The following is a 144179-nucleotide window of genomic DNA, read 5'->3' on the forward strand; positions in this document are numbered from 1 at the left end:
AGTGGGGCCCGGGACCTCGGCACTGAAGTCCTCCTTTCATGGCACCAGCAGCACTTATCTGATTTTAATATACATGTGGCCCCGGGCCCAGACGGTGTACCAGCACCCCACTGGAATCTGCTATATGCCGGATCAGATGTCTTTGTCCATTTAGCCCAATGTTGCCTGCTGTGTCTGGCAGCAGCTCTCCGGGGTCACAGGGAGAGAGTGGGGAGGCAGGGAGAAGAGGGGCTCTTTCTCCGCATCTACTACCTAATCATCTTTTTTAACTGGAGATGCCCAGGGATGAATCTGGAACCTTCTGCATGCAAAGCGTGTGCTCAGCCACTTGCTCTTCATGATTGAAGGCCTGGCTTGGAACGCCAGTTGAATAAATTTGTTTCAGGAGGCCGGAGGGAGGGAGGCGAAAGGGGCTGCTTGAGTCAGCCGCCGCTACGGAGGAATTTTGGCCTGTTTCTTGCGATGTTTTAGAAATAAGCGGAAAGATTCTCCTCCCTCTTTCCCTCCCGCGGTTGAAAAGGAGAACATCTCGAAATGTGTCAGGAATAAAGAGCAATTGGTGCAGCTGTTTTCATTCTGTTCCCGAAAAGAACTCCCGGGGACAACTGGTCCTCTTCCCAGCAAGAACGTCTGGAAGGACGTGCCACGTGAATCGGGGTCCTCACGTTCAGATGCTCCACATGCTCCCGGTTGGCTTGCTGGAACGTGGAAGACTCACAATGGGATGGCCCCGATCCACATAGGTGAGGGGGGATGCATTACTGGGAGGCAGGGGTGTCGCTAGGCACTTAAGACGATTTCAGGACCAGGCTCCTGAGGATAGAAATCTGTGTCAAATCTTCTACCTTATATAAATATATGCAGATTTAGAAATAATTACTAGCATTTTATTTCAATTTTACAGACAAGCACGCCGGCCAGTTAATTTCTCATCCAGATCATCTCAAATAAAAACAAACTCTTCAATTAATCTGCACCCTGACAGAGGTGATCCCAAACCAATGGAGAAATTATGTTTTCTCTAAGCTTGATTGCCATAGAGGAAGACTTTTTTGGGGTGGGAGTGAGGGAGGTCATGGCAGGTGAGGGAAGGCTGGCTTAGGTGAAGCTATGTGGTACACAGACTGCCCTTTCCACTGACACCTTGACACGCTCCTCCCCTAGAATCTGCTGCCTGAGGCAGCTGACCCACTCTGCCTCATGGCAGGGCCAGTTCTCGGCTGCTGTGAATGACTTAGACACATCACCACCTGTCCACTTCAGTTTCTCAATTATAAAATGGGATGGTGACATATACCAATCTCACAGGACTGCTTTGAGGAGGATAAAAATCATGAGGAACATAAGACAAGCCCTGCTGGATGAGACTAAAGGCCTACCTAGTTCAGCATCCTATTTTTCGCAGTGGCCAACCAATTGCCTTTGAGGCCTCATCTACACCAAGCAGGATATTGCACTACGAAAGTGGGATGAAAGTGGTATATAAAAGGCAGGAGCCACACTACTGCTTTATAGTGGTATTGAAGTGCACTGACAACTGTTGGGGCCCATTGACATATACCATATACCACTTTCATACTGCTATATCCTGCTTGGTGTGGCTCCTGCCTTTTATATACCACTTTAAGAGTGCAGTATCCTGCATGGTGTAGATGAGGACTGAGAAACCCACAAGCAGGGCAAGAGCACCCCACCCTCTGCATGTGTTCCTCAGCAACTGGTATTCATTGGTATGGTTACCTTTGATCCTGGAGATATTAGCATTTAGCCATCATGACTAGTGGCTATGGAGAGCCTTATCTGCCATGGATTTGTCTTATTTCCCTTTGCTCTTGCGGCAAACAGTCCCTAACTTAACTATGTCCTTGGCAATGAGAAATGGCAGGAAATCAATATAATCATTTATTGAGGGAAAATGGAGACTTCCTTAATTTCAGAATCTAAAATGGGTGCAGAACGTCTTTCAGCCCAAGGTCCAAATTCCATTCCAGAGGTCTTGGGGGCCACATTCCAGTGGTGGGCGGGTCTTGAGGCAAAAGGGGCAAAATGCTGGTATTGACATTCAAAGCCCTAAATGGTTTGGGGCCAGGTTATTTGAAGGAACGCCTCCTCCCATATGTACCTGCCTTAAGATCATCTACAGGGGCCCTTCTCCGTGAGCCCCTGCCAAAGGAAGTGAGGCAGGTGGCTACTAGGAGGAGGGCCTTCTCCGCTGTGGACCCCGGTTGTGGAATGAGCTCCCCAGAGAGGTCCGCCTGGTGCCTACACTGTACTCTTTTTGTCGCCAGCTGAAGACCTTTTTATTCTCTCAGTATTTTAACACTTAATTTTAACTTAAATTTAAATTGTACTGTTCTAACTCTGTATTTTAATCTTATATCAATTTTGCTGTGTGGTTTTATCCTGGTTGTGCTTTTTATACTGTATTTTGTATTTGTGCTTTTAACCTGTTGGTTGTTTTATTACGGTTTTAATTTTTGTGAACCGCCCAGAGAGCTTCAGCTATTGGGCAGTATAAAAATGTAATAAATAAATAATAAAAAATAAATAAATAAGGGGCAGAGCCAAAATACTAAAATACCAGCATAGGTTTGGTTAAAGGTCTTACTGCCGGTAGAGATGTCGGAGAAATTGTCAACGGAATCAAGTGAGTTTGGATCTCTGTGAACCTGCTTCAGGGATTCCGCAATAGACTGACCTTTCCAGAGTCTCATGGGTCCCATGGATGTGTGTGCACTGTGGTGGGTTTTTTTTACACTTTCCAGAATTTTATGCAAATTTAATTATAGAAAAATATGTAAAATTATAAAAAACAACATCAGCTGGAAATATACATTCTCCCCCCCCCATAGGCTAAAGCATGGAACTGTGCATTTTTGGGGGGGCATTTGTGCATTTGGGGAGAGGATTTGTGCATTTTGGGAAGGGGGATATGCCCGATTTTGCAAGTGGAAATTTGCACAAATTCAGGCAAAAAATCCAATTCTGCCAATGAACAGATGACAGGACAAAAGGCACCTTGACAAACTGTGAAATGCAGAGGGAACGGATTTTACAAATTCCGTACTTCCTTAACTGCCAGTAACTGAGCCTTAGGAGGGGCCGTTTCAACCTTCTAGAATGGGTGACTTCCCACACAAAAGCTGGGAAGTCACCAAACGACCAGAAGTTGTGGGAAAGAAGGTGGAGCCAAGGGAAGGGGCTGGACTGGGACCCCAGGAAGACCTCATTTGGCCCATGAGCCTGAGGTTCAAGACCCCTGGTCCAAAAGGTGTGACAGATCTGTTATCTCCCCATTACAGGACGCATCAAAAGACTGGATTTTGGGGCAGGAGATCCATGCATCATTTTTCAGAAGTTGGGGGGACAGAGGAAAAACTTCAGATATTAACAAGGTTTTAACCAGGGCTCTTTTCCCTGCCCCAAAGATGCAGGACGATGAAAGTGAAGGAGCTAAATTGCGTTCGGCTTCCAGCAGCCAGTGGGAGCCAGGTAAGGACCAGGGAACACAACTCCCCTCTGTTTCCCCATCCCCATCCCCAGTTTCTTGGTTTCTGGATGGGGTGCTTCTTCTAGCTGTTTAGCCCCCTCCTCTCATTCCTCCCCATCTTTTTATCTGTTGTGTTTCTCAGAAAACTCCTGCTTTCAATGGGAGGCAAATGACAAGGCTTGCTAAGTAATCTACAAAGCTTTTATTATGCAACAAAGTCTCTTCTACCTGAAGAGAGTCTAACTTCTTGCAAACGTCCCCCTAGGCAAAACTATGCAAACTAAGCAAGACAGTTGTCCGCTCAAGAAGAATAGGAAGCCACTTCCCAAACGCCCCGTAACTTCAAAGAGCCTGGTGCGGAGGCAGGTTCTGGTACAATCAAACTGACTTTCTTATGCCTTCCTTCCTCCCCGTGAGTTTGAGCTTCTGGTGGACCCTAGCATCAGCTAGCTTGTTGGGACGCTCTCCTCCAGAAGAACCCTCACTTCCCACTGAGTGTGTAGGATCTGGCCTTGAAGAGATAAGCTCTGGAGAGGGCTGACTTCCAGCTGGGGAATTGCCCGTGAGAGCTTCCTCCCCCACTGGTACAGGCTGGCTGGTGTCTGGTGCTGCGTCTTCTAGTTCTGATTCTGATTCTAATTGATTACCTGAAACATCTTCTCCCAAAACAGGGACAGTAGGGTTTTGGGAGAAAATGATGCTGTTGGCTGCCAGAGCCAGCTTTTAAAGTAATTAAACACAGTTCAGATTTTGAACCCGCTCCAGGAAAAAGGCAATGATGAAAGCAGGAGGCGGGAAGCCAACGGTGGCTGTGGAGGTGGGAGAGTTGTAGCCTCACCGATGACGCAGGATGAGGCTCAGACGATGAGGCTCAGAGGGTGGAGCTTGGGAGCTCAGAGGCGGTGCTTATCAGAGCAGGGACAGAGCCTGGGGCACTTGGTGGAACTTTAAAAAAAAATAAATCTCAAGCTTTTCTCTTGAGCGTTTTCAATATCATTATTTACTATGTCTGTATTGCTGCTCTCCTCTCAGTTACTGCCTCCCCCGCAGAAAGAGAAAGCAAAATATCCCAAGACCAGAAGAACATGTGGAAAATGGGGGAATGCGGATGAAACCCTAGAAGGGGGAGATAAAGCAGAGAATCAGCCTTGTGAAAGATAGCTTAGACTCTTTGCTTCTGACATTTCTTTCTTTATTTTATTACTTTAGTAGCTGATATACCTAGCATTGCTCAAGCCCCCTAAGATATATGTCTGCAAGGTAGTCATCCTAAAGTAGTAGGCTGGTGCTAAGGCTGTGAGTTAACTTTTAAATTAATTAAATTCATTTCTTTTTCCCCTCTCTCACCCTCATAACAACCCTGCGAGGTAGGCTGGTGCTAGGCCTGTGAGGTAACTTTAAAATGAATTAAATTCATTTCTTTCTCTCTCTCTCTCTCTCTCTCTCTCTCACACACACACACCCCCCTGATGCAGGCCAGGGCCGCCTTGAAGCCGCAGTTCTCCATGGTTAGGGTGATCATAGGAAAAGGCGGACAGGGCTCCTGTATCTTTAACAGTTGTATTGAAAAGGGAATTTCAGCAGGTGCCATTTGTAGGCATGCTGCACCTGGTGAAATTCCCTCTTCATCACCACAGTTAAAGCTGCAGGAACCCTGCGCTCTTGACCAGATGCAAACATAAAACATACGACATAAAACATACAGCTGTGTTGTTGGGACTATTCAGTTTGTATTTCAATTTTATGTGTTTGTTAAAGTATAAAATATTTATAATTACCAAGTGTTTCTTAATACTGTTTATGGATTAGCTATTTTATTTTAGTACGTATAGCTCCAGTTAGTAGTATATCAGCCTAAGCAGATAAAAGGTGCTCTTCTGTACCACTGAGGCCACCTGTGCCTACAGTGATGAGGTTGGATCCAGGACCACCCTCAAATGACAAACCTGAAACATTCGGTTTAATCCCTTTCCCTGGAGGTCCCAAGAAAGAGGACTAACCTCAACATTTAACATCCCAATTATGGAACCAGGTGTACGCGTGTGCATGTTCCAGATGGATTATCCAGCAATAAAATGCTGTGTTCTTAGTAATAAAATGGTACAGTCAAGGCAGAAGAATGCATTGAAATCCCTTATGGGTGGGCCTCCCATAGGCATCTGGTCAGCCGCAGATGTTTAGTCTGAGGAGGGGGCCAGAGTAAGGTGCTTATGCTTATTGCAGACGTGGTTTGAAGTTTTGAGCACTAACAGTCCTCTTTGTCTTCAGCCTCACTGGTACCGGAAACCGACAGTGAAGGGGTAACCTCTTCTCTTTTCCTTGAACTGGAGCAGCCCTCCCCACCACCACCACGTAAAACCTCGTAAGTACTACATATAGCTGTGTTACTGATTTATACTGCCTTGCCTAGCTGCATTCTGGTGGTGGGCAGGGCCAACGGCAAAAGGCGGGGCCAAAAATACCAGCTTTGAGGCCCATAATTAAGCCATAGGAGAGACATTTCAACTCTTTTAAGTGTGTGTGGGGGGGTGCACAAAAGCTGGTAAACAACTAAACACTCAGTGGTTGAAGGGAAGGGGGCACAGCCAGGGGGAGGCAGCATGGTTATCTCGGGTGAATTTGGCTTTCACTCTCTTGTAGCATTTTTTGTTGTTGTTTATTCGTTCAGTCGTTTCCGACTCTTCGTGAATTCATGGACCAGCCCACACCAGAGCTTTCTGTCGGCTGTCGCCACCCCTAGCTCCCCCAAGGTCAAGTCTGTCACCTCCAGAATATCATCCATCCATCTTGCCCTTGGTCGGCCCCTCTTCCTTTTGCCTTCCACTTTCCCTAGCTTCAGCCTCTTCTCCAGGGTATCCTGTCTTCTCATTATGTGGCCAAAGTACTTCAGTTTTGCCTTTAATACCATTCCCTCAAGTGAGCAGTCTGCCTTTATTTCCTGGAGTATGGACTGGTTTGATCTTCTTGCAGTCCAAGGCACTCTCAGAATTTTCCTCCAACACCACAGTTCAAAAGCATCTGTCTTCCTTCGCTCAGCCTTCCTTATGGTCCAGCTCTCGCAGCCATAGGTTACTACGGGGAATACCATTGCTTTAACTATGCGGACCTTTGTTGTCAGTGTGGTGTCTCTGCTCTTAACTATTTTATCTAGATTTGTCATTGCTCTCCTCCCAAGAAGTAAACGTCTTCTGATTTCCTTTGCGCCCAGAAATACAAAGTCTGTCACTGCCTCCACGTTTTCTCCCTCTATTTGCCAGTTACCAATCAAGCTGGTTGCCATAATCTTGGTTTTTTTGAGGTTTAACTGCAACCCAGCTTTTGCACTTTCTTCTTTCACCTTTGTCATAAGGCTCCTCAGCTCCTCCTCGCTTTCAGCCATCAAAGTGGTGTCATCTGCATATCTGAGATTGTTAATGTTTCTTCCTGCGATTTTAACTCCAGCCTTGGATTTGTCAAGCCCAGCATGTCGCATGATGTGTTCTGCATACAAGTTGAATAAATAAGGTGAGAGTATACAACCCTGCCGTACTCCTTTCCCAATCTTAAACCAGTCCGTTGTTCCGTGGTCTGTTCTTATTGTTGCTACTTGTTCGTTATACAGATTCCTCAGGAGGCAGACAAGATGACTTGGTATCCCCATACCACCAAGAACTTGCCACAGTTTGTTATGATCCACACAGTCAAAGGCTTTAGAATAGTCAATAAAACAGAAATAGATGTTTTTCTGGAACTCCCTGGCTTTCTCCATTATCCAGCGGATATTGGCAATTTGGTCTCTAGTTCCTCTGCCTTTTCTAAACCCAGCTTGTACATCTGGCAATTCTTGCTCCATGAATTGCTGGAGTCTACCTTGCAGGATCTTGAGCATTACGTTGCTGGCATGTGAAATAAGTGCCACCGTCCGATAGTTTGAACATTCTTTAGTGTTTCCCTTTTTTGGTATGGGGATATAAGTTGATTTTTTCCAGTCTGATGGCCATTCTTATGTTTTCCAAATTTGCTGGCATATGGCATGCATCACCTTGACAGCATCATCTTGCAATATTTTAAACAGTTCAGCTGGGATACCGTCGTCTCCTGCTGCCTTGTTATTAGCAATGCTTCTTAAGGCCCATTCAACCTCACTCTTCAGGATGTCTGGCTCTAACTCACTGACCACACTGTCTGAGCTATCCCCGATATTATTATCCTTCCTAATAATAATAATTTCTATACTGCCCAATAGCCAAAGCTCTCTTCACAAATTTATGTGTAAAGCTCTTTACTTTGCATAATGGCCATCTTCTCCAAATTGTCCCTGACGAAGGAGCCTTGAGACCAATTGGGTTTAAATAAACAGGTTTCACTTTGGCACCCCTGGGAACTTTGGCACCCCTGGGAACTCTTTCTGCTTTCCGTTCTTCCTATGTTCAGCCATCAGCTGCCTCTGTCTCAAACTTAAAACCTGCTTTCCTTTCGGACAGGCGGAGGTCTCCCCTTGGCAGGAGGGGGTGGGTGTCCTTCCCCAAGCGCTGATGGCTCTTGGTTCGAACACACACACACACACTGCTCATGATCTCCCATACATTAAGTCCCTTTAAGGAAACAACAACCGACCATCCTTTGCTGTTAACAAGCCATCTGCCTAATAAAGGAAAAGCCAGGAACAGGATCTATGTCCCTAATTATTGTTTGGATACATAATTAAAAACAGGGCTGGCCCAAGAGATTTGGCTGCCTGTGGCAAAGAACAAGATGGCACCCACCTACCATTCCATAGCTGATTGGATTGGCAGATGAATCTGTCTTCAATACTGACGATGGGACAGCATCCTCCACTGCAGAGATGGATGAGAAGTAGCTCTCCGAGAGTTTTGCACTCTCAGCATTCCTGACCTTTGGCCATGCTGGCAGGGGCATGTAGGAGTTGAAGCCCAAAGTGTCAGGAGATTTACCTTCTTCTCACCTTTGCTCCACTGCACCCGAAGACAGCGACCTATCTTAGAGGGTGCAGAGAAGGCCACATGGGACACGGGTCTCTGCTTCAACACCTTGTTGCCGCCTCCCAGTATGTGCCGCTTGGGGCGACTGCTTCACTCTACCTAACAGTAGGGCCGGCCCTGGTTAAGAACATAAAAACGCAAGAAGAGCCCTGCTGGACCGGGCCAAAGGCCTATCAAGCACAACATCCTGTTTTCCACAGTGGCCAACCAGTCTTTTTTGCACCTTTTCTGGATCTATGATTTCCTTTTTGAGCTGCGACCACAACTGTACACAATATTCCGAGCGACGCTCACTGTGCGTTCTACTGATGGAGCTTCTTTTAAGTAATACCCAAAGCGGCTTTCAGAAATGACAAGCCTCTTGCCATAACACGTATCTCTTGGGCTTTTGCCACTGAAACGGTCGCTGCTTCTTCCAAAGAAACCCGGGTAGTGCAGTTTGCAGGGAATGTTCTGTTTGAGATCCCTCCCCTCTCGCAGAACTCAAGTTCCCAGCATCCCCCAGGGAAGAGGGAAGCCAGTCTTCCATAATACTAGAACCCAGTGGGGGTCAACCCATGAAGCTGGTTGGTGGGGGATTCAGGACAGATAAAAGGAAGGACTTCTTCACACAGTGCATAGTTAAATGATAGGCTTTGCTACCATTATTATTATTATTATTATTATTATTATTTATTTATTTATTTATTTATTTATATAGCACCATCAATGTACATGGTGCTGTACAGATAACAAGATGTAGTGATGGCCACCAATTTGGATGGCTTTAAAAGGGGGTTAAGATAAATTCCTGGAGGAGAAGGCTATCATTGGCTACTAACCGTGATGGCTAAGTGCTACTACCACTATCAAAGGCAGTAAGCCTATATACACCAGTGGCTGAGGAACATGGGTGGGAGGGTGCTGTTGCACCATGTCCTGCTTTGTTGGACTAAGTCAGCCTTCCTCAACCTGGGGCGCTCCAGATGTATTGGACTACATCTCCCAGAATGCCCCAGCCAGCTGGCTGGGGCATTCTGGGAGATGCAGTCCAACACATCTGGAGCGCCCCAGGTTGAGGAAGGCTGGACTATGTGGACCCTCAGTCTGATCCAGCAGGGCTCTTCCTATGTTCTTAGTATCCACCCTATGGTGTAGATTTAGCACTGGTTTTAGTGGGGCATTATGATCTCACCCTTCTTTCTCTCCCTAGGCGGCAATACCTGAAGCGTATCATTGCCGAGTATGAAGCCCTGGACATGGAGATGCCATGTATCCGCAAGTTCCTTAGGCCACCGGCTGCCCGGCCCCTTTGCCTCTGTCTCGAAAGCCCGGTGAGTGGTGATGGTGGGGTGGGGGGAAAAGCTCAGGGCTGGCTCTAGGTTTGAGGGGGGCCTTGGGCAAAATGTCTTCTGGTGGAACCCCCTTTCCCTTTTCTGTCCGTGGGCCAGTGAGCAGCAGCACTCCAAGTAGCACCAAGCATCTGGGTCCAAACAGGCCTTTTAAATTTCCCACAATGCCCTGGAGTAATGCTACATCAGGAGCATTGTGGGGAAATTAACCCCTGGAGCCCCAGGCCAGAAATCTTTTTCTTTCAAAGAGGGCCTCCAGCGCAGACATCAGTGGTGTGCCTGCTAGCTGCCTGAAAATGTCAAGAAATACTTTTGTAAGCCGCCGTGAGAGCCTTTTTTGGCTTAATGGCGACATAAAAATCCTTAAATAAATAAAAAATAAATAAAATGCCGTTTGCTGACACTGGTCCTATTACAATTTGAAAGCCAGGGCTCATCTACACCAAGCAGGATATTCCACTATGAAAGCGATATACAAAAGTCAGGAGCCACACTACTGCTTTATATAGCTGTATTGAAATGCACCGACAACTGTTGGGGCCCATTGGCATAGGGTGACCATATGAAAAGGAGGACAGGGCTCCTATACCTTTAACAGTTGCATAGAAAAGGGAATTTCAGCAGGTGTCATTTGTATATATGGGGAACCTGGTGAAATTCCCTCTTCATCACAACAGTTAAAGGTGCAGGAGATATACTAGAGTGACCAGATTTAAAAGAGGGCAGGGCACCTGCAGCTTTAACTGCTGTGATGAAGACGAAATTCCCCCTGATTCCCCATATATACAAATGACACCTGCTGAAATTCCCTTTTCAATACAACTGTTAAAGGTACAGGAGCCCTGTCCTCCTTTTCATATGGTCACCCTACATTGGCACATACCATAGACCACTTTCATACCACTTTCAGAGTGTTATATCCTGCTTGGTGTAGACGTGTCATGGGCCCCAACAGTTGTGAGTGCACTTCAGTGCTACTATAAAGCAGTAGTGTAAATCCTGCAGTGCACTTCAATACCTCTATAAAGCAGTAGTGTGGCTCCTGCCTTTTATATACCGCTTTCAAACTGCTTTCATAGTGGAATATCCTGCTTGGTGTAGACGAGCCCCCAGTCTCCTTTCCCCTCCGTTTCACTTGTATATTCAAACATACCTCCGCTCACTGTTGCTTTTACCAGGTGGGCTGTGGCTCAGTGTGGTAGAGCCTCTGCTTTGCATGCAGAAGGCCCCAGGTTCAATCCCCAGCATCCCCAGGTAGGGCAAGAAAACCTCCTGCCAGAAACCTCTTGGAGAGCTGCTGCCAGTCAGTGTCGAGAATACTGGGCCAGATGGACCAAGGGTCTGACTTAATTTAAGGCAGCTTCCTGTAGTCTTCCTCCTTCACAGACGCCGTTGGAGCCAACTGCCCTGTGAGGAAGAGCAGTAGGATGGTCTACTCTGGGGGGGGGTAGGTCTCATCTCGCTCCCCCCACCTGAGCCTTACCTGCAGTGACAGGAAATTGGGAGATTCCAATGAGCCCCCTCCCCCTGGAAAGACCCCAAATTCCTGTATTTACAGCTACGGCAGGCATGTATGAATCACCCCAAAAGAGGACACACATTTGCAGAACGTTTGCATATGCCAATTTATACGTATAGATGCAAATTTAGAAGTCATTGTTATCATTTAAAGAGAAATACATCACGGTACATCTTGCCATAGCATGGCAGACTGTGACCTGTGTGCCTGCCAGTCACAGTTCTTACGGCTCTTTATCTTTAAACTGGGCTTGGGACAAGATAGCCCTTCAAATAGAGGATGGCTTTAAACAGAGGACTGCCCTCTGTAAAAGAGGACACCTGATCACCCCGTGAAAAAGGGTGGGACACCAGGCTATTCCCTAGAGGCCCCTGGAAGGCAGTGTTTGCACTGTGAGCAGCCCATATCCCTTGCAGATGATCCTCATGAGAACCGTTTCATATTCAGAACTGGTGCCTGAGTTTTCTTGTTTTTCTTTTCCCTCCGTCCTTTTTTTCCTTTGGTATCATGTCCTTTTAGATTGTACAGCCTGAGGGAAGAGATGGTGTTATTTTTTATTTTATCCGTAAGTCACTCTGGGAGCCTTCACAGAGGAAGGGCAGGGGCATAAAGAACAGCCACTACCCCCTGTCTGCATGCCACTTTTTAAATTGTATTTTGTATTTGTGTTTTAAATTTGTTGATTGTTTTTATGCTCTTCATGGTTCTAATTTTTGTGAACTGCCCAGAGAGCTTCGGCTATTGGGCAGTATAAAAATGCAATAAATAAATAAATAAATAAATAAAAAATAGCGGTCAATTTGGAAGAGGCGCTCATCATGGCGAGTCCAAAAATGCAGGCAGTTGTGTCGATCCGTATCAGTAAACCCTTTCTAGCAGTTCACCATCTCCATCTTTCGTAAAGCTGATGGATCTTAATGGGCCATTCAAGACAAAACTACCCTAAAATGCTTGTTGCTAGGAAAATCCATTCCCTTCCTTGCAGCTACTGTGAGGATTACAGCTAAATTCAGAGGGAACAAGGGAGCCTGAAGTGTGTGTGTGTGTGTGTGTGTGTGTGTGTGTGTGTGTGTGTATGTGTGCATGGACTAAGTCATCATCCCAGAGTGCAGGACACGGAATAATGGGCTCAAGTTACAGGAAGCCAGATTCCGGCTGGACATCAGGAAAAACTTCCTGACTGTTAGAGCAGTAATACAATGGAACCAGTTACCTAGGGAGGTTGTGGGCTCTCCCACACTAGAGGCCTTCAAGAGGCAGCTGGACAACCATCTGTCAGGGATGCTTTAAGGTAGATTCCTGCATTGAGCAGGGCGTTGGACTCATGGCTTTAGAGGCCCCTTCCAACTCTACTATTCTATGATTCCATGATCCCTGCTAGTTAAAAAGTCCTGGGGCTTTGACCCCATGAGCTCTGCCTCCACTACACCACTGCCACTATGGGCTTTGAGAGAGCAGTCTGATACATTGTTTGCCGTGGCCCTGGCAAGTGTGGCATTTTAGTTCATAGTCCAGCTGCTCTCAAGCCTTGACTGAACCAATGAGTGGCGTTTAAAAGTTGCCACCCCCGTCATTCCCAGACAGCATGGGATTTGAAGGACCACACACCTGGAGGGCACCAGGTTGGGGGAAGGATGTATCAGGGGAGTGTTTAAGTGCTTTATAAGCCTTCTGTGGCTGTAATGTGAGTGGGTATGATGCAGCTATGCATGCAAAAGAGTGCAGAGTTCATGGTTTTTCAGTGCAACTGAGAGGCTACGGACGAAGGCTGCTTTAGACCCCCCCCCACACACATTCCAGGCTTCCTTTAGGAAGGAAACAGTAGTTCCTAGTGGATGGGTCTGAGGGGTGGGAGCAGGTGGGAACGGAATCGGGTAGCTGAACACCCCCTTTGCCTTTTAGCCTGAAAAAGAGATGAACCACGCGGAAGTCCTGGCCGCAGTGGAGGGGGCCATTCCCAACGCCTTTGAGACGGGCCTCCTACGCAACATCCAGTTTGAGAACATCAACGTGATCTGTGGGACTGCTGGACGGAAGAACAGGTCAGGGCTTCTGACCAGTCCTGCCCCCACTTCATCCGCCCACTAGGCCCCGTTGCCATCCCAAAGTCCAGCTTTCTGCCTTATCTTCCTTTTTTACTCATAGAAAACCCAGCCAGTTTTCCCCCTGTGTAATTATCGGGTGCTGAGGGTGGTTGGCAGACAGGGAGCTGGTTAGCTACTTGGCTGGCTACCCAGCTAGTTGGCTAGAAGCCAGAAGTCTAGTAGTGCAGAAGGAGGTCTAGGGTAGGGTGACCATATGAAAAGGAGGACAGGGCTCCTGTATCTTTAGCAGTTGCATTGAAAAGGGAATTTCTGCAGGTGTCCTTCGTATATATGGAGAACCTGGTGAAATTTCTTCTTCATCACGCCAGTTAAAGCTGCAGGTGCCCTGCCCTCTTTTAAATCTGGTCACTCTAGTATAGTTCCTACAGCTTTAACTGTTGTAATGAAGAGGGAATTTCACCAGGTTCTCCTTATATACAAATGATACCTGCTGAAATTCCCTTTTCTATGCAACTGTTAAAAATACAGGAGCCCTGTCCTCCTTTTCATATGGTCACCCTAGGTCTAGCTGCCCACACAGCCCAGTTGCCCCAGCTGAGGGCATTCTGCAAGTCCTGGTAACATCTGATTGGCTCATTAGCATCACATGGCTTACCAGGCCAAGAGGATGAAGGGCAAACTCTTGGCTGAAATGGCTGTAGCATTCTCCTCCTCCTCCAACCAGCTGCCTTGCTGGCACTGGGATCCACAGCCTGATCCACAGAGCACATGACCCCCATCCTGCTCTAGTTCTCCCGCCTGCAAGACATGTGGCTCATGAGTCTGTGGGTCTTTCTTCACACCACACAGAAGCAGGGCGGCCACTTATGAATCGCCAAACAAGAGGATGGCGATTTGCGTAAATGTGCTTGCGCTAATTCATATGTGTAGATGCAAATTTAGAAACCAAAATTGCAATTTAAATAGAAATACAGGACATCTCATCATTTGTGTGGAAGGCTGTGAACAGGTGACCCATATACCTTCCTGTTCAGTCTGCTGCTGAGGTGCTGCTGACTTGCATAGGATCATTTGTGGGGCGGGGCCAGAGGAAGGGGCGGGGCTGCTGGGGAACCCAGGAAGGTGGGATTTGGCCCCCAGGCCTGAGGTCTCCCACCCCTGTCCTAGCCCCCATGGAAAGTAGCAGTGGCGCTACATCCCTCCCCCCCCCCCCCGCTGCAGCCTGGTAGGGCCGGACTGGTCGTTGCCCTCCAACCTCTCCGTTCCCAATCTCTCTACGCAGGTGGCTGATCACCGTGTCGGATTTCCGGACCCGGAACCAGCTCTTGTGTTCAGGGTTGACCTTGGGCCAAACCCACTTTGTCTTGAAACGTTGGGATGACCTGGTGATGGAGGACTACCGCATGCACCTCCGGAGGGCGCTGGCCCGTCAGCGCCTGCTGGACACGTTCAGCGACTCCTGGGATGCCAGCCACTTGGACGGGATTTGAAGCCAAGCAAAGAGACGGATCCGCAGCAAAGAGAAACTTGCCTTTTGCCTGTTTGTGCGTCGTCTTCTTTTCCTTTACTTTAGAGACCTCCGGGGCTACTTTCTCCCCTCCAGCTTTTCTTTCAAGAATCGACATCCAGTCCGGTGGTACTCGTGGGTGCCTACTCCTGCTGATGGCAAATTTGGGAAGAGGGCGCCCCTTAGAGGCTGTTCCTAGTACTTCCCCTCTTAGGCTGAGTTTGCGCTGAGATGATTCAAGAGTGTTTTAATACCGTAGCCGGGTTCTGGAGCTGGATGCCGTTTCTCCTCCTTCTCAAGGAGGACAATCTGGCTGCAATTCTTCAAGGATTTGCAGAAATGCAGCAGTGCGCTTCTTCTTCTTGCTTCCTGTCTCCCAGAGCTCCACCTTGGCATCCCAAAGGCATTCTTAGGCTGAGCCTTGGGGTGCCCTCATTCATCGGTCTTGAAAAGGTGGCTTGGGACACACCGATGGGACGCATCCTGACCTAAAGCGGGTAGCACAGGAGTAGCACAAACTTTTTTGTTTTTTGATTTGTTGACAGTGCTTATTTTTAAGTGAAGGAGAAGAGAGAGAGTGTGGACTCATCTACACCAAGCAGGATATTCCACTATGAAAGCGGTACATAAATGGCAGGAGCCACAATAGTGCTTTCTAGAGGTATTGAAGTGCACTGCAGGATCTACACTACTGCTTTACAGGGGTACTGAAGTGCACTGACAACTGTGGGGGCCCATGACGCATCTACACCAAGCAGGATATAACACTATGAAAGTGGTATGAAAGCGGTCTATGGTATGTGTCAATGGGTCCCCACAGTTGTCAGTGCACTTCAATACCGCTATAAAGCCGTAGTATGGCTCCTGCCTTTTATATACCGCTTTCATAGTGGAATATCCTGCTTGGTGTAGATGAGTCCTGTGTAAAAAGGGGAGAGGGGTGAAAGAGGATGAGTAGCAAGGGAGAGAGAGTGGGGGGATTATGAAAAAGGGGGAAGAAAGAGGATGGAGAGAAGGAGAGATGAGAGAGTATGAAAGGATGAGGAACAAGAATGGCAAAGAGAAAAGGAGGATGGGAGAGGAAATAACACAGAAACACACACAAAAGAAATATGAAGAGAGCTGAAAGACAGGATGAGGAATAATGGAATGAGAAAGAGAAAATGCAATGTTAATTAATGGACACATGGTAAAAATAAGTAAATAAATAAAAGGGTTGGGGGGTATCGTTGCAGGTTTGGGGTTAAGGTGGATTCCGAGACTGGGAAGGTTGAAGACCGCTGCCCTAGTTCAAATGACGATGATTGTTGAATTCGGAGAGGGTTTTTTGGTTTGCCCTAGCAGGCTGATGGGAGGAGGGCTGGATGGAGTGGTGGAATGGGGGAGGAGAGGTGGGGGATCTCTCCTTCCTCTAGTCTGTTCGTTCTCTCTCTCTCTCTCTCTCTCTCTCTCTCTCTCTCTCACACACACACACACACACACACACACACACACACACACACACAGACACACGGCAGAAGGGACTCATTTCATTGGGTGCCTGAGCTTCCACTGTTGGCGGTGTGGCCTGGCCTTTCGTGGTGTGTTTTGCAGGAAATCAGGGAGAGGGTTAGATGGTTGCCTCTCAAGTTTGTCTTGCGCTCTTCATTCAGGGCCAGGACAGCCTCACTGACTCCATGAAAAGACGGGTGTGTGTATGTATATAGGTGTATTCACGCGTCCGCTTTTCCCCTCTTCTCGGGCCGCATGGAAGGACCTCCCAGGCATATTTTCTGGGCCTTTGATTCACCCTGCTTGCAGTACATTGTTCTCATGTACTGTGCTCATTTCTGTGCCAAACGCCCCCCCCCCCCCGCCCAATTTAGATTAGATACTGGCACACACGTCAGAGGGTGCAACCCCATCTGATTCAAAGACCCTTGGGATAAGAAACACATGGTAGGTAAGCAAATTCTCTGATCCCTTGGCGACCTTCCCATTGACTTGGAGTGAGGCTAAAAACGTACTAGCAAATATTCAACTAATGCATTTCTATAAATGAGTTCTCTCAGTGTGAGCAGCTCGAGTGTTGGGGTGGATGATGATGATGATACTTTTATTCTACTCTTCCTCCAAGGAGCTCACGGCATCCTTACTTCTCTCTGCACCCCCTCTTAACCTCACAAACAACTCTGTGTAGTAGATTACCCAGAGAGTTTCATGGCCGAGTAGAGATTTGAACCAGGGTCTCCCTAGTGTAAGGCCAACACACATAACCATGACATCATACTGGCGCATTCTAACACTGTGCAGAAGTGAGATAGCTTTTTTCGTCACTTCCCAGTCACCTTGAGGGTGGGGGAAGGGATTTGTTTCTCCACCACCTGAGCCTGCTTGCTTCCTGGCTCCATCCCTTCAAAGGGAAGCTTCGGGGCGTGCGCAGAGTTGCTGAATGACCTACAGCAGGTCCCAGGATCCACGTTCCACGCCTTTCGTTGTGCCTGCATTTCAAATGGGGTGTTGCTAGGCACTTAAAAGATCCTGGGTCCAGGCTCATAGGACGCGTCTGCATATGTTAATTTTTATATCTACATGTGCAGATTTAGAAACCATTACTAGGATTTATTTAAATTTCAATCATCTCAAATAAATGCTTCAGTGAAGTTGTACCCTGATCCAGATCATCCCAAACCACTGGAAAACATTCCCTCTACCCTCTCAGCTTAATTGCCAGGCAGGGGAAGATTTCTGGTGAGCATGTTTTGCAGCATGTAGGAAGGGGAGATCTAACTCTCCCCTCCCCAGCTGCACTCACCCTAAAACTGCCCTAACCATGGCATTAAGGTGAGAAAAATCACACACCTTCAACTGGCACCAATGGACGCTCTGGGGGATGGATTGTGGCCCCAGGAAATAGATTCAGGGCTGAGGCTGCATGGGCCTCCCCACACCCCCAAAGGGGACAGCTGCCTCAGTATGTTCTCATGGTTAGTAAAGATGACCCTCCAGTTGTAAAGTGAGTGTGTTTTCACAAGCGAAGGGAGAACGGTCCTTAAATGGGAGGCATCCAGGTGAGTCCCTTGTGTCGTGAAGAGGCCTCGAATGCGCCCTTTGTCCGTTTTGAAACTTGGAAGTCGTTGCTCCTCTGCTGTGCTTAGTTGGCCATCGATGGTCTGGAGTCTGCAAATGAACAGCCTTGCAACAATTGACTGTGGGCACAGGACTATGTCTGTGGCTTTGCCATGGATGAAAACTAGCCCACACGGCTCCTCCTCCAGAGAACCTAAGACAGGGTTGTTGAACCTCCAGCCCACAGGCCCAAACCGCCGTGCTTGGGGTCTGGATTTCCCCAGGTGGCTCTGCTCCCTTCCCTTGACCCCACAGTTACCCCAACCCAGATTTTTTTTGCTTGTGTTTCCCCTCCTGCAATTCTATACGGTTTAAATGTCTCCCCCAAGGCTTCGTTACTGCCACTGAGAGCTTTAAACTGAAATACGCTGGCCTGTTTTGTCGGCTCCATGCCTTTTGACATCAGCTTCGCCCATGCAGCTCCCGGGAGTGTCTTCAGAATTTAATCCAGTCCTCGGGCTGAAAGAAGTTCAACATCCCTAACCTAGGGTGCCACTGGCTGTGACAAAACTCGCAGAAGAATGAATTGGCAAAACTAAGGCAGACTCTCACCGGATGCCTCATTCACACCAATCCCTGCCCAGCATAACGCCATCCGGCTTGGCAATTATAGGGCACACAGCACACTTCAACCTCGTGCTTCCAAACGAAGGGCTCCTAACACTAACAGCCAGAAGGCATTATGCGCCTGTTCCGCCATTTCCCCCTTCACCAATTTTCTGCGGCAAGAAAAAAACATTCAGAAGCAGCAGCAGGAAAACATGGGAGGGTTACGAGGGAAAGATGATGATGCTTGGACCCTGTTCCCCTATAAAATCCCATGGATCAAGCACAATGGTGGTGGTGGGATAAAACCCTTGTCTGGAAGCACACCGGGGAACTACCATGAAAACATTGCACGCCTTGGTTCTTCCTCTTGTCTCTCCCATACACACCCTAGGGATGCAAACATACCAGGGGGAGCACCTCTGTATCCCATAGAGTTTATATTTGCAAATAAAACCAGTAAATTACATTAGTTGCTCTGCACAGGCATTGGAGGCAGAGATGGGGCGTCTGGCCCAGGACAAAGGGATCGGTAGAGGAAGGTAAATAGGGGAGTCTCTCTCTCTCTCTCTCTCTCTGTGTATGTGATTTAGGCAGACCTGCCTGAACACCATTGGATGGGCAGAGGCAGCACAGGAGTCATTACATTCATCTCAGAGTTTCTGCCTGTAGTATGAGGTTTCCTAGAGGTACTGTTTCTTTGCGGGTGGATTGGGGTGGGCGGGCTAGAGGAAGGAAGATTAAGATCCAGGATTCCTCAGTTCGGGAGTCACTTTGGGGAAGAGAGTGCAGGTGGCACAAAAAGAGCCTGTTTTCCAGCAAAGGGAGGAAAAGCAACCCACCGTCCCAGGCTGGGTTCTAGAACGGGTATCTAGAACCACTGTGTTCTAGATAGAGCGTGTTGGATGCTGCTGGAATGACAAGAGGCAATCTTCCCAGCATAAAGCAGAAACCAGTGCTGCAACCCAGAATAGGCTCCCCAATGAGGAGTCCGGGCATACCCAGTTGGGCTATATGGAATGATGTGGTCAATGAGGAGCTGTTTAGGCTTCCTGGGCCTTTTAGAGCAGGAGTCTCTGAGCCAGACTGCTGGGGTCTTGAGGACAAGGTGAGAGTTGGGAAGGAACCTGGGAGGGGGTAGTGGTGGTGGCATCTCTCGGCTCAGGAGTAAACCTGGGTTCCGGCAAAGGTGCACTTCTCAGATGGAGAGTGGCGTCTAAGAACTGGGATTCCTGGAACTCACTCCTAGACTACCCCCTCCCAAATAGGAGGGGTTGGTGTGTGTGTGGGGGTGAAGTTTATTATACACCACACCCGGGTGCTACAAGGCCAGGTGGTGGTGGGGCAACGATCATCTTGAAGACTCACATCGGAGGAGAGGATTAAATTGGGCGGAGGGGAATGTACCGACCCTTCTTCCCTGCCCGCACCCCCCCCCGTCCCCAGCAACCACAAAAATCAAACACAACCCTGTCAAATGCAGGCATGACCATCCCCCACCCCCACCCCCACATAATCATCCCAGGGAATAGATCCCTGAATCACAAAGTCAACATTACATACTTCATTTCGGTACATTAAGGCAAGAGGATTCAATGCTGCGGTTCTCAACCTTTCCAGGAACAGCCCATCCCTAGACAACCCAGTTTTGCGCTGGGCAATTTGTACTCTACTCAACCCAACAGACCCACCCTCATGCCTTCTCCAAGAACCCAGGAGTCCTGCCTCCCCTCCCCCCCCATCAACCCACTCAACCCCAAAGATTTTTTTTTTTTTGAGAACTGAGGATTTCCTGGGCGGCTCCTAAATCCCTTTTATCTGATGCATGAGATCCCACTTCCTGCCCAAAACTTGAGAACCAGATCTTAACTAGTAGCAACATCCCCTTCCCCCATTTTAAATTAATGAAATGTCCACCCTTTCTAGAAAGCTGAGAAACCCTGCCTTCTTCCATCTTCCACCCAGCCTTCAAGAGCTGCTCCCTAGATATAATCCTCTAAACTGTACCCCTCTCCTTAAGCAATGGGATAAGCCCACAAACATCCTCCCCATTCATCCAACACTCCCAATTTCCTGACAAGGAAAATCCGGAAACTACCCTAGTGTAACTCGGAGGTACATAGAGCGTGGACTCTTGCTGAAGTGCTACTATGTGGAGACCACAAGCCGGGCCTAATGCAATGCCTCCATGCCATCCAGAAAACCATTCCTTGGGTACCAAATTTGGGGTCTTCTCAGGGCACGAGGACTGCTACTTAATGGCTCTGAGAAATGAGAATCCATTTAACCATCCTCTTGGGAGAGGAGGGGGAGAGCAAATCAGGCCATGCACTCCCCACCCATACATTCTACAACTGCCCCCTTTCCAACTTCCCCCCCCCACATTCAGATTCCATGTATCCTATTGATTAGCCCGCCTGCTCCACCCCCTAGGCACAATTTCCCTATGAGGCCACCCATGCTGTATTCTAAAACCCTAGCTATCCTTTCAAGTATACCTCCCCCCTGCAAATGCACATCTGTGAGCCTCTATCCGCCCCGCTAGAGAACCGAAGAATCCTGGCTCCCAGATCCTCCTCCCCGTAACAACACCCCCCCCCCCCCCAAACAAGCTAACGATCTGAATTCTCTTCCTTTCCCAGGGCTGGAACTGAATCCATGGGGCCTGCCCAAGCGAGGAGCTGAGAACGGTAGCACAGACTCCACCCGCCTGCCTGTAATCGGAGGAGAGACCATATTTCCTGCCTCCCCACAACATCAACATTTTGGAAGACATTCTCAAGTTTGTTTGTTTCGTTTCGCTCCCTCGTTGGGGCCTATGGATGGGAGGGGCCGATGCGGCCAGTCCGACGAGACGAGACAAGAGCCCTTTTCTTGAAAAAGAAAGAAAACAAGATGGCCGCTCAACCAGCAGCGCACAGGTGTAGTGTCGGCAACACATGTCATTAGCCACACAGTGGGGGGGTGGGGGGAGAAGGTTTCTTTGCTGCCACGTGGCACTACAGTGTGGCATCGGTGGCTGCCGGGGTGCGGCGGGGCAGACGACAGCCACGTGTCTGGAGCTAGGGCAGAGCGAGGCCACGCGCTGGGGAGCTGTGGCTTGGAGGCACAGTGGGAAGAGCCACGTGGCACGTCAGGGCGTGGCAGCGACAGAGAAGGGGCGCCACGGGAGGTATGGGTGGGCAGGACGGTAGTGACGTCATGGCAAGAGGCATCCCCAAGCGGGAAGCCCACGAAGCCACGGGGGCACTGAGCCATGGCACTGGAAGGGTTAACCCAGCCATGCAAATTGGGCAAACATGCGCGACTCCGCTGGAAACATCCCGTGGCCCATTTGCCCGACATCACCTGGTACAGGTTGCTGCGCAAGTACAAAAAACCTTGCGCCTCACTTCTGTTTAGTCCTTCTGCTTTCATCCCGTGAGGAACCTCTCTCACATCAAAGTGGCTGCCAGCCCCTTCTACGGCCTAGGCGGCCCTACTGGCTGTCTCTGCGCCTTCCACCAATTTCTGTCCTCTCCCTAACGTACAAACTCTTGAGGCCTTCTGAATACAGACCCTACGCCCGCCTCTTCCTTAGGCTGCAGGAGCGATGTCCATCCCTCTCAAAACGTGGCCCATGTGGATTTCTCAGGCCTGCATTTCCACAAGCTGGCTGGGGACAAGAGAGCGCTTGCTGAGAACGTGGCTGTTATGACAGCAGGTCTGCCTAGCAGCCATGAGCTCCTGCCATCTTGACTGCCACTTTTGAGAGTCATCCTCGCCCTGCATTTCCAAACCATGAGTGCTAGAAATTCACCTTGTTTTTAAGAAAAGCAAAGCTGAAACTTTTTAAGGTTCTGTGAATTATCCTGGCTGCCCACATAAACATTTATTTGCTTGGGGCCTACCACCAGTTCGTTTTTCTTTTCAGGTTTTTTTTTTCTTTTTCTTCTTTTTTTTTTTTTTGCATGCCTGGGTTAATCTTGTGGTCATGAAGGGAAAGGGTACATTGCTGGCCTTGACAGGTGTCGGATGTGCAAGGTTACCCAACATCGTGGAGCATGGGCACATGGGTGATGGGAGCCACGTAATACAGAAACGTGGCGTGGCTCAGAAAAGCAGCGTGCTACGCCACATGGTTAATGGTCGTGGGAAGAAGGGGAGGATTTAGCTGTATGGCACAAAACTACGGCTTCGGAGGGGTGAGAGTTGGGGCCAGCCACATGGCACGGTCGTGGCGGTGGCTAGCTGTAGATCTAACAAGTCACAGCAATGAGTGAAGTGGTAAAATGGGGCCAGCCACGAGCCCGACAGTCACAATACGAGTCCCCGCACACTTCCCCACAGCTCGTAATCCCTGACGTGGAGATTGGGAGGGAAGGGGGGGTCAAGGGGTTCTCCCCCCCCCCTTTCCCCTTCCCCTTGGATGGAGCATCACACTGAGGATCCCAGCAATGAGCAGCGGCAAGAGCCCTAGCCTGTGTCCTGGGCGGGGGGGGGGGGGAGCAGTCCGTGCACTGGGTCCCGGCGTCCACATGGCTGCAACAGGGAGGACAAGTTATGGAGCACCCCCTTGGTACGCTGGGCTCTTTTTGTTTCTTTGGCAGCTGAGCATTGGGGGAAAATGGAGACGCTCCATCCACAGCACAGATATGGTCAGTATCCAAGACCCCTCTCCCCCGGGGTCACGGGTGGTAGGAGCATGTGAAGACGCTGAAAGGGGACAGCCGGAGAGACCCCAAAGTGGGAGCACTTATCCACATCCCAACTTACTGCCCCCTTCCTTCCCTGTTCCAGCCCCCCAGCGTCTGCGATCTATCTGGAGCTGGAGTGTCTGGCTGCCACAGATACCCCTCTGGCAGAAGAACATCGAGAGAGACAAACCGCCCCCCCCTCCCCCGGACTTCTCAGGGAGAAATGCTGACATGGAGATCAACCCATTCTGGAAGTTCAAAAATAAAAGACGGGAAACAATGGAGATGGTGCAGAATTAAGCGTCTTGAAATGAGAAACAAGATGAAGCTGGCGGCTGGAGCCGAGTGTGCATGGCGTGAGCAACAGCGCAACAGCAGGGAGGTGTCTGTGGATTAAATGGTAGCTTTTGTTTCGGAAGCAGCTGTGTTTGTGGATTCGTTACGTCTGGGGTTGTGAGTATTCTGCGGCAGAAATGGTTTGGGGGAAAAGACCTACTTGCTTTCACGCCACCAGTATGAATCCTTGCTTTCACAACACCAGTATGAATCCTGGGTGCGGTCTGAGCTCAGCCCTCTGGGGTGACCCACGAGATGCAGCTCCCCTCCAAAGCAAGCTGCATCAGGTTTTTTCATGGAGAGTGTATAAAAACAGGTTTGGAATTCGCTCTTCGCCTGGTTGCCTACGGAAACTAAGCATCACTTCCTGGAGATCCTACCACGAATGACTTAACTGGTGTAGGTGAGTTAATTCCTTTCCTGCAAGGCTACATGTAAGTGAGCCGAGATCAGAGGGCAGCTGAGCCCGCTTTTTCAGATCCTGGTTTTGCAAATGCAGAACACACTGTCATCTTTGGGGCCATGAGGTCACACTGAAGGCTGTGCCAGGTAGTGGTGGCCAATTCAAATGTAGAACCCCACATCTTTTCACTCGCCCTCCTCTGCCCAGAGGCAGGCTCAAGCCCCTCACCAGCACTAGATGGCTCCATCCACACAAGCCAGAGCACACAATGGCCTAGAACAGCCTTCCTCGACCTGGGGCGCTCCAGATGTGTTGGACTGCATCTCCCAGAATAGTCCAACACATCTGGAGCGCCCCAGGTTGAGGAAGGCTGGCCTAGAAGCAGAGAGCAGCCACACCACAGAATGGGGCCTGCAGAACAAAAGGTCAGATCCTGTTGATCTAGCGTAGATTCGCTGAAAGGGTTATTGAAACACAGCAAAACCAGGAATTCTATGGTTAACATCACCGTGCAATGAAGATTTTGACTGCATCTGCAAAAACTAAAACAAACCTACCCTTTTACACAGCTGATCTGCCAGACAGGGTGCTTCCACATAGGCTTTTATTGCCCAATCACTCTGCCCCATTCATGAATTTGTATGGGTGGTCCAGATGCTGCCATCTTTCATTAGTAACCCTCCCATGCTTTGCCACATCTGCCTTTAAAAAAAAAAATCCCTCCGTCCTATTAAAGCAGAACAGCTGCACAAGGCCCATTTGATTGGTAGTGTCAGAAGATGTCTGTCTGGAAGCACCTTCACCTCCATCTCGCCCAATTCTCTTTGGGGAGGGCTAAGGGGGCGTCAACCGTTCTGAATCTGTGGCAATGGCCACAGCTGCTCTCTTCCTGGTGAGCTCAGATCGCAAAGCATCCCACACTGTTGAGAGGTCTTGCAATTGGTTTACATGATATCAGCAGGCAGCGAATGCTTCCTCATGGAGGTACTCCCTGTACTGGTTCATCTCAGCCCTTCCCAATTCAGGTAGATGATGTTGGTGGAATACCCTGGTGATGCTGCTGGACTTTGAACATTCCAGGGCTGGTAAAGGATTTCCAGCCACTGGGAGCAGGTGCCACCACACTGCTCCAGGAACAAAATGGACTGTTCCACCAATAGCCTTAGTTTGGGAGCTGTGTGAGCCAACTAGACAGGGGTTTTGCTACCGTGCCAGAGCCCTTCACCAGCACAATAGGCTCCCTGTCTTACACAGCCATGGCGCTGAAGCGCTATCTGGCAGGCAGGGCAGTAATGCAAGCTAGTAACAAAGCCAGGATGAGTGTCAGGGCTGTGCCTTTGCATTGCACAAGTGTAAGATCAGCATCAAAGGCCCTAGTCTCTGGCCCACCAGCAATAGCCATTAGGCTGGTGGGAGACTGAAAGAACTGGGCATGTTTAGCCTTGAGAAGAGACGACTGAGGGGAGACATGAAAGCACTCTTCAAATACTTGAAAGGTTGTCACACAGAGGAGGGCCAGGATCTCTTCTCGATCATCCAGAGTGCAGGACACGGAATAATGGGCTCAAGTTCCAGGATGTGAGATTCCGGTTGAACATCAGGAACAGCTTCCTGATGGTTAGAGCAGTACGACAATGGAACCAATTCCCTAGAGAGGTGGTGGGCTCTCCCACACTAGAGGCCTTCAAGAGGCAGCTGGACAGCCATCTGTCAGGAATGCTTGGATCCTTGCATTGAGCAGGGGGTTGGACTCGATGGCCTTAGAGGCCCCTTCCAACTCTACTATTCTATGATTTCAATAGTAGGGATAGGGCTTTCTCAGTGGTGGCCCCACACCTTCAAAACTCCCTCCCCAGAGAGCGATGCACGGCCTCACTACCACCGTCTTCAAACAACAAACCTGAAGATACATTGATTCCAGTCTGCCTTTGGTACTTAAGAACAATGACCTGCCACACGTGTATGTTTTACTGATATTTGTATGATTCTGTAATGTGGTAAATCATCTTGTGAGGGCAGTATGCCCTGCAAGGTGAGTTAAAAATCTTTTAAATAAATACATAAACGATAGATACAATTCAGTATCCGGTGCAGAAGGGTCTGTATCCTGAGCATCTCAGCTTCCGTTTAAAAGAGAAGGCAAGTTTCTTACTCTTATGGATGTGAAGATAAGCTTGAATGGGTGTCAGCAGTATCTAATAAACACTCCTAACGACTGGGCGAAGCTGCTCAATGAGATTTCTAATGAACTGGGTGAGGGGGAGGGCAGCAAGATTGAGTCCCTCTGTCACGAATGAAAGCAGGATTCATTTTGCAAAGTAAGCAAATATATGCAAATTTGGCTTCCCTCGGAGCAAGTCTTTCCCCCACTTTTTTTTTTTTTTAAAAAAATCCAGAGCACTTAACAACCCTGGTAATTGTGAAGATGCACATGGCAAGCTGTTACGTGGTTCGATGAGATGATGTGCGAACCACAGCTGCAAAGTCAACGCAAGCAGTGCCATGGGGGTGGGGTGGGGGTGGCGTAGATGCGCAGGCGCGGGCAGCGCGGGTGCGGAAGCAAAAGCTGCGATGCCAATGGAGGATGAAGTGTGAGTGTACGTATATAGATACACACACACACACGGGGATAGATATATTGTGTTACACACATTCGATGTTCTCATACAGTAGTGGCCCCTGCCACTTGTTGGGATGAGCAAAAATGGGCAAACTGCTACATGGCAACGCAAAGGAGAAAAGTGCACACCCGTGAGGGTGCCCAGGCAGGCTTTGGTGAGCTTCTCAAAGTGTCTCTCTGCCAGGGGGGGGGGAATTCCCACCCTACCCTAACCCCACCCCACAGGGTCTCTCCTCGCAGCTTCCCCTGTGCCCGGCCCCGCAGCTGCAACCCCTCCGCCTCCACTGTTCTCCCCAGCGGCGGGGATCCATTGTACATTCAGGCGAGGGGCTCCCCGGGCGGGGCAGGGCGGTCCCCCCACATCACCTCTCCAGAAAGAACTTGAGGGCCCGGGCGATGTTCATGCGGTGCCCGACGCGTGTCACGCCCAGGTCAATGAAGTCTTCCTTGGTGAGGGAGGGCAGGTGGGAGCCATCGATTTCGTTGTCCAGGAACCGGTCGCGGTGCTCCCCCAGCTTCAGGTACTCCAACCAGTCGGCAACGTCGTATTTGGTCCAGAAAGGCAGCGGCTTGGAGCCGAACGCCTTGTCCGTCGCGGGCGGAAGGAAGTGGGTCGGAGACAAGGAGCGGCTGCCCGAGGGGAAGCCGGGGAAAGGGTGCTCAGCCCCCGAGGTGGGTGAGCCGCGGAGATCGAACACGCCGGTGTAGAGGGGCACGGAAGGCAGGATGGGGAGGGAGGAAGGCCGGGGGGCAGGGCTAATCTTGTGCTCACTGGGCAGGGCGGCCGGGCTAGGCGCACGCCGCAGGGCCGGGCGGATGTCAAACTCCACGCTTTTGGGGTGCTTGCTGCCCTGGGGGGACTTAGGCCAGTTGTGGAAAAGGCTGCTTACGGGCTTGGAAATCAGTGACGGGGAGGTCTCATCGGGGAGCCTGCAGGAAAGGAGACAAGAGGTGGTTAGCGTCTGCGGTGCTTCCTGCCGGAAGAGAGCTTGGCAAGAGATACTGGAACACAGAAGGGCTCCCTTACAGGCCTGAGCCAACTGCATATGGTGTCTCCTGGTGCTACCACTGAGAAGGCCTTGTGCAGCTCTCCGTCTTTTCTCCCTCAACGGATTTACTGTGGTAAGAGAAAAGATGGACGCGGCGGGGGGAATGAGGCTCACGTGGCACCCATGAGGCTCGCCTGGCGCCAACATTGGCATCTTTTCGGTGCCAGGTCAAGACCTTTCTCTCCTCCCAGGCATTTAACAGCATTTAACAACATATGCTAAGTTTGTTTTTTAATGGACCCCAGAACTGTTGTTGTTTAAAATGGATACTATTTTATACTGTTTTTATATTTTTTGGATGGTTTTAAATTTTGTATACTTTTTAAAGTCCACTGTTTTTTAACTTTTGTAAACCGCCCAGAGAGCTTCGGCTATGGGGCGGTATATAAATTTAATCGATCACGAGTGGAAGACGTCGTCTGGACCCACCCATAAAAAAAATTGTGAAGGGGGCAGGGTCTGGCACCACAGAAGCCTCGTCTGGAAGCACCCTAGGTGAAAACTACACACAACGTTCAGTTGCATGAATGTTCAGTCACGGAATTCTGATGCTCAGGTGTATGAGCAGGTATAAACCCAAAGCAGATATGGGAAGTTGCAATTTAGATTCAAAGTTGTTGGGGCATGTATTTGCCTGCTTTCTCTTGCCCTGCAGGTTGTTTTTATTATTAAAATCATCCGCCCTAATCACGTTTTTGCCGTCTGTGAAAAAAATCCCAGTGAGGTCAATTCTGACTTAAAAACAAAACCCCCAAACACTGAGAACCAATTGCATCTTCCCTCTGTTGCTTTGGATTAAGAAAGAACACACGCACAGAGTCAGCGACACAATAGCCTTGGGGGAAATATTCCTATGCCGTACCAGCATATGTAGTAGCTTGACCGTCGGAAGCCCACTCAACAAGGGCCAGAACACTTCTTCATAAGACATCAAACTCCCCACCGGAATGACACCCCTCAACCACCGTTGGAAGAACGGGGAACCCAACAGAAAGAGGTTGGCCTTCCCTGACCCAGTGCCCTCCAGATCTGAAACACACAGATCAATGGCCATTGCTGGTTGGGGATAATGGGGGTTGTCCTCTGACACATCTGGAGAGGCCTCTTCCCTGTGGTAACTCTCCACACCTTTATGGGTTCCAGGTAGGCTCCTCGTGCCGGTGCCACACGGTGCTGGCAGTATGTGTGGACAGCATGGGAATGGATCGTAGGATCAGGAGGATCCATGGGGCAAGCTGTGCTAGATATGGCAGCACAAACACTAGCCATTAGAACGTTTACTCCATGGTCCTTCATGAAGATGTGGGGCGGGATGCCTTTTCTATGGAATAGGAACATTGGGACCTAAGGCACATCCCTCTCCCTGCCCCCAAACAGTCACATGTTCCTTAGGAAGGAGAAGCTTGCTTGCAACGTTTGCCATTACCCACCCACCCCAATTCATTTGGTTGGGATCACAATGGCTTTCAACAGCCGCTAGCATTGCCTTCGCCCACATAGCTTCCTCCAGATGGACTTCAACTACCATCAGCCCCAGGTGGCATGGCCCATGGCCAGGAATTCCAGGAGTTGAAGCTCAAAAGATCTGGAGGGCACCAGCCTGGAGAAAACTGTGCTAGACATAGAGCTGTGCATAGCGGAAATCCACAGCCAAAGAGGAACACAGCCAAGAAGGAAAAAGGAGAAAATTAAGGCTTCAGCAAGTGTAATAATGGGGCAGCAGGTGGGGGAGCTGCTTCTTCTTCCAAAAAAAAGAAGAAGAAAGAAATCGATGTCAGGGATGCCTCGACAATTAGAGATCCATAAAAGTAGTCCTGGCTTAGAAATATGCCTGCTACAACTCCATTCCAGTCAAGAGACCTGGCTCGCTCCCACCATGCTGCCTTCCTTGAAGATTTGGATCTTTATCAAAACCTAGCCTTGATTGATCTGACCCTCATTAGGGGACAACTAAGGGCTCGGATTTTTTTTTTTTTTAAAAAGTCTCCTTGAATTTATTCAAAACAAAGAACCAAACAGGATTCTTGGAATGAACAGAAGTCTTTCCAAGTCCAGTTCGTTCCCCTATAAGGTTTGTAAAATGGCAGAGGCCTTTCCCTGCGTGCAATCAGGAAGTGAGCTTGGATGACACAGGAGCCCAATTCAAGGTGCTAGTTTTAAGCTATAAAGCCCTACATGGTTTGGGACCACAATACCTGACAAACACTGCACTCAACATCTAAGGTCCTCCTCCGAGTGCCTACTCCGAGGGAAGCTTGGAGGATGGCAACAAGGGAGAGGGCCTTTTTAGTGGTGGCCCCCCAACTGTGGAATGATCTCCCTGATGAGGCTCGCCTGGCACCAACACTGTTATCTTAAGATAACAGGAGGCCTTCTCCGTGAGTCCCTGCCAAAGGAAGTCAGGCAGGTGGCTACTAGGAGGAGGGCTTTCTCCTCTGTGGCACCCTGGTTGTGGAATGAGCTCCCCAGAGAGGTCCGCCTGGCGCCTACACTGTACTCCTTTCGTCGCCAGCTGAAGACCTTTTTATTCTCTCAGTATTTTAACACTTAATTTTAACTTAAATTTAAATTTTACTGTTTTAACTCTGTATTTTAATCTTATATCAGTTTTGCTGCGTGGTTTTTATCACTGTATTTTGTATTTGTGCTTTTAACCTGTTGGTTGTTTTATGATGGTTTTAATTTTTGTGAACCGCCCAGAGAGCTTCGGCTATTGGGCGGTATAAAAATGTAATAAATAAATAAATAAATAAAGAATCAATCTTTCAGGCACCAGGTCAAGACTTTTCTCTTCTCCCAGGCATTTAACAATACGAAGTTTGTTTTTTAACAGACCCTAGAACAATTGTTTTTAAATGGATACTGTTGTTTTTATACTGTTGTCTTTATGTTGTTGATGGTTTTAAATTTTGTATACTTTTTAAAAAAATGTTTACTGTTTTTAACTTTTGTAAACCACCCAGAGAGCTTTGGCTACGGGGCGGTATATAAATGTAATAAATAAATAAATAAATAAATGTGCTTCACAATCCTAAGAGTGGCCTTCCCCAAACTGGTACTGGACAGCTCCCATCACTACCAGCCAGTATGGCCATGGGGTGGGGTATAATGCACCAGGTTAGGGAAAGCTACTTAAAAGGGAGTTCACTTGAAGAAGGGGCTCGTTCCGAGACGCACAGCGCCAATGGAACCCAAGGGCTCCTTCTCTTTGAGGCACGCGGGCCCCAGGCGTAATCCCTTTCGCAACTCATCTTGGGTATCAGCAAGAGGTTCAAGTGCCCGGAGTCCTCGTGATAGGGGAGAGGACGGATCACATTGCTTGTGGGAAGACTTACTAGGTAGCCGCTGGGGGGAAAAAGAAAGCAACAGAGATATCAGGAAATCTCTCTGGTCTCCCCCTCCTTTCCCATGAAATTGTTTGCTTTCCTCCCCTCCCCCACCATTTCTCCAATCCAGAGCACGTGCGAACCGACCACGGCCCACTTCACCTTCTCAAAGAGGTCATAGGTCATGGCTCCTCTTGCTATATAGCCCACTCGACTATGGGCTCATCTGCACCAAACAGGATATTGCACTATGAAAGCGGTATATAAAAGGCAGGAGCCACACTACAAAGGAAGTGAGGCAGGTGGCTCCCGGGAGGAGGGCCTTCTCTGCTGTGGCACCCTGGCTGTGGAATGAGCTCCCTAAGGAGGTTCGTCTGGCAAACTGCACTATATTCTTTCAGATGCCAGCTGAAGACCTTTTTATTCTTTCAACATTTTAACAGTCTATAAATTCAGTTTTAACTTTGCTGTTTTAAATTTGTATTTCTGCACTGCTGCTGCTTTTATCCTGGTTGTGCTTTTATATTGTATTTTATATTATGTTTTTATACAGTTTGTACTTTGAATGGTTTTAATTTTTGCGAACTACCCAGGGAGCTTTGGCTATTGGGCGGTATAAAAATGCAATAAATAAATAAATTTATAGCGCTGCAGGAGCCACACTACTGCTTTAGTGGTACTGAAGTGCACTGACAACCGTTGGGGCCCATGACACATCTACACCAAGCAGGATATAACACTATGAAAGTGGTATGAAAGCGGTATGGGCCCCAAAAGTTGTCAGTGCACTTTAATCTCTCCCTATAAAGCGGGAAGTATGTGTGTGTCACATATGTCCCAAAATGTTTACCCACTTCCACATATGGTACTGCCTTAATGCTGTTCACCCAGACAGGTCTTTGTGTACGTGGATCAGGAAAAATCTAAAAACATGAATTTTGGGGTTTTAAATATTTTTAAAGAATTTAATAAAAACCTAGGTTTACACCTACAATTCCCAGCATGCCTTGGGCAGAACTCCCAGCACGCCTTGGGAGGGAGGCCAGACTTACTGGTCTTTGACTGCCATTGTGATTCTTAAAGTCAGTCAACCCTATTCCACATAATAGGTAACAACCCACATAAATGGGTTGCATCCATTTGCAGTGCCTCCTTCCACCTGCCATGTGTGATTTTAAAATCTTAACTCGATACAACAGCGTGTTTTTGAGAGGCCGAACTCTGGACATGCTGAAAGGCACCCCGTCCTGATATCGCTGTTTTCTCAGAAACTGAGGGAACTACATGCACAGCCTTCACTCTTAAGAGGGAGGGAGGAAGGGGAGGCACTCTGCACATGCCCAGCCCCGGCCCTTCAGTACAGGCTCCTGATGGAGCACTTGGTGCGTGAGAAGCGAAGGCCGAGGCAGCCTTGGCCAGAGCTGGGCACATCCATTGACAGCTGCTTACCTCAGCAGACTCAGGCTCCCAGCACAGAACCATCTCACCCCCAGCTGCAACATCTTTTTGGGACTGGGAGCTTAAGAGGCAGGCTTCTTTGGGGTCACCTCCGAAGGGGGCGACACCAAGGCGAGGGCCTGTCCCCTTGTTTGTTTGTTCCCCTACTGACTTATAATTTTGTTGTGAATTTTAAACTTTTTTTTTTTAACATTTCTTTTCCTATGTTTTAAAACGCATGTTTTAAACTTTGTAATACCGCCTTGAGGCCCATTATTGGGCAAAAGGCGGGATACAAATAAATATAATAATAAAATAATAATAATTACCTCCCCTCCTTGGCGACGCTACTCATTGACGCTCTATCAAGGAGTAGCATCGGCAACGAGAGGAGGAAAGCGCCTCTCAGAGGACATGGGCACCTGAGGGCTGCCAAAGGCATGCTGGGAGGTGTAGTACTGGCATCACCTCTCAGTCCTAACTCAGCCTCCACTTTCCTGACCTCTCGCTAACTATCTTTGTTCTCCTTTTTCCTGACTTTCCCCAACTGCCATTCACCCCGCCCACCATTTCATTCTAGCCCCAGCTGCCAGTCATTCCTCCATTCACTCTTCTGTTTCAATGGTATAGTCAGGCTTTTACCTAAAAATCATAAACTTTATTCAGTAATTCTTGCATCTGTCTTGGAATGTTGTGGCTTAGTTGTAACAGAAAAAAAAAACCCGTAGCATAAAAACCTCAAGTTAAAGGCCTTGGAAAATAAACTTTTTTTAAAAAATCACTTGGCACTTAAAAGCCATTAATGTAGTCACTAGGCAAGCCTGCCTGGGAAAAGTAAATCCACAAGCAGGGTACCACAACTAAGATGTCCTGCTCTCCAGCTGTCTTCCACACCTCAGCCAGTGTTCAAAGATTAAGGGACCTAGGCTTATGCCTACAACTCCCAGCATGACTTGGGTGGGAGGGAAGATTTATCAGGCTGTAGCAGCCATCATCTGGAAGTGGCTTGCCATCCTAGGCCTGAAGGGAGAGTGCCTGGAGAGAGAAAAGAAACTAATTTAATTTGTTTTAAAGTTACCTCACAGGCCTAGGGCCGGCCTACCTTGCAGGGTTGTCATGAGGGTAAGAGAGGAAAAAAAGAAATGAATTTAATTTGTTTAAAGAGCTTCGGCTATTGGGCAGTATAAAAATGTAATAAATAAATAAAAACAGGTTAACTCATAGTCCTAGCACTGGCCTGCTATTTTAAGATAGAAACTTGAAATTTGCACGCTGATAGGTCTAGCTGTACAATGTACCAGAAAAATCTAAAAACATGATTTTTAATATTTTATAAATATTTTAATTTTTTTAGAATATTTTTAATATTTTATATTTTTAAAGAATTTAATAAAAATCCGAGGCTTTTGCCTACATACCCCAGCATGCCTTTGGCAGAACAGCCCCCCTCCCACCCAGTCACAACAGGTTCCCTCAGAGTGCGAGAATGAACCAGAGCTGCACACGTCCCCCAACCTAAAGACGAATAAGTTGCAGAGAAATTTATTATTTATGAAATAAATTTTATAAACATGATTCACAGACCCGAGCAACACTGGGCATATCTGTTAGTACCGCTATAAAGCAGTAGTGTGCTTTCATAGTGGAATATCCTGCTTGGTGCGGATGAGCCCCAAGTCTCTTCTCTCTCTTGGCTCTTTCCCTCCCCACAAAACAAGACACCCCCCCAATAAGGAACCCCCCACCCTTCAAAACACAGGAGCCCTAACTCCTATCCGACCTCTCCTACCCACTCCAAAGATAAACCACACTGATGATGCGCGCTGGGCATATGACCCCGACCATCCTTTTGACCGAGCGCATGGCACCGGAGGAGCTGCGGACACGTGACGGCAGATGGATGACGGAATGGAGCAAATAAAACTTGGCGATGTGACTGTGCTGAATGGAGGGTGAGGGTGTGTGTGTGTGTGTGTGTGTGTGTGTGTGTGTTGGTTTTTTTTGCAGAACCACAGGGCTGAGGCCTCTCTGTGAGCGCCTGGATATTCCTAGGCATGCATACACTCGTAGCGCCCTGCAGCAGCAGAGGTGCCGACAGAAAAGCAGGTGGTCTACAGGTAAGCGACCTCCACAAGGCAGATGATGAGCCAGGCATGAAGGTTCCAGGACACAGAAGATGGAGAAGGGCTGTGTGGAGGCCCCCAGAAGAGCAGGTGATGGTAGGCAGGTAGGCACCCCTTAGATCCTCTCCGCAGCCTAAAACTCAGAGCTCCTCTGGGCTTGGACCCTCGGTTATCAGGATGTTTTCATGGCTGCCTTCCCCAATCTAGTGCCCTCCAGTTGTGTTGGGACTTCATATCCCATTATCCCCCTGCCAGGGGTTGATGGGAGTTGAATCTGCACGGTTACTGAAGACTGCCCTGGGGCTTCTCAGCAAGGATTCCTCAAGCACAGTTATCAACCAGGGTGAACAAGTTCTGCTTGTCCCTCATTACCAAGCTTCCTCTGTAACACACAGCTGCAGCTAAGTCCAAGATGTTTTAGAGCAGTGGTCTTCAACTGGTGGGTCGTGACCCAAAAGCGGGTGATGAGATCAGCCCAGATGGGTTGCGGCAAAGCTGCTGCCACCATGTCGGGCAATTGTGAAAGTGGGTCCCATGCTGCAGGTTGGGGGTTAAAAAGGTGGGTCTCGGGTCAGGACCAGTTGAAGGCCACCGTTTTAGAGGGCCACTGTTTAGAAGGCCACTGATATTTAAAAAAACAGGCCGAAAAAGTACTTAAAAGCAGATATGTGTCGGGAATTTTCATTGGGGTGGGGTGGGAATGAGATCTTCTCCTTCTGTGCCATTGCCCCAATACAACTCCCTTCCCCAGAAGTGCTTAGCCTTGCTGGGGGGCGGGGGGAAGGCAGCTTCAATACAGGCGTCTCTTCCCCCCACTGCAAGCAGAGCTCATACCGGCTTGGGGGAAAGAGAGGCATTTTGTTCAGGGAAAAATGGGGTGTGTGTGGGGAGGAAAGGTCCCCTCTCCCTCTCCACTGGTGTTCTTGCCCCACTGTAATTGCAGCTGCGAGGCAATGATAAAAAATGTCAGCGCCAGAGGTAGGCATTGTTGGGCACTAGCTGAGGCCCATATCCCTGCAGGGGGCCACTACCAGGGCCTCACACAGTGCATGGTTAAACTATGGAACTCACTACCACAGGATGTGGTGATGGCCACCAGTTTGGATGGCTTTAAAAGGGGGCTGGATAAATTCCTGGAGGAGAAGGCTATCAACAGCTTCTAGCCCTGATGGCTATGTTCTACCTCCAGTATCAGAGGCAGTAAGCCCATATGCCCCAATGGCTGGGGAACATGGGTGGGAGGGTGCTGTTGCACCATGTCCTGCTTTGTTCATCCCTGGTTGACGGCTGGTTGGCCACTGTGTGAACAGAGTGCTGGACTAGATGGGCCCTTGGTCTGATCCAGCAGGGCACTTCTGATGTTTCTGGCCTTCCTGCAGCTCCTCCTCACTGTCACTGCCTGCTCACCCTCTCCAAGCATGAAAAGCTAAGAACGAGGAGTTGGGGCCACATACTCCCCTCATGCTCTCCCACTGGGCATTTCCGTGTGGATTGGTGGTATCATTCTGGGCATGAGAGCACTCTTCAAATACTTAAAAGGTTGTCACACACAGGAGGGCCAGGATCTCTTCTCGATCCTCCCAGAGTGCAGGACACGGAATAACGGGCTCGAGTTAAAGGAAGCCAGATTCCAGCTGGACATCAGGAAAAACTTCCTGACTGTTAGAGCAGTGCGACAATGGAATCAGTTACCTAGGGAGGTGGTGGGCTCTCCCACACTAGAGGCCTTCAAGAGGCAGCTGGACAAGCATCTGTCGGGGATGCTTTAGGGTGGATTCCTGCATTGAGCAGGGGGTTGGACTCCATGGCCTTGTAGGCCCATTCCAACTCTGCTATTCTATGATTCTATGATTAGGCAGAGAGGGCAATGTGGGTGGGCAGTGATGCCTTAGAGAGGAGCCCCCAACTCAGGGCACCCTAAAACCTGGAGCTGGCACTTGATGGCAAGGCCCAAAGTTCCACAACCCCGAGGGAACTCTGCAAAGGAAGCGCTTCACACAGCACAGAGCCAGTGTGGTTAGGGTGCTGGGCTGGGGCTGGGGAGATCCGGGTTCTAGTCCCCACTCGGCCATAAAGCTCAAGGGGTGGTTTGGGGCGAGTCCCTGACTCTCAGCCTACTCTACCTCGCAGAGTTGTTGTAAGGATAAAATGGAGAGGAGCAGGACCTCCCTGCAAGGGGGAAAAAGGCTGGATATAAATGTAATAGTAATAAATGTAATAATAATAATAATAATAATAATAATAATAATAATAATAATAATAATAATGTGGAATTCGTTACCACAAGATGGGGTGCTGGCCAACAACTTGGGCAGTTTACTACAACTTTATTAGATTGTAAGCCTATGCGGCAGGGTCTTGCTATTTACTGTGTTATCTGTACAGCACCATGTACATTGATGGTGCTATATATATAAATAAATAAATAATAATAATAATAATAATAATAATAATAATAATAATAATAATGTGGAATTCGTTACCACAAGATGGGGTGCTGGCCAACAACTTGGGCAGGTTTCAAAGGGGATCAGACAAATCCATGGGGGATAAGGTTGTCCATGGTTACCAGTCATGATGGCTAAATATTACCCTCTGGTATCAGAGGCCTCTATGTACCAGATGCTTGGGAACATGAGTGGGAGGCTGTTGTTGTGTTCATGTCTGGCTTGTGGGCTTCCTATGGGCTTCTGGTTGGCCATTGTGGGAAGCGAATGTTGGACCAGATAGGTCCTTGGTTTGATCCAGTGTAGCTCTTGTTATGCTATGGTATTAATGGCTACCTGCAAAAGGAAATGTGAAAATCGCTGCACTGGAAAGAATCCCTTTGCCAGAGAAGGTCATCGCCAAGTGGAGAATGTCACCTTTACCCACATACCTCTAGCCCTCAGGCCCACAGAATGTGGGCTACCTTCAGCTCCCTGGGTTAAAATGCCATGCAGGCCTGCTCTAGCAAAAAAAAGGAAGTGGCCATTTTTAATCACCATCTTGATGAACATCAGGAATGAAACCTAATGGTTCCTGCAGTTAGATGGTAAAAGGTCAGGGATCTGAAAAGGGGGCCTCATAGGCACATCACAGGACCTTCTCTGGTATCATGAGAAATTGCCTTCAGAATGAGGAGCCAAAAAAGGAGTCCACCACAGAAATGTGTCCATCCTTGGTTCAGCACACAGTTCTTATATCAAACCTCCCGTAAGGATAGGCCTGGGTAGCTGGCTAGGAGGCGCCTCACTTCCTCAACCAGGTTTGTTGATTGGAGCACATGTTACAGGATTCAAATGCGTGTTTTTCAAAGTTGTACACGACTCTTTAAAGAGTTTTCCTACATAGGAAACTCTACAATTTCCCTACCTGTTATAAGAACATAAGAAGTGCCCTGCTGGATCAGACCAAGGGTCCATCTAGTCCGGCACTCTGTTCACACAGTGGCCAGCCAGCTGTCGGCCAGGGACCAACAAAGCAGGACATGGTGCAACAGCACCCTCCCGCCCATGTTCCCCAGCAACTGGTGCACACAGGCTTATTGCCTCGAATACAGGACATAGCACACAACCATCAGGGCTAGTAGCCATTGATAGCCTTTGTCTCCAGGAATTTATCCAACCCCCTTTTGAAGCCATCCAAACTGGTGGCCATCACTACATCTTGTGGTAGTGAGTTCCATAATTTAACTATGTGCTGTGTGAAGTACTTCCTTTCATTTGTCCTGCATCTCCCGCCAACCAGCTTCATGGGATGACCCCGGGTTCTAGTACTTTGAGAGAAGGAGAAAAATGTCTCTCTATCCACATTCTCCACACCATGCGTAATTTTGTACACCTCTATCATGTCTCCCCTTAGCCTCCTTTTTCCCAAGCTAAACAATCCCACTTGATGTAACCTTCCCTCGCAGGGGAGATGCTCCAGTCCATTAATCATTTTAGTTGCCCTTTTCTACAGTTTTTCGAGCTCTATAACATCCTTTTTTAGGTGTGACCAGAACTGTACACAGTATTCTAAGTGTGGTCGCACCACAGGTTTGTATAAAGGCAGTATGATACTAGCAGTTTTATTCTCAATTCCTTTTCTTATCAGGCCTAACATGGAGTTTGCCTTCTTTACAGTGGTGTGGACGTTTTCATCGAGCTGTCCACCACAATCCCAAGATCTCTTTCTTGTTCGGTCACCGCCAGCTCAGATCCCATTAGGATATACTTCGGGTTGCAGGTTTTTTTGCCCCAACGTGTATCACCTTACACTTATCGACCTAAAGGTATCTTTTCCGCAACATGTCTGAGCCTAGCAACTACACGAGACAAGGTATGTGTACCACGTGCGCGCAAGCTGCACACATGTGCACAAACAGAGGACCTATCTACACACACGTGCCTTTGTAGTCACGGTGCCATCGTGGGCTCTGCCACAAGAGGATCAACACTTGTGCTTGGAGGAGTCGACCTGTGTCCTGCTTGCACCCAAGAGCCCGATGGAATGGTTGGCGTGCGTACAGAGCCGTAAGCCGGAAGGTGTGGCAAGCGTGGCCGCGAGGAGGCGTGGTGCGTGCGTGCCCGCCCCTGTCCGAGCATGAAGCGTGAAGTGCCCTGCGCACGCCGCACCCTGGCTCTGTGCTTGCCGGCACACCAAACGATGTAATGGTGGTAAAAGCAAAACAAAACTGAAAATCATAAGAGAAAAGCAAGCATTGACGGGAGAATGAGAAAAGGAGACAAACCCAACGGAAACACGAGATGCTGCATGCACGGGGCTGGCCTCCTGCTTTCTGCTCCTCCTGCTCCTCCTCCAGTCGCCTAGTACCTTTGCCTCTGCAGGGAGCTGGGCCTCTCGGAACCGAAGGGGGCCACCGCATCGGGCGGCCGCGACCACGACACCCCGCCCATCTGCTGCAGCTTGGTGCTCAGCTCGCTGATAATGCTGGCCTTCATGGAGGACATGGGGGAGGCCTTAGATTCCTCCCAGGGCAGCGGAGATTTCTGCTGCAGCTCTTTGCCCGGCTCGGCGGCCGCGGGCTGCTGGTGGTAGGGCGGGGCGGGCGTGAGGGCAAACATGTTCTCAGTACATGCGGAGACTGAAATGGTGGAGCTGGTGGGGGTGGCTACCGGCAAGCGGCCGGGGAACGGGCGGGAGCGTAGCTTGGTCTGCAGCGGGCTTTTGTCCGTGCTGCTGCCCCCGCTGCCAACCCCTCCTGCTCCGCCGCTGCCCCCAAAGGCCTGCCCATCCAAATAGGTGATGTAGGTGTCCAGGAGCTCAGTGCCTTCTCCCGACATGCTGGACAGAGTGGAGACGCTGCTGATGGTCTCCAAGTGGTGGTCGCTGCTGCTCCGACTGTCCACCTCCTCGATCCCCGAATCGGTCACCGCTTCGGGGGCCTCTGCAGCAGGGATGGCGATGGATGAGACGACGGAAGAGAAGTTGACGTGGGGGGCCTCCTTGGCTTCGGACGCACCCGCTTGGGTCAGGGTGGCCACCTCGCTGTCGTAGGACGTCAAGCTGGAAGCGGTGGAGTCCAAGGCTGCAGGGGCAGCGGGAGCCGAGGCAGGGGCCATCGCTGGAGGCAGCTCATTAGCAGCTTTGCGGGGAGACTCGGGCTTATCGAAGCTGTTGGAGAACTCGAGGGGCGGCGGCAGCGGCTCTGTGAAGACGAATTCGTCATCGACGTCGATGGAAGGAGCGGGCGGGGGCAACACCAGCAGCGGCAGCCCGTTTTCTTCGGCCACGCGCTCCGTGGGTGCAGCAGCCCCCTCGGCCTTCCCACTCTCACGGCCCCCCTCCTCTTCCTCCGTCGGGCGGCAGTTCTCCATGAAACGCACGTGCAGCTCCATCTTCTCCCCTTCCTCGGGCCGTTTCTCCCACGGGGCGGCTTTGGCCAAGGTCGGAGGCTGCTGCTCGGAGGAGGGGTGACGGGGGCTCTCGGGCTCTTTCCGCGGCGACGCCGGCCGCTGCTGGTGGTGGTGGTGATGTTGCTGCTCCGACGTCCCCCAGAGGCGCAAGATGGAGCTGCCGGGAGATTCGGGTGTTTTCGGAGCCTCCCCAAACCGGGGCGAGGACGGGCGGGAGTGCCTGTCTTCCCGGCTCTCCTGCTGGGACTGGGACTCCTTTAAGGCCCGCTCACGAGCCACTAACGCCAGCCCCAAGGGGGACCCGGGATCTAAAATCTTGCCCGTCAGCGGGTGAATGAGAGGTGTCGAATGGGACTGGAGCTGCGGCAGGAAGCTGGAGCACACGGAGGTGAAGGCGCTGGTAGTGCTGGCTCCGTACGTTTTGGCGGCACGGGACGGGAGGTAACCGGAGCTGCTGCCGCAGCCACCAAAGCCAGGAGTCATGTTCAGCTGGATGTACGGCTCGCTGGAGAACATGCCTTCGTCAATGGATTTGGAGTGGCGGAGACGGGGCACAGGCACCTGCTGGGACTCGTCATCCGGCTGCTCGGTGGAGAGGAAGAGGGCGGACTTGCGGCGGGCCTCACTGTACCACTCGCGGTCTCGCCGGGCCGCTCCGACCAAGGCGGCCCCAAACTGACTGGTGAAATCCATGCTGTTGTGGAGCTGGAGGGACGGCACGGGCACCACCGGCTCCGGCTGGCTCTCCGCCTCCATGCTGCTGCCTTGGCTGCTGCGGCCGCTGCTGCTGGTCGAGGGCGCTTTGATGATGATAGTGGGGATCGGGATCGAGCTCTTCTCCGGCGGCGCGGGCGGCGCGGGCTGCGAGGAGGGCGCGGGCTGCATCTGGGAAGGGGTGGCGCCCTGCTGCTGCCGCTGCTCATCCTCCACTTTGGTCTGCTTGACCAGTGGGCCCTTCCGGCGCATGTGCTTGGTGGGAACGTACATGGCGGTGTTGGTAGCCCGGGGGGGCAGGTTGTAGTAGCGCAGGTCAGGGGTGTGGCCCCGCCAGCCGCGGGCAGTGGATCCCTCCGCCCCCTGCTCGGACTCTTGGCGGTAGAGGGACATCTTGTCGCGGATGCGGGGGGGAGGCTCGTACGGCGGCTCCTGGTGCAGGGAGGCGGAATACAACTTCGCCTCGGAGCTGGGATTGAAGGTCGAACGAGCGGAGGGCGTGGCACGTCCCGACGCGGAGGGTGAGGTACTGCTGTAGGGGGGATCAGGTGGGGAAGTGGTTGGAGGCGGCGGGATGTCATCGGAACCAGGGACCGAAAGGCTGCGGCTAAACTTCATGCCAGGGGGAGCGAGGTAGGGCTTATCATCCTCTGCGGCTCCTGGGGAGGGAAATAATGCTACCATCACCGAATGGTTTCTCCATCCCTCTGTTGTCCAGCCAACGGGAGCTAACTCCTCCTCCCCCTCTCCTGGCTCATCACCTCCATATTTATTCTGATGAGAGTTTATCACATATCACACATTTACAATAACCCCACCCTATGGGATACTGCTCTTCCCACGGATGGTTCTTGCCCCGGTTCTTGCCCTGAAAAGACTATTTCGCAGGGAGCCATCGTGTGAGGATCACTTCGAACGACCAGATTATGATGTGAAAACTGAACAGTTCCATGGGTGTCATCGTCACGCCTCTATAGACCTCATAGCCCCTGGTTATTGCCCCTGGTTATTGCCCCGAAGAGATGAAAAAACTATTTTGCAGGGAGCCATTATGTGACAAACACTTCAAGCAACCAGGCTACCCTCCAGACTTTTTGGACTGTAGTTCCCCCAAGTCCCAGCCAGCTTGGCCAATAGTCAGAGGCTATGAGAGTTGTGGTATAAAGCATCTTGAGGGCACCAGGCTGCGTTGGGCTCTGGCTGCCCCTCCCTCCGCTCCAAGTGCAGAGTCCATTTCACTCCCTCCAGGCCCCGTCTCACCAATGGATTTCTGGCGCAGCATCACGCCCGCGGGATGGCTGGTTGGTAAGTATGACGGGCGCTCATAACTGGTTTGGCCAAGACGATGCTGTTCAAAACTGGGCTGAAAGAAAAGAAGAAGAAAAAAAGAGAGAGAGAGAGAAGAAGCCAGAAAACTGGTAAGCCAGAGCAGATGAAATGACTGAAGTGTGTCCTGTAATAATGAACACTTCTTCTAAGAGCAAACTCAGGTGATGAGGGTGGCACCCCGGTTGTGGAATGAGCTCCCCAGAGAGGTCCGCCTGGCGCCTACACTGTACTCCTTTCGTCGCCAGCTGAAGACCTTTTTATTCACTCAGTATTCCAACACTTCATTTTAACTTAAATTTAAATTATACTGTTTTAACTCTGTATTTTAACCTTATATCAATTTTGCTGCGTGGTTTTATCCTGGTTGTGCTTTTTATATTGTATTTTGTATTTGTGTTTTTAACCTGTTGGTTGTTTTATGATGGTTTTAATTTTTGTGAACCGCCCAGAGAGCTTCGGCTATTGGGCGGTATAAAAATGTAATAAATAAATAAATAAATAAAAATAAATAAAAGAAAGGGAACGAAATGGGGAGAACCTCATAATTTCCCCCCAAAAGTTTTTGAAAAACCTAAGGGGACAAGACCCCCCCTTGAGGATAAGGCATGCTCGGTAGCCATGGAATGTTGAGCGTCAGTGTGTAGGCCAGTTTGCACAATATGACAGCCCATGGTGGGTTAATTTACCCACAAGGAGCTGAGGCACGTGCTGGACACCATTATGAATATGTAAGCCCCAGCCGGGAGTTGCCACGGCTTACCGTGTCATCTGAACCCAGCCAGCAGAGGATTATTTTAGGGTTAACCCAATCCTAAAACAGACCATGGGTTATGAAAGGGTTGCTCAATGCTCAAATAACCCCTGCTGCCTGGGTCTGGATGATACGACAAGCCCCTGCTGGCGTTTGCACATTCATAATGGCGATGGCACACGCCCTGCGGGCTGATTAACCATGGTTTGCTGTCGTGTTGTCCGAACCAGGTCTTTGTGTGGGAAGAGTGGAATGCCCCGCTCGGAGGGAATGGCTGGCTGAAACCCTAAACAGGAGCACTCGTCTTAGGAGGAAGAACATACTGGACTATTTTTTTTTACCGGTCCCCCTTTAATTGTTAATTTATCTTGTGCATTTTGTGTGTTCAAATGAAACATTTCATATATTGCAGTCCCAAGCCTTACATGGCTTGGGACCGCAATACCTGATGGAACGCCTCTTCCGCCATGAACCTATCCGTACACTGTGCTCAACATCTAAGGTCCTCCTCCGAGTGCCTACTCTGAGGGAAGCTCAGAGGATGGCAACAAGGGAGAGGGCCTTTTCGGTGGTGGCCCCCGACTGTGGAATGATCTCTCTGATGAGGCTCGCTGCTATCTTTTAGGCGCCAGGTCAAGACTTTTCTCTTCTCCCAGGCATTTTAACAGCATTTAACAACGTTAAGTTTGTTTTTAATGGACCCCAGAACTGTTGTTTTTAAATGGATACTGTTGTTTTTATACTGTTGTTTTTATGTTTCTGATGTTTTTTTAAATTTTGTATACTTTTTTAATGTTTACTGTTTTTAATTTTTGTAAACCGCCCAGAGAGCTTCGGCTATAGGGCGGTATATAAATGTAATAAATAAATAAATAAATAAATAAATATAAATAAATATATAGTATCTTACAACCATCCTCTAAGGTGCATATACCTGGTCACTATGTTCAACATCTAAGGTCCTCCTCCGGGTGCCTACTCTGAGAGAGGCTCGGAGTGTGGCAATGAGGGACAGGGCCTTTTCGGTGGTGGCCCCCAGACTATGGAACGATCTCCCTGACGAGGCTCGCCTGGCACCAACGCTGCTATCTTTCCGGCGCCAGGTTAAGACTTTCCTCTTTGCCCAGGCATACGGCGGCACATCTTAATCACCCACATGTTTAGTTTTTTGTTTTTTTAAACAGTTTTTAATGCTTTATGTGTGTATGTTCTGTGTTTTAAAATGTTAAATTTTGTATACTTGTTTTTACCTCAATTTTAGAATTTCTGTAAACCGCCCAGAGAGCTCTGGCTATGGGGGCAGTGTATAAGTGTAATAAATAAATAAATAAATAAATAAATAAATAAATAAATAAATAATACTATTATTGATTAGTAAGGATAGTGGTGATGTTTCTACCCTGCCTTTACTCCAAGGAGCTCCAGAGTTTTGGGAAGTTGTCGTAACCCCAGAGCTTTCCTAAGTGAGCAAGCAGAAGCTTCCCTAGCTCAACATCCCAGTTGTTCATACAGAGTCCTTCCATGGACTCTCTGGTAGCCTTCGCCTTCCCCCAACCTCTATTTTCTCAATCACTTTAGCTTACGGTGAGGCCACGAACGTCGATCCCCAAAGCCTCCGTGTTAAATGCAAACTAGATCCTTTCACTTCAGCTCGGCTATTAAAAGCCTGCCGTTTGCATTTATGGCTACACTTTATGCTAGTTGGGGTCTTCCTGAACATGAAAACTTTAAACTAGAGAAGAGACCGACCAGGTTGCATGCTTCAGCTCAGTACCAGTAGAGGATATATCCCTCAAAGGATTTTCTTTTTTAAATGACCTAAACTGAAAAAAAAAAGGCTCACGAAATGGTGAAATGTTATCGCAGCTCTGGATGTGTTGGACTACAAGCCCCATCACACCCAACCATGGCCACGCTGGCTCGGGATGATAGGTGTTGTAGTCCAGCTCATTTGGAGAGCACCAGGTTGTAGAAGGTTACATTAGTACATCGCCCCTCTCCTTCCTCCCTTAATTCTTTTTTAAAGTCAGAGCTATCTGCGTCCTCTAACGGTGGACACTTCTCCATCCTACCTCAGAGGAGAAATAGTTCTTGCCGGTGCCCCGGGTCTTCCCCAAGGAAGGAAGCCCGCTGCTTCCGCACCCATCCCCTACGTTGATAGTCTGTTGAGCGGCTGCCAGGATCTCATCCAGTTTGTCTGCAACGAGGGGGAAGCAGAAAAAGGATACTGATCACAATGGAGGCAGGCAAGGTTAGAGTCATCCCATTACAGTTCCCATAAAACACCCCCCCTACACACACACACACACACACACACACACACACACACTTTTACTCATCAGGCTCAGGAAGTCTTCTTGTTGGCTGGACTGATGCAGGGCAAAAAAGGAATCCATGATTCCTAGTTCCTTGTCTCTCTTCGCAGGTCCCCAGATTACGCTAAGGGCAAGATGACTTCAGTCTCATGTGGCCCCTGTGTTATTAGAATCCCTGCAGTCCACCAGTGTGGTTGAAATTTACAGAAAAAGAGTGCACACCCAAGATCCAGAATAACTAATCTGTGTAAAGTTATCCTGTGCATTCTGACGGACACCAAATGGCTGCAGGATCGGCCCAAGGTCAAATGAACATAGGAAGATGCTTTATACTAAGTCAAACTATCGGTCCATCTAGCCCCGTATTCTGTATTCCCAAGCATGGGGAACTTGTGGCCCTGCAGACTACAACTCCCATCATATATGACTATTGGTCATGCTGGCTGGGACTGGGTGGGTGGGGGCTGGAGGCTCCCCAGTTTTCCCATTCTTAGTCTACTTCAGTCAACCCAACCTGGCACCCACCTGATGTTTTGGACTACAGTTCCCATCATTCACAAACCACCAACCATGCTGCCTAGGAATGATGGGAGTTGCAGTCCAACACATCCGGAGGGCGCCATGCTGCAGAAGGCTCATCTAAATTACTAGCAGCCCTATGAATCCAGTGGATGTTCAATCTCTCTCTTTTGCACCTCTCTACATCAGCCCTCAGAGGGAGGGATGGGGAAGCCGAGGCACGGCCAGTAGCCCGAGATCAGCAAACGTGGCCAAGAGATGTAAAATAGGCAACACTTGGGCATTCAGACTGGGAGAATCGTAGAATCGTAGAGTTGGAAGGGGCCTAAAAGACCATCGAGTCCAACCCCCTGCTCAATGCAAGAATCCACCTTAAAGCATCCTGACAGATGGTTGTCCAGCTGCTGCTGGAATGCCTCTAGTGTGGGAGAGCCCACGACCTCCCTAGGTCATTGGTTCCATTGTTGTACTGTTCTTACAGTCAGTAAGTTTTTCCTGATGTCCAGCCAGAATCTGGCTTCCAGTAACCTGAGCCCATTATTCCGTGTCCCGCACTCTGGGATGATTGAGAAGAGATCCTGGCCCTCCTCTGTGTGACAACCTTTCACGTATTTGTAGAGTGCTATCATGTTGCCTGTCAGCCTTCTCGTCTCCAGGCTTAACATGCCCAGTTCTTTCAGTTTCTCCTCATGGGGCTTTGTTTCCAGACCCCTGATCATCCTCGTTGCCCTCCTCTGAACCCCCTCCACCTTGTCTGCATCCTTCTTGAAGTGTGGTGCCCAGAACTGGACGCAATACTCCAGATGAGGCCTAGCCAGACTGATGTCACAGCTTCAGAGAGGCAGGATTAATCCATTCAGCTGGTAATGGCCACAGAGTTGGCCAAATCAAGTATTGAAAGCCACCTTCTTCAACTTGGTGCCTTCCAGATGTTTTGCACTTGAATGCTGGGAGTTGTAGTCCAAAACGTCTAGAGGTTCGGGGAAGACTGGTTTAAAGCATTAATTTATTAGAGCAAGTAAGAGAGAATTATGCTAGCTACATAAACGGTTGTCTTCTGGAAGGGTGGTAATGGACAAGCTCCCTGCTGGCTCACTTCGCACCTAAGAGTTCTCGGAGAACTCTTGGAAAAAATTGAGATTCCACGCCATGGTAAAGAAATTCCAGATTCTGCTATGTAAATTAAACGGCCTGCATAATGTTCATTCTGCAACCCTACCCACCTGACCTGCCCCATCATGGAAGCATTAGGAGCTTATGGTACCCGAGAGGAGTGCTACGATAGGGACGTATGAGGATTTCGTTTTTGCTCACAAAACCTGTGTCTGAGCATGCCCCATTCGAAGTCCCGAATGCAAGCGTGAGCACTCGTCCACCGAAAACATTCGTACACCGTCAAACCCATGACCGCGTTCGTATCGTTCCTGATTCCCAGCTCGATTTGCGCAAATTTCCTTCGCCGACTGAATCAGCGCCCGCTTTCGTCCGTGGAGGAAAGTGGCGTGAACAAGGAAATTTGTGCAAACCCGGGGGAAACTTTGCTGTGCTCCCGTTTGAGCGCTGCTCGATCTGTGCCCTTCCGTAGCTAAGCACCAGTTATCTCATATTTGCAGCAAGACACACACACACCCCCCTCAGATTATGGTCAGGGTCACAACAGGCGCTTGCTTTTTACTCACTCAAAGCCATCTGATAGACAGTCCGCTTCTTATCAGTGCCCATCGCTGGCTCGTAATCTGCAGAGACGACAGGAGGGGAGGATAACGGGGTTGCGGGGTGGGGTGGGTCAGTGATGGCGTGTCAGGGAGGCCCAGTTTGAAGAGCTGCGCCCACGGACGTGGGGTGGTGACGGCGATGGATGAGAGCACTGGTGGGGGAGTGCAGAGCAGGCTTGGGTAGGAGGCAATGAGAGGTAAGCAGGTGGGCCAGTGTGTGTGGGGTGAGGAATGCACGACACTCACCTGCTTTCTTCTTCCAGGGGGAGACTGAACGGCGGGAGGGAGAATAGCAAGAGGGGAAGAAATTAGCGTCTCCACTTGTGCAGGGGGGAGGTAGCTGGGAAGGGGGTTTGGAACCCCCATTACAATGTGGCACTGCCAGAAATGGCGTGAAGAAGATGTGGGAGGCGGGGTTGGGGCAGGGCGGGGGAGAGAAGATACCGAGGCATTAAGTCATCCGTCGCTGCCCACAACTGGGAATGTGGGGCAGGGACTTATCCTACTCAGGGCTGTAGTTACTGGCAAGCCTGTGAGAGGGCCTAGCTCTCATTGAAATAGTCTTTAATTAAAAGTAAAAGGGGGGAAAAACCCACTCGTCACTAATCCTTTTATAGGTGGAGTTATAAGGAAAAGCCTGCAGACGGTATTCCAAATTGCTCACTAAGAAGTAACAAGTTAAATAATATCCCTCGACACAGGAGGATCACTGACAACACTGGATGGAATTGGGCCACAGATCAGGGTGGGGAAACCTTCCTTAGGCAGCGAGACGACTCATAACAGTGCAAAAGTGAGGGGCATAAAGCCCTGGCCCCGTTCAGAAGACACCTTAAACCATGGCTTTAACCACGGTGGTTAAGCCAGAAAGCCAGGCTGTGTTCAGAAGACACCTTAAACCATGGTTTTAACCATGGTGAATAAAGCAAAAGGCCTTATTCACCGTGGTTAAAGCCGTGGTTTAAGGTGTCTTCTGAATGGGCCCACTGTGGGCTCATCTACACCAAACAGGATATTCCACGATGAAAGCAGGATATAAAAGGCAGGAGCCACACTACTGCTTTATAGCAGTATTGAAGTGCACTGACAACGGTTGGGGCCCATTGACACATACCATAGACCGCTTTCGTACCACTTTCATAGTGCTATATCCTGCTTGGTTTAGATGTCTCAATGGGCCCCAACAGTTGTCAGTGCACGTCAGTACCACTATAAAGCAGTAGTGAAGATCCTGCAGTGCACTTCAATACCTCTATGAAGCAGTAGTGTGGCTCCTGCCTTTTATATACCTCTTTCATACCACTTTCATAGTGGAATATCCTGCTTGGTGTAGATGAGCCCCGTGTCTCCATTTCTGAGAAAATAGGCAGAGTGTCTTTGTGTAAACCAATCAATAGTTCCCCTGCTATGGTGCAATTTGGAGGGGGGGAGAGGCAAGGATGCAGGAACTCACCTTTCTCCACTGATATAGATCAAAGGTTTGGGAGTCCCAGGCAGCAATGGGTGGAGAAAAAAATAATAAAGAAGATGGAGACAGAACACAAAACGGGGAGACACCGCCCTCGCTCACTCTATAATAACCCACAAAGCTGGGATGTCTACACCTATCCACCAATACTAATATTGGGTTGGATCCAGATTTAGTTATACTTAGAGTAGACCCATTGAAATCAATGAGGCATAGGTTAGTCATGACACGTCCCATTGATTTCAATGGGCCTACTCTATGCATGACAAAATCTGGATCTAACCTTTCAAAGTTTGCAAACCCCCCCCAGCCCCCACCCCCCCCAAAAAAACCCACATCGCAGTTTGGGATAAAAATAATGATTTGGGTTGTGGGAACTCAAAAAAAGACACGTCGTTCCATTTTCTGAATTTATTCTAGGGGCAAAGTAAGGGTTGTGCAGACTTTGGCCATGGCTAGACCAGGCCCATATCCCTGGATTTTCCCTGTGCATTCAAATGACACACAGGGGATCCGGGGAACAGGCAGGGACGACCCCTCCATTTGCCTGGGATAAGCCTTAGGTCTAGCTAAGGCCTTTGACTTGCTTGGGGAATACTGGCCCTCAGCCAGGACAACGAAAACGGATTTACAGTGAAAAAGAAATAAATGAAGGTGGGAAAAAGACTCCAAATGTTGTGGGAAGATTCCTATCTGGATTGCTTCTGACTGCAAAATGCAATGGTTTTCAGCGTTTGTTTCCAGAGGCTTCTTATTAAAAAGCTCTGCCATGATAGCTTGTACACCTGTTATCTATTTTTGTTGCTATCAGCTTGGCACCTTGTTTTAATGTGCATTATTGCTCTGAAAAATGCTGCATGAGCTAGGATTTCACTGCAGCCAGGAGTAATAGGATCCCGACATTAGCAGGCTGGCTTACCTGCTGTTCCTGTATTTGAAGTTCATGACCTGGGTGTCCTCTATCTTAACTGAATTATGGAGATATTGCCCCCTGCTCCACTATGCAAGGCTGGGGGACTCTGGCACCAACACTGTCATCTTTTAGGCTCCACGTTAAGACTGTCCTCTATTCCCAGGCACATGATGGCACATGAAGGGTTGCAGCCATCCAATTGTTTACGGTTGTCACTGATGTTTCAGTTCTTTTTATGGGGTGGTTGCATTTTAATGGATAATTGTTGTAACTATTTTAAATTTTGTATGTTTTCATTCCATTGTAAGTCGCCTTGATTCTTTTTTGGAGGGAGAAAGGTGTTTAAGAAATAATAATAATAATAATAATAATAATAATAATAATAATAATTAGGGGTGTGCACGGACCCCCCACTCCGCTTCACTTTAAGATCTGCCATTTTCGGATCGGCCCGCCCCACCCCGCCCCCACTCCGCCTGTGCCCACTCCGCTCCGCTCGGAGCTCCGGATCCGGATCGGAGCTCCAGTCCCCCCCATAGGGGGGTTTACCGGGCCCTGCCGCCATCGCCGCCCATGCGGCGACGGCGGCAGGGCCCGGTAAGGAGGAGGAGGGCCTTACCTGCCTCCGTCCGTGGTCCGTCACCCGTCGCCGTCTTCAATTGAGCCCGTAGTTCCACCAGGAAGTCTGGGCCGCAAGTGCGGCCCAGACTTCCTGCTGGAACCACGGGCTCAATTGGAGACGCTGACGGACCGCGGACGGAGGCCGGTAAGGGAGAGGAGGGCGGGGGGGTTACCGGGCCCTGCCGCCATCGCCGCCCATGCGGCGACGGCGGCAGAGCCCGGTAAGGGACCAAGGGGGAGGGGGCCTTACCTGCCTCCGTCCGCGGTCCGTCGCCGTCTTCAATTGAGCCCGCGGTTCCACCAGGAAGTCTGGGCCGCAGACTTCCTGCTGGAACCACGGGCTCAATTGGAGACGCTGACGGACCGCGGACGGAGGCAGGTAAGGGAGAGGAGGGCGGGGGGCGTTACCGGGCCCTGCTGCCGTCGCCGCATGGGCGACAGCGACAGCGGCAGGGCCCGGTAAACCCCACTTACCTTTCCGGCGGAGCTCCGGATCGAGGCGAAGGATCCGCCTTCACCTCGATCCTCTTCGCCACGCTCTGCCGGCCCCCCAATCCTCTTCGCCTCCGCCTTAAGGGCAGGCGAAGCCCCCCGCTCCGCTACTGCTTCTCCGGTCCGATTAGAAGCGGAGCACATCCCTAATAATAATTCCCGATTATGAAGCCACCACCATGGCCAAGCAGCTCACAAGGGTACATTTAAACCGGCAGGAAATGTGGCCAGATGCATCCTCACCTCAAAATAGATTTAAGCGCCACCTGGGGAATCACAAAATCATGGGAGTCAGAAGGGGCAATCGAATCCAACCCCCTGCTCGGTGCTGGAATCTTGTTTAAAGCATCCGTAACAGATGGCTGTCCAGTCTTTGCGTGCCTATTTCCAGTGACAGAAAGCCCTCCTCGACATCTAGTTCCATCGTCTGACTGCTTTGCAGCCCACTTCTATATGACAGCCCTTTTGGTACTTGAAAAGTTATATATTCCTCCCCTTGTCTTCTCTTCTCTTGTGGTGCCCTATGTTTTAAGTAGCCCTACTTAAAGGCTTCATCAACAAGCTTTAATTCAGCCAAATAGCCAGGAGTCCAAAGGAAGTTTTCCTTTTGTTAGTCAGAGCCAAGCTACCGTTCCCTTTGTTTTACCCCATCCTGAGTCTGCCTAAAGTCATTGCTTTTTGTGCTCCCAACCTGAAATCTAAAACTGCCTTCAAGTCCTTCAACAGATTAGCACTGGGTTTTGCCTAAGATCCCCCAAATAAATGGTTGTATAATGGGAGATGTCATTTTGCATCTTCCTAATATGACACCACCTATTATTATTATTATTATTATTATTATTATTATTATTATTATTATTTAGAATATTTATATACCGCTCCCCACTGAAAAATTTCGGAGCGGTGTACAAGGTAAAATGAAAATAAAAACAGAATAAATCAGTTGAAACAAAATTTAAAAAGAAGCAAAAATCAGAAATCCAAGGCTGCATGTTAAAGAAAGGCTTCTTGGAATAAAGATGGGGGGTGCACTTGTATGTTAATTTTGATTGTGTTATTTAGATAAGATATTATGTATTCAACATTTCAATATTATGTAGTATGTTATGTTTTTTTCCCCTTTTGTGATAATGTAAATGTGTATGTTTAAGTATTGTAGGAAAAAAATAAAAATTTATATATATATATAGGAATAAAGATGTTTTCAAATATATGGTTGTATAATGGGAGATGTCATTTTGCATCTTCCTAATATGACACCACCTATATTGAGGCCTCTCCAGGGGCTCATCTACACCAAGCAGGATATTGCACTATGAAAGCGGTATATAAAAGGCAGGAGCCACACTACTGCTTTATAGTGGTATTGAAGTGCACTGACAACTGTTGAGGCCCATTGACACATACCATAGACCGCTTCCATACCGCTTTCATAGTGCTATATCCTGCTTGGTGCAGATGCGTCAATGGGCCCCAACAGTTGTCAGTGAACTTCAGTACCACTATAAAGCAGTAGTGTAGATCCTGCCTTTTATATCCCACTTTCATAATGGAATATCCTGCTTGGTGTAGATCAGCCCCAGGATCCACTGGTTTGCACTGGAACCACCTCTCCATCATGGTTCTGCTGTCACCACAGATAAATTGCAGTTGTCACCTTGGGGGTTCTGAGGACCACATTCTCCACATGAAGGGACATTTGAGGCCTGTTTGTGCGAGGATACTGAATGTCTGAACCGGTAGGGTGACCGTATTGAAAGGAGGACAGGGCTCCTGTAATTTTAACAGTTGTACAGAGAAGGGAATTTCAGCAGGTGTCATCTGTATGCATGCAGCACCTGGTGAAATTCCCTCTTTATCACAACAGTTAAAGCTGCAGGCGCTCTGCCCTCTTTTGTATCTGGTAAAGACGAAGACGGAATTTCACCAGGTGCTGCATGCATGCAAATGACCACTGCTGAAATTCCCTTTTCTACACAACTGTTAAAGATACAGGAGCCCTGTCCTCCTTTTCATATGGTCACCCTATGAACCAATGTTCATGTAGCTGGAACTGTGCCAAATTTCTTCCAGGGCTGGTCTAAGGGAAGGCATCATTGGACACCTGCCAAAGTTCAAACCTCAGAAGGGGGCCTAGTGCTAATCCCCACTACACCTTGGCCCGCCTCTTCCTTGTCCTCATTGCTACCTGCTCTGCTGCTCTCGTGACAAACACAAGAAGAAGGAGGAGCAACTCCCAGATGCTCTACCCTCTCTTTCTGGGCAGTGGTGTGGACTGAGCCCACAGAGAGGGCAAGCGAAATAAGCCATGATGACAGCAGCAAAGACATGGGCCCACGGAAGGCCAAAGTCTGGAGCCTATGCTGAATTCTGCAACTGGATTACTCAGGTTCTGCTATTTTAATAAGTTATGCATAAACGTATCCCTAGGGATAGCTGAGGCGCAGTGTTGGAGAAAGTTCTGAATGTCTGCCTCTGCCTAATCCATCATTTTGAAGGTCTTCTGCTCTAAGGTAAAGGAGGACACACATCTGAGATGCCTTGGAGCCGAACGACAAGAGACTTTTGGCAAATAGCTGGGAGAAGGAACAGTTGGCCAAACCAAATACAGTAACTTCCCAAAAGGCTACAGAAAGATGCACGTATCAGCTGCTCAATGCATACCTATAAGCACCAGCTCATGGGTGTGTCTGTTGGTCACCCTGTACTTCTGGTGCAGTAAGACCTCCCCTCCAGTAGAGGGTGCATATATAAGAAGAAATCCAGCATGGAAAGGACTGGGAAAGGCAACTCCCCACATACCCTCAGCATGAGAAAGAGTAATGCGTCACCATCCTTACCCATTTCCTCCAACTCAGATGTCATGGATTTGGAGCGAAGGGAGATGGCTGGAGGGGGCAGTCGCCTCGTCTGCTGTGGTGCAGCTAGAGTTAAAAAGAAAAACAACAACAACATGGCTCTAGAATCTTGCTTGTTGGGCCAGACTTATGTCCTCCAACTCCCACCGCCAGCCTTTCCCCCAGCCCCCAGGTCCCTACTCCTCTCTGAAAGATTTCTTGCGTCTTATACCACAGCAGGAATGGGCAACACGGTGGATGAGTAGTGCCTTCCCTGCTCCCTAGAATTATACCCTCCCCTTCCAGAAATGGTTGTGTGGCTGTATTCCCAGCATTCTGCTGGGAAACAAGGTGTGTGTAGGGTGAGCATATGAAAAGGAGGACAGGGCTCCTATATCTTTAGCAGTTGCATTGAAAGTTGCAATTCCCTCTTCATCACAACCGATAAAGCTGCAGGAGCCCTGCCCTCTTTTGTATCTGGTCAAGAGGGCAGGGCTGCTGCAGCTTTAACGGTTGTGATGAAGAGGGAATTTCACCAGGTGCTGCATGCATACAAAGGACACCTGCTGAAATCCCCTTTCAATACAACCGTTAAAGATACAGGAGCCCTGTCCGCCTTTCCATAGGGTCACCCTAAGTATGTGATCCCCGCAAATCTTGTTTTCTAGCAGAATCACTGGGAATTTAACCGAGTGGTGGCCATGGTGGAGGCAGCATGGGATCCAGGTGGGCCACAAAACTTCTGAGGGGATTGCACATGTTGCACACCCCTTTACCCAGAAGCCACTACTAACATGCCAGGGTAAGGAAAGGAAGAAGGAAGAAGAACAGCATAAAAACAAACAAAGGGTAATTTCTCAAAGTAACTCAGAGAAAATGTACAAGTCCGTTCTGCTTATCCCTTTAAGAGATTAAGAGTGCAATCCTATGCATGTTGAGACAGAAAAAAAGTCCTACAACTCCCAGCATTCCCCTCCCAGTTGGCGAATGCTGGGAATTGAAGAATATTTTCTGCCTCAACATGCATAGGATTGTACCCTGAATCAGTCGTCCCTGAAGGGTCACATGACTTGAAATGCATTGAGCCAAATATATTTCTCGCTTACAGTGCAAAGTTTCCTCCCCCTCTGATTGCAATCCTATACACACTTATCTGGGGACAAGTCTCATTGAACGCAATGGGATTTGCTTCAGGTAGAGATGGGATTGTGCTGGATGCTGCCAGTCAGAGTTTCCCGCAGAGAGCTCTCGGGTATCCAAGAACAGGGGGAACCAATTTGCCCATCTTGCCCAGCAAAGCTACTTGATCCGTTTCGCAAATGAATTCATAGACCGAACTCTGGACTTTCTGGCTGCAAAGCATGGGCTGTGACGTTAAGTTATAGCCTGACCCGCTACCCAGTGGAAGAACGTTTTGCTTCTCAGGCTTACAAGACTCATTTCCTTCTCTAGCGATCGCTGGCATCCTGCATCTCAAATCTCCGACATGAAAAAGACCCTACTCTCCATCTAAAGGGACTACCACCAGTGGTGCCATGAGGGCACATGTTAGATCTGGGTTCTGGGTCTGCCGGGTCCCAGTCATCAATCAGTTTCTTTTGGTCACCAAGATGGAACAAGCCACTTGTGCAAAATATTTAGAGTTCCCTGATAGAAATATATACACACAAAGGAGGTTCACACCTCTGTCCAGCTAATCAAACTGTCGTAGCTGAGTGTCTATCTGCCCCCACACCCCTGATAGACAGAAGCTGTCCCTTGAGACACAGGCCACAGCTAGACCTAAGGTTTATCCTGGGATCATCCAGGGTTCGCCCTTGCCTGAGCACTGGATCCCCTGTGTGTCACCTAGATGAACAGGTTTGACCCCTGGATGATCCAGGGATAAACCTTAGGTCTAGCTATGGCCACAATGGTTCTCCAGGCTGATCGAGCACATTGGCCCCTGAAGCTGGATTGAAGCCTGAAGACCGTGGATTGGATCTTATAGGCTCCTCTGCTAGATACCTCCTCCCTCTCAAGAGCTGACAGGCTACGTCCCTCCCCTCTCTCAGAAGAAGCAAGGGGGATCCCTCTCGCAGGCTCCCAAACAATCTCAGTGTGGGAAACTAATTGCCCTTCTAGTGAAAACCTCACACTTTCTCCAGGCTGAGATAAGACTCTATGAGAAAAGGGAGAGATAACTATGAGAAGCCCATCCAAGGAATGAGGCCTACTCTCGTCAGCTAAAGCCTGCTAAAATCTACTCACTGTGTTAGGCTACACAGGTCCCTTAGCGCATTCTGGAACTCTGTGAAGACCATATTTCTGCTTGCTAACAAACTCACTGCAGGGCAGGACTTTGGGGCAGAGGTCTTGGCCCCGCTCCCAGAATGAGGGCCGCCGAGCTCAGTGGGGCTGACTTACCCCATTTTGAAGTAAAACGCATGACCATCAAAAGTGCACCCACCCCACCCTCTGTAAGAGCTCTAAATGCACCAAAAAGTCTGCTTTCCCTCTCAATACTCACAAATACCACACCACTGATTACTGCTCCTTCGTCTTAACCCAGTTGGTCTCTGTGATGTCGCATGTACGTATGTTATGAATCTGTGTATGCATATGCATGAGTGCTATGACTGTCATTTTTCTGGTATGTAGATCTAGAGTGAGAGTGTATGAGTGACAGGAGATATGCTGTATTTGCATATGTGAAATGAGTGGCTGAGTGAGTGGATGTGGGGATGGTGGAATGGTGTGTGATATATAAACAGGGAGCAGTGCCTGAAGCATTTAGATAGGGAAGAGAGAGATAGGGCTTGTGACAAAGTAGATAGTGCCTAGGATCTGTGCTTATAGGATTAGAGCAGTGACTGAGAGTGTGTGTGTGTGTGTGTGTGAGAGAGAGAGAGAGAGAGGGAGAGGCTATAGAGAAGGTTTCAAAGAGACTTATTACTGTAACTTAATTATTTATGTGCGGGAGGAGAGTAAAGTGGGTTTTTTCTCTCTCTTTAACACCTTAATTCTGTAAATAATTCTGTAAACATTTCTCTGCCTTTCAAAATCTCACAACTATGGTTCATGGCTACCAAAAGTTAAAAGTGATAAAGAGAATAATGACAGATATTTTATTCTGAATATATGTCAGAATAAAAAGCCAGTGTGTCCTCACATCTTGAGAAGTAAAGGTTTTGGGTCTGAGGTAAAGAGCCTGATGGCAGTGTTACTGTGCGTGTGGTGGAAAGTGTTTGTTGTGGGAAAGGCCTGATAGAAAAGGTATTTACACTGGTAAATAGGCAGGAACACCACAGTCACATTCACCACCTAGGAAATCTCAGGAGTGGAGCCTCCCCGTCTGTACCTCCTACCCCAGAGAACTCAAAGGCTCCCCTCCCCACACAGAGAACCAGAAGCAGCGTATCCCAAAATGCACCGTGGTACCTTTCTTCCTCATGGCCTCCTCCATCTCCGGGTTCCGGGTTACCATGACAACTTTCACCATCAAGTTGTTGCCGCCCTGTCGAATCATGTTGACAACCTGCCGGTGACCAACTTTCACCACGTTCTGTCCGTTTACCTGGAGTGAAGAGCTGATGGTTAAATTGCTGCAGGGGATAGGTGGGAAGCAAAGGGACAGGGGAAGGATGGCGATGACAGCACGGCTGTTGATGAACCCGGTGCCTCCCGCCATTCTCTCCCCCTACTGCTGCCATGTTTCGATCTGCATGTGTATCCCACGATCTATCTAGCACAGGGGTGAGCAACATGAGGTCCACAGGCTGCATACACCCACCCACCCTCACCTGGACACTTTTGTGACTACCTGTTGCCGCAAAAAAAGCAGCATAATAATAATAATAATAATAATAATAATAATAATAATAATAATAATTTATTTGTTACCCGCCTCTCCCTCTGGATCGAGGCAGGGCACAACACAATTAAAAACAACATAAAATACCTAAAACTAATTCAAACATTTAAAACCAGTGCATCATTAAAAGCAGCACACCATTAAAAAAGGCATCTTAAAATTCAGCTGGTGCAGAATGCTAAAGTCCTCGGTGGGGCTAGACCAACCTTCCCCAACCTGGCACCCTCCAGATGTTTTGGATGACAACTCTCAGCATTCCTGGAGTCCAAAACGTCTGGAGGGCACGAGGTTGAGGGAAGGACGAGCTGGACTGTCGGATCATTTTACAGCAATTCTGTACCAGCTGGTTGGTGGTGCATTTCTGAGCCAAATTCAGAGTGTTGGTTTTAACCTTTAAAGCCTTAAATGGCTGGGTTCCAGGTTCCCCAACCTGGAGGCCCCAAAATGTTTTGGACTACAACTCCCACCAGCCCCAGTCAGCATGGGCAATTGTCAGGAATGCTGGAAGTGGTTATGCAAAACGTCTGGAGGACACAGGGTTGGGAAAAGCTGGCCTACACCCCTATGAACCTGCTTGTGTGTTAAGATCTTCGCCTGGGGATTCTAGAGATAGGGCCTCCTCAGCAGTGGCCCCTGCTCCACAGAACTCCCTCCCAAGAGATATACAGCTGGCTCCATCTGCTGTTGTTTTAATGAAGGTTTTAAAAACCTAATTGTTTTCTTTGGCTTTTAATGGAAAGGATTATTTATTTATTTATTATTTATATAGCACCATCAATGTACATGGTGCTGTACAGAGTAAAACAGTAAATAGCAAGACCCTGCCGCATAGGCTTACATTCTAATAACATCATAATAAAACAATAAGGAGGGGAAGAGAATGCACCAAACAGGCACAGGGTAGGGTAAACAGGCACAGGGCAGGGTAAACAGGCACTGGGTAGGGTAAAACTAACAGCATAAAGTCAGAACAAAATCAAGTTTTAAAAGCTTTAGGAAAAAGAAAAGTTTTTAGCTGAGCTTTAAAAGCTGCGGTTGAACTTGTAGTTCTCAAATGTTCTGGAAGAGCGTTCCAGGCATAAGGGGCAGCAGAAGAAAATGGACGAAGCCGAGCAAGGGAAGTGGAGACCCTTGGGCAGGTGAGAAACATGGCGTCAGAGGAGCGAAGAGCACGAGTGGGGCAATAGTGTGAGATGAGAGAGGAGAGATAGGAAGGAGCTAGACAGTGAAAAGCTTTGTAGGTCAACAGGAGAAGTTTATATTGGATTCTGCACTTGTTCACATTGGTTTTAAAATCCATTTATGATTTTCATGAACTTCTTCTATTTGATATAGAATTGTAGATTTTATAGTGCAAGTCACCTTTGGGAAGATGGCTGTCTTGAAAGGTGACTAAGAAATGCATGAAAGATTCTAATAATAATAATAATGATGATGATGATGATGATGATGATGATGGTGTTCGAAAAGGCCCATGAGGTATCCCAAGGAGGCCTCTCCTGCCACGCCATTACCTCAATGAGGAAATCCCCCATGCGCAGACCGGCACGCCAAGCCACGCCGCCTTCATCTACAGACTCCAGGTACTGTAGGGCAGGGAAAGCAGGCGTGGGTGTGAACTCCTCAATTGGGGTCTGCGCTGTAAAGAGAGAGATGTGTGAAGTGATGCCCCTGGAGCGAAGTACCTGCCAGGGGTGGGACCTGGGGACGAGGGAGAAGATGTGGGATCATGGCTTTGTTTGGCATTTCTGCGACACCCCTCCCTAAGGAAACCATGCGAGGCACGTCCTTTCCAGATCCGCGGTCTGTTTCCCAAGCCACGGATTGAGCTTGGGAAGTGTCCATCAAGTCAGGGCCTCTGAGCATGTGCGAAAAAACACGCCCCTCTCCCTCGTGATGAAGAAGCCACACCCAGGCCCTGCACAAGTAGCTGGGATTACGCTGCAGAGCCTCAAGGATCAAGGGCATACCTTGAAGGTGGGCACAAGCCCTGGCACCTCTCGTTCTAGAGCACGGCATGAACTCCCATTTCTCTCATTTCATGCAAGCCAAAGACCAAGAGCCAAGCTGGTTTTCTGTCCCAGGAAACCAAATCTGCGACTCGGGTGGTAGCACCTCCTACCCAGCTCTTGAAGCCAATTTCCAGCTATTAGTGCCTCCCTGCCCAAAGCTTCTAGCAAAGAAGAGGTGGCACCAGGGGCATCGTCTAGGGTAGGCATTGTTGGGCACATGTCAAGGACCCACACCCTGGTAGGGGCCCAGTGACAAGAGCTCCCCGGAGTCGCTCCTCCTCTTCACCCTTGCAACTTGCTTGTTCACCTGCTTCTCACCCTGGCCCAGACAACGGGGTGATGGCAAAGAGCAACACAGCCTCCTTGCTCCCTGGCTCTCTGCCTGTTGAACAAGCGAGCTGTAGCAACGCTGAGAAAAAGGATGAAAAGCAGCAGCCGCGGGTGATAAGGGCAGTGAGAAGCTAGATTCTCCGAAGGAGGGGACCCATTGTGGGGGTCGTGCCCATGGGCCCTCCAAAACTTTGATCCAGCACTGGATGGCCCCGTTCCCTTGGGCTCTTCCTTCCTTCTGTGAACTCTCCCGGTGGTGTCAGCCCTCTGACCACCCTAATATAAGGACAGTCGCCACAGGTTAAGCACTAATTAACCCATTTTGAGGACACACTGACAGAAGAAAGCCGAGGAAGTGGATGGGGAGGAAGTGGCCACTTAGCCAGCCCCAAATGGCCAGAGGTAGCCCCCCTTAGCCTCCACGGGTGACACTAACTCGCCCCCTCTCACCCTTGGCCCCTCTTAGCACAAATCCAAATCCTTCGTTGTCCTTCTTCTGCAGCAGCACCGTCTTCTCTTTAATGATGTAGTCACTACAAAGGAAAGAGACGACAGGACAGGTTAGCTGCATTTCAAAGGGGCTTCCCCATTCAGATTCCCTCTCCCAACGTGCAGAGAACAACCAGAGCATAATCTACTGCCCCCTGCGCTAGTCACGCTGCCAACACAGCACAGTCCGTACGGGGGATCCGTGGGGTGCCAGGTTTGCACAACCTGCAAGCTCCAGGTCTCTCACCCTCCCTGTACAAAGCTCCGAAACTGCAAACGGAGCACACATGACGCACCATGGCAGTGGAATCCACCGGGAAACGAAACGCACCGCAAGGCTCCGAAAGGGCATGCAGGGCGCGCTGCAACTTTGCCCAGTCTCCTTCTGCGCTAGGCTCAGGCGCTGCGAAGCCAAGTACAAACCTTCTCTGCTACGCAAGACTCAGGCCCTGGGAGTCCAGAAGCCCCTGCACAAGCTCTGAGGCCAGCAACACACTCTCGCTGCAACAGACAGAGGTCAGTGCACTGGGCAAACCCTTGGGAGTGCACTAAACGACGTTCACTACGTACAGCCTTTGGCTACCCACCTACGAAGACCAAAGCACAAACCTCCCACGGCAAATATATTGCACACGGCATGCGGCTCAGGATCGCAGGGCGGCTCACAGAGAAAACACCGAGCATCCGCGCCAAAGACAGCGGCCGCTGCACAGCCTTCGTTGCCAGCGGCGCAGTGGGAATTGAGCCTGCTGCACTGGGCAACACAGTTCTGCAACACAGAATACACCGTGCAAGCTCACTGGCACTGCACCAGGCGGGTTATGCAGAAGGAACTGCACGGGCTCCAGTGCCCACGGCATCAGAGCTGCGTGTGCAAAGACGGAGCCCATGGCAAACGTAGGCTAGCACTGCAAATACCAGACGCACTGTTCAGACCCTGCCACCAATATAGCAGAAGCAGTGCCACTGCACAGGCCTCCGGCACTGCAAATACAGCCACCGCTTCACAGCGCTCCTCAACTGCAAATGCAACGCCTGCCGCCCGGGGCGAAACAACTGCAAACGTCGTGAGAACGGCACAAACTCCTACACGAAGCTAACTCTACAGGACAAAAGTTTTCTCCAGGCTTCCTTGTGCGATCTCAGCTGAGGCTGCTAATGCCTCCTCCCTGCCACCCCTGAGTTCACTGCACACAGCAAATTGACAGGGCAGCAGCTGCAAGTTGTGGGTCTGGCAATCGTACGTTCTGGTCGTGAACTACAAACCACTGCCACGAAAGTTGTCCTGGCGTCAGTGTGAGAAGTCCCCAAATGGTACTTCCACCAAACAGTATTCCCACCAACATGAATCCCAGCTTCTGGTTACATTGTGCATGCCATGTTGCAGGGGCCTGCAATACGTACACACAGCAGTCCTGACGCTAGGCCAACGTGTCACCCGCTGAGCCAAACGCCATCCCCCAGGGGCTTGAGAAACCCCCTGTTTTTCTTGGTACTGTAGGAACAGGAAGGTCATCCGGCAGGCCCCAGGAGACCCACGGCTGATGTTTGGTTGGGTGGGTCACAAGCAGCGCAGCCTGCCCAATGCAACGCTTAATGGAACGTGTTGCAAGGCAGAACCTTGGTACATAACGTAGCCCCAAGAGCGTGTGTGTGAGAAAGAGGAGCGAACACCGTTCCTACTGGATGCAGCTGAATACACTTAAGGCAGGGTTGGGCAACGTTTCTGCGCACCGTGTTATTTCCTGCATGTCTTATTTCCCCTGCAGGTCGAAGATGTGTTACAAAGAGCACATCGCTTATATCAGGGGTGGGGAAACTCCCCCCCACCCCCAGACGTTGCTGGACTACAACTCCCACCATTCCTGGCTGGGGCTGATGGGAGTTGAAGTCCAACAACATCCAGAGGGCCCAGGTTTCCTCTCCTGTGATGAAAAGCGATGTGCTTTTCGTAACACATTTTTCACCCGCAGGGTAAACAAGATGTGCAGGAAATACCCAGAAATGTGCGATACGCAGAGTTAGCAACTCTTGCAGCAGACGGTGGTTTCTTCTGCAGACGGAGCACATTTGGGTAGCTGCGCTGTATGAATTTATGCCGCCCCACATGAGAGCATAGCTCACCATGCTCACGAATGAACACTTGTGCCCAAGTGTGTACACATGTGACCCTGTAAAGCAGCGATGGTAAACATGTGCCCCTCCAGATGTTAATAGGCTGCAACTCCCATCATCCCTAGGGCTGATGGGAGTTGTAGTCCAACATCTGGAGGGCCACATGGTTACCATACTTGATGTAAAGTATCCTCAAAACCAACGTAAAGCCGGTCCGTACCCAAGAAACAGCGATACTCAACACCCCAAACAATTCCAAAGAATCTGTGGCACCTAAATTTCAGTCCACACAGGTCCCCTTACATTCGGGAGGCACTGGAAAGGATATCCCTAGGGAACTACTGAGGCAGAAAGGGCTGCCAAGCACCTCTGTCATGTCCAAGACTGATGCTTTCCCCTTCTATGAAAAGTAGAGGCAAAGCCAACGGCACCTTGCAGTGGCTCCAGGTTAGAACTAACCTGGGAGGTTCTGGTGATCTGTACAGGAGGAGGAGGAACAAGGATGGAGAGGCATATCCCACATGTTCCACGTGCCCATCTTCTAGCAGGGCTGGTGGGGAACCTGTGGCCTTCCAGATGTTGATGGATTACAACTCCCATCATCCCTGACCATTAGTCCTACTTGCTGGGGCTGATGGAGTCCAACAACATGTGGAGGACCACCACAACTCCTCTCCTCAACCTGTTCTAGAGGAAGGAGACTTATCACAAGGCTAAAATACGACGGGACGGCAATGTGATCAGTCTTGCAAGCCAGCCCATGACATCGCTTAAAAATAAATAAATCATTCCTACCACCAGCACACAAGCCCAGCATCCTAAGGTAGCAAACTGCAACGGACAGCTGTTCCTTCCAGAAGCAGCCATGTTTGCTACACAGGCCTATGGCTAAGCAAGGTCTTGGAAACACCACAAAGGCCCTAAATCCAGGTAGAACTCAACTGGCCTCACTTAGCTGCAGTTTTCAACACTGCAGAGTAACTGTAAAGGGACTTGGATCTTCAAAACCCTAATTAAAAAGGAAAAGTGGATGACTTAGTCCCATATATGCCGAGGTGGGCTTGCGTATTCAATGGATAACATGCACGCACTGCCAATGTGAGCAGTTGCGGAAGCATCTATGTCATGCCCAAGTGTTCAAAACCCGATGCTGGCACACATATATCAGCAAAGCCCCCACGTGCACAAGAAGTCATGCTTACATACATACGCCTGAACATGTATATTTGCACATGGAATCACGTGGCCTAGCAGGCAATCACACATATATCTTTACATCCACACGAAAGAGATGTGGGGGGAAATAACCCCGTTTAAAACATACACAAACATTCGCAAATTGGCGTTCAGCTACTGTCTGCATGCAACGAAATGTCATAAAGACATACAACGGCACATGTACATCAATAGCGCACATGTTTCAAATAGCTATCCCATCGCAGGTAAGTTCATACCCAGTTGCATGCATCAAATGTACACTAGACACAAAACTGTACACAGGCAGAACAGATAGGCATGAAAGCTTGCCCTGCACACACACGTTGCTACAAATGGCTCTTGGGCACACTTGTGTACCCAACCCAAAGGAGTGTCTTTTAGTGTGTCTACAGCCGCCAGTGCATCATGCTCCACACACAGGCCTGCTGCTCAGGTCCAAGGTTCTACTACGAAGGATAAAACACATAGGCCTGGTTCAGACCACGCTAAACCATGCTGCTTAACCCTTAACCATTTTATGGTTAAGCAGCATGGTTTAGCGTGTTGTCTGAACCAGGCCACTATAATCCACAGGGCCTGTGTGTCATTTAGCAGCACAGACGTTTGTATGCATAGAGGGACATAACCCACACATTCCACAGAGAGGCACAGGCACACATACATATGCAATCGGCTCCCTTCCTAGAACTCCTCAGCCACCATAATCATTTCAGAGTACGGTACAGTTGAGGCAGCGGCATTAATCAATAGCAACGCCGTATGCAGTGGCGACGGCACCCATGCATGCCCAACCACAGAGACACACCCACAGATGTGCACATATACATCCAACCCTCACGGCCACATACGCATGCACGGCCACTCCACAGCACACGCGCAGAACTGACACCCATGTCGCTTCCTCCCGCCCCCCCCCCGTCTTCATGCAAAACTGCCGTGCATGCTCCTCTGTGAGCCAGTCCTGCGCTCTGATGCCTAAGCAGTCTTAAGACGCATACACACAGTGCTCCCAGACCTGTATGCAGAGATGCATCCATACACACACACACACACTCTCTCACGGCCTCACTGACGCACACCGGAACACACGCGCAAAGCCCTGTCGAAAACAGACACACACCTCTCCACGCGAGGCATGTTCCCTCCCCCGCCCCCACCCCGGTGGGCGAGAGCGCGCAAGGGCGCGCGCAGAGCGCTCACGTACCTAATCTCTCTGGCAAGCACCTTCAACCCATCACACACCGCCAGCATCCTCAGCTCCCCCTTCCTCCCCCACCCCGCGGGGCTCCCATTCGCCATCCATCCGTGCACCCTTCCATCCATCCGAACGGGAGCGCGCAGGCTGAATGGCCGGATGCATGGAGCAGGGGAGGAAGCGGGAGGGGGGTGGTGGTGGAGGGAGAACGTTGTGCGGGGAGGGCACGAGCTGGTGGGAGCCGGCGGCGCTGGATGGCTGACTGAACGGCTGCATGAATGGCGGGCGCGGGAGTGAATGGGCTGCGGAGGGAGGGAGGCGGGCGGGCGGGCGGCGCGAGGCGAAGGGATGAATGGGGCGCCGGCGGGGAGGGACGGAGGGAGGGGGGCACGAGGCATGAATGGGGGCCGGCTCCGAGGGGCAGGCGGCGGCGGGCGTTCGCCTGCCGGCTGCTGCTGCTGCTGGTCCTCCTCTTCCGATCGTACCTGTAGATGTACCAGACGCTCCGGCGCCGGGGCCCCAAGGCCGGCCAGCTGGACGAGAGGGCCGGCTCTTGCTGCTGGCTCCCGCCGCCGCCGCCGCCGTCGTAGCGGGCCATGGCTCCGCCGCCGATCCCGGGCTCCCAGCCGCCGCCGCCGCCGCCGCTGCCACCGCCGCGGGGCCCAGCCACATTCTAGGGGCGCGCGGTGGGATGGGGAGGCGGGCGGGGAGCGCAATAGCGGCAGCAGGAGCAGCGGCGGCGGCGGGAGGGCTGCACCATACTCACATCATGGCACCGCGGGGAAGAGGACGACGACGACGCCGACGACGCCGAAGAGCGGCAGGCAGGCAGGCCGACCGGCCGGGCTTGTTCATTGGCAGCAGGAGCCGAGTCCAACGCCGCCGCCGCCGGGGCGAGCGGGAGAGCGCACGCCGACCAGCCGGCACGCTTGCTTAACCCCTTGCGCGCACCGGAGTACCCGGCGGTGCCGCGGCACTGCAGGAAGCGGGCAGGCCGGCTGGCCCGACTGGCTCAGCCCTCGCTCGTGGCAAGCGCGCGCGGGGTGGGGTGGGGGTGGGAACCCTCTGAGCATGTGCAGAGCGCCTCGCACCCGGAGTTGCCGCAAACTGCGCGCGCGCACACGCCCCCCCCCCACGCAGAGAAAGCACAAACTTCCTGGAGTCTCTGCGAAAACAGACATTGCAAGAGGCACGCTCTCGCGCAAGTATCCGCGCACACACACGCGCGCCAAGCGAGAAGAAGGCTCGTCTCCAAAGAATCATCAGTTCCATTCATCCCGGGACAGCCTGCCCGAGACATTATTAGGAGAGACAGGCCAGGCGCCATCAAGTACTTCACACAACATTCGCCCCGCTGCCAAAAGATGGCCACGCGCTTAGACGACTTTAGAAGGGGGGGGGGGGGTGTCCGGTAAATTCAGGGAGGACTAGTTTTTTCAATGGCCAGGATAGTTAAATGGAGCCTCCCGCTGTTCGTGGGCTTCCCAGAGGCATCCGATTGGCCACTGTGGGAGACAGGATGCTGCTAAATGGCCCATCCTTCCAGTCTCATTCCGCAGGGCTGCCGTGTTTTTTGTATTGTTTTGCTTTGTTGTTAGATGCCCCTTTGGAGACAGCAATCACCATCTCGTGGCCATAGAAAGTGACTGCCTTTGGGGTGGGTGGCGGGTAAAGGGTTGCTTTCTAAATACCTGGCCCCATCTCCAAGGAAAGAGTTTTGGCTCTGAGATCCCTGTATGTCAGTCTCCCTACCTCCAGCAGAAGTAGCGGACTGCAACTCCTATCATCCCCAACCTGACACATCTAGAGGGCTCCAGGTGGCTGCTGTATATCTGAATAGGCTTCCTCATGCCAGCCTTACGAATGTTCAGCTCCGGATCTTGTCGGGATGCCCTATGGGAGCAGACTCCTGAGGAAGTGAAGTTGCATTTGGGGACAGCTGTTTACTAGGTTGTCCCAGTAGTGGTGTGCTTGAGGCTAAGCAACGAACGCTCCCTCCTCTAAGCCACTGCACAAATTCCAGTGGCAGCTCCCATTTCCTCAGCGCGTGAGGAGGGAGACTTAGATAGAGAATCTGGCTGTGAGTGGGGTTAGTGCAGTCCAATGTATGAAGCACCCCATTACTACCAGGTTTGCAGAAAATCCAATTTTTGATGGCTGCCTGTCCTATGCCTGGGAATGGGAGCCCACCTGTAAGCCCTGAATATCTTCAGCCTTCCCACATGGTTAGTGCCAACATCTCAGCAAAATGGTGATGTCTGGATCCATTTTGACTTCCTGGGAATTGTACTTAGCATTATTATTACTATTACTATTATTATTATTTCCACTTATATCCTGCCTATATGCAAAATACTATATGGCAAGTGGTCTTCAACCAGTAGGTCGCCACCCGAAAGTGGCTCCTGAGATCAGTCCAGATGGGTTATGGTGTTAGGCAATTGGGAAACTGGGAAAGAGGGTCCCATGTTGCAGGTTGGGAGTCGGAGGGGGGTCTCGGGCCTGGACCAGTTGAAGACCTCTGCTCTAGGCAGCATGGCCCCCACTGATTTCCATAGGAACGTGCTCCCAAGGAAAGTTTGCACAGCATACGTTCAGCCCTATTCTAGGCATTTATAACTTGGAAGTCGAAGCAATTTGGTTGAGTGAGACGCGCTTTCAAGTAAAAGGCACATCGGATTGTTGGAAATTTACTTAGGAGCAAACAGCACTGAATTCAATGGGGCTTATAAGTCACCCTTAAGGCTTACCTTCCTCAACTATCATGTGGTACCTCCCTGTGCTTCTCTTCTAGCAACAGAACAGCTCCCTACAACCTCCCTCCCCCATCTCTCTCACACACAATATGAGAGTCTTCTTCATATTCACATGCACATGTCATATATTCATACACAAAAGCTGCCTGAAAGAATTTCTGCTCACCTGAAAGAATTTCCTCCTGGAAACCTCCTTGCAGGGAGTTTTACAAAAGTTGGCTCTTTTAGAAAAATAAAAGGCCACAGATGACTAGCATAGGTATGTGTGGACAGAGGGCAAGGAGGATAGTAAGAAGTTTTGTGGGCTAGTACAATGCACAGCCTTATTTGCAAGGTAGCACAAAAGTTCATCCTTGCATACCACGATACTCAGATCCTCGTTGCTTGGGCCAGGGGGATGGGGGAGCTTCCCCAGAGAATATGAGATAGCAATACAAGGGAAAGGCTACCCCTTTTTTGTCTATGTAAGTGCGTGCACACCTCTGGAATACACAGCATTCCTTGACGAGCTGAATGGAAAAGTAGAGGCATCACTGAACAAGGCTAGATTTTAACACAAAGGGTTTGAGAGACTGCCAGCTGTTCCTAAATGCATGTAGTTCAAATAAAAATGGTCCCCTTTACCCCACCCCCATCCCACCCTGGAGCATTTTGACAGAAGTTTGCTCAAGTAGCTGCGTTGCAGAACTGATGAATCAGAGATACCGCCCAACGCTTCTGTGATTTATTTGGAAGAGCGTACATTTCTGCAGCCGCAGAATTTCATCTGGGAGAAGGTTTGACCTTGCCAGATTTGTAATGCCGAATGTACAGACATGTAAAATGTATGTACGATGCACACCATCACAAGGTTAGCATTGTCTGCATAAGCTCACAAGGTCACATACATGCAAACACAGACATACAAATCAGGGCGACATATTACCAATGATAACATTCCTCTCATAGTGTTTGGGGCAAACTGAAGCTCTAGTAGCAATATTTTAAAAATAATTAAATGAAAAAGTTCAGGAGGTGGCCATTTTGAACAGAGAAGCCAGGAGAGGGAGAGATGGTTCCCCCTTCCCCCTCTGGACATGAAATACTCATACACACACCATCCCAGGCAGCTTTTCCCACTGCAAGTGTTCCAAAAGCATGTTTGCCACCACAAATCCAGAGCCTACCTCTAGGCAGTGGCTAGAGGTGATCCATAAGAGGTCAGCAGGAATCATCCTAACTACCTATCTCTGAACATAATACGGAAGCTCAAAGCAACTGCCACCGTATAAAACTAGTTTGCCCCCCAGCTGGATAAATAGAACAAAACATAAAGTGTGCATAAAACTCTTATTCCTTTCTCTCCCACATATGCACGCAATGCTCATTAACCTCTCAGGCTGCAGCGAAGTAACAATGCGCGGCTTTTTGTAAAGTAACATGCGCAGACTCTCCAAAACATTATCAGTCCATCATTTTCCTTTGCACACCCACAAACACACCCACACCTCAGTCCTTGAATTTGTCCTTCTTACAACTTCCCCCCCCCCCAATTCAGGAACAGTCCCATTGCCAGACGAACCTCATCCTACACTAGCAAAAAAAGCTCGCACTCCCAATAAAGTTCCCATTACAGAAGAAGGTTGGGACAGTTGAAGATAAAGGGGTCAGTGTTGATGAAAGGGGAGAAGAGATGCTACTATGTTCCCCTGCTGTATCCTCCCTACATCAAATTCCTCCCCTCCCCAGCTGGTCTAGAACTCACCCCACTCACCCATCCACATCTGGCCCCATGGTGCTGCCCAACTGGTTCACATGGCTGCTGGTGCCCCGACATGTCCCATCTTCACTGTCTGGCTGGGGGCAAAGTTCACTGCCCTGAGAGATTCTGGGCCTATCCAGCCACTTCGTGGCGAGAACCCCAAGAAGGAATCGTGCGAGCCCCGTGGCAGCAAGCAGGAGGGCTGTGTGCTTGCACACGGGTGCTCAGAACCCACGGCAACTCCACCGATAACTCTGGATCAAGCAGTCCCGTTCCCAGATTCAAAGCCGGCCCAGACCGGGATGCGCCGCCTGCTTGCTGAGCTCAAGGACGTTTGCTGACAGCATGGAATGCAGCACAGCACAAATCAGAGCCTCAGAGGCACACGGGCTCGGAATAACTGGGTCTACTGGGGAGGGAGAGCCAAATGAAAGGATCCAGGGCGATGGGGAGGGTGGGGCGGAGCCCACATTGAACTACGGAGGACGGCGGGTTGGGAAGGAAGGCCCCTGGCAGGCGCCAAAGGCAGACAACAGAGGGAGGGAGTCAGTAACGCCTGAAAACCTCATCTGAACTCCAAGATCATAGAATCATAGAATAGCAGAGTTGGAAGGGGCCTACAAGGCCATCGAGTCCAAGCCCCTGCTCAGTGCAGGAATCCACCCTAAAGCATCCCTGACAGATGGCTGCCCAACTGCCTCTTGAAGGCTTCTAGTGTGGGAGAGCCCACAACCTCCCTAGGTAGCTGATTCCACCGTCGCACTGCTCTAACAGTCAGGAAGTTTTTCCTGATGTCCAGCCGGAATCTGGCTTCCTTTTACTTGAGCCCGTTATTCCGTGTCCTGCACTTTGGGAGGTTTGAGAAGAGATCCTGGCCCTCCTGTGTGTGACAACCTTTTCAGTATTTGAAGAGTGCTCTCATGTCTCCCCTCCATCTTCTCTTCTCCAGGCTAAACATGCCCAGTTCTTTCAGTCTCTCTTCATAGGGCTTTGTTTCCAGACCCCTGATCACCCTTTGCTGTGGCATGTGGGTCACGCCCAGGAAGTGTGCCATGCTAGGAAAGGTTGGAGGTGGGGGAGAATTTCTCATAAGAACATAAGAAGAGCCCTGCTGGATCAGACCAAGTGCCCATCTAGTCCAGCATTCCATTTATCCAGCGGCCAACCAGGAAACCCACAAGCAGGACATGAGTGTCACAGCACCCTCTCTCCTATGTACCCGTCTGGTGTACGTAGCTCACTGCGTCTGATACTGGAGGTAGCATCCATCTGTCAGGACTAGTAGCCCTTGATAGCCTTCTCCTCCAGCAATTTATCCAACCCCCTTTTAAAGCCATCCAAATGGGTGGCCATCACTACATCGTGTGCGGTAGCGAATTCCGTAGTTTAAATCGGCTTCTCAAGGAAGTGTGGGACATGGAGCAGCAGAACAGCCTTTTCCAACCAGTTGGGAGTCATAGCCCAGAACATTTGGAGGCCATCAGGTTAGGCAAGGTTAGATTAGCATGCACGTGCATTGGTGGGGAGGTGTGGGGAGAGGCACTGGACTTGGGAAATGGTGGTGGTGGTGGGGGATAAGGGCCTGCATGAGGGGTGGACTGAATTCAGGCTTTTGGGATTTACTTCCTTTTTTCTTTTACTAGAACCCAAAGATCCACCAATGAAAGCTTGATGCAAAAGAACTAGGTTGCAACCGTACACAGGGCTCCTAGCACTACCAACCAGAAGGCCGTGTACAGCTCTACTGACTTTTCTTCCCTAAAGGATTTTCTGCTGTAAAGAAGAAGAAAAAGGACGGTGGTGGTGGTGGGAAAGCATGGGATGGTTATGAGTGGAAAATGTCGACATCTGGTGCCATAAAAGCCTCATCTGGAAGCATTCCTACCCTGAGAATTAAAGAATTCTGAGCTGAGGGTGTTGTTTTTTGGAGCACTGGCTCACAGCCCTTCCACACAAGAATCTAGTCCTGATTACCCCAAGCTTTCTTCATTTCAGCAGTATAATTTGGGGTGGGAGGGGAATCATTTTTCTGCTATTGCTAAAAAAGAAAAGAAAAGAAAAAAGGAGTTGGAAATCCTTGCTGATCTGTTGCAGATCACCAGAGATCTCTCAGGACATCCAGATCTATCTTTCCTGCTGCATCCCTGGTCTGTAGGGGGGCAAAAAGTTTTGGGCTGTAGTGCAGGGAGGTGGAAACTGCAGCAAATCTCTAAAATTGGCACTTTGGCCGTTCGTCTTTTTGTCTTTTGGAGTCCTTTATGCAGCCAAGTGAAGGTGAAAGGGGGTGCGAGTCAGTGGGCATGAGAGAGCAAAGAGGCCGGTCTCCCAGAAGATGCTCTGGAATACCAGTGCTGTCCGGGTAGATTACATAGGCTGGTTGGTCGTTGTTTTTTTAAAAGGACTCAACAAATTCTCAGAGGACTGGTGCATCAATGGCTATTAGGAACGAACTAAAACCAAAAGGAGGAAAACATCCAAGTCGAATCAAAAGAAGAGACAAACAGGTCCTCAGGATGCAAAAAAGATTTACTTGTGTGAAGCCTCCAGACAGAAGGTTCCTAGTGCTACTGGCCAAGAGGCGCTCAGCAGTGATTCTGGCTTCCCCTCCTTAACAGATTTCTAAGAAAAAGAGATGGATGAAATGGCAGGAAAACACGGGAGAGCGAAAAATGGAAGATAATGTTAACTGGACCGCTCCCTGTCCCCACGTTCAGTGAACGATGCAGGGCAATTCCACAATAACAAGTATTGTCTGGAAGCACCGTCAGGGCCCTACGGATGTGTTGGGTGACAAACCCCATCATCCCCAGCCAGGATGGAGGGCGCAAGGGTGGGGACGGCTGAGCTACATGCTACGTAGAAAAGGTTTCCTATATGTCGCTCAGTGGGGCGGGACGTCACCATCACACACACACACACCCCGACTCCCCTTGCTCTGCCCCTGCTGCTCCAAACGTTGCCACGAAACTCTGCAGCGGCACCTCCATCCGCAGCCTCTCAAATATTGAACACACTTTTCTTCTTCTTTTTTTGGAGAATGCCACTTACGCATTGCCAAAAAAGATGAAATGCATCGCCAAGAAAAAAACAAAAGGATACAGATTTGCATAATTTTTTCACATGATAATTTATATGTACGAAGGCAAATTTAGAAATTATTATTAGAATTTAAAAAGGAACACGGTGCCTCTCACCCCAGTGTGGGAGACTGTAGCCAGGTGACCTATGTGCCTGCCTGTCCAGTCTGCCATTCAGCTGCTAATCATTGATGGGCCACAGCAGTTCTTATGGTGGTTTATCATTAAACCAGAATTACGCTGGACACACCTTCGAATAGAGGATGCCTTCAGATAGAGGACTTTCCTCTGGCAGCCCTTTTATGGAGGGCTGTTCTCCATAAAAGAGGGTGCATGACCCCCCCTAGAAGTGACTCTGTCTCATAGATTTGATCAGATCAGTGGGGAAATCGAAGTTCCAGCGGATTTGTGGAGGGGCTCAGCCTCCAAAAGTGGGAGAGAGTGAATGTAGAAGCCCAGGTATTTTAGATTACCTGGGGTAGGAGTGGGGTGGTAAGGGATTTTGAACTACAATTCCCATCAGCCTCGGCCAGTCCAGCAAATCATCAGGGATCATAGGAGTTGAAGTCCATAGGTTGCCTACCCCTGGGGCTGAAGGTAGGCTAAGAGTCAAGAGTTGTGGGATTATCTAAAATGGGAGATAATCTACAGAGTAGGGCTGTTTGCATGTAATGGTGGCAAACCGTAGGTTAATTAACCCACAATTTCCCATGGCACATTCTGGGTGCTTTCTGCAGCCTTTCTGAATATTCAACCCCCGATTGGGCTGATCAAGGGCTGCTACGCGATGTCTGAATCCAGACACTATAGTTTAATCATGGTTTAAACAATCCACAGTTAACCAACTACTAATTGTAGGTTATCTGTAGGTTGTTTAATCCATGATTAATCTATAGTGTCCAGGTTCAGATGTCATGTAGCAACCCCTGATCAGCCTGATCGGGGGTTGAATATTCAAAATGGCTGTGGGACATGCAAGGCAGGTTTCACGGCAAATCGTGGGTTAATTAACCCAAGATTTGCCACTGTTGCATGCGAACTGGGTGAGAGGGGTAGAACAAGAGCAGACTTGAGCACAGGCCAGCATTGTGACCAATATGACCAGGAAGACCTCAGTTTAAACCCTTCTCTACTTGGTGGCCCGGCGCAAATCACAGGCTCATTTCCCCATCTATCTCCCAGGCTTCTTGCGAGCCTAATCAAGGAAAAGATAATAAAGCACATTGTACATTGTAAGTGCTGCGTAAATGATTCATGTAAGTAGAACTGGAAGCGGTGGGTGCGACAATAATTAGTCTAATAAGAGAGCTGAACAATTGGCTGCCTCCTCCACGTGGAGGAAACAGAAGCGAAGGAAACAGAAGCGAAGGGATTATTTTGCCAGCGCCCCCCCCCCCCCCCTGGCAGCAGACACACCTGCAGGAGTGCAGCTAGCACCGGACACTGGGGCTGAAGTCCCCAAAACGACCCTCCCAGAGAGCAGCAGGCGATGTGGGCAGCAGAAGCCAACGCCATATTTATTCCTGTCGTCATGATGGCACTAAGTTTTCAGTGAGTTTAAAATGCGAAACTGCACATGCTCGGGGTTTATTATTATTATTATTAATAACGATCAAATTAGGCAAATACTTTTGCTGCTCTCATTGGTTCCAACGCATGTCTGTTTTTGTTTATATTTTATGCGTTTTATGGTTTTAAATTTTGTATATTTGTTTTTAATGTTCACTGTTTTTATAACTTTTGTAAACCGCCCAGAGAGCTTCGGCTATGGGGCGGTATATAAATGTAATAATAATAATAATAATAATAATAATAATAATAATAATAATAATAATAATGTAATAATAAATGTAGAAGCAGTTGTAAATGGGGAGCTAAGAGAAATGTTAGTTGTCTGCTTCATAACAGAAGAAATACCCACAGCTATCTAAAGGGGGGCACCGTAAGACCAATCCTGGGCTTGTTTAGACATAAAGAAGTCCTACAACTCCCAGTATGCCCAAGCCAGTATGCTGGGAGTTGTAGGAAAATAATAATAATAATAATAATAATAATAATAATAATAATAATAATAATAATAATAATAATAATATCCTCATAACAACCCTGTGATGTAGGTTAATCTGAGAGAACGTGACTGGCTCAGAGTCACCCAGTGAGCTTCGTGGCTGAGTGGGGACTCGAACCCAGATCTTCCAAGTCCCAATCTAACCTTCTAACTGCTACACCACACTGCCTATGTTATGGCACTGGGAATTGCTTAGTGGGAAAACAGGCTGGTCTTCCAGTGCACAGCTGCACAGTTCAGTGCAGGGGAGGGCAACTTGGGGCCCTCCAAATGTTGTTGGGCTGCACCTCCCATCAAGCCTTGCCCGCACAGCCAATGGTAGGGTGACCCTATGAAAAGGAGGACAGGGCTCCTGTATCTTTAACAGTTGCATTGAAAAGGGAATTTCAGCAGGTGTCCTTTGTATGCATACAGCACCTGCTGAAATCCCCTCTTCATCACAACAGTTAAAGCTGCAAGATCCCTGCCCTCTTTTGTATCAGGTCACTCTAGGCAGGGCTCCTGGCTCCTGATGTTTCCCGAAGAGATGTCGGACCTGGCCACGGTGACACATGCCTTAGTTACATCCCGATTGGATTACTGTAACGCGCTCTACGTGGGGCTGTCTTTGAAGAGTGTTCGGAAACTCCAGCTGGTTCAAAGAGCTGCAGCCAGATTGATGACCGGGGCTGGTTACAGGGAGCATACAACTCCCCTGTTAAAACAGCTCCACTGGCTTCCAGTCTGTTTCCGGGCACAATTCAAAGTGCTGGTTATGACCTATAAAGCTCTATATGGTTCGGGTCCAGGTTATTTGAAAGACCGTATTCTCCCTTATGAGCCTGCCCATGCTTTGAGATCTTCTGGAGAGGCCCTTCTTTCAGTCCCACCATCTTCACAGGCACGCTTGGTGGGAACATGGGAGAGGGCCTTCTCAGTGGCTGCTCCGGTGCTCTGGAACTCTCTTCCCGGGGAAGCTCGGCTGGCTCCCTCCTTGATGGGCTTTCGGAAGCAGGCTAAAACTTTTTTGTTCCAGCAGGCCTTTGGAGAATAATCTGGCCCTCCATCTATGTTAATGTCTTATAATTTTGTTGTGTATTTTTTTAATTGTTTATGCTTTTGTCCCCTCCCCCCCCATGTATATTTTAAACTTCGTAAGGCCGTCTTGAGGCCCAGCATTGGGCAAAAGGCGGGATACAAATAATAATAATAATAATAATAATAATAATAATAATAATAATAATGTGTAACAATGACATCTTTTGAAATTCCCTTTCCAATACAACTGTAAAAGATACAGAAGCCCTGTCCTCCTTTTCATATGATCACCCGAACTGCAACATACCATCATGGCTATCCATTAGGCCCAGGGGTACAGGACTTTGTTCAGACCATGACCCGCCTTCTGTGGTGGGCACGGCTGAAGGCAAAATGGGGCAGAGCCGAAGAGGGCAGCATTTTTCATCTTGAAGCTCTTATTTCCAGTAGCTAAGCCTTAGGAGAGGCATGGAATGGGGGAAAACACTGCACAAAACACTGCATCTGTTAGAATGGGGGGGGGGGAACCACCAAATGATCAGTGGTCAAAGAAAGGGGCGTGGCGGGCTGGATTAGGCCCCCAGGCCCTGAGTGTGACCGTCTATCCTCCTCCCTGATCCTTCCCTTCTTTAATCCAAGGCTCCCCCATCCCCTTATCACAAATCCCGCCTGCGAGTGTCACTTCCTGTGATGCCTTCAAAGACTCCTGGCAGAAACACTAGGTTGGAAAGGATCAGAAAAGCATCCAATCCAGTCCTTATCCCACACCTCCCCTATCTCTCCCGCCCGCTCCCCAATGCTGACATCGTTAAGACTCCGGAGGGTTACAAGCGGACAGCTGGAGCAAGCCGGCTGCACAACACTAGGCTGGTTGTAGAGATCACGTTAGATGACCCAAACAAGTAAGCCAAGCCACATCTTATAGAGAAACGCAAGAAATAGCCAAAGATCAATTTCTTCCCAACTCCCAAATATGGTTAGGTTCTGAACACAAAAGAAATCCCATTCCCAATGCAGTCCTATGCATATTTACTCAGATGTAAGACCCACTGTGTTCAACAGGGCTTACTCCCAGTAAGTGAGCATAAGATTGTGGCCTCACTACGCCTTTTTTTAAAAAAGTAAGTCATGGAGGTGTCTCAGCTCCACCCAACATCCTGTCTTCAGTTGTGCCTGTTTCAAGATGCCACAGAAGAAATCTTAAAGGAGGGGACGACAACACATTCCCTGTCTCCTCTGAGCCCCCAGACGAGAAAAATCACACAATATCCTTCGCGAATGGATCGAGTGGTCTAGAACCCAGCGACACTCTTTGCTCCCGCAACACAGAAAGTCAATTTCATAATTTTATGTCTCCAGTAGTTAAAGTTAATTAATTAGCAATTAGTCACAATTTGTTAACTGGTAGTCATTTTCACTTATACCCACCGTCTTCTAAAGAGCAAAAATGATTGACCCTACATCCGTTCTGCTTTGTTTTGCGATTAACCAAACGTCTTTGCTCCCTGCCTGCCTGACCCAAAGAGGCTATTCTGGGATTTCATTTGGCAATCGTCAGAAGCCACCCGCTTCGGCCTATGTGGCAGCACACGGGTTTTCACGAATGAGCCTGAACAACAACACCTTAGGAACGGATGATGTCCGGATGTGTGTGTAAGACGTCACCAGAGGCACCGCTCTTAACATGCTAAAATCTATGCATGCTTGTGCACCTTTGCCCAGCCACATTCCCCCACGACTGCACCTTGCACTGCACATGACCACAGGCCGCCTATCCTTTGGGGAGAGTTCACTTACCTGGGGGCATCGAAGCTGTCGTAGGAGCCCACCGTGTAGTGCCTGAAGAGTCGCTTGGCTTTGTCACTGCGGCTCTCTGCAAAGCAAAGCAGAGAGAAGATGGGGATTAGGGTCGGGGCGGAGCGGGGAATAGGAGGCACAAGCAGCATCTTTCTTTCCGTCCTTCCGGCCGCTTCGTCCTCTGGCGGTCACTGGGCAGGAGCACAAGTTCCAGTGCAGCTTTGGGGAGCCTGCTTGCGGGCCCTGTTCAGTCCAGGATGGGAGGCGGTGCCCATGAAAAGCGGGACGGGGCATCGCTGGGACAGAGGGGAAAGGGAATACAAAGGGTGGCCATATGTCTTTCACAGAGGACAGTCCTCTATTTGGACAGCTGACCGTGGAGTGTTGGAAAAGCTACCCTGTCCAATTCTGGTTTAAAGATAAAGAACCACGCTATGGTGAGATGTACTGTATTTCTCTTTAAATGATAAATGTCTAAATTTGCATTCATACATATTAATCAGCACGCTCAAATTTCATACAAACCTGTGCCCTCTTTGGTCCTCTTTTCTGGTGAGGCATTTTCTCTTTTTTTTGGAGGGAGGGAGGAGATTTATAAGCGGCCACCCTAATAAAAAAGGGGCTAATTGCACCTCTTCCAAACGCCCTATCCTATTTCCTGGTAAGCCACTGCATTGTCCCCGTTTTTGTTCCTTTGAGGGGTGTGTATGTGTGTGTGTGTGTGTATGCCTTTTACATTTGTTGTTAGCAGTTTAGCACTCGTGTACGTTCTGTAAGGCACCATATGGACTAGGGGTGTGCACGGACTCCCCACTCCGCTTCACTTTCAGATCCGCCATTTTCGGATCGGGCCGCTCCGCCCCGCCCCCACTCCACCTGTGCCCACTCCGCTCCGCTCGGAGCTCCGGATTCAGATCGGAGCTCCGTTCCCCCCCCCATAGGGGGGGTTACCGGGCCCTGCTGCCATCGCCGCCCATGTGGCGACGGCGGCAGAGCCTGGTAAGGGACCAAGGGAGAGGGGGACCTTACCTGCCTCCGTCCGTGGTCCGTCGCCATCTTCAATTGAGCCCGCGGTTCCACCAGGAAGTCTGGGCCGCAAGCGGCCCAGACTTCCTGCTGGAACCACGGGCTCAATTGAAGACACTGACGGACCGCGGACGGAGGCAGGTAAGGGAGAGGAGGGCGGGGGTTGGGATTACCGGGCCCTGCCGCCGTCGCCGCATGGGCGACAGCGGCAGGGCCCGGTAAACCCCACTTACCTTTCCGGCGGAGCTCCGGATCGAGGCGAAGGATCCGCCTTCACCTCGATCCTCTTCGCCACGCTCCGCCGGCCCCCCAATCCTCTTCGCCTCCGCCTTAAGGGCAGGCGAAGCCCCCCACTCCGCTCCTGCTTCTACGGTCCGATTAGAAGCGGAGCACATCCCTAATATGGACATTGCCAGCATGGAATTAATGATAATAACGATGACGATGATGATGATGATGATGTTGATGCAGCTTTGTATTTAGGCACTCAATTGCATGCAGATATTGGAGCGGGCTGGTAGCAAAGAGGTGTCCAGCGCAAAAACTAGTGGGCTGCAGAGGAGGGAATAAAGTGGTCAATTAATACATTGCCAAAAAAAGAGGACAAAAGAGGCTACGGTTTTGCGGGGAAGATGGTGGCCAGAAGCCTTGTCTCAGTTTGCTGTCCCGGGCTGACTTCATGGGCAACTTCAAGGCCCCTGCGTGCTCCCCCTTCTTGGGGTTCTTGACCTATAAAGTGGTCTTGGACCAAACAGAGCAGAGGACTGTCTCTGATGGCTATCTGGACAGCCCTTTGTATAGAGGATGCTTTCCTCTGACAGCCTTTAAAACAGAGGACTGCCCTCTGTAAAGTAGGACCCATGGCCAGGCTAGGAGGGAAGACTCCTCTTTCGCATCCAGCACAGATATACAGTGGGCTACTGCAGGAAGGATGGAGCTCTCCGTCCCTCTTCCAGCAGTCCCTGGCATGCTAGTAGAAATTTCTGCAGGCTAGTAATTTTTGTGCATTTACTTACGAGGCTATAATAGCAATAACAAAAACGACAGCTGTCACTGATGCTTCAGCCCCCCACTGCCCCAAACTCTCTGAATAAGGAACTGACTCTTGTCCAGGGCTGGATTAAGACATACTGAGACCCTAAACCATATCAATATTCAAAAGCCCCATCCCATAAAAATAAAGAGAAAAAAGTGCCTTAGATTATAATGGGAAGGGAATGAAAGGGGACCACCCAGCATTGGGGCTGCTTGTAGTTAAGCAGTGTTAGATAGTCTTCTCTGAAGACGTGTATAAAAGGATGAATGAAGTACGTTGATCTGAACTTCTTTTAAACTGGCTCTAGTTGGCGCTTATTGCCTCCAATACTAAATGATGCATTCCTGCGCTTTCTTTATCTAAGGCAACTCTGCTGTAACTCAGACCAGACTTTCCAACATATTTAAGCCAAAGGGATTTCATCGTAGCTCCAGTGTGTATTTAGAAGCCCCTCATAATATGAGAGAGCCTCGTGTGGCGCAGAGCGGTAAAGCAGCAGTTTCTGCAGCTGAAACTCTCCCCACGGCCCGAGTTCGATCCCAGCGGAAGCTGGTTTCAGGCAGCAGGCTCGGGTCGACTCAGCCTTCCATCCTCCCGAGGTCGGTAAAATGAGTACCCAGTTAGCTGGGGGAAAGGTAATAACGGCCGGGGAAGGCAACGGCAAACCACCCCGCTATAAGGCCTGCCAAGAAAACGTCAGTGAAAGCTCCAAGAGTCAGTAATGACTCAGTGCTTGCACGAGAGGTTCCTTTCCTTTCCTTTCCATAATATGAGACCCTAAGTCGTGGCTTAGTTGGCTTGTTCCTAAATCCAGCACTGCTCTGGTCTGTAGTACACATTAAGGCAGCACCTCCTGTGCAGGCTGCTGTTTCGCATGTTGCAGCTGGTGAGGCTCATTTCAAGCTGTTAAGCGTAATAACATGTTGTAGGGCAAATTCTGGTTTTTTGGCTTGTAAATCCCATCACCAGTACCAGGCTGTGACTAAGGGTGCTTCCAGACGGAGGGCTCCTAGCACTACCAAGCAAAAGGCATCATGCAGCAATTCCATCTTTCCCTCCTTAAGGGAGTTCTTCCGGTAAGAAAAAAGACGGGAGAAGCAGTGGGAAAACATGGGCAGGTTTTGAAAGGGGAGATGATGACATCTGGAGATAAATCTCCCTGCCCCTGTGAAATTCCGTGTCCGAGGCAGGGCAATTGCAGAATCAAAGGCCTTAGCTAGACCTAAGGATTATGCCAGGCAAACGGAGGGGTCTTCCCTGCCTGCTCCTGGGATCCCCTGTGTGTCATTTGGATGCACAGGGATGATCCCGGGACGATCCTGAGATATATGCCTGGTCTAGCCATGGCCAAAGCCTCACCTTGAAGCATCCTTAGGTTATATCCCGCTTGGCTGTTGGCTAAACACGGGGCTCATCTACACCAAGCAGGATATTCCACTCTGAAAGCGGTATGAAAGTGGTATATAAAAGGCAGGAGCCACACTACTGCTTTATAGTGGTATTGAAGTGCGCTGACAACTGTTGGGGCCCATTGACACATAGCATATACTGCTGTTATACCACTTTCATAGTGGAATATCCTGCTTGGTGTAGATGCGTCATGGGCCCCAACAGTTGTCAGTGCACTTCAGAACCACTAGAAAGCAGTAGTGTAGATCCTGCAGTGCACTTCAATACCGCTATGAAGCAGTAGTGTGGCTCCTGCCTTTTATATACCGCTTTCATACCTCTATCATAGTGCAATATCCTGCTTGGTGTAGATGAGGCCATGGTCAGTTGCTTTGTTCTGTTTTGCTTTGGAGCGCTGAACCATGCACATTGCATTGCCTGCATATCGATTGGTTTGCAGAAAAGGTACGTACAATTTTCACTCGTGGCACCTTGCCTTTGGAATACCCCGCTTGTACGACAGATGCCAACCCCGATCATTTGTTTAACCAAGCATTTGTGAATTTTAATGCCTTGGCGTCGTAAGATTTCCTGCTTTCGTGTTAAGATTTCAATTTCAACTGTTGTTTTCAACGAGGGCTGTCTAGCACTTTGGAAGCTGTAATGAAGGGCAGTATATTAATATTTTAAATAAATAAACATACTGCAGCAAGGAAGGCCACATACCCCAAATGGAATTCGTTAAGCAATTTAGGGTGCTTCCAGATGAAGCTTTTGTCTCATCCATTGCAAGTTTACAGTGTGTGTGTGTGTGTGTGTGTGTGTAGGGGTGGGATTCCAAACAAAACAATCTTCTATTTGTAGCCCTCCCATGTTTTCCCACTGCTTCTGCCATTCTTTTTTTTTATTCTTACCAGAACTAATCTGTTAAGGAGGAAAAGGCGGAATCGCTGCACAAAGCCTTTTGTTTGTGAGTGCTAGGAGCCCGACCATATGGAAACATCCTTAAGAGTGCAATCCTGTGGCTCCTAGATGGCTTCCGAGGACCGGCAGGATGCTGCAGTTCAACTCCACGTGCCTGTGGATAGAGCTACGATTGCAGAGGAGGAGATCCCAGCACGGATCTGTCCACCCGCTGCCCCACTGCTGGTGGAAAGCTCTGGGGTGACTCCTCTTCCGTTGTGACCTTGGAGGTGGAAAGGGGGCATGTTGGTGAGCAGGATCCACTGGAGACTCCATTCTATCCTTCCTCAACCCGGTGCCATCCAGACATTCTGGACTACAACATCAGCCCTGGCTGGCATGAGCGATAGTCAGGAATTCTGGGAGTTGTGGTCCAAAACACATGGAGGACTCTAGGTTGGGAAAGGCTGCTCCATGCTACTCCCCCTTTCCCTGGCTTTGTGTTTTTCTCCTCCAAGAGTCAGACAGCAGGTGCAGTCCTCCCTGGGCTGTTGATAAAATTTGGTCCCGTAAAGTCTTTTTTGTACTTCTGCAAACCTCGGATGCCCCCCCTGCCTGGTGATACCTCCCTTTTGTGCAGGGATGGTACCATTTTGGCTAGATAAGTATCCTCACTTGGCGAATGAGTTTGCTATTAGCTAAGATGACCATAAGAACAGGCGGACAGGGCTCCTGTATCTTTAACAGTTGTATAGAAAAGGGAATTTCAGCAGGTGTCAGTTGTAAGCGTGCAGCACCTGGTGTAACTCCCTCTTCATCGCAACAGTTAAAGCTGCAGGAGCCCTGGGCACTTTAACTGTTGCGATGAAGAGGGCATTTCACCAAGTGCTGCATGCAAACAAATGACACCTGCTGAAATTCCCTTTTCTATGCAACTGTTAAAGATACAGGAGCCCTGTCCTCCTTTCCATAGGGTCACCCTACATTAGTGTGTGTGTGTGTCTGTAGTAAGGAAGTGGGTTGAAACACTTACCTTGTTTCCCTTCCTGCGACTTGTTGGGCACTTCCTCCACACAGTCCGAGGGGAACCAGCCCACACGGCCCTTCACCTGTCCCTCCCAGAAGCCGCCTTCCCCAACACTCAACACTGCAATGGAGAAGGGCATGGTTAGGGGCACACACAGGCTGCGGACCAAGGTGAGCCAACCTTTCACCATCGTAAGGTTTGCCACTTACTCAGAACTTACTGCAAAACAGGGCAGCACGCTTACTAACAGGGACTGGCCAACGAGACCACATCAAGCCAGTCCTTTTCCAGCTTCATTGGCTGCCAGTCCAGGTCTGGGCCCGATTCAAAGTGCTGGTATTAACATTTAAAGCCCTAAACGGCTTGGGGCCAGGTTATCTGAAGGAACGCCTCCTCCCATATGTACCTGCCCGGACCCTAAGGTCATCCTCAGGGGTCCTTCTCCGTGAGCCCCTGCCAAAGGAAGTGAGGCAGGTGGCTCCCAGGAGGAGGGCCTTCTCTGCTGTGGCACCCCGGCTGTGGAATGAGCTCCCTAAGGAGGTTCGCTTGGCACCTACATTATATGCTTTTAGACGCCAGGTGAAGACCTTTTTATTCTCCCAGTATTTTAACAATCTATACATTTTAAATAACATGGTTTTAAATTTGTAATTTTGCATTGCTGCTGTTTTTATCTGGTTGAGCTTTTATGTTGTATTTTATATTATGGTTTTATACTGTTGTTTCATACTTTGAATGTTTTTAATTTTTGTGAACCGCCCAGAGAGCTCCGGCTATTGGGCGGTAGAGAAATGTAATAAATAAATAAATAAATAAATAAACAAACCCCGATGGTGCAACAGAGACAAGTCTGAATTCCCCCCACGGCACAGCCATCCACTGACCCCAGGCCGTTCACAAGCCCTTGGCCCAGCCTTCCTCCGAAGACTGTTGCATGAGGAATGGCCTGTGGGGTGCACCGAACGGAACTCAATTTGCTGCTGTTGTTTTGTTACAAGCTGTGGCTGTTTTGAAGACCTGGGCCTGAAATCTCGCCTGGAGTGTGTTTTAGATACTGCCTGTGTTTGGGGATCCTGCTGACGTGAATACAAGCTGATCATCAAATGGAGTTTGGCTGTGATGGACCCTTCAGTGTGGTGTGTTCGTTTATTTCTCCCTCCCCATATTTTAAAATGGGCGCAGAACCCCCAGTCTGCGGACCTAATCAGGCTTGCGGAGCTATGGGTTCCTCCATGGGTGGACTTTGGCCTCCAAGCCCCACCCAATGGAGTAATCCCCATAGTTATCTCTGATCTCAGAAAAGTGGGGATTCCCTTGTGCGCCTCTCTCCCTCCCACTGGGAGGGGGAGCGGTGCGCAGGGGAATACCTGCTGTTATCTCCTATCTTGGATTGGAGATAACAGCGGGGGATTCAGGCAACTGGGGACTTGGCCAGTGCTGGGAAAAGCAGCTGCTCTTCCCAGTGCCGGCGGAATTGTTTTGCACGGCGGACAGAACCCCCATGGGGATACCAGATACCACACAAAGCCCAGGACATGCCTGGCACTGGGAACAGCAGCTGCTCTTCCCAGTGTTGCCTGGATCACTTCATCGGACACCCTCATGGGGATGCTGGGCACTGTGTGAAGCCATGTACTTCCTCAGCACCGGCAGAATCTTTCTCCGTGCTGAGAGAGGCACAGAGGCTAAGATGGGCAGGGTGATGACATCAGTGGGTGTGGCCATGCCCACCTACATCAACTGGCCTGCAGAGGGCCTGGTAGGGCCAAGCCAGCCCTCCACACTTGTATTGTTCTGGAAACTTTGTAGAGTGACTAGACACAAAAGAGGGCAGGGCTTCTGCAGCTTTAACTGTTGTGATGAAGAGGGAATTTCACCAGGTGCTGCATGCATGCAAAGGCCACCTGTGGAAATTCCCTTTTGTCTACAACTCTTAAAGATACAGAAGCCCAGTCCTCCTTTCCATAGCGTCACCCTAGGAAACTTGGATGTTGTACCAGTTCTCTCAGACGATGCAGTGTTTCACCGCTTTCCCGTTCACATTTCTGCTTTAAAACATTGGCTAATAGACCCAAGTGGGCAGCAATGCTGGTGGAGGCAGGAAAGGAATGTTTCTAAAAAGTATATACTGGAACACTCCCATAGCCCTTGGGAAACTAAGAAAGAAATCTTAATACACATTCTAAACAAGGCCCTGTCTAGACGTCGTACTGAAGGCGCATGCATGCGCCCCAAGTATGACCCCAAAACGATAGTGTAGACTACAGCCAGAAGAGACGGAGGCAGCGGCTGGGGAATCCGGGCGTGTCCTTGCCACCGCCTCCCTGCCGGCCTCCTGCTGCCGGGGTAAGAGCGACCTGGGTTGGAGAGCTCGGCGGAAGCGAAAGCCGAGCTCTCTGACCCGGGTCGCTCTTACCCAGGCAGCAGGAGGCCGGCGGGGAGGCAGTGGCAAAGACGCGCCCGGATTCCCCAGCCGCCGCCTCCTCCGTCTCTTCTGGCTGTAGTCTACACTATCGTTTTGGGGTCGTACTTGGGGCGCATGCATGTGCCTTCAGTACGACGTCTAGACAGGGCCCAAGTGATTCTGAACTGTGGTGCCCTGGCCACCAGTGGCCCTTGGCGCACTTGAACGTGGCCATTGAGACCACAGCCAACGTCACCGAGGAAAATCCAGAAGGCCTTTTCCAGATCAAACAAACAGGCCCAGAGTCAGCAGGACCCAGCCTTGGGCCGCTGCCAAGGGACCATCACTGCTACGCTGGAACCTGTTTTCTAGTGGTCCAAGTGGCCACCGCTGGAATTACCCACAATACTCTGGAGTGATGCTTTGTCACTCTGGGCAACTACAGTGGCAACCTCTTGGCACTCACTGGAGCAGGACCAAGAGCACAGCTCCCTCTTAATTGTATGTCCTGCAAGTCTAGCAGAAATCAGGAGGAGGAGGAAGAGGAAGAGGAAGAGGAAGAGGAGGTATGTACTGACAGGGAGAGCCCGCCAAGCTACACGTGCTGAAATCCCTTCTTCTATACAACAATTAAAGGTGCAAAAGCCCTGTCCTCTGCTGCATCTCACTGCCCTACCTCCACCTCATCCCCATCTCATTCTGCTGTATGAGTAGCCCAGGCTTTCCTCTCTCTCTCTCTCTCTCTCTGCCCACGGCCCAGTAATTTGTGCACTGCATCCTGTCTTGAGATCTCCTAATAGCACTGAAGTTTGCAAAATGTTGATTTTGGGGGGCAGAATTTTTGAAAGGTCACAAACATAAGGCAATCTTCCCAGACTGGGTACCTTCTAGATGCTTTGGACTTGAACTCCCATCAGCCCCAGCCAGCATGGCCTATGGTCCGGAATGCTAGGAGATGTAGTCCAAAACATCTGGACAGGTTCGGGAAGGCTAATATAGAGCAACACCGGCTGAGATAGAGCAACAGCCAGGAAATCAACGCCGTCAGCATCCAGATCTGGTTATTTCCATCTCTGGTGTCCTTCTGCTGGCAAAGACATTTTTATTCAGATAGGTCTTTGGCCCATAAACTGGTTTTAAATATGTCGTAACTGATTTTAGCTAATTATTCTTATTTATTGTATTGATGTTTTACTGGCTTACATTTTTTCCTCGTTTGCTTTAATTTTATTGTTTCACCGTATTAGAACACCGTATTCAGTTTGATTGTATTTGCATTATTATTGTGCCATAGGATGCCTTGACCACCCTTTGGCAGAAAGGTGAGACATAAATTTAACAAATAAATAAGAAAATAAATAAATTGACAGCAGTTGGATTGCTTAACTGCTAGTTGTGGATCCTTCATAATACCTTCTATGCTTCTCCGTGTTGTATCTCACTATTTAGTAGAGGCCGCCCCTGCCATATAAGAGCATATCCGCGGCCCCGTTCAGAAGACACCTATAACCACAGTGGTTAAGCCAGAAAGCCAGGCTGTTTTCAGAAGACACCTTAAACCATGGCTTTAACCATGGTGACAAAGGCAAAAAGCCTTATTCACTGTGGTTAAAGCCGTGGTTTAAGGTGTCTTCTGAACACGGCCCGGCTTTCTGGCTTAACCACCGTGGTTAAAGCTGTGGTTTAAGGTGTCTTCTGAACACGGCCCGGCTTTCTAGCTTAACCACCATGGTTAAAGCTGTGGTTTAAGGTGTCTTCTGAACACGGCCCGGCTTTCTGACTTAACCACCGTGGTTAAAGCTGTGGTTTAAGGTGTCTTCTGAACACGGCCCGGCTTTCTGGCTTAACCACCGTGGTTAAAGCTGTGGTTTAAGGTGTCTTCAGAACACGGCCCGGCTTTCTGGCTTAACCACCATGGTTAAAGCTGGGGTTTAAGGTGTCTTCTGAACACGGCCTGACTTTCTGGCTTAACCACCATGGTTAAAGCTGGGGTTTAAGGTGTCTTCTGAACACGGCCCGGCTTTCTGGCTTAACCACTATGGTTAAAGCTGTGGTTTAAGGTGTCTTCTGAACATGGCCCGGCTTTCTGGCTTAACCACCATGGTTAAAGCTGGGGTTTAAGGTGTCTTCTGAACACGGCCCGGCTTTCTGGCTTAACCACTATGGTTAAAGCTGTGGTTTAAGGTGTCTTCTGAACATGGCCCGGCTTTCTGGCTTAACCACCATGGTTAAAGCTGTGGTTTAAGGTGTCTTCTGAACGGAGTCATTGTGTTGTTCTGAGCAGCCTTGTTTTACTGCATTTCTTGTACTGGTATTAACGGCATTAAGAACACTTGATTGGCCATTGTCTATATCAAGCTCCCCCAACCTGGCACCCCCCAGATGTATTGGACTACAATTCTCATCATCCCCAATGGGCATATCCATAGACCAGGCTGGCTGGGGATGATGGGGGTTGTAGTCCAACACATTTGGAAGATGTCAGGTTGGGAGAGACTGGTTTATATAATCGTCAAGTTAGGGCAGGAGTCAGCCTACAGCGCTCAGCCTAATTTCAAAAGCCCTCTGCAAGCAAAGAGTGATCTCTCCCTCCCTTGGCAATCCATTGGGCAGGGTGGAAGAGGAAGAGAGAAAGTGGGGATGGTGGGAGAGAGGGAGAGAGAGAGAGAGAGAGAGAGAGAGAGAGAGAGAGAGAGAAGGGAGTGGCAGAAAGAGAGAGAGAAATATGTTTGACTCTGGCTCTGCTCACCACTGGCTTGGCCTCATCCACCCAAAGGGAACATGGCCGTCGGCAGAAAAAAGCTTCCCTACCTCTGATTTAGGGTGTGCTCTTTTTGTGTGTGTGTCTGTTCATGAGCACCTTTTTTATACTCTTGCTTTTCACCCTACTTGGGACAACGGCACTGAAATGTAGAAGAACGTTTTCTAATTCGTAAGCTTTTAATGGGGGAAGGTGCTGTTCAGGAGAAGCCGGCCAAGTCCCTGCCGCCCACATCCCCTGAGGTTATCGCCGATCTGCGATTGGAGATAACAGTGGGGATTCCACCTGGGGGTGGGGCTTGGAGGCCAACTTGGCCCCCCTGGAGGAATCAACGAAGGCTTCGCGGGCTGGGAGGGGCACCTCTGCGTGCCAATGGTTCCACATCCCTGCTTTAAAGTGGCCTCCAATGCGATGGCAGTAAGAGAATGTGTTAGTCCTCAAAGACAGAGCAAACCAGAATGGTGGTCCATGGTACAAAACAGATTAAGTATCACTGTCCTAGAACATCACAGTCCTACCAGGTAAAATGGGATGCCTTTGTATCTTCACGTCTATACCTTTAATAAGGGGAGGGCCACAGCTCAGAGGTAAGAGTACAAGCTTGGCATGCAGAAGATCTGAGACTCAATGCTCGGCAACTCCATTGAAACAGCAGGAGTAACTCTGGGGGGAGGGGGTTCTTCCAGGGGGCAGGGCTTGGAGGAACCCAAGGAGACTCCAAAGACAGGATGTGGTAACTCTGTGGGCTGGATTAGGCCCGCAGGCTGGGGATTCCACATCCCTGATTTAAAGGATTTGGTTGCATGCAAAGCCAGAGACCTCTCTGGCTGACATCTTGGTTAGCTGCTGCCAGCCAGAGTAAACAGTATTAGGGTGGATGGACAAAGAAATTGAGCTGATATAAGGCAGCTGCCTATAAGAGATGCCTTTTATTTCACAGTTCAAACACAATGACCTGGCCACTGTTCTCTAGACACTGTTCTCTAGACACAGACACACATAGAGAAAGACTCTGTACACGCAGATGCACACCCAAGGCAACTAAAGACCGTACACACAAACGCAAGCCTAAGCCTCACTGTTACCCTGACTCCTACCAGCCAAACACAAGGTTTTTAAAGCCCAAGGTAGGGGGCAGCCTCCCTACAGAGAGAAAAAGGTCCCAAAGTGGTCCAAAGACCCCCGCCTGCTACAATCGATGCAGATCATGATCGGTCCTTGTTTCCGTGTCCCATTCTGAGTAAAGTAGTCTTCCCCAACCTGGTGCCCTCCAGGTGTGCAGGAGTCCAACTGCTAGCATTCCCAGCCAGCATGGCCAATGGCTACGCTGGCTGTGGATGCTGGGAGCTGCAGTCCAACAGATCCGGTGGGCACCAGATTAAGGAAGGACAGTATAAAATGTGGCTCTCCCTACTTGCGCAGGGTGAATTGGGCGTGTGTGTTTGATGGGAGGCACACGGAGCAACAACGTCTTTTTCTTTTTTCTTTTTTTTCTTTTTATCCACCATGGAATCCTCACTTTTTTTACCCTCCACCCCCCGTGAACCTCTCACCCCTTCTGTTCTGCACCCTACTCCAGACAAAGGGAGTATGAGCACGCCCAAGACATCTTCAATTTTCCATTGGACGCAGTTGATCCTCTCCCTGGTACCAAAAGGCAGAGGTAGGGAGGGAATATTTTTTTCAAAACATTTTATTTCTTGTTTTTGGGATGCTGTGAAACTTTTTATTTTGTTGGGGGCGGGGGGGAGGCTGGCTACGGCAGACTTTGAGAAACACACCGCCCCAAATGCTAAGCCCCTTGGTCTCTCTCCCAAAGCCCCCAAGCCTCATGGGCTGACGGAGACTATCCCTGGGCAATCCAAGGGTGTGCGCAGAGATCAACGTACCCTTGATCTTCTCGCCCTTGCTGATGGGGAGCTCACCCTCGGCCTGGGCCTGGTACGGTTTCACAGCCATGAACGTGCGGCCAGGCACAGCCGAATAGAGTTTCCGCTTCACACCCCGGCTACTCAGCGTGCTGCCCCCTCCGGCTGCCTCCTTCTGGTAGCCACTGGAGCTGCCAACAGAAAGAGAGAGCAAGATTTATTTATTTATTATATTTTTAATCCGCCCCAAAACACGCATTCTTTGGGTGGATTACAAACAATTAAGACAGGGGTGGGGAATCTCACGCCCATGGGCCAAATCCTGCTCTTCTGGGTTCCTAATTTGGTTTTCTGCGGTTCCCCAGAAGGCCACACCCCCTTTTCCTGGCCACACCCCCTTTTCCTGACCACGCCCCTTCCCTGCAACCACCTATCATTTTGTAGTTTCCTGGCTTTTGTGCAGATTAAACCCCTCCCCCAAATTCCAAAAAGTTGAAATGCCTCTGCTAAGGTTCATTTGCCAGCAGTCAGAGCTTTGAGAGACAACATGCTGGTATTTTAGGGGGCCTGCCCCTTTTGCCCCAACTACTTTGACTTTGCCCTCATCCACCACTGGAAAATGCGCCCCTGGGAACTTCTCCGAAATTGAATCCAGCCCTTGGGCTCAACGAGGTTCAACACCCCTGAGTTAAAATGATAAAATACAATACAAATAGTTAAAAGAAGAGGAGACAATACAAACGGCAGACAGCACAGGGAGAGATAAATCTATGAGCGACCATAAACATCTAAAATGAAGGCAAATATGATGGATGAGTACTCAGTCTGAGCCGCCTCCTTCTCTCTCCTCCACTCTAACCCAATAAATCCCTCTTTCTTTTTGAAAGAACCCAGAAATCTTGGGTTTTAGCAGAGACTGTACGTTTCATAGTAGATCTGTAGGGCCAAACTACATCTTAAGTTTGGTGACAGGGCTCTGCACTTTGGACAGCTCCTTTAGAGTTCTGGCTGGTTCTGACTGAAACCCAGAATGGATTCACAACCCCACCAAAATCAAAGCCACCAGCCCCAGCTGCCCTAAATTAAGGGCCTTTTCTACACCTCCCGGCCTTCTGGGAGGGAATGGGGAGGATCTCACGATATTCTGCTCGTGAGATCCTCCCCCTGAATCCATACGTGCGCGCAACGTCCTGGGAGGAAGGAGGAATGTTGTGCCCACTGTTTTTTTATTTTAAAAAATAGGGGAGATGAGCGCAAAAATGTAAGTTTAAAAAACAAATGAAACCTGACCCCGCTCCCCACCCCCGCCCCGCCGATGGGCACGGAGCGCCCAATGAGCTCTGTGCCCCGTGCCCATCTCCTCACATTTACTCGCGAGGAGGTGGGATGAAGCAGGATCAGTCACCCACAAATCTCTTGCGGCCCTGGGATGGTCCTGAGCCCACAGAAAAACTGGGAAATCCACATTTTCTGTTTCCCCAGGGTTTCCCCAGGGTTGTCCTCGGTTGATCCTGGGATCCCCTGTACGACCCCGGGGAAAAACAATGGCGTAGAAAAGGCCTAAAAAAGCTCTCCTGCCACAAGACCATGAAGGCCAGAGTCTAAAAATCACCTAGCTGCACCACTGCTTCACCCAGCCCCCCACTATAGAGTGCCAGCCAGATCGCCTCCAACATGAAGCCAATGTGGTGTAGTGGCTAAAGTGTTGGACTAGGAGTCGGGAGATCCGGGTTCTAGTCCCCACTCGGCCACGGAAACCCCCTGGGTGACTTTGGGCCAGTCGCAGACTCTCAGCCCAGCCTACCTCACAGGGTTGTTGTTGCGAGGATAAAATGGAGAGGAGGAGGATTGTGTACCCCACCTCGGGTTCCTCGGAGAAAAAAAATGTGGGATATAAATGCAACCATAAATAAGCCGACCTGGGTCGACCGCGCTGCTTCTTTGCCTCCTCGGTGTGGCGCCCGCGTGACAGGGAGCGGCTGCGAGCGCCGCGGGGGCTGCTGGAACTGCGCAGGGTGCCCGTGGTGATTTTCTGGCCCTGCACGGCCACCGTGGCCGACGGGGTGGACGGCGGGGCGTAGAGCATCCAGTCGGGAAGGTTCATGCTCGTGTCACTGTTGGCTCGCAGCAAGGTATGCGGCACGGCCAAGCTCTGGGCGCCGTCCCGGCGTCGGCTGGCATATTGCGGGGTCTCCTGGAAAGGGACTGCGAAGGACAGCGAAGTCAGAGAAAAGATAAGAAGGAGGAATGGGGAGAACAGACGGCGCGGACAAACAGTGGGGAGATGGGATGAAATGGGTCATACTCAGGGTGGGGGTGGGGAAGGACGAGCTGGCTTGAGATCATGGGATGAAGGGGGATTTTTGCCATTCCCTTGAAAGCCATCACTATCACTATTCGGTGGAGGCTGATGGCTCTGAATTCAGTGGAGCTGTGAATCCACTCTGGGGCCATCTCTACACCTGCTTTCCCCCCCCCCGGGATCGTCCCGGGATCATCCCTGTTCATCCAAATGACACACAGGGGATCCCGGGAGCAGGCAGGGACGACCCCTCCATTTCCCTAAAATAATCCTGCGGAGATGGTATAGTAATATTGTATCTTTAAGAGAGCAAGGATTAGATCCAGCTGAAGGCTGGGCAATCTATAAGGGGAAATTGGGGATAGCATTTGAGAGGGTTTAGTCAGGCATACGGCTATGCTGCCGGCCTTGCAAGGCAGACTTTAAATAGAGGATTTATATTTGTACTTTTACCTTGCCTCTTTTTGGATACAACATTTTGGTGACGAAGGTGTAGAAAGGGCCTGCGTCAGAACACTACAGGAATTATCCAAACTGCTAAACCCTATCCTCCAAATGGGTTCAGCGCCTTGGATTGACCCTTTAGAGTTCTGATTGGTTCTGACAGACACTCAGTACAGATTCACAGCGCTTTGAAATAGGAGCCGCCGGTCTTCATCATCATCATCATCATCATCATCATCATCGCTATTTGTTTAGTAATACCTGTAGACTGCTTAATATAGTAACATCTCTAAGTGGCTTATATACAAAAAATAAAAATCACAGCTAAATTACATATATGATGCAATGATAAAACACGTCAACTTTCAACAGCAAATGGAAGATCAAAAGATACAATAAAAAGAGAGAGTAAAAGCATTTAACAACATTTAACAATGCTAAGTTTGTTTTTTAACGGACCTCAGAATTTTGGTTTTGTTTTGTTTGTTTTTAAATGGATACTGTTGTTTTTATGTTTTTTGATGGTTTTAAATTTTGTCTACTTTTTTAATGTTTACTGTTTTTAATTTTTCTAACCCAGAGAGCTTCAGCTACGGGACGGTATATAAATGTAATAAATAAATACATAAATACCTAAATAAATAAAAGGAGGCAGCATCATGATAATCACATGATGCAAAGTAGGAGAAATGATGCATGTTTGTTCAGTTTGCTTTTCTAGCTTCTTCTGGTTCCTTCAATTAGGGAAACACAAAGGAGACATGGAAGGAGTGTGAGTGTGTGTGAGTGTGTGTGTGTGTGTGTGTGTAGCTAACTTTCGTAATGAGATTGTATGCGCAAAAGCAGAGGTACATGAAGGTGGGGGCAGCAGTATTAATTACAAGGGTGGGAAAGAGAAAGGAACAGACGCTAGTAAAAAGGAAAACTGTCAATGGACAGTTCAGGGTTGGCTTCAGATTTTAAGAAGCTCTTTGCCAAACGGCCGTCTGCGCGGCCTTTCCTACGATGGTGGACCCAAAGGGTGGTGGGCTTATTTGGGGGTCAATGGCTATGAGTTGCCTTTCGAAATTTCCTACAATGCCCCAGAGAGCCCAACATAGTGTTGCTCCAGGTCAGCCTTCCTCAACCTGGGGCGCTCCAGATGTGTTGGACTACAACTCCCAGAATGCCCCAGCCAGCTGGCTGGGGCATTCTGGGAGATGCAGTCCAACACATCTGGAGCGCCCCAGGTTGAGGAAGGCTGCTCCAGGTCATTGTGGGAAACTAAACTGGAAGCCCCCAACTTGCTACGGCACTGGATACTCTGGTAGGGTGACCATATGAGAAGGAGGACAGGGCTTCTGTATCTTTAACAGTTGTATTGAAAAGGGAATTTCAGCCGGTGTCATTGTTATACATGCAGCACCTGGTGAAATTCCCTCTCCTTCACAACAGTTAAAGCTCCAGGAGCCCTGCCTAGCGTGACCAGATACAAAAGAGGGCAGGGATCTTGCAGCTTTAACTGTTGTGATGAAGACGGGATTGCACCAGGTGCTATATGCATACAAATGACACCTGCTGAAATTCCCTTTTCAATACAATTGCTAAAGATACAGAAGCCCTGTCCTCCTTTTCATATGGTCACCCTATACTCTGGAGTATTGTAGGACATTTAAAGTAGCAAGTTCCATCCATCCACTGCTTGGGGCCCATGGCAGGCATCTGCGCTGGTGACGGGGCCCTAGCTGTGGCCCAACGGTGCTGGAGGGTTGATGTTGGGCCTGGGACAGAATGGGAAGGAAATGGTTGGGAGGAAACTGGGTGAGGGCAAGATGAAAAAAAAAAGTGATAGCAACAGCTTTGTATAACAATAAGAACTTGATATCGTAAAGGGGATATACCGTATTTCTTCGATTCTAAGACACCATCGATTGTAAGATGCACACTAATTTCAGTACCACCAACAGAAAAAAAGCTTTGATTCTAAGAAATAATAAATGCACCCGTGATTCTAAGATGCACCCCGTTTTTAGAGATGTTTATATGGGGAAAAAAGTGTGTCTTAGAATCGAAGAAATACGGTATGTCAGGGTTTTCCTAAAAGCCATCACAAATTTTAAAGGAGTCCAAATCACATTTTTTAGAACTCAAGCAGTCTGGAAGCTGAAAAAAAAATACATGAAATTCCTGGTTGTCACTATCAAATTTCTAGACACCTGGGCTGTGGTGACACAACAGGGTGGCATAAAATGGGCAGTTCATGCCTCATCCTACTACAGGCCAAAGGACCCTATACATTTCCATTTTTTTCATAATGTATCCTTTGTGCAAACTGCTAATGTGGAAGAGAGCAATTTATAAATCAGATGTACATTCCTGACAAGTGTTTCTTGTCTTTTTATGGGTGCGGAAAATGCAAACAGCAAAGTAAGAATCGCTTGCGAGCGGGGGAGGACTTTTAAACCAGTTTTAAACCAGTTCAGTTCTCACGGTCACTCCCTGCTAAAAAGAATCCTGGGAATTCTAGTTTTGTTTTGAGTTCTGAAATGTCTCTTCACAATTCTTAGCCTCTTTAGAGAACTCCAATATTGAGGCTTCTTGTCTGTGTGTGTTTACAAATTAAAGGTGCAATCCTATACATGTTTCGACAGAAAAATCTTATAGTCCTCAGCATTCCCCAGCCAGCCATGCTGGCTGTAGGATTCTGGGAGTTGTAGGACTTTTTTTTCCCTGTCTAAACATGCATAAGATTGCACCTTAAGGTTGCAGTCCTATACCCACTTACCTAGCAGCTCTGTTGAACTCCATGGGACTGACCTCCGAGCAGACATGTACAGGATTGCACTGCAAACCTGTTTACGTTTGTGGTGTGGACGTGTTGACCGCCCCCTCCCCAATCAAACTCACCCACATCTGAGTCCCGGTGACTCTTGATCAGCTCCCCCAGCTCAAAGTTCCCTGCAATAACCGCCACCTAATATGGAAACAATACGTCAGGGATGGAGAATCACCGATCTGTGGACCTCATTCCAGCCTGCAGAGGCTCCCCTCTGGCCACCAGAAGCTTGTACTCCCCTGTGGCTCTCCCCCTCCCCTCCCCTCCCCAAGCCCCACTCCCTGGAGGCTCCCTGGGGCTGGGGGAGGTGGGAGAGGAATCCCTGGTGTTATCTCCGATTTGTGACTGGAGATAACAGCAGGGTTTCCCCTTAGATAGTGGACCCCTGTCTTCTCCCTAATTGGGGCAGGCGTGGGGCAGGCGAAGTCACTCCAGCTGAGGTGCCAGGTGAAGGAACGTTCCTCCAGTTGGTGCCTCAGCTGCGCAGGTGTCAGGAGCGCGTGGTCTTTCCCCAGTGGCACAAATTATACGGACCGTGGCTGCAATTTGTGCAAATTTACGTTCACGAAAATGTAAGCTGACCAAAGCTGAATCTGATGAAGAAGTTCCACCCAGCACTTCGGCCAGGGACCAAACGACGTCAGGGGCATGGCTGTGCTCCCTGATGTGGTCTGCCCTGTGGACAGCTTGGTGGGTGGGTGGTCTTTTGGCCCTCTGTCCCAAACAAGCTCCTCATCCCTGGAATATGTGTATGTATATGTGTGAGATGTATTCATCTCCAAGTGCTGACAACTCCATAAGTGAGTGTAGCTTTCTTAAGAAACCTAAGGTGGCTTCACTGCTAGTGATGTCAGAAGAATCCATCCGGGGGGTGCGGGGGTGGAACTCACTGAGCTTTCCTCTGCCCCCCCGATCTTCTGCATCACACTGGGCCAGCTTGCAAATTTTCCATTTTTAATTTATTTTCATAAATAAGAATTTGCGCAAATTGCACCCAGAACTTGCACGAATTACACAGATTGTGGCTGCAATTTGTGTAAATTCCTACTTACGGAAATGTAACAACAACCTGAAAACAGCTCCAGAATTTCGAGAAAAACCCACGGCTTGGCTCACCAAGACAAGTCGAGCTGGTAGCGCTGCGGAAACTCGGCAAGCCCCCAAAAGACCGGATTTCCAGGTGACAGGCATCCCTGTTCACTACTTTTCTCACCACTCCTTTGGACCACACCCACCAGAGTCTAAAGCAGGGGTGGACAACCTTCTTTTCTCTTGAGGGCTGCACAACAGCAGTGGGCGGAGTTGACATTGGTAGTGGGCGGGGCCAGAACCAAAAGTGGGTGGGACACCCTTTTCTCTTTCTGCCACCCCCTTTTCTCTCTCTCCGTCTTCCTTCCCAACCAGCAGGCTGCCAGGGAAGGGACAGGCTGCTTTTGCCAGAAGTCTGAACTGATCGCCTGCGGTGGGCTTTGGGCATTAGGCTGAGGGTTGCATGCAGCTGCAGGGCCGCCAGTTGCCCACCCCCTGGTCTAAGGCAACATCCAGTTCAAGCAGGGCGGATCTACTTGCAGAGTCCAGTTTGCCTTGAAAACTCCCAAACAGCCTGTTTTGCTAGAGTATTTTGCAGGCTCAGGGTTGAACCCACGCTACAGGGGAAATGAGCAGCACCATCGGCTTTTGAGATTTGTTCCAAAGAGAGGAGAGGGACCCTGTCTCCTGTGCCATGCAGAAGACGGCGCACCGAGGCTGCAGTGCTGGCAACAGGGGTCAGGAGTTTAGTGCCAGATTGCAAACATTATAGGCTCTGGCCACAGATGCGAAAGCAATGTACCCATTTCCTTGAAAGAAATGCCAAAGAATGCATGGCCGTATCCACAAAATGAGACACTGTTATTCCTTCACATAATACCTTAACCTAAATGCACAAACACCCATATCCACATGCTCTTGGGCTGAAATATGGCACGGAAAGCAGGTTCAGGGGCTCAGCCCTATGATATCTGGCCTCAAATCCAGTTCTGCTCTCACTCTCTCTTGGGCCCAGCTCACCACACACCTGGAAGGCAGTCTGACCATGGTTGTTCTTGATCTCTTTATTCGCTCCCCGATATAGCAGGATGCGGGCACAGCTCTCCTGGGGTTGGGAGAGAGGAGAGAGAGAGAGAGAGAGAGAGAGAGAGAGAGAGAGAGAGAGAGAGAGAAGGAACTAATAAGGCAGAGCGTCCATCTATGGTACTCTCAGTGGACAAGGGCATGCAGCCAGAGATTTTCATAGATGGGATCGTGCCAAAAATGCATTTACGTCTGTTAAATCCCATAGCGGTTAAATGCGATTCCTTTTTTTATTTCGTTCATCCTCACATGCGACATGTTATTCTTCCCATTATGCAGATGGCTGATCTGAGGCTGCCAGGCAAATGACTCACAAAAGGCAAGTACATGGATAGCCCAGGATTTGAATACAGATCACCCAGGCCAAGATCAACTCTCTAATCTCTGGACCATGTCAATGCCAACTTTTCATTAAGAAGGCTGATTTCTAAAACTCATGTTTGCCTGGAGAAGATTCCTGATGGAGGGTTCCCATGATCCCAGGAGGTGGAACCTTTGTCCTCGGGATAACTTTCTGTCTTTCTCCTACAACAAAACACCACCAACTTCATCATGAAAGGGATTTTTGCAGGTACAGGAAGCTATATTTTTTTCACTGTCAAGCGACACAACATGCAGTTTGGCCAACTGAATAAGGAACAAGTACAGGACTCGAAAAGGAAGAGAGGGCTCCTGCATCTTTAACAGTTGAAAAGAAAAAGGAATTTCAGCAGGTGTCATTTGTGTGCATGCAGCACCTGGTGAAATTCCCTCTTCATCACCACAGTTAAAGCTGCCTCTGTGACCAGATACAAAAGAGGGCAGGGCTCCTGCAGCTTTAACCATTGCGATGAAGAGGGGATTTTGCCAGGTGCTGCATGCCTACAAATGGCACCTGCTGAAATTCCCTTTTCTACACAACTATTAAAGATACAGGAGCCCTGTCCTCCCTTTAAGTTTATAGCCCTCATGATTACAGAGAACCACTTGAAAATGTGAAAACCCGAAGATGCAAAAGTGCATCCGCATTGGGAATTCCAGCATTCAGGGGGAAATATTTCTTTAACATACAGCCCATGCCGAATCCTCTGCCCTTGCATAGTAAAGGTTAAACCCAGCCGCTCTCAGCTCAGCATTGCAACATCCCATAGGTTTAGAGTAAAGATAGACGTAATTTAAAAAACCCGAAAAACAGAGTTCACAGCATTTTCTCGAGCTGCGGCGCAAACCTGGCTTCCTCCCAGCTCTGCAACTGAAATGATATGACATGAATACCACTGAATCAAACGCTGGCTCAGCTGTCAGACTTGCTCTTTCCCACCGCCACGCTCCTGGTGGGTTTTCTGTTTTATTCTAAAAGCACTGCACAAACATTCATGCATTTATTCATCTCATTAAGAATAATCTATAAGTGCCACGCTGCTCTGCCAATTGGCAGAGTCAAACTGCTCTGGCAATTGGTAATGTCACAGGTGGCATCCAATCAGTGCTGTACATATCCGGCTTCTGCTTCAAATGTGCAGAACCGGTTAGTTCCAGGTTTTGAGACTCCTTGAACAGCCCCCCCCTGCTTCTTATTGAAGTTATAAGACCAGCTGAGACGGCTGATCCTCCTCATCGCTCCAGTCACTGTTCGCTCACTTGGAGCTTCTCTGCATGAGCAATTTATTGTACACTCGTGATTGGCCACTCATGGAAGTTTGTGGGTCTTTTACATGACACCATCAACCTCCAGGATGTCTCTCACTTAAAAACAAACAAACAGAGATAATGCAGCATTTAAAATAATCATGGGATGTCCCCAGTATGTAAAGTTGGCCCAGCACTATAATTCTGCCACTAGATGGCACTGTTTCATTGAAGTTAATAGCATCGCCGAGAGGGGAAGTTTTCAATGCAAAATCATATGGTCGCCATCTAAAGAACCCCATAGTAATCACAGAAAGACTCCAGAAGAAGAAACTCCAGTAAGGCTGCAGATTTTTCCCCCTTTAATGTAGAGACAGCCTTGGAGAAGGCAGGTGAACAAGCAGCAACAATAAAGAGGAAGAACAGGGTGCTCAGAGTTTGGCAATGGGCCCTCTGCTGGAGCTGGGTCCTTGACAGGTACCCCCAAATGCCGACCTCCGAACACAATGTGCTCTGAACACATGGATGGAACATCCAGACAGCCTTGACTATTACTGTTTGCCTTCACTCTTACCTACTGTAATGGAGCACTAGTAGGGGGACGTTTTTCCCTACTGGTGGCCTTCCCTTCCTGTGCAAGGGTTCCCCCAAAAAAGAGTTACCATAGGCTGCTTGGCTATGGGGGTGGCACTGATTTCTAAGCCTTCCCCTCCAGCCTTGCTCTAGAAAAGATTTAAAAGAAAGAAACTTAAAATCTACTTTCCCAGAGCATACAGCAGGGATGGGCAACATGCAGCCTGCAGGCCTCATGCCCCTCACCAACGCCACTGCTCTCACCGCACCCAGGTTTTTTTAATTTAAAAAATGCAAAAAAAGGCATCTGATACATTATGGAAAATCAAAATAGTCAAATCTAGATTCGACATTTTTTGGCACTCCGTAGTGCTCCAGATGTAATTTTTTTTTCATTTTTTAAAAAATTGATTCTTCGGGAAACTGTCGCCTATGGGTGAAGTGAACCCAGGAGAAAACATCACCCCTGAATGTCCCAAAGTTGCCCACTTCTGGCATACAATTTTAATACAAACCTTGTGAAATACCTTTAGAACACACGGTGTAACCATTCTAGTACATAGAATGTACTAGTATCATAGGATAGTAGAATTGGCAGGGGACTATAAGGCCATCGAGTCCAACCCCCTGCTCAATGCAGGAATCCAAGCATTCCTGACAGATGGCTGTCCAGCTGCCTCTTGAAGGCCTCTAGTGTGGGAGAGCCCTCCACCTCCCTAGGTCATTGGTTCTATTGTCGTACTGCTCTAACCATCAGGAAGTTGTTCCTGATGTCCAACCGGAATCTGGAATTCTGGAACTTGAGCCCATTAGTCCCTGTCCTGCACTCTGGGGTGATTGAGAAGAGATCCTGGCCCTCCTCTTTGTGACAACCTTCAAGTATTTAAAGAGTGCTATCATGTCTCCCCTCAGTCTTCTCTTCTCAAGGCTAAACATGCCCAGTTCTTTCAGTCTCTCCTCATAGAGCTTTGTTTTCCAGACCCCTGGAAAACCCCTGGTTGCCCTCCTCTGAACATGTTCCAGCTTGTCTGCATCCTTCTTGAAGTGTGATGGCCAGAACTGGATGCAATACTCCAGATGAGGCCTAACCAGGGCCAAATAGAGGGGAACCAGTATCTTGTGCGTTTTGAAAGCTATACTTCTATTAATGCAGCCCAAAATAGCGTTTGCTTTTTTTGCAGCCACATCACACTGTTGGCTCATATTCCGCTTGTGATCTATAACAATTCCAAGATGAGGAAGATTTAGCAAGACATTCCATAAAAATATCCTTTTTAACCTATTCAGGCCAACTGTCAATGGGCAGAAACAAGTGTATTTGGGGAAAGGTGGGGGGAGAAAAGGAAGGCAGCAAAGTGCACACAACTTTCAAAGGAAAATAATAAAGCCGCTCTATCTTAGCTAGTGGCATTTTACCTGTTGGAGTAGAGTCTTGGATTTCAGAACCTGTGCAGAGTTTCCTTGCAGAAAAGATGGTCTGAGAGAGCCTTAGTCCCTTGCACAGCATCTCTGGTCACCTGATTCACATGGTTCCAAAGAGACAAGGGACTGGGGTGATGCCCCACATATTTATGGGAGTCAGAGAGCAGTGAACGCTGGCCTCCTACCGCAGGGAGATCATAGGCTGGCCCCAATAAGTGAAATAAAGCTCCGTCTCTGGTGTATGTTGCCATGCTAGCCAATCAAAAAAGTTACCTAGAAAGATAGTTCCACCTTCCTAATGGGTTTTGACTTCCATGACAAAAGGGTTAGCCAGTACAGAAAAGTTGGCTACGGAGAGAATTGGGAAAGTAGATTGGTAATGCAACCAAGGATATGGGTCAATGGGACAGAGCCCCAGATGCTCTAGATGGCTCTGCGGTTCTCTGTCAGAACGGAGGGGTTTGTCACTCACACTTACCTTGTTATAGAGTGCGCAGATGTGCAGTGCCGTATTCCCGGATGCGTTCTGCGCACCTGGCTCAGCGCCGTAGAACAGCAGGTGTTCCAAGTGCTGGGAGTGTCCATGTTGGCAGGCCTGGTACATGGAGAAGCAGAAGTCAGGAGCGGAAGGTAGGGCTAGATGGTCAGATGGACGGGAGCAAGTCACAGCCAAACACCACCCCCACCCCCTCAATCTTTAGGCTTGCAGCCATCCCGGGCAGGAAAAACACACAGGGCATCAGATGGGTAGCCAGCTCTGTTGCCCATGCGATTGGGGGCTACCCAACGCGGAAACTCAAGCGTGGCTGGGGGCTCAACCTGTACGACGGACATCATCATCATCATCATCATCATTATTATTATTATTATTATTATTATTATTATTATTATTATTATTATTATTGCATTTATATCCTGCCCTTTTTCCTGCAAGGAACCCAAGGCGGCATACATAATCCTCCTCCTCCTCCTCTCCACTTTATCCCCACAACGACCACTTTGTGAGGTAGGCTGTGCTGAGAGTCTGTGACTGGCCCAAAGTCACCCAGTGGGTTTCCATGGCCGAGTGGGGACTCAGATCTCCTGACTCCCAGTCTGACACTCTAGCCACTACACCACACTGGCTCACCACAATGGCACTACACCACATTACCTGGTGTATCTCTTGCCAGCCGTTCTCGTCGGTGGTGCCGATGTAGGCCCGATTGTAGAGCAGGAGCTCACAGCAGCGCGGGTCGCCTCCCACCATGGCCGTGTGGTAGAGCGGAGTGAGCCCACGGCGGTCCTTGTAATTGGGTGAGCCGCCCAGGTCCAGGAGTGCCTGCAAGAGGCAGTCAGGAAAACATGACTGGTCAAGGCACAATCAACCCAGGTTCTTCTTTGCCCTAGGCGGATTAAAATTCTGCCAATGGGGGTAGGCACACCAGGTGCCCTCCAGATGTTTTAGACTACAGCTCCCATACTCCCTGACTATTGGCCATGCTGGTAGAGCTTGTGGCTGTTGCAGTGTGTGGGGCACCAGGTTGCCTGACCCAGTATGCTGAGCAACGTTAACAGTGACGTGTTAAACAGTCAACAATGAAGCAGGACACTAAGTTCTTATTTTTATTTTTAATATCTGTCACTTCCTCACTTGCTCCCTTTTAAAAATGTATCCCAGATGGCTTGTGGAGATCAAAAGGCTCTGAATTGTGCCTCTGGAATGCAGGAAATATAGTTCAGCTGAATAGCTTCTATGTAGCCTCTGTGTGGCTCCTCCCAAAGTTCAGAAAGTCCCCCAAACATCCACCAGAGCTGAGGGTCCCTTGATTTTTGACACCCCAGGTATTTTGCAGCCACATCCTGTGGATCCACAATTGGAAAGCCAGAGGGGCCCTTCTGTGACTTGCTGGGCTTGCAAATTCAAGTTGGCCCAGAATCCACTACATCTGAGGGAAGCAAGGAGATCCACACACAGTACAGATCCTGGCCCATGATGGTAAAATCCTTGTGGGTAAGGGCCTGTTTCAGCACAAGACTGTAAGCTCATCAGGGCAGGGGCCTGTCTTCCTACACTTTGTAAAGCACTGTGTACGTTGAAGGCAGCATATATAAATCGGGCTGTTCACACAACAAGCTAACTTACACTCAGTGGCTGAGTGCGGCTTGATTTGAACTGTGGATTGTTTGTTGTTTGGTTATCATGTTGTCCAGACGCAGCCAGGGTAGCTTGTTAACCATGCAGCGTGGCTTATTTTCTCAAATAAGCCACCTTGATTTGTTTGTTGTTCTGTCGTTGGGTTGTTCAGGATGGTTAACAAGCCACACTGCATGGTTAACAAGCCATCCTGGCTACGTTCAGACAATATGATAACCCACTCTATGAAAAACATGCTGCGTTCAGGCAACGCGCTAAGCCATGGTTCAACAAACAACCCACGGTTCAAAATAACTGAGTGTGGCTTAGCGTGTTGTGTGAACAGCCCCGTTAAGTAATACAATCTAATATAAGAATCAAAGTGTGTGTGTGTGGGGGGGGGGGGGGGAGAAAAGATCAGCCTGCATCTTGATATGCTCCTCTTACCGTATTTCTTCGATTCTAAGACACACTTTTTCCCCTAAATAAACAGCTCTAAAAATGGAGTGCGTCTTAGAATCGATGGTGTCTTAGAATCGAAGCAATACGGTAAGAGGAAAAGAGGAAGCTCCTGCAGCAGCCTCGAGCCATGCGAGCGAGGAGGGTAAGAGCCTGTTTTTTTGTTAGTCAAATTTATTCATAAGTCCCATTGATTTCCATGGGACTTAATCGCGTGTCGTCGTCCCCTGGTGCACAGACAAGTAAAGAGCGGGACTGGAGAGTTAAGCGTTTTAGCTCCTTAATTGCGTCTTCTCCTCTCTCTCCCCGCCCGAAAATATTGTTTACTCTTTGTTTCAACGCCCCCCCTTCTTCCCGCGCAAACGGCGGTTTCTTCTCTCACAGAGGGAAAAAAGAAAAGGACACAACCATTAGAAGAAAGTGCGGAAGGGGGGGGGAGGAGATTGGCTGGGCGGTGAGGGAAGTATTTCTTCGATTCTAAGATGTCCTTTTTTCCCAAATAAACATCTCTAAAAATGGGGTGCGTCTTAGAATCGATGGCGTCTTAGAATCGAAGAAATACGGCACATCTCTCACAACATCATTCTCATATCTCGCAGCGCCGACTTAGCAATGGACTTTACCATCAGGGCTGGATAGTGGTGTGAGCACACAGCTTTGTGCAGCGCGGTGGCTCCATCCCTTGCCCGGAAGTCTATGTGGGCACCGCCAAGGCACAGCAACCGGATCACGTCGATGGTCCCATCCAACTGGGCGGCTAACGTCAAAGGCGTCTCTGCAAAGAAAGCACGGGATTACTACTGTGTGTGTGTGTGAGTGAGAGAGTGCGTGATTGGCAACTGGGACTACCATCCCCTCCAGTGGTGTAGTGGCAGCAGGGCTCACAGGGATGCAGCGCCAGGACTTTTTTTAGTAGCAGGGATGCTGACATCACCTGCCACCCCCACCTCCCACTCCAGAATTCCCTGTTCCCTCTGAGCTTAGCTACAATCCTCACAGTATTTATTTTATTTTATTTTATTTTATTTTATTTTAATTTATTTATTACATTTTTATACCGCCCAATAGCCAAAGCTCTCTGGGCGGTTCACAAAAATTAAAACCACAATAAAACAACCAACAGGTTAAAAGCACAATTACAAAATACAATATAAAAAGCACAACCAGGATAAAACCACGCAGCAAAATTGACATAAGGTTAAAATACAGAGTTAAAACAGTATAATTTAAATTTAAGTTAAAATGAAGTGTTAAAATACTGAGTGAATCAAAAGGTCTTCAGCTGGCGACGAAAAGAGTACAGTGTAGGCGCCAGGCGGACCTCTCTGGGGAGCTCATTCCACAACCGGGGTGCCACAGCGGAGAAAGCCCTCCTCCTAGTAGCCACCTGCCTCACTTCCTTTGGCAGGGGCTCACGGAGAAGGGCCCCTGTAGATGACCTTAGGGTCCGGGCAGGTACCTATGGGAGGAGGCGTTCCTTCAAATAACCTGGCCCCAAACCGTTTAGGGCTTTAAATGTCAATACCAGCACTTTGAATCGGGCCCGGACCTGGACTGGCAGCCAATGAAGTTGTAAAAGGACTGGCGTAATGTGATCTCGCCGGCCACTCCCTGTTAGTAAACGGGCTGCCCTGTTTTGTACCAGCTGAAGCTTCCGGACCGTTTTCAAAGGCAGCCCCACGTATAACGCATTGCAGTAATCCAAGAGATTACAGTACCTGGGAGGAAACGGGTTTTTACCCCCCAGTGACGATATGTGTTGTTTCTTGTTGTAATGTAAAGGCTTTTGGGGTGATTTGGTCTTGAATGGGCAATTAAGACCCATTCGCTTTGCAAACCACCAGCTCCTGGTGGAGATGAAAATGGCTACAATGGGTTTGCTGCCATGGATCAACACAGCAGCCTGCAGTTTTGGACTCTCCTTGGGGGCGTGGCTAGGGGGGACTGCCACGATGAGCGCCCGCGCTTCAAAAGGTGCCCCTGCACCACCGCTTCCCTCCTTCTCCATGCCTCCCCGATAGTTACCGCCGGTGTCGGAGTCATGATAGTTGGGGTCCAGCCCTTTGTCCAGGAGCCGCGCCACTTTCTCCGCTGCTCCATGTTGCACGTACTCCAGGAACTTCTTCAACCCCGTCTGGGGAAAAGATTTGCCAGTGACAGCCATTGAGGGTCAGGGAAGGGAGGGGACAGAATACTGCGGGTTGAAAAGAGGAACACGGTGGTGCTGGGCCTAGTGCTTAAGCCACCCAGAACTTTGCAACGGGCACAAGGAGTTCTAGCCTGAGCACAGAGGCCTCCCCCGCCACCCCTGCCCACAAGGGCTCCAGTGGAGAAAGACCATCCCACAGCCACATTCCGTTGTATTTAGGCTTATCAACGTAACCTGGTAAATAAGCCCACAATAAGCCTGCAATTTAATATACCTCTTTCTATATCTGTATTCTACTAATCTGCCAAAAGACTATGGCCATAGCTAGACCTAAGGTTTATCCCTGGATCGTCCAGGGGTCACACCTGTTCATCTAGGTGACACACAGGGGATCCGGTGCTCAGGCAGGGGCAAACCCTGGATGATCCCAGGACAAACCTTAGGTCTAGCTGTGGCCTATGATAGTCTTCCCCAACCAGATGTGCTGGACTAACACTCCCATCGTCCCAAGCCACTGGCTCAAGATAGTAGGACTTGGTAGTCCAACACATTGGGAAGATGCCAGGTTGGGAAAGGCTGGACTCATAGCTTGCATTTCTATCCTGGCTGTGGAGGAAGGGACACGATAATGAAGTAAATCAAGATGTCCTCACAATTTGCCTTATTCACACAATATTTTTGTAACATAATATATAGGCCTGGTTCATGCATAATGTGAAGCCATGTTTTGGTTTCTTGAAATCTGGCTTGTTACCTGGTGTGTGCTAGCCCATGGTATAGGTTGTTGAATTCTGGGTTCTTGTGATAGGTGAATAACCATAACAAACCATGGTTCGTTAACCAAGAACAACCCAAAAAGAGAAGCCATCATTTGTTGTTGGATTGTGAAGTCTATGTTGTTTAAACCACGGGTTATTATTACATATGAACCCAGAACTGTGGGCTGTTCATGCTATAGAGGCAGCAGGTAAAAGCAGTAACCCCTGCCAGTCTACATGCAAGCGAAGGGGGAGGGAAATAAAAAAGTCAGAAATCAAGAAAACAATCCACAATTTGTTCAATCATCTGCCAAACAAACCCTGTGTAAGGCAACAAGCCATGGGCTAAATAAACCAGTGTCCTGGTTCACACATAACATGAGAAAGAGTGAGCGAGTATGCTGCCTCTGGCATGCTCTTCACTTCCACTTTCTGTAAACAACCTACCATCAGCTCCTTCGCAGGTTGTGAGTATGATGTGCGAACCAAGAGATGCTGGGTTGTTTAGGTGCTAAACAGCCCAATGGTTAGCCCCTAAACAACCCAGCTCTCTAGATTTGCATATCATAATCACATACTTTCTCGCTCCTACTCGTGCATGTCAAATCATGCATTTAATAACCTACAATTTGCCAATATGTGCGAACTGGCCCATTGTGTTCGAACCCATCCCTGTAAACAAACCATGGTTTGTTGACCAGCTATTGTTGGTTTTGTTTAAACCATGGTTTGTTCTGATATCTGAACCCAGAACCGTGGCTCATCCCTAGCTTGTTTGCGCTGCTGTCTGTGCTGAAAGAGAGACACTCAGCAAGAGCAGCCTAAAAATGAAGCTGCTTTGAAAGTAGGTAAATTAAGCAGGAGAGAACCAAAACAGAAAAAGGGGGAAAGTTTTGCTCATCCGCAAGACAATTCAGGACAAACCATGGCTAACATAAATCACATCTTAGTGTTATGTGCGAACACAGCCATGGGATTGTAGAGTTTGAATGTTCCGATTGTACAAAAGTTGGGATGTTTAAGAGCCAACTTCAGACTCTCTTTGGAGATAAGATTTTAACTGCATTTTATTTTATTGGTGGAGCTGTTGAAAGGTTTCTCTTTTCTCACCTTAGTGTGGAGTTTTGCCAGCTGTTTCTCATCCAAGTTGGTCTGCTTGTAAACTCGAGTCTTGTAGCGGAACTGGAAATGATGTGACAATGGGAGAGAGGTAGATGATACCGAACCATCTCCAGAGACGCTTCCCCCTGACTCTCCTACATTCTAACCCTCATCCCAACACATCCATAGAAAACCTTCAGGGTTGCTCCGCACAGGAGGAATTTCCCACCCAGGAATCCCTGCTATACAGGAACCTTCAAGTGCCGTGTGCTGTTCGCTCTTCACCAGTGAAGGATAACTAGGCAGGGGAATGTCTCAGGAAGACAAGATGGGGCAGTACATGTGATGCAATCATGCATGACAGGTGAAATGCAGGATTCGTCCCATTTCCTCAAGACCCTCTAACATTTTGCAAATTACAACAGAGATACCCTTTTGTACTCCTACCATTCTTGTTCTTATATCAAGGGGGTGGGACTCTATTCCACATTGCTAAACACTCTTCCCCACCTGCAGTATCTGTTTACTCTGCAACAGCCTGTCTTCCTGAACCATTTTAAAAGCCAGGAGGGTACTGGCTGTTTCAGGGCCTTGATTGGATCTACCTCAATGCCTTGATTGGATCTACCTCAAATCACATAGAATCATAGAGTTGGAAGGGACCTCTAAGGCCATCGAGTCCAACCCCCTGCTCAATGCAGGGATCCACCTTAAAGCATCCCTGACAGATGGTTGTCCAGCTGCCTCTTGAATGCCTCTAATGTGGGAGAGCCCACAACCTCCCTTGGTAACTGGTTCCATTGTCGTACTGCTCTACCAGTCAGGAAGTTTTTCCTGTTGTCCAACCAGAATCTGGCTTCCTGTAACTTGAGCCCATTATTCCGTGTCCTGCACTCTGGGAGGATCGAGAAGAGATCCTGGCCCTCCTCTGTGTGACAACCTTTCAAGTATTTGAAGAGTGCACCCCAAGGATCCACCAGAAGCTCCTGTTCTGCCTTGTGTCCACCTCTGCCATAGAGCCCTTCTGCATTCCTGCGCCCCCGTTTCCATGCATGTCTCCGACGAGCGACAAGATGCGTCTCGCCCCACCCCCTCCGTAGATTTAACTTCTATAGATCTGAGGGAAGAACGTCAACTCCAGAAAGTCGTATGATTCAGTACCTCCCACACTTCAAGAAATGCCTCAAGACATATCTCTTTCCCCAGGCCTTCTCTAATTCACTGAATTCGTTGCTCTCCCTCTGTTGCCTGACTTTTCTCCCCCACCCGACTCCTTTGCCTCATATGTCTGTTTACTTAGTTTGCAAGCCTGCCGGCAGGGTTTCTTCGCTACTGATAATCTTATGTTTTTATACTGTGCAGTATACTGGGTTGGATGGAGAGGAAAGAAGGCGTCTTTTAGTCCCATTGAAATCAGTGGGAAAACCAGCCATTCCTGAGTTCCATGGAGTTAGGGTGACCATGTGGAAAGGAGGACAGGGCTCCTGTATCTTTAATAGTTGTAGAGAAAAGGGAATTTCATCAGGTGTCACTTGTATGCATGCAGCACCTGGTGAAATTCCCTCTCCATCACAACAGTTAACACTGAAGGAGCTATACTAGAGTGGCCAGATTTAAAAGAGGGCAGGGCACCTGCAGCTTTAACTGTTGTGATGAAGAGGAAATTTCTCCAGGTTCCCCATAAATACAGATGACACCTGCTGAAATTCTCTTAGGTACAGAAGCCCTGTCCTCCTTTCCATATGGTCACCCTAATGGAGTCCAATGGGGCTTAAGTGTGACTTAAGGGTCTCCTCCAGGGGCACTGAACCTCTTTCAGCCCGAGGGCCAAATTCCGTTTCGGAGAAGCTCTCGAAGGGATGGGTGGGGCCAAAATCCCAGCATATTTCAGCTTAACTTTCTTCCCAGTAACTAAGCTGCCAAAAAGACTTTTTAACCTTTTAGAATGGGGGAAAAACTGTACAAAAGCCAGACCACCCCTGACATCTTCAGGCAGGACTGGGAAAACTCCTGCCTGAAACCGTAGAGAGCCGTTGCTGCCAGTCAGGATCAATAATACTGGGTTGGATGGGCCAAGAGTCTGATTCAGGGCTCATCTACACCAAGCAGGATATTCCTCTATGAAAGCGGTATTTGGTATGTGTCATGGACCACTGTTGTCAGTTACCGCTATAAAGCAGTAGTGTGACTCCTGCCTTTTATATTTTTTTTCCGTACCACTTTCATAGTGGAATGTCCTGCTTGGTGTAGATGAGCCCTCAGTGTAAGGCAGATTCCTATGTCCCTGTGGTCTTGGGAAAGGGGGTGGGGACAGGGGAGGGGGGGCATCTGGGGAACCCTGGAGGACCAGATTTGTACTCCAGGCAGGCCAGATTTCACCTGCAGGCCTGAGTTTCAACACCCCTGTTCTAGATCCAACCCGCTATGGATTTGATCCAATGGTGACTTTGCAGTAACACAAAGCCATTCCACTTGTCTGAGGAGAGGCATTTGGTTTTCCCTCCCCACACGATTTCCCATCCCATATGAACCTTTCCCAACCTGGTACCCTCCAGATGCGTTGGATTGCAACCACCTTCATCCCCAGCCAGAATGCTCATTGGTTGGGAATGGTGGGAGCATCATCATCTTGCAAGCATCTGGTACCAGGAAGGCTGCCTCGGAGGTTCCCCAACTCTCAGGCACAGCTTTTCAGGGCGAAGGGGTTAGGGTGACCATATGAAAAGGAGGACAGGGCTCCTGTATCTTTAACAGTTGCATAGAAAAGGGAATTTCAGCAGGTGTCATTTGTATATATGGAGAACCTGGTGAAATTCCCTCTTTATCACAACAGTTAAAGCTGCAGGAGCTCTACTAGAGTGACCAGATTTAAAAGAGGGCAGGGCACCTGCAGCTTTAACTACTGTGATGAAGAGGAAATTTCGCCAGGTTCTCCCTATATACAAATGACACCTGCTGAAATTCCCTTTTCTATGCAATTGTTAAAGGTACAGGAGCCCTGTCTTCCTTTTCATATGGTCACCCTAGAAGGGGTTACACTGAGGAAGCCGCTGGACAGAGTGAATCAGCAAAAATGGGGGTGCCCAGCCTTGCATGAGCAGAAGTGCTTTCCACTTGTGCAGGGCTCTTCAATCGATGGGTCGCGACCCACTGTTGGGTGGTGAGATCAGTCCAGATGAGTCACGGCAAAGCTGTGGCCGCCATGTTGGGCAATTGTGAAATTGTGGAACTGGGTCCCATGTTGCAGGTTGGGAGTCTGAGGTGGATCTCAGGTCTGGTCAAGTTGAAGAGCACTGCACTAGCGCAAAGCCCCAGTAGGACCAGCGGCAGACTTACCTCCAGATAGGGCACTCCCTTCTCAAAACTCTGTGGGTACTCGCGCAAGAGCCGTTCTTCATCCAGGAATTTGGCGTCCCGCCCGTTGGTGGCTGGCTGGAAGAGCCCGTAGTTCAGCACGTCCTTCAGGCTTTCGTTGAGAGTGCAGAGGATCTGTTGCTTCGCCACCCAAATGGCCGCGTCCGGATTGAAACGCAGGCATTTCTGAAATGGGACCGGGCGGGCGAGTGGGGAGTCGAGAGCAAGAGGGAAGGCAGGCATCAAAATGGCACACTTGTCTGAGTTGGCTCTAAAACTAGGGTGACCCTATGGAAAGGAGGACAGGGCTCGTGTATCTTTGACAGTTGTATAGAAAAGCAAGTGTCATTTGTATGCATGCAGCACTTGGTGAAATTCCCTCTTCATCACAACAGTTAAAGCTGCAGGAGCCCTGCCCTCTTTCGTATCTGGTCCCAGGGGCAGGGCTCCTGCAGCTTTAACTGTTGTGATGAAGAGGGAACTTCACTGGGTGCTGCATGTATACAAACGACACCTGCTGAAATTCCCTTTTCTATACAACTGTCCTCCTTTCCAGATGGTCACCCTACAACTAAAACACATTCTGAGCCTTTTTGAATCAAAACAAAGGCATCTTTTTCTTTTTCTTTTAGGGTTGGAGAACGTCAGACCTGGCCTTCCCAGAAGGCCACATCCTATTGCCCTAACCACTGATCAGTCATTGGTTTTCTGGCTTTTGTGCAGTTTTTCCCCCCATTTGAAAATATTGAAATGCCTCTCTTAAGGCTTTGTTACTGGCAATAAGAGCTTTAAGTTAAAACAGACTGATCTCTTTTTTTGGCCCCACCAATTTCGCCTTGAGACCCGCCGACCGCTGGAATGTATTTATTTATTACGTTTCTAGCTGAAGCTCTCTACACAACTATTAAAACCAGAAAATACAACATGATGAAATACAATATAAAAGTTTTAAAGTGTAAAACTGCAGTTTAAAATGAAAGCCAAAACCAAAATAAAACCTAGCAGTAGTGCAAAGATGTAAATACAGTAAGAGATTTTAAACAACAGGAACTCATGCCGCAATCCTATGCATGTTTAGACAGAAAGAGGTCCTACAATCATAGGCCCTTTCTACACCAAAGGATTTTCCCAGGAAAATGGAGGGGCCGTCCCTGCCTGCTCCCAGGATCCCCTGTGTGTCATTTGCATGCACAGGGATGATCCTGGGACGATCCTGGGCGAAAAGGCAGGTGTAGAAATGGCCCTAGATAAATGAAAGCATAATTAAGAGAGCAATCTTATGGTTCATGGGAGAGTATCCCTGGGACCACAGGGTAGTATGGATTCCCACCGACCCACCCCACACTTGAGATCAGAGACAGAGCTTTGAGCTCAGAAGGGGAAGTCAGAGATCCACCACCCCGTAACCCAACCCCTTGCAATTGGCCTTAGGACAGCCTTCCTCAACCTGGGGCGCTCCAGATGTGTTGGACTACAACTCCCAGAATGCCCTGCCTGGGCCATTCTGGGAGATGCAGTCCAACACATCTGGAGCGCCCCAGGTTGAGGAAGGCTGCCTTAGGAGAAGCACGCCGTTTGCCTCTCAGAGGTCAGAAACTCATCCTCGTAGAGGGGGAAAGGGGGCATTCCAGTGGGTGGGGAGGAGAATGGAGAGGCCAGGATATGTGTTAGCCCGAGCCTCCTCCACCCTCACCCCCACCATCCCCTCACTCTTCGCAGTGCCCTTGCTAGCGAAATCTGTAGGGCAGGAGAATGGGGAGGCAAAGATTGTCTCCGCTACTCCTCCCACACTGCATTAGATGATCAGACACCTCCATGTTTGGGGGTTTTTGATCACTGAGGACGCAATTGATAGGATAGTGCCCTGAAACAATAATAAAACAAATACAATAAGGACACAACCATAACAGACACCCAACCCAACCAATCACCTGACACGGCAAATGGCTGCTTGAATAAAAGTATGGCAAACGTAAGCTCATGTTCAAAATTATCTGATCCTATGAAGTAGTGATACAATGCAATTCTAGTGCCTAATGCTTTTCAGTTATTCCAATGGCTTTGTGACACGTTTACCTTTTACTGAGCCGTTGTGCTGAATGCGGCCTGCATGTTTTCCCCTTGTATCTCCACAGATAAAAGTGACAGAGATTTACTTTTGTATTTTTAATTGAAAGCTAAAATTCATGCAAGGCGCCTGCTGTCTTCCCTGAGGGAACGAAGTCCCTACAGGCCTCCTGCAGCTATGGCCTAGGGCAGGCCTAATTTCTAGCGGTTCTTTAAAGACAAAAGTTCCAGGCAAAATCTGAGAAGTAGTACAGAGCTTGACCTACTGAGAATTTCAGCGTTCACCTTTAAAACGAACTGCGGCAATGGTTGCACTGATATACCTGTATTCGTGGGGCGGGGAGAGAAGTCGTTCTGTGTCCTAGGTGCTCTGGTGCATTTTGGTAATTTTAGGCTTGGGATTTAAGGGGTGGGTGGGTCAGCTTCCTTAGATGGTAACGTATATTACTTCACTGACTTCAAAATGTGGTAAGTCAGCCCTGTCACTTGTCCCCGGCAACTAAATGATTGGATTGAGTATATGGGCCCACCAGCATGAGCAGTCAGATATACATTTGCGGAAAGGAGTATTTGAGCCCTATGATGCCGGATACTTCCGCATGGAAGTTTTTTTGGGTCTCAGGCATGCTCTGGGCCAGGGGTTCCCAAACCCTGGGCCACGGACCGGTACTGGTCCGTGGCCTGTTAGGAACCGGGCCACTCAGGTGAGCTGCTTTCATCCACCCACCCACCCACCCCCACCCTAGCGTTCCTGGGCGCCGGGCACCATCTCACCTGCCCAGCCGAAGCAAAGCCAGGATACTGGGGTGGGGCGGCTTCAGAACGGCGCGCCCGGCTGGAAGCCGCTCTGGGAGAGTGACTTCTGGGTGCGCCGTTCCAAAGCTGCCCGCCTGCCCCAGCATCCTGGCTTTGCTTCGGCTGGGTGCCCACCGAGCTGAAGCGAAGCCAGGATGCTAGAGTGGGCGTGGCTTCCCAAAACCATCCCCTCAACCCCCTCCCCCAGGTCTGTGGAAAAATTGTCTTCCACGAAACTGGTCCCTGGTGCCAAAAGGGTTGGGGACTGCTGCTCTGGGCTCATCTACACCAAGAAGGCTATTCCACTATGAAAGTGGTTACAAAGCAGTATATAAAAGGCAGGAGCCACACTACTGCTTTATAGCGGTATTGAAGTGCACTGACAACTCTTGGGGGCCATTGACACATACTATATTCCACTTTCATACCGCTATATCCTGCTTGGTGTGGCTCCTGCCCTTTATATACGCTTTCATAATGGAATATCTCACTTGTAGATGAGCCCTCAGTCAGTCCACAGCACATGCAAGGCTGGCTGTTCACTGTGTGTGCCCCTTCAGCTGCCTAACCACAGGCAGACAGCAGACATAGAAAATTTCTAGTAGTTCCCGGCCTGCACAAGGGAACCCGTGATGTGGGTAAAGATGGCACCAGGAGTAGGGAAGTCTTCCTGTATGGATGTGTCCCTTTTTGTGGGCACAGAAGATGAATTTGGGGGGTTCAGAATCAGCAGGGTTGTGGTGCAGGCTAGGGACAGCCTTATTACGCCGATAACGTGTCTTTGAACTGAATGGAATAGAGCTCTCGCCCTTGGCTCTCTATGGCATTCTGTGTCTCCCAGTGGAGTTTTCAATACCTCTTAACACCATATTGGGGTTTGGCCTCTAGCAGTCTTGACCTCCTTCCCTCAGTCCTCAGACTCCCAGGGTCAGATGGGGGTAGGATGCGGGTGACGAAGGGACAACCAGCCAGACACATGCTGGCAACTCCATCCCCCGTTTCCATGGACACGACAATTTGTGATCTCTAGCAACGGTTTCCATGGTTGCCCCTGTGAATAGAAATGGGACCCAAAATGAAAGGGGAGGGGGGAAGTCATAGCTTTTAAAAAAGCAGTAAAATGTGTTAATTTGTGGGGAGGCGGAGAGAAGTGAGATGTGGGGCTGTCTTCTTCAAAGTGATGTTGGCCAACAATTTGGGGGGGTCATGGTAACTTAATGTGGTATCTACATTTGCGTTTTAAACTGCATCCTGTGTATGCATAGACGTACGGAGGTATGCAGGGGACATTGGGAATTCTCTGTGTGTATACTGGGGCGGGTGTTTGTTTTGAATATGAAGATACGGGAACAGAGGAATGAAACAGGCTGAGTCAAGGATAGTGGGGGATTGTTTTACCAACTGTCTGTAAATAGCAGCGTAGAAACCACAAGTATTCCATTTGTACAATGGTTGGACCAACTCTGAGCTTCTTCCTGTAACAGGCATGTGTCTTTTTTTAGATTTTATGTCTGTGGGCAGGCCCTGTCTTTAGTTCTTAACTTTTATGTGCAGTACTTAGATATTTATAAATTATTATTATTATTATTATTATTATTATTATTATTATTATTATTAGCAATAGTTACAGAAGTAGTAGTAAAGTGCCTAGGGACTGGAGAACTTGCAGGGCACTTGCCCTGTGAGTCGGCTGAACCTTGCTCGTCTGGTCCTGTTCCGGGGTGCCGGCCCAGACGAGAGCTTGATGAAGCGACTTTCCAGGTCCTGACTGGTGCGTGGGGAGGCAAAGCGTGCTTTCCAGGGAATTACACACTTTCTGGAGGCCCCGGAAAGGGTGCTTTGCCTCCCCCCTTAACCACTGTGGCTTAGTGGGTCATCTGAACAGTGTCCACGTGGACTTTTTTGGGTTAGGAACACCACTGACCATTCACCAACCCCTGAAATAGGATGGGGCAGCAAGAATAAATAAATTAAGGTAGTAAATCCTGTTGTATGTGTATGCATCAGGTGGGTAAGAGGCTCGAATTTAGGGCTGACACTCTACCATTAGGCAGAGTGAGGCAGTTGCCTCAGGCAGCAGATCTTTAATGTCACGAAAAGGCAGCACATGGGTAGTTATTAATTTATTATTGCCGTATTTTTACTGGCAGGGAGATTTTCTGCCTCAGGTGCTAAAATATATTGTTTGGCTGTGGGTACTACTATGCATCTTGACTGGAACAGGTTGTGGGGTATCATTTGTTGTTCAGTTTGCATTAGTTAAGGAGGTAGGGAAGTGGTTTCATTTCATTTATTGATCAGGATTTATCCAGTTGGCCCCTTCTGGACCAAACACGGACTCAAACACAATTTGGGGTTGAAGACCGTAGGTGTTTCAGAGCTGAAAAACTGAAAAAAAAAAAATGTGGTCGACAGCATGAATACACCTGAAAAATTGCGTGTGATCAAATTCGTACTTTATGAAAAAGAAAGGGGACAAACACACTTTAATCATTTAAAGTGATTAAATGATGCCTACATTTTAAACGTGTGCAAAATTAATGCCCACGTTGGGAAAAAATACGCAGGAAAATATGCAACGATTTTTCAGGCAAACGGAGGGGTGGGAAAAATCGTCGTCTGCTATGGACACAAGACAGAACCAGCTTTGAAGAGGAAGTTGGAGAACTTTTGATGAACCTGAGTTTTGCTTCTATGCACATCCCTAGGCCATCAGTACATCAGGTGAGGACGAGTTGGCATATATACAGTGAGACTTCTGGGGTGCTCAGAGAGAGGGTGTGCAGCTATGCAAAGAAGTTGGATGGCGGGGAGGGGGGGGGGAGAAGGACACTTTGCTTAGGTCTGCATCTGGCTCCCCATATGAAAGGTTTGCTGGATGAAAGGGCTGGTGATGGTGGCAGCGTCTGTAGATATGCGTTGCTGAGTGTCCTCATTTTATTGCTAATGAAGAGGGAAAGGAATACGTTCCCTTTAGTGCTGAGCTAAGGATGAATTCAGTTCTGCATTAATTACCCCCCAAGGGACTGAGGTGGGGTGGGTGAGGGGTGGAGCCCCCGCTGAGAAGGGAAGCCCCGTTTTCTTCCGTCTGTCATCAAGAAAACCCCTCCCTCTCTACTCGATCCCCTTGCGGCGCATGCAGCATCGCAGAATCGGGGATCTGAAGCCAAGGTCACCTGGAGCATGGTGCATTTCTACCCACAATGCTCACCACACACTGTCCCGTCCCGTCCTCGACTAAACCTGTGCTGTGCTGATGACATCGTGTCTGTATAGGAGACGCGGAGGAAAGGAGCGGACGAAGTGCCCCGGACTAGAGGGAATGTGCCTGATTCCAGGAATAGTTTAAGAATGCAGCACGGCTGCCTCATCCCTATGCTCTGCTGGAGCCTTCCCCAACCAGCTCCAGCAGAGACTACAACTCTCCTTATTCTTGACTTTTGACCAACCTGGCTGGGGCTCATGGGCATTGAAGTCCAAGACACCTGGGGCTCATCTACACCAAGCAGGATATTGTACTATGAAAGTGGTTTATAAAACAGGAGCCACACTCCTGCTTTATAGTAGTACTGAAGTGCACTGACAACTGTTGGGGCCCATAAGACACATACCATATACTGCTTTCATAGTGATATATCCTGCTTGGTGTGGCTCCTGCCTTTTATATACTGCTTTCACACCACTTTCATAGTGCAATATCCTACATGGCGTAGATGAGCCCATGGAAGCTACCAGCTTGGAGAAATCTGCTCTACTGCAAGGGTGTTGAACTTTCTCAGCTTGAGGGCTGAATTCCGTTTCGGGGAGGGTCTTGGGGGCCGCATTCCAGTGGTGGGCAGAGCTGAAGGCCAAAGAGGCAGGGCCATAATACCCAAAATGCTAGTATATTATAGTTTACAGCTCTTACTGCCAGTAACTAAGACCCAGGAGAGGTATTTAGGATGGTACCTATAGACAACTCGATGATGATGAAGATCATGATGGAAGGGCCATCGCTCAGTCATTGCGCAGACGCGTTGTATGCAGACCATCCCAGGTTCATTCCCTGCTATCTCCAAGTAACGCTGGGGAAAACATTATGTCTGAAAACCTGGAGCGGCATAGCTAGTCAACCTGGTGCCTTCCAGATGTTTTGGACTACAACTCCCATCAGTTATGGCCAACATGGCCAATGGTCAGGAATTGTGGAAATTGTCATCCAACAACATCTGGTGAGCATCAGCTTGCCTACACCTGGTGTAGATGATACTAAGGCAAATGTACCAATGGCCTGGCTTGGTATAAGCCAGCTCCCTATTATCATCATCCAGGTGGCTGAAGCAATATTGCCAAGATACATCACACACAAAATATCCAACATCACTTACAGTTCTGATTTGGGCAAGTGGGAGTTTCTATCATATACCAAATATGAGAAATGGGTCAGACCCTGAAGACATCTACCTAGGGTGACCATATGAAAAGGAGGACAGGGCTCCTGTATCTTTAACAGTTGCATAGAAAAGGGCATTTCAGCAGGTGTCATTTGTATATATGGAGAACCTGGTGAAATTCCCTCTTCATTACAACAGTTAAAGCTGCAGGAGCTATACTAGAGCGACCAGATTTAAAAGAGGGCAGGGCACCTGCAGCTTTAACGGGTGTGATGAAGACGGAATTTCACTGGGTGCTGCATGCATACAAACGACACCTGCTGAAATTCCCTTTTCAATACAACTGTTAAAGATACAGGAGCCCAGTCCTCCTTTTCATATGGTCACCCTACATCTACCAGCCTTCCACCCACCAATCTTCCACCCACATCCACCAACTTCCCAACTTTCTCAGCTTACACCTGCGAGCCCACCAAGCTCTCCTGTACTCTTCTCCACCCACCCCTCTCGCTCCTCACCGTCTGATGCAGGTCGGGAATGCCAATTCGGAAGACCATCATACTGAAGTGGGCGTCCTCAGGTACCGTCATGGACTGATTGTGGGCAGGGTTAGCAGGGCTGGCCGGGGGGCTGGGCCCCTCGCGGGAGCTCTCCGAGCCCGACTCCCCCTCGGGGCACTGGGAGAGGTGCTCCTCCTCCTCCGCGCTTGATTCGGGGCTCTGGGGCATCGTCGGGGGTGCTGGGCACCATCACTGGCTGCACTGCAAGGGGTGGGGGGGGGGAGAGAAAGAGACTCAAAGTTAAGAACAGAACAAGAGCCCTGCTGGATCCGGCCGACAGCCGATCTAGCCCAGCATTCTGTTCATTGGCCAACCACATACCCCAATGGGAAACCCCAAAGTAGGTACAACAGCACCCTCTCACTCACGTTCCCAACAACTGGGATACAGAGGCAAATCATTCCGGCTGCTGGATGTAAGATACAGTCATCATGACTCCTAGCCATTGATAGGGATGTGCGGATTCCATAAAAACTGTTTTGCAGTTTGACAAGTGCCTTTCGTTCCATCGTCCGCTCATTGACGGAATCAGATTTGTTTATCGATTTCCTGAATTTGCACTTGTGAAAATGCACAAATACCTCCCCCAAATGCACAAATACCCCTCCCCCTGCAAATGCACATGTTTATGCTTTAGCCTTTGTGGGAAACCCACATTTTCAGCCTGTGGTTTTTAAATTTTTTTTTTACGTATGATTAAATTTGTGTAAAATTCCAGATTTATTTTTTTTAAATGGTCCACAACTCCGCAGAATCTGTGTGATGTGGGAAAAGCCTATCCACTGAAGAATCTGGCTTGGATTCATAGAAATCCAAACTTGTTTGATTCTGTTGTGGATTTCTCTGACACCCCTAGCCATTGATAGCTTTATTTATTTATTTATTTATTTATTTTAGCATTTTTATCCTGCCCTTTAAGGCTCTCAAGGTGGCTTACAAAAATATTTCTTAAGACAGTCCCTACCCACAGGCTTACAATCTAAAAAAATGTCACAAAAGGAAAGGGGATTGGGGTGGAGGAGGTGGGGGAAAAGAAAGAAAAGCAAATTCAGGCACTAGATTCCTATCTGCCACGGATCTGTACAATTCCCTCTTAAAACCATTCAGTTTTATGGCCATCACTGCATCTTATGATAGCAAATCCCATAGTTTAACTATGCGCTGTGTGAAGAAGTACTTTCTTAGTATCCCACCATTCAGCTTCACGAGATGACCCTGGATTCCAGTATTTTGAGAAAGGGAGAAAAAGGTCTCCCTATCCACTTTCCCCACACCATGCATATTACACCTCTATCATGTCTCCCCTTCCTCGCCTTTTCTTTAAGCGAAACAGTCCCAGGTGTCGTAATCTTTCTCTCTTAGGGGAGATGCTCCAGCCCCTTGATCATACTGGTTGCCCTTTTACTGCAGGGAAAAGTTATTTTCGTGCAGGACTGCCGTAAGGGATGCTTTAGGAGTGGTAAGCAGGAGGCAGGACCACAGCACAGGGAGGGTTTCTACAGGCCAGAACTACCGAGCTGCATTCTTCTAACACACACCTATGCACGCTTCCTGACATGCAGTGTTCACAGGTGGCAATGCTAATAATATGTTCAAATCAATCAGGCACTGACAAAAATGCACATGCATGCACCCACCAAGGCTCCATGTAAGTCAAGCAATATGTAGATCTCTCCCTCCCACACCACGTGAGTATCCTCCCCGGCCCACCCACCCATAAACCAACACAAAACAATCAAAAAATACTCATAGTAAGGGATATACAGGCAAGACATGCAAACGCACAGCAGGGTCAGTGCAAGGTAGTTTGCTAGCCTGGGGCGAAATCTAATTTTGCCACCCCTCCAGCATCTTGTTCCGGGCAAGAGGTAGATTGGGTTTCCCCGCCGAGGGGTTTCCTACACTACCACTGCTCAGTACGAGTGAATGGAGACTTTTACTATATTCAGTCATATGGAGTGAGAGGGGGCGGAAAGGCTGCAATCAGAAAAACCTGATAGGGTGAGGAGGATGGGCAGATAATTTGCCCCTGCACCTATTGTATCAAGGATTTGTGTGTGTGTGTGTGTGTGTTGATGGTGGGATTGTGTTTCTTCCTTGAGGATTTTTCTGATTAGCCTTGAGTCTCTGGAATTTTGGGTTCTTCCCTAGGCTAGGCCTAATCTGCACAGAAACAAAGATATGTTCCAAATACAGGTATGGTAAGAAACTCAGTGGATCTATCTATCTATCTATCATGTGTGCAACTGGAGGTGCATGGAGACATTTGGGGCTCCCTTTTCAGTCCATGCACAGTGACCCCTGCTTCTTCATATACTAAGATGGCACCAAGAATTCCCAAGAAAATGTAAATGATGCTCTGAACGCTCAAAAAGCAACTACAGGAAAGTTAATGCTTCTTCCTCTCAATGTGCTTGTGTGGCAAACCACAATGCAAAGGGTCCACATGGGTGATGAGCTGTTCTGTGGAGTTTCTCACACTGTGCATGGTGTGCCTATCAGTCAGCTGTGCTCGTGGCTACTGATTCACACAACCGGCTTGACCCAGGCAGGTTCATTACACACTGGGCAAACAAAAGGTTGCACACAGGGCCGGCCCTGTAATGAAGCGAAGCGAGGCAGTTGCCTCAGGTGGCGGTTGCTAGGGTGGGGTGGCAGCTGCAGCCCACCACCCCAGCCATTGCTCCTGGGCCCCTGCAAGATGGCTAAGATCAGGCTGTAGAAGTAATTCCTTATGGGTAAATGCAGGGGTGGGAAACGGGGAGTGGGGGGAAATCACAAAATGTACCAAAAAATATAGGATATACTGTATCTTAGAGCAAATATTTATGTCTTCAGTCCTAAGGGGACGGGAGGGGAGGGAGGCAGCATAGTAGTGTGGATTATGGATATTTTAGCTACGGATCTGAAATAAAACACTCCTTTGGAGACAGTTCTATGCATGCCCATGAGCGCTATGCACCTTAACTTGTGGTGATAGTTGCTGTGGTGGGGAACCAGTTGGCCCTCTACCTCAGGCAGGAAAATGTTCGCAGTTGGCCATGGCTCCACATATTGAAACGTGCTTCTGAACTGGTTGTGCAAAGTGGCCCTTTCTGGCACATAATCCTAGATGTTCACACACATACATGCTCGTCCAGAACTCTGAGCGAACGCACACGGTGTCTGTCTCGGCTTGGCCAGTGAGCTTAGATAAGGATTCTCTTGTTCTTCCCACCCCCACAATTTTTTAAATCTCCTTCTGATCTGCTACCCCTCTTTGTCCTGGTTCTGCCAACATCCCCAAGCTGCGCCCCATACCCTCCCCCCACCAATGTGCTGGGTGCTAATTCCTCACCTCCGGCCCTTGCCCCACGTGCCTGCCGAGTGTCCCTTTCCACCCCTGCCACCTCCACCCCAGTCTCCTTCACTGACTTTTTGTGCTCTGCGTCCCAGTTTCCAGCCGGCCCCAGGGCCCAGGCAATCTGGATGCGAAGCAGCACACGATGTCCCAGAAAGCAAAACAGCCCTGGGACGCCTGCCCCACTTTCGGCACCTGCCAAAAGAGGGCCTATAATTAGCCCAAAAGGACGCCACTCGCCCTGCCCCCGACACTCTTCCATTCCCACTTCCCAGATGTCTCAGACATACGGATATGGGGCAGTCAGGGCGTAGGGGTGAGAGAGAAATGAAGACGTGTACCTCAGAAGCAGAGCACATAGTTGGCATGGGGAAGGTCCCGGGTTCAAGCCCCTGGCATCTCCAGATGCAAAGATCTCAAACTGCAAGTGGAAGCTGGTGACACTGATTTCAGTGGGGCTGTGAATCCAACCCCGGTTCAATCAGAACCAGCCAGAACTCTAAAACAGCTATCCTAGCTGCTGAACCCATTCTTCCAAATAGGTTCGGTACCTTGGATAGCTTGTTTAGGGTTCTGGCTGGTTCTGACTAAGAGCCAGAATAGATTCATAGCCCCACTGAATTCGGAGCCACCAGCCACCACAGGCTGAGCACACTGGATTAGAGGGACAAATAATCTGTCCTGGTATAAGGCTGCTTCCTATGCATGTTCTGTGAAAATGGAACAACCTCTGGTATCAGTTGGAGATGCCCCCAAGACAGAGATTCTATGTTTGCTAAGATTCCTAGCATCCATCCCTCGGCCCTCCCTGCGCCCCTTTGTTTGTTCATTATATTTATATCCTGCCTTTTCCTCCAAGGAGCCCAAAGCAGCATACATGACCTTCCTCCATCCCCACTCTATTTTGCCCTCACAACAACCTTGTGAGGTAGGTCAGGCTGAGAGGCAGTGAATGCCCCAAAGTGTCCAGTGAGGACTTGAACCTGGCTCACTGCAGTTCAACACTCTAGGGCAGCCTTCCTCAACCTGGGGCGTTCCAGATGTGTTGGACTACAACTCCCAGAATGCCCCAGCCTGGCTGGGGCATTCTGGGAGATGCAGTCCAACACATCTGGAGCGCCCCAGGTTGAGGAAGGCTGCTCTAGGCCTTCACATCTCTACCAGAGACATGATACTGGATGCATCAAGAGTGTCAGGAAGGGGAGGGGAGAAACCTTCTCTCTAAGAAGTGGATGAGGTCATAGGGCGATCACTTGACCTCACTGGAGATTAGGGATGTGAAGGCCTCGGAATCCACCCAGAAAAAAAGGGGGGGGGACAGAAAAATTCAGCCCCTCCCCATTTCCTCCCTCAAAACTTCTGGGGAAAAATACTGGGTTTTTTTGCTTAATTTCCCCCCCTCACTACCAGCCCCTGTGTTTTCTGTGTTTCCCTCACTAGGCCTTCACATCTCTAATAGAGACAGGATATTCAAGAGTGTCAGAAACTTCAAAACTCTTTGGGGTTTTTTAAAATTATTTTTCTCCCTAATTTTTCTGGTATGGCCCTATCCCATATTTTTTGTTCCCATTGCCCCCAGGCCTTCACATTTCTACTAGAGACAGGATATTGCATGGGTCCAATGGTGCCCACGAAGCTCTCCACTCCCTATCTCCTTCAAAACTGCCCAGAGAGCTTTGGCTATTGGGTGGTATAAAAATGTAATAAATAAATAAATAAATAACAACACAACAACAACTAGTTATCGAAGTCAAAGAACTATGGCAACAGGAAAAGGTCATAATTATTCTGTTATTTATTTTATTTTATTTTATTTATTACATTTTTATACCGCCCAATAGCCAAAGCTCTCTGGGCGGTTCACAAAAGTCACCAGCATCACATAAAAAACAAACAAACTATATGGGAAACCTTCAGAAACTGCATCCTTGCTAACATCCAGAAAGCAGTCATACTTAAAACATGTTCAATAGTCAGGAAATTCCTAAATCAGTAAAATACGACATGGTTTGCCAGGGCCTGTCATGTCCATCTGGACAGGCTGCCATGAGTAAGAAAGGGGATACTACTACTACTACTACTACTACTACAGAAACTAGGCCTACCAAAATACATCCACACCAACATCCAGAAAGCAGTCATACTTAAAGCATGTTCAATAGTCAGGAAATTTCTGAAACAGTAAAAGACAGCATGACTTGCCCGTCACAAGTGAGAAAAGAGATTGATGATGATGATGATGATGATAACCATAATAAAAAATAAACACCTTGAAAAATGTTAGGGTAGTCTTCTTTCTCTCCATTCCTAGTCTCTAGCCTTGCTCTTTTTCTCCCCTTCATCCCTTTGCCTTGCTATTTCCCACTCCTTCCCAGCCACTAGCCTTGCTTTCCCCCCCTTCCCTGCCACTTCTAGCTCACTGTGGCCAGATCTACATCAAGCAGGACATGACACTTTGAAAACATTTTGAAAACTGTCTGTGGTGTGTGTCCTGGGCCCCAACAGTTGCCACTACTGTTATAAACCGTTTTAAAGCAGTAGTGTAGATCCTGCCTGTTTCTCCCGTCCCAGTCTCTAGCCTTGTTCTTTCTTTCCCCCCTTTGCCTTGCTGTTTCCCCGTCCTTCGCAGCCTCTTCTCTGCCCACCTCTTTACCTTGCTGTTTCTCCCCTTTCCCCCCTCCTCCCTCTTCTTCTTTACCTTGCTGCTTCCCCCTCCCTCCCAACTTCTGGCTTCACGATCTCTCTCCCCACAACCCTTTTAGCTCACCTTTGACTAGCCACTCCCCCTATGGCAGCCATTATGTGACTAACCACATCATCTGTGGGAGCCATTTTGTGGGAGCTATTTTGTGGTGGTGCACGGAGCATTTTCTCAGCTTCCCAAATGTGCCCACAGGACAGGTCCAAAGAAAGTTGGGGACCCCTGGGAGATTGGATGCATCCTAAGAGTCAGAAAGAAAATCTTCCCTCCAGGAATCAGAGGGCCATTCACATAAAAAAGCTGTCCTGCTTTAAAGTTAATATAAGCTGCCCTTTTTTTTCTGAAGGACCGGCACAGTGAGTTCAGAATCCATGTCAAGGAGTGGTTCAGGACCTGATACGTTTCATGGCCCAATCCATCCAGAAAACAAATTGTCTAAAACAGGTTTGCGAAACCAGACATGCTGAGATGATGTAAATCTGGACAGAGACTTCCTGAATAGTTCACAAAACAGTGCAAATCGAAGACCCCAGAAGTCTCCTGTTCAGCACACTTCTGCTGATATAAACTGTGGCGTTTTGATACTGTAAATCCTTCAGACGGAAGTTAATAATGGTGGTGTGTTAGCTGGTATTAGCACAACAGTAGTAAAATGTGTGCATATATAACACTTGCATAACACCTCAAGTGTTACAACTGCTGTAAAACATCACTGTAAGTGTGAGACCACGCAGTAAGAGACATAGACAGACAGACTGACAGACAGACAGACAGACAGACACACACACACACACGTAACACAGATTTGGAGAATCTCTTCGAAAGGACTTGAGAGACCATCTAACTCAGAATAAGGGGCCATTGTGTGTTTGCTGTGATTCCACAGGAGGAGAGAGAAACCACGGAATGTGGCATTGGCCACAGAATTAGGTTTCTCAAGAAGCTGAGATTCCTCAGAGCTCAGCTGAAATTTCTGAGAATGTCATCCCTCCCACCCCCACACCAAAGAGGCCAATTTTGCAGAATGTTCTCTGAATATTTTCCACCACTTTTTGGTGGAGGCTGCCATTTGTTTCCCACAATGCCCCAGAGTGATGGTGGTCTGCGGCATTGTGGGAGATGCAAAATGGTAGCCGAGCTACTAATGGAGCATACTGAGACCTCTCTCGTTTCTCAGTGCCTGTTTAATTTCCATTTCCATAGTGAACCTGTGTTCACTATGAGAGGGAATAAAAGGAGGAAGACATGCATATTATTGTTTAGTTTGTTTTTAACTGATATTGTATTTTAAATCTTTGCACTGTTGCTAGCTTCTGTAATAAACTTATATGTTGTATTTTATCATCTGTATTTTATTGTCTGGTATTTTATGGTTTTAATTGTTATGAGCTGCCCTGAGAGCTTTGGCTATTGGGTGGTATAAAAATATAATAAATGAATAAATATGTACCCTAATTAGGATTTCTTGGGGTGCACACATACTGGCTGCCTTGGTGGGTTGAGGGAAGAGCTACAGTAGGAGCACAGAAAGTGATGAATCAAGACAAGACAAGAATAATAGTTTCACTAAAGTGCTGGGTGCTTGGCTGCAGTTCAGTGGTGGAGCGCATGCTTTCCAAGTAGAAGTTCCAGTCCCTGCTAATATCAGGTAGCAGGCCTGGGAAGACACATGCCTGGAGACTGCTGCCTGTTAAAAGTAGACCTGCCTTCCCTGACCTGACTCCCTTCCAGGGGTTTTGAACTATGACTCCCAATAGCCCCCTCCAGCAGAGCCGATGGTCAGGGATGATGGGAGCTGTAGTCTCAAACGCTTGGGGACCCCCAGGTTGAGGAAGGTTGGAGTGGATAATACGGTGCTAGACAGATGAGAGATCTGAATCAGACAGGGCTGGAGTCAAGGGTTGGCACATGCTGATGATGCAGTCTAGCAGGAGGCCCACCATAAAGACCCCTGCGGATTTGCTCCTTCTCTTCATCGGTGCGACCTGTTTGCTCACCTGCCTCTCATTCTGGCCCAAGAATGGTGGTGAAAAGAAGGAGCAGCAGGTGCCCTTCCAACCAAATATCGTATTTCTTCGATTGTAAGATGCCGTCGATTGTAAGACGCACGCTAATTTCAGTACCACCAACAGGAAAAAAAACACCCTAAGACACACTTGTGATTCTAAGACGCACCCCAGTTTTAGAGATGTTTATATGGGGAAAAAGTGTGTCTTAGAATTGAAAAAATAGGGTAGTAGCATTGATGAGAAAGAGGAGGAGGAGCCATAGCCTCTAGTGACAATGGAAGTGAGAAGGCAGACTCATTGAGGGAAGGGCCCATTGAGGGTGTCTGCCCAAGGGGCCTCCAAAACCTGCAGCTAGTACTGGACTCTATAAAGCAGCAATGTAAACGCACCACCAGTTTTCTAGGCACATAGACACATGTACACTGTTCCATGTTACAGAGAACCCTGCTAGATCAAACCAAAAGTCTTATCTAGTACAATGGCCAACCTGATGCTACCAGGAAGCCCATAAACAGCGTACGAAGGCAAGATCCTGTTTCCGTTCTTGCTCCCCCTCAGAACCTGATATTCAGACTGTTTCTGCATGTTCAGCAGAATGTGGAGGTTCCATTTAGCTGTCCACGATTGGTCTAACCCCCTTTTAAAGAAGACACCGAAAGCCGGGGACGAGTCACACGTCTGCATATAAATGCCCAGAGACAGACACAATCCGTAACACAGAGAGAAAAACACCCATATGTGCACATGCACTGCAATACAACCACTGGCACACACATGTGGTCATTCACACAAATAAGGACACATTCCAACCCATCAGGTACTACAGGCAGCTCTCTAGGGTGGGAAAATTTAGGAGTCTCTAGGCCGTGGGTGGGGAATCCTCCCCCTCTGCATGAAAGCTGTCAGATGGTACATGGTAGTGGAGGCAGAGCCAAAGGTAGGCAGGGCCTAAGCCATCCCCCTCTTACCTACCCACATCCATTCTCTCACACACAAATCCTTTAGAGGAGGGGTGTTGAGCCTCAGGCCTGCAGGTCAAGTCCAGCCTTCCTGGTGCATGCCCTACATGGCCCCACCCCCTTTTCCTGGGTCCGCCCCTTTCCATCCCAACCACTGGTCATTGTGTGGATTCCAGCTTCTGCGCCATTTCCCCCCTGTTCTAAAAGGTTCAAACGCCTCTGCTGAGGATTAGTTACTGGCAGTAATAATTTGAAGCTAAAGTATGCTGGGTTTGGGCGTTAGTTTGGGTCTTGCCACTTTTGCTTTCACCCTGCCCACCCTTGGAATGCATGCGGCCCCCGAGAGCTTCTCCAAAACTAGGGTGACTCTATGGAAAGGAGGACCGGGCTCCTGCATCTTTAACTAGGGTGACCATATGAAAAGGAGGACAGGGCTCCTGTATCTTTAACAGTTGTATTGAAAAAGGAATTTCAGCAGGTGTAATTTGTATATATGGAGAACCTGGTGAAATTTCCTCTTCATCACAACAGTTAAAGCTGCAGGTGCCCTGCCCTCTTGACCAGATACAAAAGAGGGAGCTTTAAATATTGTGATGAAAAGGGTGTTTCACCAGGTGCTGCATGCATACAAATGACATCTTCTTGAAATTCCCTTTTCTATACAACTGGAGCCCTGCAATACAGGAGCCCTGTCCTCCTTTCCATATGGTCACCTTATAAACTGAATTCGACCCTCGGGCCTGAATCCCTGTTCTCAGGTGTAAGGGCAATTGTGCCCATTTCTGTTTCCACTTCTCAAGTTTTCCTGTCATGAGCCTGAATTTATTTAGGGCTATCTAGCTTTTTTTCTATTTAAAGCAAAGTCTTCACCTTAGGCAAAGAACCATTTTAAGTTTGCATACATTTAAACAAATTAACACACACAGATGAGTAATAGCTATTCCACCCCTCCCCCCACTTCCCTCAGGAGAGAGAATGAGCCGCCAGGTCCCTGATCCTCAGCAGACAGTCAATGCACTGCATCAACCTCACCCCTCCCACTCTCTCCAGTGGGCCAGTCCGAGCTTGTCTCTTCCCCTCCCCTCACTCACCTAGTGGTGTTACCTTCAACCTAGCCTCTGCTGCTCCCAGTGGCTCCCAGCACACCAGCCTTGGCTTCCATGGTATCCTCATGACATTGTGCAAGGATACAGATGTGCTCACGCACAATCACATATGGTAGAGATGTGGTACCTAATCTGGCCCACGGAGGTTTCACATCCAGCATGCAGAGCCTCCCTGGGTTCCAAGTCCTGCCTCCTGGAGGAATCCCCTGTTATTTCCGATCTCAGGTCGGGGATTACAGTGGAGCAGGAGATACTGCTGGGTCTCGGAGGAACGGGCTGGCCATTGTTCCTGGGCTGGCCCAAGTGGCTTTCCCCTCTTATGCAATGGGGGTGGGGAAAATAAATTAGGAGGGAGAAGTTGGAAAGGTTGAAACCTCCGCATGGTGATCCCGATCTGGATTGGGGCTCTATGCGCTTACTTGGAGATAAAAATGAGGATCACCTCCATGCTATGCATTTAACATTGGCCTCATCTACACCATGCAGGATATTGCACTATGAAAGTGGGATGAAAGTGGTATATAAAAGGCAGGAGCCACACTACTGCTTTATAGTGGTATTGAAGTGCGCTGACAGCTGTTGGGGCCCACTGACATATACAATATACCGCTTTCATAACGCTATATCCTGTTTGGTGTGGCTCCTGCCTTTTATATACCGTTTTCATAGTGCAATATCCTGCATGATGTAGATGAGCCCCCTGTCACCTCGATTGCATGACATGATAAACCACTGTGAATTATTAAGCTTGTTTGTTTCAGAGCGGTTCGTTCTGACATTTGGATCTGGTGAGGTTTCTTCAGACCTCACTTGAGAACCCATGGCTTGTTGTTGGGTTGTTCAGGGTGGCTTGATTTTACGGTGGTTTGACATGATGTGCGAACCTGTCACGATGGCTCATGCGTGGTTCGCTTGCAAATGACAAAAATAAAATAAAATTTAAAAACCCAAAACCATTTTCACAGTAAGTACATCCACGCTTGCACAGTAATTACAACCACCCACCTAAATAACTCCATCTTGTTCAGCTGCTGCTTTTGGAGTTTGGGGTCAAGGGAAGTGCTGAAGTGGGAGAGGAAACTGACAACTGTCAGTTCAAGATGTAAAACAGTGAGAGAATGGATTTGACAAGTGGGATTTCAACATGTACAGAGGGGTTATTGATCAGTACTACTTGTTCATAAACGATCTGGAATTAGGAGTGAGCAGTGAAGTGGCCAACTTTGCCAACGACACCAAATTATTGAAGGTTGTTAAAACACAAAGGGATTGTGAAGAGCTCCAAAAGGATCTCTCCAAGCTGGGAGAGTGGGCATCCAATTGGCAGATGCGGTTCAACGTAAGCAAGTGTAAGGTGATGCATGTTGGGGCAAAAAACCCCAACTTCAAGTATAACCTAATGGAATCTGAGCTGGTGGTGACCGAACAAGAAAGAGATCTTGGGATTGTGGTGGACAGCTCGATGAAAATGTCCACCCAGTGTGCGGCCGCTGTAAAGAAGGCAAACTCCATGTTAGGCACTATAAGAAAAGGAATTGAGAATAAAATGGTCAGTATCGTACTGCCCTTATACAAATCTATGGTGCAACCACACTTAGAATACTGTGTACAGTTCTGGTCACCACACCTAAAAAAGGATATTATAGAGCTGGAAAAAGTGCAGAAAAGGGAAACTAAAATGATTAAGGGGCTGGAGCATCTCCCCTGCGAGGGAAGGTTACATCAAGTGGGATTGTTTAGCTTGGAGAAAAGGAGGCTAAGAGGAGACATGATAGAGGTGTACAAAATTATGCATGGTATGGAGAATGCGGATAGGGAGACATTTTTCTCCCTCTCTCAAAATACTAGAACCTGGGGTCATCCCATGAAACCAATTGGTGGGAGATCAAGGACAAATAAAAGGAAGTACTTCACACAGTGCATAGTTAAGTTATGGAACTCACTACCACAGGATGTGATGATGGCCACCAATCTGGGTGGCTTTAAAAGGGGGTTGGATAAGTTCCTGGAAGCAAAGGCTACCAATGGCTACTAGTCCTGATGGTTGTTTGCCAGGTCCCAGGCTACAGCCCCATTATCATAAGAGGGAAAATGCACACACAAGACTTCAGGATATTTATGGAAACGTATTTCCCTGTATCTACTGTACAGACCTTGTGAGATTTGCTGGAGTCCATCAGAAGCAGTGCTAGAGCAGAAGGAGCAACATTCTCAACAGGGAGTTGCTGGCCAGCACCTTCCGCTAGGACAGAGAGAGTGTGCTTCTTGTGCAGTTAGATCAGGGCTTGAAGTTTGAGAGTGAGGGATTTGTCACCAAAAAGAGCCAAAATTCTTGTGGCACCTTGAAAACTAACACATTTATTCTGGCATAAGCTTCAGATGCATGGGATGTTATAGACGCAGTCCATGCGGTGGTGGGTGGGAGGAGAATTGTGAACAGTAAAGCCAGAAGGAAATCCAAAGCAGAAATGAACAAAAGTGGCCCTCACATTATTTTAACACTGGTCATTCACAGTGCAGTAGCTGCTGATGCCCAAACATAGCACTGGCTTAGCCAGTTTACACATGTTTATATTTATTTATACATTTTTATCGTGCCACCTCACCATTTTCGGTGTCATGGCACTTTACAATAACATAAAAACAGTTACCATTAAAAGCCCTTAATCCACATTAAAATTCAAACCACCAGTCCCCCCAAGCTCTTGTGTAAATAAAAACGCCTTACACAGAAGTTTAAAACAGTGTACAGTGGGAGCCTGTCTAACTTCCACTGGCAAATCGTTCCATAGCTGGGGGTCAGCAACTGAAAAAGCCCTGGCCCCCACACATTCTAATTTATAGAGGGGGACCATCAGAGCACTCTGCTCCTGTGAATGAGTCTGCTGGTAGTGGGACACTGGGGCGAGGTGGGCACTCGAGTTATCAGGGCCTAAGTGGTGTGATAAATTTTTTTAAAATCCTTCATCCTGATTCAAGCCTCTGGTGGCAGAAATAAAACTTTTGATGAATTCTATTGCTGAACCAGCTTGGGAAGGTTTCTTCCCTGAAAGGCAGCCAAGAAATATTATAAATAAATAAATAAATAAATAATTTCAGCAGTCCCTGTCCTTTAATCTCCCATTGCAGTTTCTTTGGCCCTGTTCAGACAACATGCTAAGCCATGATGGTTAAGCATTCTGAGCTAACCATGCTAGCCTAGAGTGTTGTATGTAAGTTCTCCCTAACCATGGTGGCTGCATAATGACAGTTTAACTATTTTCACTAACACTGCACTGCAAAAGGGTTAGAGGCCCTAACCATGGTTAGCGTGTTCTCTGTCAGCCCCCCACGGTTAACCCTGCGGTTAACAGAGCACTGATACAAAGCTGCCATCAGCGCTGCCATTAGAGGCGTGAATAATCTTGAGGAAATGGCCGCTGTAGGGCCACCATTTCCATGAAAGATCTTTTGCTCAGAATAACAAGCTGCCATTTTTACACATAATGGTGGCTTGCTAAGGGTACGGGTGGCCATGCAGTATTCCCTGGGCACTTGTGGAGCTGTCCAGATGCCCATGTGGCGAGCAGGGTTGGGCGGTGGTGAGGGTTTGTGGAGTCCAATCTAATAGGGCAGGTGGGGGGGGGAGTCTATCGGACCCCATCCTTGTATTGGATGCCCACGACATCTCTAGTGGGGAAAAATGCTGTTTTCAATCGCACACTGCTGTTATCAGCACATCCACCATGAGCAGCCAGGCACAAATACCCATGGCTACTGAGTAGAATGAAAACATCCCTGTCCATCCAGCCAATGGCCAAGAGGCATGAAAATGTCTTCCCATGGTTCTCCAAGCAGTTACAGAACAGCGGCTACTACGGCACCCCGCAGCAATGGAAGGAGAAGCTGCACGTGCTCAAGAAAAGTGGTAGGACGGAAAGGTGGTTAGGCAGGGTGCTTAAGCAGGGCGATTTGTGCACGTGCGGTGGGAGCACGCAGCGTGGTTAGTACTAACCACCATGCACTGTGGTTGGCCTAACCACCCTTCCCCAAGTTATGTCTGGACAGGGCCTTGTGACATGCTTTCTTAAGAATGACTAAACTGGAAACGGGCCTTTTCTGTGCTAGCCTGCTTTTCATGGAACCCTCTCGAGAAAGAAACTCACCTGGTGCCAACAGTGTCATCTTTTGGGCACCAGGCAAAGACGTGCTTATATTCTTGGGCATTTGGACATTACTTACGATCCAATTGTCATGGGCTGCTTTTGTGATGCTCATTCTGGGCTTGCAGCACGTACAGATTGTATTGTAGATCATATTTTATGGTATTTATTTTCATGTGTATTATACATATTATTAGAGCCCACTTTATCAGAGGCAGGCTGGGTAATCCTCAGATGGGAGAGAGATTGTGACAGGGGAGGCTGGTGGCTCTGATTTTGGTGGGGCTGTGAAACCATTCTGGCTTTCAATCCGAATCAGCCAGAACACTAATGGAGCTATTCAAGACATTGAACCCATTTTGGGGATAAGGTTCAGAACCTTGGCCAGCTCCTTTAGAGTCCTCGCTGATCTGTCTGTAATCCGGAATGGATTCACAGCCCCACAAAATCAGAGTCAACAGCCTCCACTGGATCATGAGATTGATGGATTCCCATACATAGGACTCTGCCTTATACTGAGTCAGACCCTTGGTCCATCTAGCCCAGTATTGTCAACACTGACTGGCAGTGGCTCTCCAGGGTTTCAGGCAGGATTCTCTCCTAGTTCTATTTGGAGATGCCGGGAATCGAACCTGGGACCTTTGGCATGCCAAACATTACCCCTGAAACACAGCTCCTAACCTAATTTGGTGCAATCCATACTGACAATTTCCAGAGGAGTAACCATGCTAGTTCCCAAGGCCAAGAGGAATCAGTGCTGCTGGTAGGATTTACAGACCCAAACTATATATGAATAAATATCCAGTTCATACACCCACCTGCCCACACCCACCCACACCTGTACCTACTCCTACACCCATGCCCTCCCTCCCAGCGACAATACTGTCAAGTTAGTGTATGGTAGAAACCCCCCCCCCCCCCGGCACTGTGCACCATGGTGGTATTTCAGAAATGTAGAAAATGTCATTTTGGAATTAAAATGGTAACTTTTCTTTCATGACTCATGAGATGGCAAGCATGGAAGGGGATAATAGGGTGTGTATGTTTGTGTGTGTGTGTATATATGTTACATGTCTGTATTGGGTTCAGAAACCTGGTGATTGTACCCTGCTCACAACAACCGTATGGTAGCAGGGGGAATCATTTTGGGAGACTGAGAGAGGAACCCCCCCCCCCCAATATATGATTATTCCTCAGGGATGTTTAAATACGTAAAACATTTTAAAAAAGGAAACATTGAATAGTTTAAGATTAAACAATGGACAACACCCATATGGAACAGTAAATCGTCCTGATACAAAACCTTAGCTGGCATCCGACATTAGAAACAAAACATTTTCCCATTAGCCTGAAATCACTCAGGCCAGTTCATTTGTTGTGTTTTCAGGCTAATGGGAAAATGTTTTGTTTCTAATGTCGGATGCCAGCTAAGGTTTCGTATCAGGACGATTTACTGTCTCGTATGGGTGTTGTCCATCGTTTAATCTTAAACTATTCAATGTTTTCTTTTTAAAAATCTTTTACGTATTTAATTGTCAGTTATACTTGTATTACACGATCAACCTTGAACCATTTTATGTTTCATTTTCAAGTCAGCATGTGTCTAATTGACAGTTTTACTTATTTCATATGTAGCTCCTGACGAAGGACACTGTCCGAAATGCGTAGAGTGAGTACATTGAAGAATTGATTTGAAAATAAAAATAAAGACTCAAAGCATTAGAGCTTTGCTCTCCACTTTTCCCCCTCCTTTTGCATGAGCCATGATTAAACCAGAACATCTCTACTTAACCATAGTTAGGAGCTATCCAAGGTGCTGAACTCAACCTCCTCAAAATAGATTCCGTACTCCTTTAAAGTTCTGGCTGGTTATGACTGAAACCTGGAGTGGAATCACAGCCCAACTGCAATCGGATCCATCAGCCTCCACTGGGTATAGTGGTACGTTTCGAAATGCAGATGCTCATCATCACAGTCCCCATAGCCACGCTCCCAAGGAGAATACAAAATTGCAGGCAGTTGTATTGATTCATACAACAAACCAGTTCAAGGCCAAGCACCCCCCTTCCAATAGTTAAGATTACAGCAAAGACTGATATATTGTTGCTAGGAAAATTATTTCCCCCCGCCACCCCAGCTACTGTGGTGTCTGTGCCTAAGCTGGGGAGAAAAAAGGAATCCTGAAAAAGTGACAGGTGATGTCAATGTACCTGCTAATAAAAAAAATGCCAGTGCTGTGCCTTTCTGAGCCCTAGCTCCACTGCACCGCTGGCTGGCATTGCTTGGAGGGCCTGGTGTGATTCTGAACCCACTGCATGACTTACCTCTTTGTTTCTGGTCTGAGTGTAAAGCCTTAACAGCCTAGGAACAGGAAGTCATGTGTCCTCTTTAGACGTGGCAGTCCTTAATTTGAAGGCCTTCCAGGGATAAAGATAAAGAGCCATCAGAACAATTGCCCATCAGACAATTTGCACCTGAAAACTCTGGCACCCAGGTTGCCTGGTTCCCCATGCACCTTCTGGTGACATGTCCTGTATTTCTCTTTGAATTACAATAATGACTTCTAAATGTGCATCTGAATGTAGCAATTAGCATATGCAAATTTTATGCACCCCGCAGCTCTCTTTTGCCCTTTCGGTTGGTGATGCATTTCGCCACTGGAGTTATCTCAGGGACTTTTTCTGTATGAACATACTAGAACCCTAAGCAGTTCTGGTTCCAGGATTGGTGGGGGGAAATCCTGTTTCTCACCACTGTTGCCACTGCGTATTATACACCTGCCTTTCACACACCCCTCTCTCTGGGAAGTGGTGTGAACATGATCCAGAGAGAAGGGAAAAGGATGTTGGGCTACTATTTCTTCTCCTCACTCCTCTGTAGGGATGTCAGAGGAATCAGTTGGTGGGGTGGAGCTCAATGGGCTTTCACTGGTTCAGCCCCATGGACTTCAGTCTGTTTTGTACTGTGGAGTCTGACTCGGTCTGTAGCAAGTCAGGCCAGTTCTCAGATGTTCCATGGTTGTTTTTTAAAAAATTGCGCAAATTACAGATGAATTTTGCGCATATTTGTGTAATTTGTGGTTATTTTCGCAAATTTCTATTTGCTCAAATTATGGCTCAGTGCACAGACACAAAAATATGCAAACGGTTCCCGGAGTTCAGGGGAAGAGCCGCAGCTTGGCCTGCCAATGCAAACTAAGTTGGGCATGCTGTGGAACTCTGTTGAGCGGGGGGGTGGAGGGAGGACTGGATTTTCCAGCAACAGACAACCCTACTTCTCTCACTGCTCACTTGCTTTGAGAAGGCAGGTGAACAGGAGACAACAAGGAGGAGGTGTGGCAGGGCTAGGAGGTTCCAGAGATAAGCAATTGGTCCTTACTGGGGTTTGGGCCCTGGCAGTTGCCCAATGATGCTGACCCCTAACACTGGCCCTGGCCCTAAGATCACTTTGAAAACCTTTCTTTCCACCCTCTTCCCATTGGACTTATGACAGTTGGGTACTCGAGATAGGGTCTTTTTGGTGCTGGCCCTGAAACTTTTGAATGCCCTCTCTGGGGAGATTTGCAGAGCTCTTTCTTTTTCTGCTTTTAGGGGTTTAAGTAACTTCTTTCAAAAATAAAAAGGGCTAATATCTAGTTCCCTTCCAATTTAGGTGTTGCCTTTTAAAAACAAACAGCGTGGGCAGAATCTAACTAGTGCTTCCATCAGTAGAATGGGGAAAGGGTGATTCCCCTTCCTGTGGAAACCCCCCCCCCCCCATTTCCCCCTAATTCTGACCTTCTGGAGCAGATTTTGGAGGACGTGGAGGTTGAAAAAGAAAGGAGAGAGGACTGAAAAGAAAAGTTCCACTGCATGAGCAGACACCTGCTCACGCAATTTTGGATTTCTCTCAATGTTTATTCATCCCCCCCCCCCCCGCAAACTACAAAAGCTTCGCATATCAAACATATGGTCACATAACATCCATTGTATCAAGAAAACAAGTGAATAAAATACAACAAGAAAAAATAAAGAATAATAAAAGACCCTAGAATAAATGAATAAAAATGTGCTGTTTCAGTTGTTGTTTTTCTGAATACTGCTGTGTATAGTTTTAACGCAGGGTATTTTCATTGTGTTTTTATATTTTAATTGGTTTATTAATTGCTATTGTGTCATCTTGTTTTCTATGTATTGTCTGCCATTTAGAGTGTAAATATTGGTAGAAAAAGCAGGACCAGCACCGGCATTATCCTGATGGATGTGCCAGCCAACAGAGCTGCTATCTTTTCTTTTCTGGATTCCTTCAGATAAAACAGGGCTAGCCAACTTGTGGTCCTCCAGATGTTGTTGAATTGCAACTCCCATCATCTGTCACGACTGGTTATCCTCATGGGAGTTGCAGGCCAACAACATCTGGAGGGCCACTGGGCGCTCAGCCCTGAGATCAAACCTTTCTATCTTAAGCTGTTCCTCCATTCCTCTGGCACACACTGCTGTTCCAAGGCCGTGGCCCTAGAGGCTGGCCACGTGCGAATCACCGAAAGAGAGGAGAGTGGTTTGCATAAAATATGCTCACGTATATGTATAGAGGCAAATTTAGAAATAATCATGATGATTTGAATAGAAATGCCGTACATTGCCCCAGAGTGTGGAAGACTGTGGGCTGGTGACCTGTGTGCCTGCCTGTTCAGTCTGCTGTTCAGGTGTTACCTGTGGACGGGCAACAGTTCTTACGATCGTTTTTTGTCTTTAAACCAGACTCGGACAGCACAGCCCTTCAAACCTGAGATGCCTTCAAACAGAGAATTGTTCAATCCTTCAAACAGAAAGACTCAAATAGAGGACTGAGCTCAAATAGAGGAATGTACTCAAACAGAGGACTGTTTCCTGTAAAAGAGGGAAATGAGTGTATTCACACGGAACCAAGAAGTAGGCAGCTATAATCCTTTGATCCTTCTACTGATCCCTCTACAGCTGCATGGACTGCTCCCAGCCCCCCCCCCCCTGTTTTTACCCACAGCCTCTCTACAGCCCTACTGTTAGGCAAAGGTGGCTGCCTCAGGTGACAGATACTGAGGGCTGGCAGTGAGTGGCGGTGAGTTTTGGAGGACAGACATGTGGCACCCTGCTGCCTTCAGGTGAGGTGGAGAACACTGTCCTTCCACCAACCATGAGGTAAAATTCAACTGCCAGTCCAGTCAGCTTCTATACATGGATTTGTGGGGGGGGGGGAAGGGAGGGGAGGGGTATCATTTTGTCCTTTGCCTCAGGCAGAGAAATGCCTTGGCCCGGCCTGGCCATTTACATGAGCAGGAGGGAGGAAGAAGCCCTCAGCGGAAGAGGCTGGTGTCAGGGAACTAAAAGGCCTCCATATCCACCCCCTGGCACTTGGTCAACACAGGGAAAGTATCGAGGACAACCTCCTTCGCTGCCTTATACTGAGTCAGACCCTTGGTCCATCTAGCCCAGTATTGTCGACACTGACTGGCAGCTGCTCTCCAGGGCTTCAAGCAGGGTTCTTTTCTTGCCCTACCTGGAGATGCTGGGGATTGAACCTGGGACCTTCTGCAGGCAAAGCAGATGTCCTATCAATGAGCTATGCCCCTCCCTCCAGTGGTGGGGGATGATGGGAACTGCAATCCGACACTTCTGGAGGACACCACATTGGGAAAGGCTGATGTAGGATAAAAATCCTCAGCCCATACAGCCAGACTAGGCAGCTACCACAGGCAGAACAAAGCAGAGGGTGCTCTCGGCACGAACTAAGACAGCCCCACAGCGGGTTCCCAGTTTGGAATGGGATATCCTCCACACCCCATCTTACCTGGAGCCCAAAGAAACCTTGAGTTAGACCTGGCCTGATGCCAGTCTCCTGTGGCTGTTCATACTTTGCATCGGCACGGTATTCTTCGCTCGGCAAATTAAAATGTTGCATTCAAAGCAGGTGTACACCAAACCATCAAATTGATGTATATTTGCTTTCCTGGAGTAAATTGCCTCTATTTGCATTCTGAATTCTGAACCTGACGTTTGAGGGGTTCTTTTTCTAGGATTTGTGACACAACTGTGCAGCAGCAGGCGGGAAGAGCATTGGGCAAGGAAGGGTCGATGTGGATGGGTTGGGGAATGGCACCTGCCTGGAAGTCTCAGTGGAGAGACAGGCAGTCATGCAAGACACAGAAGCAATGAGCATTTCCCCTGAACATTGAAATCATTGGCAGCCAGTGATCAAACTAGAACATAAGAACATAAGAAGAGCCATGCTAGATCAGACCAAGGGTCCATCTAGATAGTCCAGCATTGTGTTCGCACATTGGCCAACCAGTTGTTGACCAGGAACCCACAAGCAGGACATAAGAGTGTTCAAAGCACTTCACCTAGATGATCTCAGTAATCCTTACAATGATCCTGTGAAGTAGGACAATAGTATTAACCTCCTATTACAGGTGGAGAGCTGAGGCAAAGAAATAGTGGGTCATTTTAAACATGATGCTCCCTCCTCTCCTTATCTACTTCCATTCCCTTGTTTGAGCAAAACATCATTTGCCAAGTTCGCTGGATGGCCTAAGGGCAGTCACTCTCTCCCTTCCTCTCTTTGGGGGCCATGGACGCCACCCCGAGCTCCTTGTGGGAAAGGGAGGACATAAACGTAATAATAAATTAAATGGATGGTTTGCACAAACCATATGGGGCTGTCATGAGCCCCAGACCTTGGACATTCCAGAGGATTCTGAAGAGGATGAGGCACAGGCTACTTCAGTGTGAGTAGGGCAGCCAGTGCCGTGTTCAGGACCCTCCTGGCCAGAGAATGCAACCTTGTCATCTTCCTCTGGCTCAGAGGATGAGTCCCTGGCAGAACCTCCATCTCCCCAGGCTCACAGAAACCTCAGGCTACAAAATCAGGCAAGAGCCCTTTAACAGTCCAGCCAGCTGTTCCAGAAAGGGTGGAGCTGCCCATACTACAGGTTTGTCAGCCTACCCAAGGCTTCAGCTTCCTGCTGAGACACCATCCTCCCATAGCTGTTGTCAGAGACCGTTCCAGCAGGCAGGACTGCTTGGAGCTATCCAAGGTCCTGTTTTCTTTGTGCCTTAATTCTGACTCCCATTGGACACTAGCAGCTTCTCCCGCGGGCCTCAAGAGAGCACGAAATGGGACATGGGGAAACTGTGGTTTGCCTTCAAACCAGGGATGGAAATGATGGGTTTCAGCCTCTGGTTTGAAGGCAATCATGGTTTAATCAGTCTGGATGTAAAGCCAAATTATAGTTTGCTCAAACAATATAGGCGTGTGTGGGAGTACATAAGGCTGTGGCATATTTATGATCCTCCAAAACAGAGGTGTTGAACTTCTTTTAGTGCGAGGGCTGAATTCCATTTCAGAAAATCTCTCGGGGGCTGCATTCCGGTGGTGGGTGGGAACAAAAACAAAAGGAGTGGGACTAAAATACCCAAAATATCAGGATATGTTAGCTTAAAGCTCTTACTGCCTGTAACTATGCCATGGGCAAAGCATTTCAAACTTTTAGGATGGGGGGAAAACTGCACAGAATCTGAGATGCCACCCAATGATTGGTGGTTGGGGGGGAGGGTCATGTGGCCCTCAAGGGGGTGGGCAGAGGGCTGGATTTGAACTCAGGGTGTGTGTGTAGATTGGATCCCTGGAACTGAGGTTTTGTGCCCCTGCTCCAACTAACCATGGTTTGGAAGATCAGGAATGTTACATACGAACTGGGCTAGTGGGTTTCCTGAGGCCAGGTGTGAGTTTTGACCTGGAGGCTTCTCAGCCCATTCTCCTCGCCATTACACTATCACACCAACTCTGTCTGACAGAGACACCCCACCCCTCACTTGCAATGTATTGGTTACTGTGTTTGCAATTCTAACTGCACTTTCTAGGGAGTAATGCCCATTGAACACAGCAGGGCTCGCTTCTGACTAAACATGATGAGGCTGGCCCTGTGAGTCCGAAAATCCAAATGGGTTCCTTTTGCAAGGTGGACTAGATGGATCGTTAGTCTGATCCAGCATGGCTCTTCTTACGTTCTTATGAGAATAATAAATAAAACAAGCAGAGCATCTGCCACCCTTAAATAGTATCGCCACATCTTGGCAGGTCCATCTCACCCTGTCCAACGGTAGGGCCGGCACCTCTGCATCAGACCCTGTTTTGCACAATTTCAAAAGGCGGGATAGCCAGCCTACTGGCAACTCACTCAAGGGCCAGATTAACAGAATCCGAATCAGCTGAGGGGGTGGGTGGTAGACGGTAGAGCACGATCACAAATATGCAGATTTTATGGTTGGAACTTGAGGCTTGAGAGACAATGACTGGCCGGGTGCAACTCAAACCACCTCTTCCCGTTTCCCTCCCTCCCTCCCTCCCTCCCCCCCCACTTAGGATGGCCATATGGCTTCTTTTGCAGACGATGCTCCTCTCTTTGAAAGGCTGCCAGAGGACAGTCCTCTGTTTGAAGGCATGCTCTGTTTGAAGGGCTGTGTCCTGTCCAATTCCAGTTTAAAGATAACGAACCATCATAAGAACTGTTGCCCATCAACGACGAACATCTGGACAGCAAACTGATAAGGCAGGAACATGGGACACCTGGTCACAGATTTTCACACCACGGTGAGATATATTGTTGTATTTCTATTTCAATTATTTCTAACTTTGCACATGCATATAAATAAACACATGCAATTTTTATGCAAAGCACCATCTCCCCCCCCCCCCCCCCGGTAAGTGGCCACCCTGCCTGCAATACATGTGTACTTAACATTAACAGATCTGAGGCACAAGCAGCACTCCCAAAGGGCACGATTGGCCACTGGGAAGGTCTCCTGATAAAGCCCAGTTGAAAGGATTGGGAGCAGCGGTGTCCCCATTGTTTGCAATGGGTTTTATGCAGGAGAATGTTGCAGTGGGGTAGAATAATAGAATCCCAGAGTTGGAGGGGAATTTGTTGGCAGAATGGCCACTTACACATCACCCCGAAAGAGGAAATGCATCACCCCAAAAGAGGAGAACATAGGGTGCCAATTTGCATATAATTTGCAGGTCTTCATTTGTGTGAATAGATATGCAAATTTGGAAATTATTATTATAATATACATAGGGCCCATTCAGAAGACACCTTAAACCATGGCTTTAACCATGCTGGTTAAGCCAGAAAGCCAGGCCGTATTCAGAAGACACCTTAAACCATGGCTTTAACCAGAGTGAATAAGGCTTTTTGCTTTATTCACCATGGTTAAATCCATGGTTTAAGGTGTCTTCTGAACACAGCCCAGCTTTCTGGCACTGTGGTTAAAGCCATGGTTTAAGGTGTCTTCTGAATGGGGCCATAGAAGTACCAGGTGACCTGTGCACCTGCTTGATCTATTGTCCCGGCATTAACTGTTGGTGATGGGCAATTTCAAGGCCCGTGGCTGCTCTCCCTTTGCATGGTTCTCGATCTTTAAAACAGACTTGGACCAGACAGTGCATCAAATAGAGAACACTTTCAAACAGAGAACTGGCCCCTGACAGCCCTTCAAATAGAGGACTCTCTTCTGTAAAAGTAGGGCAGCTGGCCACCGTAAGTTCAGGCCACCTTACCCAACCCCTTGCTCAGTTCAGACAATCCAGAACTAAGTGTCCCCAACAGCCTCTGGACCCCCAATGAGGGAGAGCCCATACATCCCTTGAACCGACTCCCAAGCTGCTCTGATTCTCCAGGATTTTGCCCAAGCCCCTTTTCACCTACAGACACTTGCTCACGCAACCATACCCCTCCCTGTTTTCTCACATGTGGCCTCCAAGGGCCAAGTGGCAGGCAGTGGTTGCACAGTGCCGGCTCAGTCCCAGGGAGACCCAAGTCCCCGCAAAGCAATGATCCTCGCTGACTCTGCCTGCTGCTCACTTTTATTTTGGTTTTCACTCTGATTTCATATTGGAGTTTTAAACGTTCCCGTTTTTATCATGCAATTGATGCTGTGTTTTTGTAGTTTGAACTGTTGCGAACTGTCCAGAGAGCTTTGGCTCTTGAACGATATGGAAATGGAATGAATAAAAAAATATCAGCTGAGGGCAGTATGGGTGGTTTCCCTGCCCCCACCGCATGAGCGGCAATTCCCAAATTGCCTGCGTTGCGTTACGGGTTGCCATATTATCTCAAAGTGCTGTGCAACATGATGGGCTGGCTTCTCACTCACCCCACAACCCCTGCTGCCAAGCCATGGGTTGTGGGGTGGGTAAAAAGCGACCCCAGCTGCAGCGTGTGCTAGGTTTGGATGACATGGCAACCTGTGACGTGGCGTGGATATTTAGGGAAATGCCTGTTGTGTGACCGGCACAAGTGGGTGTGTGAGGAAAATCTATGCTGTATTGTTACCTTTGCTGACCATCTGAATCCAGTCACTGGCTGGGTTCAAACAACACGCTAAACCGTGATAGTTTAGTTTCTGGCAGAACACATGATGGGTTCGTGTGTTGTCTGTGGGGTGTTTCTGCAACCCACAACGCTCCGCTCTGAGAGCTTATGCTATTTGAATCATCTACAATGCAAGGTAGTTAGCAACCTTGCATTGTTCTGTGGTTTATTGTTCTGTGTGAACCCAGCCACTTTCTTTTCGCCTAATCAAATTCACTGGGTAGTTGTGAAGTTATGACGACTGGGGTGGTGGGGGAAAAATCCGTGAAGACTGCCTTGAGCTCTTTGGACAAAAGACGAGATTTAGATGTAATCAATAAATAACCCCCATGATTCCTTGTACACACATACGTTGACACGGAGCAAGAACCATGCAAGAGCACACAACACCTCCTTCTCTCATTTACACACCCCTTTGTTCTTTTCAACT

General features: G+C 48.8%; 2 protein-coding genes across 2 annotated transcripts; one reads left to right on the forward strand and one right to left on the reverse strand.

Moving 5' to 3' along the window:
• The first annotated feature begins 3428 nt into the window (after positions 1-3428).
• On the forward strand, positions 3429-14857 carry C11H19orf81 (chromosome 11 C19orf81 homolog). The gene is made up of 5 exons (XM_063138119.1): positions 3429-3492; positions 5759-5852; positions 9665-9785; positions 13225-13364; positions 14650-14857. Exons 1-5 carry the CDS (start codon positions 3429-3431, stop codon positions 14855-14857), a joined length of 627 nt encoding a protein of 208 aa, XP_062994189.1.
• An 11889-nt stretch (positions 14858-26746) lies between these two features.
• Positions 26747-119270, reverse strand: SHANK1 (SH3 and multiple ankyrin repeat domains 1). The gene is made up of 25 exons (XM_063137709.1): positions 119061-119270; positions 111290-111493; positions 107963-108034; positions 105971-106079; positions 104569-104720; positions 102524-102691; positions 101849-101965; positions 97712-97789; positions 95727-95793; positions 92014-92299; positions 90116-90285; positions 83068-83181; positions 77681-77756; positions 68515-68523; positions 67215-67232; positions 60658-60740; positions 59380-59504; positions 57425-57568; positions 54016-54088; positions 47928-47951; positions 47646-47702; positions 45205-45329; positions 42313-42415; positions 39296-41711; positions 26747-27493 (listed from the first exon to the last, which is right to left on the reverse strand). Exons 1-25 carry the CDS (start codon positions 119268-119270, stop codon positions 26926-26928), a joined length of 5568 nt encoding a protein of 1855 aa, XP_062993779.1. The 3' UTR covers positions 26747-26925.
• Positions 119271-144179: the final 24909 nt, after the last annotated feature.

Source organism: Elgaria multicarinata, chromosome 11 (genome assembly GCF_023053635.1).
Source record: "Elgaria multicarinata webbii isolate HBS135686 ecotype San Diego chromosome 11, rElgMul1.1.pri, whole genome shotgun sequence".
Lineage (NCBI taxonomy): Eukaryota > Metazoa > Chordata > Lepidosauria > Squamata > Anguidae > Elgaria > Elgaria multicarinata.

Coding starts and splice junctions, on each gene's coding strand:
- C11H19orf81 (XM_063138119.1), top strand. CDS start 3,429: ATGCAGGACGATGAAAGTGAAGGAGCTAAATTGCGTTCGGCTTCCAGC. Junction 5,853..9,664: donor CCACCACCACGTAAAACCTC/GTAAGTACTACA, acceptor TTCTCTCCCTAG/GCGGCAATACCTGAAGCGTA. Junction 9,786..13,224: donor GCCTCTGTCTCGAAAGCCCG/GTGAGTGGTGAT, acceptor TTTGCCTTTTAG/CCTGAAAAAGAGATGAACCA.
- SHANK1 (XM_063137709.1), bottom strand. CDS start 119,270: ATGCCCCAGAGCCCCGAATCAAGCGCGGAGGAGGAGGAGCACCTCTCC. Junction 90,286..92,013: donor AAGCAGCGCGGTCGACCCAG/GTCGGCTTATTT, acceptor TTCTGTTGGCAG/CTCCAGTGGCTACCAGAAGG. Junction 47,952..54,015: donor ATCTGAGTTGGAGGAAATGG/GTAAGGATGGTG, acceptor CCCGCCGTTCAG/TCTCCCCCTGGAAGAAGAAA.